The 142,883-nt window shown below is 49.0% G+C and overlaps 1 protein-coding gene across 1 annotated transcript; it reads left to right on the top strand.

Annotated features, from left to right (window-relative positions):
- Positions 1-3,410: 3,410 nt before the first annotated feature.
- Positions 3,411-103,211, top strand: PLB1 (phospholipase B1). Its single transcript, XM_035000531.1, has 58 exons — positions 3,411-3,435; positions 3,692-3,750; positions 5,033-5,105; positions 6,163-6,221; positions 9,788-9,828; positions 10,349-10,392; positions 13,269-13,359; positions 13,698-13,749; positions 15,690-15,776; positions 18,500-18,562; positions 19,247-19,326; positions 19,607-19,682; positions 20,626-20,721; positions 21,798-21,854; positions 27,416-27,487; positions 28,264-28,338; positions 30,391-30,454; positions 37,128-37,186; positions 38,943-39,016; positions 40,518-40,561; positions 46,084-46,192; positions 48,115-48,166; positions 48,499-48,579; positions 51,793-51,858; positions 52,189-52,289; positions 54,268-54,349; positions 56,738-56,842; positions 56,961-57,056; positions 57,274-57,345; positions 58,378-58,416; positions 58,972-59,032; positions 59,910-59,968; positions 60,898-60,971; positions 65,018-65,061; positions 65,744-65,852; positions 67,316-67,367; positions 67,745-67,825; positions 68,354-68,419; positions 69,224-69,324; positions 70,339-70,420; positions 71,087-71,191; positions 72,267-72,362; positions 72,842-72,913; positions 79,066-79,131; positions 82,412-82,472; positions 83,027-83,085; positions 84,345-84,412; positions 84,654-84,697; positions 84,913-85,012; positions 88,528-88,579; positions 89,547-89,627; positions 91,030-91,095; positions 91,549-91,643; positions 92,857-92,938; positions 93,889-93,993; positions 94,452-94,547; positions 101,143-101,217; positions 102,690-103,211. Exons 1-58 carry the CDS (start codon positions 3,411-3,413, stop codon positions 102,891-102,893), a joined length of 4,350 nt encoding a protein of 1,449 aa, XP_034856422.1. The 3' UTR covers positions 102,894-103,211.
- Positions 103,212-142,883: the final 39,672 nt, after the last annotated feature.

Below are 142,883 nucleotides of genomic sequence, written 5' to 3' on the forward strand. Positions count from 1 at the left end.
GGCACATTCTGCATGGAGCACTGGGTGTTGTGCACAAACAATGAATCATGGAACACTTCACCTAAAACTAATGATGTAATGTATAGGGATTAACATAAGAATAAAAATAAATAAAAAAATAAAAATAAAAAAAAAAAACAGGCTCCTTTGAGCCCCTTTAAAACATTTTAGATCTAGAGTCAGCAGATTGGAAGCTCAATCCAGTCCTACTTCTTGAAAGAAAAATTTTAACTTCTACAAAATGATGCTAATAATGACATCTTTCTCTCGACTGTTTTGATAATGAACAGCACCTTTCATCAAAATGAACATATTTCAGTATATATTTGTGCAGGCACCGGGCTAGATTTTCTGCTTATATTATTTGACTTAAAGGTTTTTGTTTGTTTTTGTTTTTGTTTTAGAAATTATAGAGTGCTGAGTGTATTCACAGTCATAAAAATCTTTTTTAAAGGAAACTACTTTTTATGGCAGGGGACCAAAGGGTTTCTTTGAGGAGAGATTTTTTTTTTTGTATCTCAGGCTTGGAGCCTGGAGAACTGGGAGATGTACGGAATAGGACATTTCTCAAAGGCCAGGAGATAGGTGGCTTCCAGCACCAATGATCCTTTACCTGGCAATCTGGAGGTAGGTCCCAGGTTCCCATCTGGGGTTCCTGGGGCTAAAGGCTATTGCTGATCACCAGAGATGCCATTTTCCTGTTTAAGCTTGATGATCTCTTTACAGTAAGCAGTACAGATCAGGCGTTGGTTGGCAAATAATGGCCAGTGGGCTAAATCCAGCCTTATGCCTGTTTTTGGATGACCTGTGAGCTAAAAATGGATTTTACATTTTTAGATTCTTTTTTTTTTTATGTGGATGTCCACTTATTCCAACACTGTTTGTTGAAAAGACTATCTTTTCTCCATTGTACTGCCTTTGCTTCTTTGTCAAAGATCAGTTGACTTTATCTACATGGGTCTATTTCTGGACTCTCTGTTGTGTCCCATGGATTTATTTGTTCTTCTGCCCATATCATATTGTAGCTTTATAGTAGGTCTTGAGGTTGGATCGTGTCAGTTCTGTGACTTTTTACTGCTTCGATATTCTGTTGGCTATTCTGGGTCTTTTGCCTTTTCATATAAACTTTAAAATCAGTTCATTGAGGGGCGCCTGGGTAGCTCAGTTGGTTAAGCATCTGCCTTTGGCTCAGGTCATGATCCCAGGGTCCTGGGATCGAGCCCCGCATTGGGCTCCCTGCTCAGCGGGGAACCTGCTTCTCCCTCTGCCTGCCGCTCCCCCTGCTTGTGCTCTCTCTCTCTGACGAATAAATAAATAAAATTTAAAAAAAAATCAGTTCGTTGATATCCACAAAGGTTTTTAAAAATGTAAATGGTTGGGAAAAATAGAAGAGTATTTCACGACATATGAAAACTATATGAAATTCAAATTTCAGTCTCCATAAAGTTAATTTGTTTATATCTTGTCTGTGGCTGCTTTCGCACTACTCCAGAGCTGAGCAGTGACAAGACAGTATGGTCTGCAAAACCTAAAATAGGGACTATGTGGCACTTTACAGAAAACGTGTGCCGACCCCTGATCTGGATCTTAGGCTGTGACTTACACTTCACTCGTTGGCCGTGAGCACAGCCTCCAGAGCCAGGCTGCCCATTTTCAAATCCTGCTATCACCATTACTAACTGTGTCACCTTTAAAATGTCACTTAATCTTTCTGAGCCTCTTTTATCCACAAAGTGGAGATCATGGCTTTTATCTCCTAGAGCTGTTGTAGGGAGTAAATGAATTATTTCATGTAAGGGTTTAGAAAGCCTGGCGCATAGAGGCTGCATATTAAGTGTTAGCTGTCATATACATGGTTAGCCTAGCTTAAAAAAAATATTACAGGGCGCCTGGGTGGCTCAGATGGCTAAGCGTCTGCCTTCGGCTCAGGTCATGATCCCAGGGTCCTGGGATCGAGCCCCGCATCGGGCTCCCTGCTCAGTGCAGAGTCTGCTTCTCCCTCTCCCTCTGTCATTCCCTCTGCTTTTGCTTTTCTATCTCTCTGTCAAATGAATAAATAAAATCTTTAAAAAATATATTACAAAAATAGTCTCACCTCTCTGCCCTGCTAATTCATCAGCCTCACTACTCCCAGAGCAAAGATCATCTTAAAATACATGTTAACACTCATCTTTTTAAACATCAGCGTGAGTCCCTGTTGCTCACAGAGGAGGAGCCTGGCATTTGCAGCTCCACAGCCCAGCTGCCCTCCTCTACCCTCCTCTACCTGCCCTCCACTCCCCTTCCCTCCCGTTACAAACCTGCTCCACACTCTGTGCTTATCCACAACTCTGTGGGTCCCCATCATGTGGCTCTTTCTACCCAGAAAGCTTTCTTCTGGGAATTTAAAACTTGCCACTGAGATCTGGGGGCAAGTTATAGCCATCATTGCGGCCACGAGCTCTAACATGGAAACCAGTGCCTGATCTTACGGCGGGCAGGCAATGAAATACACTCCTGCTGCTTGTGAAACTCCAGATAAATTCTTTTCAGGTCAAAAAGAAGGTGGAGGTAGAAAAGGAATCAAGCCCTCTCCCCCAAGTCAGCCCCACCCCCAGCACTGTCTAATGCCGTTGGGGAGTTCTCACCAGACTTTGACAAAGAGCGTGCACCCTGGCCAGAGAACTGGGCAGGGAGAAGTCCAAGGTCACCAGGAACTGGGATGTCCAATTACATATCAGTATCATAAACGTATCATGAAGCTGTTAGAGTGAACATCAACATGACATAGCGACATGAAAAATATTCACGATGCAATATTAAGGGGAACTTGCAGGACACAAGATTGCATCCACATTGATTAAATGGACAGTGTGCCTGCTCCAGAGCCTGATGATAGACCCAAGAGGGAGAACAAATCACTTTTGGTTATTGGGGTAGTGGAACTGTGGGTGAATTTTTGTTCCTTTACATAGAGTGCTGTTAATTGTACTACACTGTTTTTTGTGTATTTAAGATGTTTTATGGGAAAACTTATTGGCTTAGACACTTAAGATGAATCTTTTGTCATATGTAAATTGTATTTTTAAAAGGTAAAGAAAATGCAAATATTTTTAAAATACTGGTCCAAAGTAAATTGGGATGAGGATAGTGTCTTTGCAGTTTCTCTACCTGCCTTTTCTTCCCTTCCATCTCACACTCAGCAAGACCCCTCGGGACAGCTCCTGTCCAGCCCATGATGTACAGTCACAGCTGTTGGGAATCCCACAATTAGCTCTTAAATTCACATAACCCTTCAGACAATTCCAGAAGGTCTTTTGCTTTCCCTGCTTTGTCCCGGATCCCCAAACAACAGCAGGTATTCGTCCAACGTTACCTTCCTCAAGAATTCTGCCCTTTGCTAAGGAACAAGTGAAGGTATCTGTGGTAACATGCTAGATAATAATGCGATACAGGGTTAGTATTGACCCCTCCCAGATCACACTTTTGCTTTTCAACCTGGCGATTCTCCCTTCATAGGCTGCATTAAAGGAAGCATGTGTCCCAGACAATGGAGGTGATCGTTGGAGGAATGAATCTGGACTTTCCTAACACAAGGGACATTACTGAGCTGGGCACTTAGATAGGGCTGGGAGGAAGGGCAGGAAAGCTACAAATCTGGGTGGGTGTTATTTCCAGCTAAATAATCTGAGCTATATTTGCTTTCTTTTAGGACCCACCCAGGCCCACACCTCGCCTGGAGAGAATACGGAAGAGCAACGATCGCCCGAGGTGAGGGCCTTTGTCCTGGTGGGAGAAGTGGGGGGGAGTGGGGTTCCTTTCTAGCAGGTAAATCCAATTCTTGATGCAAATTGGCAAGCCCCTCCCTGAAGCCTGGGGGGAACAGTCAGGAGGCCTGGCACAACAGAGATAGTGCAACTCTATCTCCTGGAATTTGGGGCTCATTACCCCTGCACACTAAGCTGGTGGTTCCTAGAAATGTCCAGAAAGAGTTATAAATGGGCTTGTTATCTCTGTGGACTTTGAAGCAGATGCTGTGAATTATCTGAAGGCATCTGGGTGAGGTCTTCCCAGAACATCCACAAGATAAGAGTTGAGCATAAATTCTTTATCTCTTACCGAAGTTAGTAATTCAAGAGAAATTAACCTGTGTCTTGTAACAGCTGAGATGTGGTCAAGCACCTTATTCACTGCATGTTTTCCCCTGTTGGAATAGTTCCCTTTCTTCTCTTGCTTCTGGGGAGAAAACCTGATCTCCCTTCCCCAAGCCTTCCATGTGATTCACAGAAGCAGAGGATGCTCTGGGCTTGCATGGGGATCTGGGGAGGCCCGGATGATCTTGAGAACCTGAGTACTGGTCACCCAGTCCCTCCTCTGCTCTCAGCAGCGAGGAGTCCTCTGGCTTAGGACACACCAGTCTTGGGGGGTGGGGGGGTGTACTTGAGAGTTCCCATTTTCCAGTTTACCATTTCCAGCAGCAAATAAACATAATGCCTCCTATATCTGCTTTTGTGTAGATAATCAAATTAAAAGAGGGAAAGTAGATAATATAAAAAACATGATAGCAAAGAATGGATTTTTTAACTTTTTAGTCTATATATACTGGGTCTCTTAATTATTTTTTTTTATTGTGGTCAAATACACATAACATAAAATTTACCATTTTTACCATTTCTGAGTGTACAATTCAATGGCATTAAGACAATCACATTGCTGGGCAACCATCACCACTCTCTGTCTCCAGATCTTTCTCATCATCCCAAGAATTGATTTTTATTCTTTTTTTTTTTTCTTTCCTCCCTGCCCCCCACCTCCCCCCAACTGTTCTGAGGCATCCTTACCTGCCACTTGCTAAGATCATTGTCAGTAGATACACGTCCCCTTTTACTAGGTGAACAGGGTATGGAGTTAGATGAACATGACTACGGATAATCATAGTTGCCTCTAGATTTTGAGCCTAGAGGAGACAAGTACGTGGTCAAAGTACACCGAGGTTTCAGGACCTGCCATACTTCTTTATAAGGCAGTTGACGTTTCTGATGTTTGGTTTCAGTTGCAGACACTGAAGAATTTTCCATTCCCATGCAACTCAGAGAAGTCAGGATCCAGCGTGCCTCCTAAGTCAGGTATGTGGCCCCGAGCCATGAGCTTGGAAGCCTGGCAGTTTCTCCCTGGAGTGGCCAACAGAGGCTCCGACCCTACTCCTCTTGCGTCTTTTGGCCATTCAGGCTTCTTTTCCAGCCCCCATCCTTCACGCCTCCTCCTCTCCCCTCAGCCGTTTCTGTAGAGGGCCACCAGAGATCAAACCAACATGGCCACACAGGTGAGGGTGACCCCCGGGAGCTCACCTCTGGGGGTGCAGAGGGTGCCACAGGAGCTGGATGTAAGCGGTAATAGCTCCCATAGACATTTTTCTCCTATAATGGGCTAGATTTGTCTAACACCTGGATGGTATGAGTGTTGCTCTGGAGCTGGCTGGCTTCTCTGGCTTTATCCTATTAAATGGCTGCATTACAGACTGTGTTTAATGGCTTTGCTTATGTTTGCACTGCCCTAACTTACTAGAGTTTCCAGTTAAGCATGCTATTCTTACTCTTCCATTATATAAGGAGTGTAGCTAGAAAAAGAAATCAATATACCTCTTAGGAAACGGTTTCTTTAGGAGGTTTACTTTTAATGGCCCTGTAACATGATCAGGAGGTCACTGGTTTCTAGGGAGACTTAATCCTAAAAATGCTGGTGGCCCAGGTGGGTCACGGAGGCTTCCTGGTGTACCATTTGCATATAGCTTGCGTCTGACATTTATGTGTGTTCACAGACTTTGAGCAATGTTCTCTGACACTCAAGCTAACATTATCCCTTTTGTACCCAGGTGGTTTGTGTTTTAACTTGATACCCTTTACGTATTAATGGGAGCCCAGAAATGTAGAGCCAAGGGATAGAGGGAAGGCCGGGCAGGAGGGCAAAGGAGGGCCATGAGCGACTTTCCATGGGACACCTGTGGCTTGCAGAGAAGAGTGAGCCTCTTTCCAGCGGGGTTCCTATGGGTCCCAGTGACGTCCTGGTCTTCAGCATTCCACCTCAGGCTGGCGGATGTGGGTCTGCCCCTCCCATTTGGCCTCTTTGGCTAAGACCTTGGGGAAGGTAGATCTGACCTTCTTAAATGGGTTCTTGTCTTTGCAGTCCACTCTGTGAGACCTTCTGATATTAAATTTGTGGCAGCCATGGGCAATGTGGAAACTGTGAGTATTTCAAGGAGACAGAGGTGAGAGTCAGGGTTTGGGACTGGAAGCCTCAGGCTGAACTCCTGGTAGCCAGGCAGGATGTTTTGTTTTGGGAGAGAAGAACATTCTCTGACTTGGGGACATTGTAAAACCTAGAGGGTCTGTGTCCTTTTTGTTTTTCTTTCTTAATATCAAATGAATGCCTCCTTTTACATTAATATGTGGAAACTTTCAAAGGTTCTCATTAATAAATTAAACCAATTGATAAATTAAGTCAAAGATCACACAGAATTTTAGAAATCATTTCTTAAGCTTTGTTTATGAGATAAAGAAAAAAATGTCCTTACCTGCTTGGTAAATTTTTAAAAAATCTACCCAGCTTTGCTAATAGATTTTAAGTGGCCTATTTTATATGGTCGGGTAAAGGAGAAAGAAAGCAAGGAGAGAGGTGGAAAGAATGAGGAGAGAGGGAAAAGCAGAAAGAGAGGGTCTGGAGAGAAGGGGGTTGGAGAGCAGCGCAGAACGTCAACATGATTCCGTAGTCAGTGCTGGCTTCCCGCAGCCCCACCCGGCCTGGTCACAGGGAGGGTCCCCAGCCCCGCCGCCCCAGGGCCAGCAGCCCCCGCCGAACAGAATCCCCATCAGGCCAGCGTTCTCCGCTCTGCCTCAGAGCCCCGCGGCTGCACCCCTGCACTGGAACTGAGACATCCACCACCACCATCCCCTTCAGTGTCTTCCTCCCTCCTCCACCTACTGAGGCTCCTTCCCAGTGGCCCTCCCCTGTCCCTGCTGCAGGCTGTCCTCCCTGCAACCTCCGCCCCTTCCCCCGGACCCCCGCCGGCCCCTTCGGCTACCTCACTGCCAGCCCCGGCCCCCTCCCCAGGCACTGTGCCAGCCCTCCAGAAAGAACCAGCCTTGACATTAGCAAACAGACCAGGGCCAGGGGAACCTGGCAGCAGGGCCTCCTGCCCTCGACCTCCTTCTCGGTGCTGGGTGTGACTGTAACAGTGTGTTGATGGGGCTGAAGGGGGAGGTCTAGCGGGAGAGATGTGGAAGGGGAGGTAAAGGAGAAAAGAGGCTTCATGTCGCGGAGAGCACCTGTGTCGTATCCCCCTCCCTGCCCCGGGACGTGGGTGACCCCAGCTGGAGGACTGGAACACTCTCCCATCTGGGTCGGGAAGTTCACTGGAGGGAGCGCACCGCGGCAGGCTTCTAAAGTTCCAGCCATCTAGCGTTGGTGACTCGTGATGTCCCTTCTTTGGTGGCAGCTCCTCAGGAGTTCTCTCGCTTATGAATTATGCAGACCCCAGAGCTCCTGCCTGTCACTCAGCTCCCCTTTTCTCCTCCTGTGAGCTGGCCTGGCACCCCATCCCTGATCGTTACCCTCACACGACGGGCACCCCAGCCTCCAGGGTAAAACCTGAGAGTGCAATTCCAAGGAGGCTGCCTTCCTGGGTGCCCAGAGCCTGTGGTGGTGAATTTAGCCTGGTTTATCAGGTCCGGGAAAAATCCCAGAAAGCAGTGAATTTAGAAAGAAAAGAGTTTAGGGACGCCTGGGTGGCTCAGTCGTTAAGCGTCTGCCTTCGGCTCAGGTCATGATCCCAGGGTCCTGGGATCGAGTCCCGCATCGGGCTCCCTGCTCCTTGGGAGCCTGCTTCTCCCTCTGCCTCTCTCTCTCTGTCTCTGTCTCTCATGAATAAATAAATAAAATCTTTAAAAAAAAAAAGAAAGAAAGAAAAGAGTTCATAATGCTGGTACTTTTTTTTTCTTTCGAGTTCCTGGAGCTTTCTGTCACCAAGGCACAATCTTACCTGTGCCTATAGCCCGTGTTTATTGAATTGCTCTGGACAAGCTTTTCCTCACCGAACGTTAAAGATCAGATTTGCAAATGTTTGTAAAAATGATTTGCAAGCTAACATACATGATGCATGTTCGCTATAAGAAAAAAATCAAATAAAACACATGTACATAGAATAAAAAATTGAGGGTTTCATTTGATCACCTATTCTGCCCCAATACACACACACACACACACACACACTACATACAGTGAGAGAGAGAGAGAGAGAGAGTAACCAAAATAGGGTTATACTGCAACATACTATCTGTGATTTGTTTTTTACTTTGCTTTGTTTGCCTACCTAAGAGTTCTAGACATTTTCCATGCCAGGGAAGTTACAATCCACTGTCTCAACTTCCTTGAAGACAGGGTTTGTGTCTTAATTAGGTTTGCATCTCTAGCGCCATCATGCATTCAGCCAAGGAAGAATATGGCTGCCGCAGGCAAGATGGAGACATAGGAGTTTGCTGGGTTTGTCCCAGCCTTCCCTTTCTGGAACTCCTCACTGAGCTCTTCGCCGGCCCCACCCCCACCTTGTTCCTCTTGTTCTCTCCCTTTCCTTCCCCTCACCAGCCCCAACAAGCTTGTTCTAGGCAAGAGCTCTGCTATCATTCAGATCCCCTTTGGTTGGGCACAGGCCGTCCACTTTGCCTCAGCCCAGGAGCCGCCTTCCCTCCAGACTTCACCTGCCTGCCATCCTGGTTTCTGATTCCTGACTAGCACTGTCGTGGGATTTTTGTTTAACTTGCTGCCTTTCCCTGGGAAATTTTGCCTTTCAAACTCCTTACTGAGGAGTAAAAGTCTCCATCCCACTCAGAGGGAGGTTGCGGTCAGCCTGCCCTCCCAAGAAGGCTCCAGAGGGGTGACCCAGTTTTATAGACTGGTTGTCATTTGAGCTGGGTGGTTAAGGACAGACAGGCTCTTTAAAGAGAAGTAGCAGCAGACTGGGTGTAGGCAGTGTGGGTACAACTGTCACCTGTCACCACCACACCTGGAGACACTGTCTTTGAGGAATTCTGAGAGAGAAAATTTGTGTCAGGACCTGTGAAAATACTACTACTGACAATAGCTAATACATACCGAGTACTTTCTATATACACTGGGCACAATTCCTAAGTTCCCTGGGACCCTGCAGAGGACACAACTCCCCGGTGCCTCCCAGGGTCCCGCCTCGGTCCTCCAGCCAGGGAGCCTCTTTGGCAGACCGTGTCCTGTGTTGTCCAGCATTTTACCAAGAGGAAAATCAGAAACTTACTTTGTCCATTCAAAAAGTATTTAGCCAACAAATACTGATCGAATACTTAGGATGTGTCAGGCGCCATCCTAGGTAGAAGGAATACAGTCCAGAACAAAACGGGCACAAACTCCTGCCCTTGTGGCACTTACACTTTTGAGTCTGGGGAGACCAGCAATAAACAAAATTTCAGATTAGAACAGTCACACAATAAAACAATCCCTTGTGTGTCTAAGGAGAGGTTAAAAGTCTGCATAGACGCATTTAAATCTATGCTCTCCTGTCCCTGTCTCCGGTTCTGAAGAAAACATTCACACCTTGGGGTGCTCTGAGTTCTGACCCACAAGCTGCCAAGGAAACTTGACATTCATGAGCAGACTCGCCTTTCTCTGGACCCGTGGGCTCCCTTTTGCTGGTGGGAGGGGGTGTCTGACTGGCAGCTGGAGTCTCCCAAGGACAGGCTCTGCCACCTTCCTTGGCTGGGTTGTTCATGCCTCCTATCTTTTCCAGCCTCCAGACTCAGGGACCGTCGACCTGGAGAAGCAAAAATGGTAACTACCCTGGAACCACAGAGCCCTCAAGCTGAGAGGAGCCTTGCATAGGTCTCAGCTCTTGGCTTCATTGATGGGGAAACCCAAGGGTTGGGGGGTGGAAATGGTTTGCTCCAGGTGCCCTTGGGAGTAGGTGGCTGAACAAGGACAAGAACAAAACCTCCTGCCTCCCAGTCCAACACTCCTGTGCCCACAAAGCCCCCTGGGTCCTCTGGGTGACTAGGGAAGAAACGTGGGAAGGGCTGAGTACTTCGTTCTTGCTTCCCACCGTCTCCTTGCTCTGCTCTGTGGGGAAGCAGGCACGGTTGGACTCCTTCTACTCTGGGGGCTGCGTCCCTTTCCAGCTTTGGACCAGACTAGAGGAGGGTCCAACAAAGCTGTTCACCCCATTTTGGTGGACAGGATAAATCCAGGACCAGAGCAACGCTGAGCTGCAGCTTGTTATGAACGAGACCACAGCAGTTGAGGGAAAATGTTGACAAATGCAGTCTGATGCTTGCGTGTTTGCTTCTACCTGCAGGACTGACCGAGGGCCACAGCAGACGTGCATAGAAGTGGTGACAGGTGAGTCCTATGTCTTCACGGCCAGATTCCAGACTGTCCCTATCCCTCCCAACACAGCAACATTTCGGTTAGTGACGAGAGGGTACCCTAGTGGCCACTTCCTCATGGAGCCTGAGGAGAGTAAGGAGGCATTCTGAGAGCACAGATAAGGAGCCAGGGTATGGCAAGTCACATGCCCTAAAAGGTGGGGGGGGGGGGGGGGAGAACTGTGTCTGAGGGTCTCTGAGCAAAGAGAAGCCAGGAGGCATTAGGTTAAGGGAACCGGCAGAGACATGAGGGGCAGCAGAGTCCTGAAGCTCCTTCTCCCCCAGGACCGCAGGGCTGGACTGCTAGCACTTCCTCGAGGGAAAGGGTCCACCATTCTCACTCCCTTCTCCCCACACCAAGAAGATCCAGGTCTCATTTTCAGCCCATTTCATTTTGCAGTAACTCCCTTACTTGCAAAATAAATATGTCAGTTGGGTTCAGGACAATGAAAAGAAGAAAATAAAAATTAACTGCAATCCCACTACCCAGAGATGGTCATTGTTAACATGTTGGCCTTTTTACATCTGCGCGTGCTTATGAATATGCAATCTGTGGCCTGGCTGTTTTCATTTACTCTCTGAGGTCCCTTACAACTGTATTAAGTCATTCGGAAGCCCCCGAGTCCCTCATGCCAGCTTAATTAGCCTCACGGGATGTTAGTTGCCTATGCTTACTGCTCACAAGTCAAGAACAAGGAAACCACCTTTCACTTCCTAATTAGAGCAGAAAACCTCTGGAGCTGACACCCCAGTGGGTACAATGACAAGGAAGGAAGGTAGTGCCCTGTCAATCCAGCCAGCGAATTCCTCCAAGGGCCTGGGGATTATTAGGTTCTCGGCAGAGGACAGGGATGACTAAGATACGGCCCGTCCTTTCAGCCCTCATCATCCAGCAGGGAAGGTTGGGGCCTGGTGTCCAGCCCTCCAGGGTCCGATTGACAGGTGAGGGGATACTGGGGGCCCAAATGGCTGGAGGATCCCCTTGCAGAAGGTCAAAGCGTTCCAAAAGAGGAGGCTCCCACTGACTCAGTGACTGTCACAGCTCTGCCTCAGTTTGGCCCTATTGACCTTTAAATGGTAGGGAAAAAAATGTAGTGGTGGATTTGGGGGGTTTGGGAAGATGGGATATAGTTTAGCCTCTGAAGCATAAATACAGCTGCTGCTTTGCCTGATTTCTCAACTTGTCACTACTGTTTGGTCCCTTACCCACGTAGTAACAAGTCCCAACTGCCCTTTGTTCGACAGAGTGACCAGGAGTCCCACTGGCCAGTGCTGCCGCAGAAGGCAGGGCAGTGAGAGCAGATTTTGCACCTGACTGTCCCCAAAGGCAGAACTCACCTGTAGCTGCTGGTACATCCAGCCTACCTACTGCATAGGGAAAGTGGGGAGGAGTGCAGACCCGGGAGCTCAGGTGGGTGGCCGAGCCAGCAGAGGGGAAACGGGTCTGCCGAGCAGAAGGAGCTCCAGGGACATCCAGGCCAGTGCAGTGGTATATTGGGCTTGGCCCCAACTTCATCTGGCTTAGCCCACCTGTCCTTCAATCCCAAAACCTCCGAGCTCTTCAAATCTAGTCATGCCCTCGCCCACCATGGCCATTTTGCAGATGGGAAAACTGAGTCTTGGGGAGGTACCCAGACTTTCCCAAAGTCACACGATCAGTATGTGGCAGAGTCCCTTTGAACGCAGGTGCCCGCAGCCTGTGCTTTTTGTTCTGACCCCACTGGAAACCAAGAGAGAGGCACCAAGGACAGATGAGGTCCACAGCAGGCCTAAAACAAAATGACAGGAAGATTTACGTGAAAAGCTCCACGGTCACGTCTGATCACAAAGGAGTAATACAGTGCAAGTACTTCTGCTTTGGAAAGCTCTTTCAAAGACCTAGCACCAGGTATCATGTTTTGTCATTTGCTCTCACAGACTCTCCTGCGGTGAAGGAGGGAAAGTGTCTTCCATCCCCAGCCACCCACTCGCACGCACACTCACACGCAGGTGCATACACTGTCCCTGTCGTCTGCAGCTGGCCTCTGAGCTTCCTGTTTTCTCCCCACATGTGGGAAGGGGCTCCTCCTTCAAGTTGTCAGGACTCAGAAAAGGAAGCTCATTAGTTGGGGTTGAGGACCGAGCCCGAGTCACATGTGACCTAGGTGGCCACCCAGGCGGACAAAGCCAAGAGGCTGGTCTCCTGACTTCCTGCCACCCAGTGCCAGCCGGGTGCTCCCACAAAGCCCCAGGCGCTTCTGCATGGGGACAACGGGAGAGGGGGACCCGGCTGGGGGGAGGCATCTCCCTCACTGACACTCTCCAGGCTCTGCCCTCTCCTCTCTCGGGAGCAAGACACAACTTAACTGCTCCTGACAGCACTATTTTTAGCGGTCCTCTGGCTGTCAGCTCTGGGACGTATGTTCCCTGGAGATTTCCCGCCCTGCTGTCACTCTCAAGAGGAGGAAGGGGGGCTGGGAGGCAGCCTCCCCAGGTCCCTGTCCCAGCACACTTTCCCTAATGAGTCGATGGCACACGACAGTGAAAAGTTTGATGTTTAAAAGCCCTGGTTCAAATCCCAGCAGCTTCAGTTTACCGTGAGACCTTGAGTAGCTTGCTCCACTTCTCCCAGACTCAGTTTCCCCTTCACGCATGTAGGGTACTCAGCACTGGCTTGGCCTAGCACTTGACAGATGCTGGCTTTTAGCTGCATTCACTTCCAGCGGCCCACTCAGGCTGACCTCATAGTCGATGGTGGTTGTGAAGGGTGTGAAGGGCGCGGCCACCCTTGCGGCTCAGCCCACGGGCGTCAGCCTTCATGGATCCCCTCCAGCTGGCAGGACCACAGCCTCAAAGCAGCTCTCTCTTTAGTCCTTTCAGACGTCATCAGATATTTCAACCCCTCTGTTCTGAGGCCCCTGTGTGTTCCTGGGAAGAGAGTGGTACCCCACCCTGGTGTTGAGTAAGTCCCATTTCTGGCTTTCTCTGGGGCCGCGTCCTCCTGCCCGTCTTGGGCACCTGGGCGGGGTGCGGGGTGGGGTGTGGGCAAAGTCAAAGAGGCTTCGAAAGAAAGGTCTGTATTAGATCAAAGTCAAAATGCGTCTCCTGCATGGATTTCAGTCTGCCTGATGGGCCTCGTTTTGAGAATCAGGTCCGTGTCTGCCCTGCAGAAGCCAGGGGCGGAGCAGCGTGGCCTCAGGCTCTGAGACTGGCACCTGTGCTGGGGCCAGGGGCAAGCTCCTGGCCCTCAGCAAAGGTCAAGCCAACTGGTTTTTCTCTCTGCCCCCTCCCTCTGTGCAGAGACTGGCAGGCGCAGGCAGAAGAACTGGTGAGGAGCATGAAGGAGGACCAGGTGAGGACCCGTCTCACCGAGGTTGGGGCTCCCCATGTCTGCTCGAGGCGATCAGGCCAAACGCACCGGGGCGGGGGGGTGCATGGCCCCTGTTGCCACTGTGCCCTGAACCCAGCAAGCATCGCGGCCAAGACCCTCCAAAGATGCCCTTCCCGTGGCGAGTCTTTGGAGTCCATTAAAACATAGGGCCACTCCTTACGGTCACAGCGTAGTGCTGCCCAATGTCAGCAGATAAAAATGACTTCACACTTAGGGAGAGAGTTGAGAGCTTGGGTTCCAGGGGGAGACGGTTTGAGTACGAATCCTGAATTCTCGGCCTATTAGCTGTGAGCTGTTGGGTAAGGCACTTAACCGCTCCAAGCCTCAGTTCCCCCATTTATGAAATGGGCGTAATAAAAGAGCCTGCAACACAGGCTTAGGGAGGATTCAATGGGGGTGTCAGATGTGCCTGGCACAGAAGCATTGCTCATTGAAAGCCTGTAGTTGTAAATGTCATTGGGGTGATGATTGCTGTTATTACCATATTCGTTTTGGTTCTTAGGTGGAAGTGATATAACATACAGGCTGAGGTCTTGGTACCTGTTCTCCTACCAGTTCAGATACTCTTTACTGGGTAATTCATATGAGTTTGCAATAAGCATCCTCTGATCTTTTGTGCCCTCCTTATAGACAAGTACCAAATCGAGGCAAATCTTGCTTCCCAGCTGGCTGTCCCCAGGCCCTGAGTCTAGACCCCTGGAACCAGGGGACGATGCTGTCTCAGCCAGCTGTGCATTCATTAGAGAATTCGGGGATTAAAGCCAGCTCACTCCAGGTTCTACAGAAACCGTGACAGGTGCAGTATTGGGAGAATTCCAGAATTTCTGGAATAGTCATAACCTTCTGGAGAATGGCTAGGAGATCCTGAACCCAATCCCGTAATTTTACAGATGAAGAGACTGAAGTCCCCAGAAGTCTGGGACCTGCCCAAGTCCACACAGCTAGTTAGAGCTAACATCTAAAGTGCTGAGCCACAGTCCAGGGTTCCTCGAGTGTATCGTGTTGCCTCTTAAAAAACAAAATGAAGGTTTATTTTTTGTTCTGCAATTCGTACATGTTCATTAGAGAAAAATCAGAAAACACAGGTAAACAAAAGGAATATTAAAATCATCCTTCAACCTGATACCCAGAGATCATTACTGTTAACAACTTGGTATCTATTCCCTTCCATGTTTTTTCTAAGCACAGATATCTGTATGTGTTTTATTAAACAGGCATGTTACTAGATGTAGATACTTTTTATAACCTGCTTTTCTCCGTGTACTATTTCCCATGACAATAATTACATTTTCCAACATCCTTTTAACGGCTACATCTTCCGAGTGTCCCACAATCTACACAGCACTCCCCTATTTTAGACATTTATGTTGTTTCCAATTTTTCACATTTATAAACAAGTCTTCATCATTGCAACTAAATCTCTCATGTATCCTTGTTTCCTTAAAATACATGTTGGGAGGGGTGCCTGGGTGGCTCAGTTGGTTAAGCGACTGCCTTCGGCTCAGGTCATGATCCTGGAGTCCCTGGATCGAGTCCCGCATCGGGCTCCCTGCTCGGCAGGGAGTCTGCTTCTCCCTCTGACCCTCCCCCCTCTCATGTGCTCTCTCTCATTCTCAAATAAATAAATAAAATCTTTAAAAAAAAAAATACATGTTGGGAAATGGAATTATTAGATCAAGGGGTATGCCCTTAAAAAATAGCTTTTGATACATTTTGCCAAATTGTCTTCTAGGGCAGTTATACAGCATTAGATTCCTATCATGTACTTCTTTTGAAAAAAAAATCATAAATACGATTTTATGGGTGTGGGTCATAAGATTGAACAACTTGAAAACAGTTCTTTTGATGCCAGGTCTCACCACTCTCTCTTTTTATGCTCTTGCCCTTTTTTTTTTCCCCAGCAACTTGATTTTCAAAATGACTGGAAGCTCATCAGTGTGTTTTTCCGTAACTCAAGCCGGGATCACCTCTGTCCCTCCACCCAACAGGTAAACCGCAGGCTGGGAGGCAGAGGGTTGTTGGTGTGGGGATGAGGGCAGTGGGAACGACCCTAAGCCCACCTGGTCTACACCTGTCAGGCTGGGCCTGGTGGTAGCTGTTTCAGAAGTTGGGCAAACAGATAATTAATGGGTGTCAATATCTAAGGGCTCGAGGAGCCATATACAGAAGGAATGTTTTTAATGTACCATCCTTCATATCAGGAAAAGGAAATTGAGGTGTAGAGAGGCTGAGTCAATGTTTATTCTGTGACTAAGGAAAATCAGCTTCCTAGTTAAAAATCATTTGTCTCTTGTGGCTCTGATTGTATTTAAGTGCTGAATTTGGGAAATAAAGCAGGATATGTGTGCTCTTATCACCTGTTGGCCCATGGCTTCTCGTGGTAAGGGGAAGCTAGTGTTTATGTAGGTAAACTGTAACTTCCGGGCTCTTTGGCATTCCTGGGAACGTGACATGAAACGTGTGGCTGTGCTTTCTATTAATGTAGGTGACTATCTATGATTTAAGTCTTTATTGGAGATTAGTCCCAGTTAAGATCAATTGAAAGTCTAAGGAGTGGTTTACATACCCAGGCTATGGTGACCTAAATGGCTCACAGACTCTTCTTCAGGAGCTGAACCTTAGGCACGTAAGCCCCTGGTGGCAGACCAATTACCTGCCCACTCTTCGCTCAGCCACCTCCCAGGGCTGCCACCAGACCATGACACAGGCATGGATGGGGTTTCTTGAGGTGCTGTCCTCTTTCCTGTGGCCCCTCTCCCACAACACATGCTCTTGCCTTCCTTCAAATGCCCTACGCTCCCACTGACTCCTAGCCCACCATCAACCCTCCCCTTCCATTACTGATGTTGGGCCCTGGGAGAATGCTGATGGAGGCCCACCTTCCCTGACCAGCTTTTGTGGAACAGTATTCCTGCAGATCTCCTGGGTTTGTAGCACATAGATCTTGAAGCCTAATTTTTCTACTTTACTCCCCGTTTTCTCCAGCACCAAGTGAAATTTCCATGCCCTGTTTATTCTCTGCTCTGGTCATTATACACACCAACGTTTATTCATGAATTTATGCATTCATGCATTGAAGTGCTCAAACGAGCATCTAGGCATTGCTGCATTCCCCTGCATATCCACTCATCCAGCCAGCCAGCCAGCCATCCATCCATCCATCCAGCCAGCCAGCCAGCCAGCCATAAGTTACCCAGTCATGCACAGATCCATCCTCTCTTCTTACCTGCAGGCATGTGCTATTGTATGTGTAATGAGTTTGTTTATGCCAGCATTTGTTTGATTTTTTAAAAATGTTTGGATGCATTCATTGATGCTTACACTCATTCATGATTCCTTAAAGATAAATACACATTACTTCCATTCAAGCATTCCTATGTGGATTCTTGTGTTCTTTCATGTATGTATGCCTTTAAGCATTCTTGCCTACACAGCGCATTTCTGTGTGTACATATCCATTACGCACTATTCAATTTTATTTTCAGTTGGACAAACAATACACAAATGCTTTTGCCTTTAAACTAAAACATCAAAGTCAAAGATAAACTATTGTTTTGCCACCACCCCGACTAAGGAGTTTCTACAGCAGGGCTTGCCATCAGGGTCAAACCACACAGGGATCCCCCGGGGTCCCTAGGGAAGATGGATGCCCTGAATGTGGTAAAGATGGGCAGCAAGGACCTTTCTAGGCAGAGTTCCCAAGACGCCTCAGAAGGGAAAGTGTGATGCTGAATGTCATGCTCAGGGAGAGACTCACTTAGACTGCAGGAAACAGACAAAAGACTATTTCTGGCTATGGCAACAGAGCAGGCTGAACCGGCCTTGAGAGGACACCTTTGCTCAAAGCGGGGAGGCGGGAGTAGGAGCTGCCCTTCAGGGCTCTTCCAGCTCCAGTTATGGACAGCTGTCTCCAGAGTCCCTGCCTGTGTCCCCCCAGGAGACAGAAAGGGAACTCAGCCTCCCATGTCATCCTGTCTGAGCCAAGTCGCCTCAGGGGACAGCGGGTTTGCAGGCTGCTTAAGAGTTTGCTTGTTGTAAAATTTATTAGTTTCTTTTTTTTTACCCTGAAAAGGTAAACCAGGGTGATTTTTGAGGTCCTCTCCTTTGTTTATTTATTTTCATGACCAACAAAGAATTGGGTGGGTAGGAGGTGTCTTGAAATCCTCAGTAACAGGAGCTGGCTCAGATTCTTTCCCTGAGCCCTTTCCCCTGGGCCCATGTGACAGGGGGAGGTCTGATAAAAGAGTGCCATGTAGAAGTTTTGAGACCTATCTGGGTCCTTAAATCCAGGGCTTAATTGTCTTCCTTCTTCGGGCCTGATTTTCTTCAGATAAAATTGATTCCATCAGCCTTTGGGAGTAGTCTGGTGTCCCCTCCCTCCTTGTGAGCTTTAGAATGGCCCTGACCTTGGTTTGCCCTTCCCTGCCATGGAACTTCCCATTTGGGAGAGTCTGGTTTTTCCTGGTGAGTGATGGGTTGGGGAAGTCAGATAATGGACAAAAATCTGGGACCAGACTTAGTCCCAAAGGCTAATGGAATCACTTTGCTCTGAAGAAAATCAGGTCCAAAGGGGAGGGAAACCCAATTACTCCTGGACTTAAGGACTCAGATAGGGGCTGGAGAGAGAAAGGGACAGGCCGGCAGGAACCTGCGCATCCTTAGACCCAAGCGCCCATCCCCACCTGCGCTCAGCACGTTTCTCCTCTCCCAGCAGAGGCACGCGGCGGGAGGCCTGGACGTGCTAGCTGGGGCTCTGGACTACCTGCACCAGGAGGTGAGACTTGCAACTCCCCAGTGCCCGGGGACCACAGGCCCTGAGCTGCCCTTCCCTGCTTACATCTTGGGCAGCGAGACGGAAGCTGCCCTTCCAAGGGTTGATGGGGCAGATGCCAGTTTATTCTCAAGTGGCCCTCCACTGAGATGAGGACAATGGACTCAGGAGGGAAACCTAGACGCAAGGGAGAAGGACATTTCTGAGTGAGGCTTCTGGGGAGGAAGAAGGGATAGAGCACTGTTCCTCCCTAGGGTCTCAGTGACCCTCCTCTTCCCTGAAGCCTCTAAGTCTGGGGCAGGGACAACCCCAGGGCCTTCCCTTTCTAAAGTGACCTTTATGAGCACTGCAGTTCTGAGAACCCAGGGGAGCTCTCACCCCCACCCTTTGCTCCCCAGGGAGGCAGCTTTTCCGAAAGGCCCACTGCCCCTGAGGACTTGATCCCCCTGTTGACACTGGGGTGGGGAGATGCCCTGTCCCCGTGACAGATGGTGAATGGCAGGGCTGGCTGTGCTGGCCGCTTTGGACAGACCCCAACCAAACACCTCCCAAAGGAGGTTTTTAACCAAGGAGAGGCCCGCCATGTTCAACCAGATGCCAAAAGGCTCAAACCCAGGGTTCCAGAGAAGCCCCTGGGCAGCCGTGGTGACCTCGCAAATGCTCATCTTTTCCCTTGTCCCCACCTAGGTCCCCAAAGCATTTGTGAACCTGGTGGATCTCTCTGAGACTCTGATGGTCTCTCCCTGGGACCAAGGGACTCAGCTCAGGTAAAAAGGGAAAGTGAAATGAAACTGTTCATTGACCGCCGTGTGTCAAGCACAGTGTGGGGCACTCCACATTCTTCAGTCCTGGGAGGGAGACCCTACCCTTTATTCTCCCCAATGTGTGCCTCCTTCCTTCTCCAGAACCTCTAAGACTTCCAACTTCTCCTTCCACACTCCTTAAGCAACTCCCAGGGTCCCCCCCAGCACCCTACTTCCCCCATGGGCAGCCTGAATGGCCAACATGGCACCCACACTCTCATTTCTGGCTTGTTTTAACCGGCAGCCCCACGGCAGAGCCCTGCAGGGACTCAGGGGAGACCTCGAAGCTTTCCAAGGTGGTGACACAGTGGTCCTATCAGGTGAGGCCACTCTGGGAGGCTGGCTGTTGGCCCCCAGGGGCAGGTGGTTCTGGAGGAGAGCAGGGATGGTAGGAACAAGGAGGGAGGGAGCAAGCTCTTTAATGTCGGACTTCTTCCACTGAACTCAGGATGAGAGTCAGGAACCAAAGAGAGCCCCTCTGCATTCTCTTCCCAGCGATGCGCTGGTATTCCTTTTGTGAAGTGGGGACTAAACACTGGTTGCGGGGGGAGGGCGGTCGTGGTACCTAAAGTCAAAGATCAAGAAGAACTTCGCAGGTTCATTCTGAAATGCTTTTGGTTGCCATCACCACCTGCACCATGCATCTGTGGCTGGTGAGCTGGTTTTGCCCAGGCTGGGCTTCCTTCCTAGACCACAGCCCCAGGGCAAGTCAGGATTCCAGAAGATGAGCCATTCTGGTTTAGAGAAGGGATCCAAGGGAGGGTGGATGGCTCAGTGGACACCATCATCCCTGTCAGCAAACAGTTCAAAGCACAAGTTCCTCCTGACCTGTGTTACCGTGATGGTTTTTATTTAAGAAGCAAGTCCCACATGAAGCTGTATATGGCTCTTCTCACTTTGGACATGACCTTTTCGGAGTGGCTAACAGCTCCTCCCTTTACAGAACCCAGCCCTTGAGGAGAGCACGGGGCTCTAGCAGGTGCCGGGCTGGCGTGTACTTCTTGAGCTTCCAGAGAATATATTTCAGGTCCATCTCATGTATCGCCTGATGCTGGGGCTTCAGAGGAAAATGAAAACCTGATTTAGTTCATCAAAGGGCCCTGATGTGCTAGATAAGGGGGAACTTCCGAATAACATTTAACTCTGAACAGTGCAGATGGGTGATCCTGACCTTGGGGCCACTCAGAGCTCCCTGGTTGGGGGATGGGGCAGGCTGGGTCTTGCTCGTGCTCTGGGTGCCCACCTCTCTGCTCCCTTCTTCAGGAGAGCTGGGACAGTCTCCTGGCCTCCAGCAAGTACAACGAACAGGAGTCCTTTGCGGTGGTTTTCCAGCCTGCCTTCTACGAGACCCCACCTTCGGTGAGTGAGGGCTGCCGTGAGGAGCCTGAACCAAACCTCCCCCCTCCCACCCTCACCTCCACAGAAGCCCCAGCCTGGCTGGGCTTCCCCAAGCCTAGTGTATACAGTGTTGGGGGAGAAGGGCTGTGGTATTCTCTTATACTTTCTTGATAGTTTCCCCCACGGGCTTGGGGAGCCCCATGAGGTAGGTTCTCAGAAGCAGAGCTGCCCAAAGGTAGAGCATGGACTCGATCCAGGCAGGTCCTGGCTCTGGAACGGGCCAGCTGTGTGACTTTGGGCAAGTTATTTGCACTCTCTGTGCCTTGGTTCCTCATCTGTGAAGTCAGGGCTGTTACTTTCTCTCCCTCTAGGCTGATTGTCAGGATTGCGTTGAGTAAATAAGCAATACTGGTGCTTAGGAGGCCTCAGTCTCTCCTAGCTCTTGTGACTATTCAGGATAGAATCTCCAGGGCAGCCCACATGACCCCCATCCGCACGCTCTACATCCATTCCTGGGAGGGAGGGTACTTGGAGTTGCCCCCACCCACCCCCCAGGTCACTGGACGAATGCCTCTTGACTCACTGGGGCTGCCCAGACCATGAGCACTATGGTGGGTTCACGCATGCTCCATAAGTTCTCGCTGAGGCTTTAGCACTGTGCATCTGGGATGCTCCCTCCCTCCAGGCTCCTGGAGCCTGCCTGTTGGAGTCATGGTGTCCCCTCTAGGACCTCAGTGATATTCGGATAGTGGTTTAAAAGGAAGAGGAGGAAAATTAGTCCCCATCCTCCCCACCCCCACTCAGACCACACCTGATCCACTTCCCCGTCACCTGCTCCTTCTGTTTAGCTCAGTATGTACAGCCTCAAGATAACAAAGAGCAGCCAGACATTTGACTTCCCCCTTCAGGCCCCCACCTTTGAGCCCTGGCCCCAGATAGGGTCCTGTAAGTACCCACCATTATTGGTGGGGATGGGACTGAGAGAGAGTCTGGACAGGTCAGGGCCACCCCGTCTCTGCCAGGGAGAGCTTCACGGTGCGCATCAGGTCACCTCATCCTTAGGGGTGCACAGGGGTTCTTATCTGGTTCTCTTTCAGGGGGAGCAACCACTCCAGGATCCCAGCACACTCGCCTTGAATCTCTGGAACACCATGGTGAGTGGCTTGGGGCCCCAGGGGCCCACTGTGCCTGCTGGGGGGTTGGCACACAGGAAGAGAGGAAGGACCTCCACCGCCACACCCACTGTGCCCACTGGTCTGATGGAGGGGCTGCAGGATGCCTGCAGGGCCCCCGGATGACAATTCTGGGCCACCAGGGACCCTTCCCATACCCAGTGACAGCCCAGCTCTGACCTCCTGGGGAGTTCACCTTATCCCAGGTCTGGGCCACCACAGTCCTATTCTTCCCAGAGGCAGGGTGTCTCCTCCAAGTCTATGCAGGTGACATCACTTGGAGTGGGGCACTGGGGGTCAGGTTCACATAGCAGTTCTACCATCATGTGGCTCAAAGGCCCAGGGTGGTGCCCGTGATGAGCACGGACTTTGAATGATGAAGACCTGGGTTGAAGTCCTAATTCCACTCCTCATTAGCTGTGTGAATGTAGGGTCTCAGCATCCCTTCTGCAAATTCCTGATCATAACCCCTGACCCAACACATGTCATGTGTGTGGCTTACTCCTGGCCCTCGGTGAGTCCTCACCACATGTGGGCTCTTCTTACTGTACCTATGACAGGCTTTCCCCAGACTACGGGGGGCCCCCAGAGCCAGCTGGGGTCAGTCTGTGGATAGGATAGAACATCAAAACTGTGAACATTTCCAGGGCACCGGACAGAGACCTGATTTTGCCATTTTTTTCCCCATCCAAGTTGCCCTATTTTTAGAATTCCAGTGATGGAAATTTGGTTTTCTTCCTCCTTGGTTCGAGAAATTTCTCCCATCTCCTCAGGAGACGTGCTGTGCTGAGACCCTTCAGCCACTGCATTCAGCACACATTAGCCAGCCCCAAGGAGAGCAGGCAGGGTCCCTGGATGGCCCACGGCAGTGGGTTCACACCAGCCCTTGGAGAAGACAGTGATTTGTTTTTTGATTTCTTTGAACAAGGACCCTTTAGTGGGTCTGACCCGTTGGTAGGATATTTCTCCAGAAACCCACTCTGCTGCTTGGACGGGCAGAGAAAAGGAATGTGACCCTTCCTGAGGGGCTGCCCCTCCCTCCACCCTCTCTCCGGGGGAGAAGGGCTGATTCCAGCTCAGCCAAACCTCTTTCCTCCTCCTTCTATGTCATCTTTCTCCCAAGCAACAGAAGGGCACCTACAACATGCCCTGCCCAATGCTGGGTCCGAGGAAGATAACAGAAGACATGCCAAATGACCTCCACCCTCGCTGAACCCAGGGTGTGGCTGGAAGGATCAGGCAACCCAGAAGAACAAGAGTAAACTTGAACTCAGCCAGCAGGGATGTGCAAGACTGTGCACCCAAAAATGATATGGGCGAGAGATCAGGAGAGCCCCATGGGGATGGGATTCCAATTGGCTTTGTAGGATGTATTGGACGAGGTCAGCATGGGCATTCCCAGGCAAGAGGACTTTTGGGAGCAAAGGGATTGGAGAAAAGAAGGGGCTAATGCATTAACAAGAGTTAGTATGAGGGTGGTCTGCTGAGAGGAAACGTGGGGATCAGGAGGCCCTGAGAATGAATGAAGACCCTCTAATGCCAGAAAGAGCAGATCCAGGGAAAAGGCTCTTCTCCCTCCTCTCTCTCTCTCCCCTTCTCTCCCCCCACCTCTCTCTACCTCCTTCTCCCCCTCTACCCCTTCATCTTGTTGTTGATCATCATTGGTGGCCAAGCAGCAGTGATAATGAACTGCCGTGAATGAGCCCGAGCACTGGCCTTCACATTCACGCAGGCACATGGCACCCCGGTGCCCTCTAACCCACTTGAGGGTGGCGACGAGGATGAGCCTGAGCAGGCCCACGGATGGAAACAGAAAGTTTCACACTCAAGGCCAGAGGACTAGGACATAGAGTAGGTGTCACAAGGGCTCAGAGGAGGAGGGGGCAACTTTCCTGGGTGGGCAGTTACCCCCACAGTCTCCAGAATGGTCCAACCAAGCACCAGTCATTTCCCAGGGAGAGTTCTCGAGGTCCCTGCCACCAGGCCAGTGGGGACAGAGGGGCTTCCCTAGGTGTGTCTGTCCCCTGGCTTCCTCAGGGGTGAAATGTAGAATGTCCATGGCTCCCAGAGTGGGCACAGCTGCTAGAACGCATGGGCCACTCCTGCAGGCATGGACCATAAGAAAGGGTGAGGGCGAAGGGTACTGGATAAAGAGCCAGAAAGCCTGAGTTCTGGTTCCAGCCGTGTTTGGGGTTGTTTCTTGGGGTGAGCTGTGTGGTCTTTCTGGGCCTCCATTTTCTCCACTTGCCAAAGGGGTGTGATGACCCTCAGGCAGCCTCGGAGGGCTGCGGCAAAATACATGAGTGGTTCCCCCTTGGGTTCACTCCTGTGTCTTCCTAGGGACACGAGGAGGGCAGGAGTGTCTCTGCCTCTACCTCCTTGAGTCTCTGCTGTGTTGGACTTAGCTGAGACCACAGAGATGAAAGCGAGGTATGTCCATTCAAGTCCACATTCACAGACACAGAGGGCCCTGAACGAGGACCACCCTCCTCCGTGGGGAGCACAGAGGGGCCAACACAATCGCTGTGACCACAGGGGCTCAAGGTCCGCTGCTTCTCTCCCCAGCCCAGCCCCAGGGCCCCTGTAAGCTCTGAGGGCCGGCAAAGGAAGGTTGCACATGCCTGCAGGAGAGGGGGAGAGCAGCCCTGCTTCTGAAACACCCCGGAACCACCCCAGCACGACACTCCCCCAGACTGAAGCTGAGCTCCTGGCACAAAGCTGGAGGATTTGGGGTGGGAGACATCATTCATCCCCTTGGCCCTTCGTACCGCCGCAGCTGCCTCCTCAATAATTTCTGATAATTCTTATGCAACACGAGTTCTGAAGAGACCCACCCTTGGGGAACTCGATTCCCAGATCCTTCCAGCAATCACAGAACCTGCCCCCCCCACCCCCGGCACCGTATGCCAAGCTCCGCGTGAGGTGTTGGAGCCGTGGGGCCGGGTGAAAACCCTCAGGAATTGCTCAGTCGGGTGGGAATTCTCCTGGGAGAGAATGTCCAAGGTCATCCCTCCCACATTCCAGTTAATTCCAGTGTGGCAGGGAGGCTGTGGAGGGGAGATGTGGGTGATTCCGGGACTGAGAAGGGGAGTGAGAGCACGAAGAGCAGCCCCCGCCGTCCCCAGAGCCTACGTGCACTTGTGCGCGGCACAGAGGAGTGGGAGGGGACGTTTGGATGGGCCACGTCATTCTCCATGCTCTCTGAGCACCAAGAGGGTAGGGGGTCCGAGTGGTGTAAAGGGCATTAGAGGAGCGGGAAGAATGTAGGAGACTAATCAAGAGACATTCGGGGAAAGGCTCTTAAAGGAAAGTGTTGATTCAAGCCTATGAATTCCCCTTCTTTAAGGTCCTTAAAAAAATGGGCTCTGCTATGTCCATTCCACCAGAATTAGTACGATATGACTCTCTTAAAGTTTCTTTCCAGACTCTATTATTGATTAATTCCTTGAAAGACTGGAGGGGAGAAGAAGGCAGGCCACCACTGAACATTCCTTTGCAGAGAGCAGCCTTGAACATTCTGGGTGGGACCTCCCGTTTCTAGGAGTGTCCACTTTCAGAATAAAACTGAAAGAAGGCGGGAATTCCCATTCCTCCTCCAGCCTTTTTTTTTTTTTTTTTTTTTTAAAGATTTTATTTATTTATTTGAGACAGAGAGAATGAGAGACAGAGAGCATGAAAGGGAGGAGGGTCAGAGGGAGAAGCAGACTCCCTGCTGAGCAGGGAGCCCGATGCGGGACTCGATCCTGGGACTTCAGGATCATGACCTGAGCCGAAGGCAGTCGCTCAACCAACTGAGCCACCCAGGCGCCCGCTCCTCCAGCCTTTGAGCTAAAGGGTTGCCACTCCTTTTCCAAAAGGTTACGTTAATTACACTCTCCTATCTGACCTTGTCCATTTGGGTGAGAGCTAATCCCAAGAAGGGTAAAGGTCTCTCCTTGCTTCTTGTTTATGGGGCACAGATGCCAAGATAAGATATTGCTGAAGAATCTAAAATCTTCATGGAGGATGGCAGAGCCCATGACTGAGCCAGACAGGGCACTCCATCTAGTAGCCTCCTGCCTTTTGTGTCCTTTGTCAAGTCATTGGAAGGGAGGTGAGGGACAAAGCTGCCACGAGAGCCCAGTACCTGTGGGCCGTAGGGCTGATAGCAAACATGAGTTTCCCAAATGGCAGAATAGCAGGTGCAAAAGGAAATCTGTCTTCTCTCAAAGCCACCTCATCCTTCAAGTGTTCACGTATATGTAATGACCATTTAAAGATAACAGAAGGACTTTAGGGGTGCCTGGGTGACTCAGTTGAGTGACTGAGTCTTGATTTCAACTCAGGTCATGATTTCAGGGTCCTGGGATCAAGCCCTGTGTTGGGCTTCACGCTCAATGGGGGAATCTGCTTGAAGATTCTCTCTCCCTCTCATCCTCCCCCTGCTAGTGCACGCTCTCTCTCTCTCAAATAAATCTTTAATAAAAATAAAAATAACAAAAGGAACTTAAAAAAAAAGCCCATGGGGCACCTGGGTGGCTCAGTCAGTTAAGTGTCTGACTGGACTTTGGCTCAGGTCAAGAACTCAGGGTTGTGAGATGGAGCCCCGTGTTGACTCTGCGCTCAGCAGGGTCTGCTGGAGATTCTCTCTCTCTCTCTTTCTCTCTGCCCCTCCCTCCCTCCCTCTCTCCCTGTCTCTCTCTCAAAAAAAACAAGCCCTCTCCCCACTGAACTCTTTAGGGGCCTTCATTTTCCCGTTTGCCCCTCAGTGCTTTTACCTGAGTGTCTCACCTGTTGTACCCCTGGCTGGCACACCATGCACTTTCTGTCTGTGTTCCCTAGGCATCGGTAATCATTTAAGCAGTTGCCCAGATCAACACTGACCCCACCATCACTCATTCCTGAACCCCAAGACATTCAAGTTGTTTGGGAATGGGGGCCGTGCTGTGCCTCATGTCTGTTCCTCTGGGTCCCGGTTAAGGACATGGGACTTGAGGCAGAACCCATAACTGGCCTCACTCCCAGCCACGAAAGCAGTCTTCAGCTAGTAGAGGCTTTCCTTCCCTACTGGACGGGGTTTCGTGCACATGAAGGGAAGGGGAGCCCTGGGGAGAGGTGCCTGCCTGACACAAAAGCCAGGTGTTTGCCCTTCCTTCCCATCCCTGCTGTCCTCTCTGAGGGAAGTTTCATCAGGGGTGGTGTCCCTGTCCCAGCTCACTGCCTCTAGCATTCCATGTCTCCTTCTGGAACATCAGGAGGGGTGGGCTTGGAATCACTGAATCCTCCTGCCGGGGGGCCTCATCTGGAGGGTGCACTGGGATCTCCTAGAGGGCTTGTTAAAATGCACAGCTCTGGACTCCACGCCAAAGTTTCTGACTTGAGTAGGTCTGGGATGGGGCTGGAGATTTGCATTTCTAACGTGTCCCCAGATGATGCTAAGGCTCCTTGCTGGCCCAGGGTCACACCTGGAGAAGTGCTGGGCAAAAAAGCCTCTGTCCATGGTACCCCAGAATGTGGCCACTTATGCAAGAGTTCTCTGTTCTAAAGATCACCTCCTTTTCTAGATGAAGCCAGCAGGACAGAAAGACGAACCATTCGTTGCAAGAGAGAGAAGGCCAGTGACATGTCCCTCTCAGGTAGGCCAGAACTGGGGAGGGAAGGATGGTGGGGAGAGAATCTCTGGTTGAGTTGGGGAGAGAGATGGGGTCCCGAAGAAGTGGGCTTTGCTGTGACATGGGGTCTTCCCTGGCTGAGACATGAGCCCCATTAGAATCTTGGCTTGGCTCTTCTAGGCTGGGCACAGCTTTCTGTACTTGACACGCCTAAGGTTTATACCTGTGGGTCAGGTATACACCTGTGGAGGTCATAGGACCAAAGCCACAGCTTATCTGGTCCCCAGTGTGAGGATGGGTGTCTCAAATAATGTGCCTAATATATAGCCGGCATAGAATTAATGCTACTGAATGAATGAAAGAGAAAAGAAAAAACTGAACATAAAGCCCGAGAATTCCTTTTTATCATTTAATGCTAGTTAAATACTGAATTGGTAAGTTTTTATTACTGCGCTGTAACAACTATATAATTCATCCAATTTCCCTCTTTGCCTTGGCTGCCAGGAAGCTTAAAACTAAGTTCTCTTTTTATGGAAATATATGTACTTTGCCTGGTAGCATGAAGTTCAGGTAGCAAGAGATGCTGACAGTTAGAAATGGGAAATTTCAAAGTATTAATGAGCTCCTTCAGAGACCTAATGAGCAGAGAAGAAAAGCCAGAGAATGGTTTTCTCATCATTTCAAGGATGGTATGAAAATTCCAGATTGGCCAAAGGAGGCGTTGCTGGGTGATACAGCCTGATGAATGAATGATAACTGATTTCTAGGTCACGGTTACAATGTATTACCTTCCTCTGCAGGAGAATCCCTATCTGTTCACCTACAACAACAGCAACTACCTGCCCAGGCTGCCAAAATCTCAGGAGAGGCTTGAGGTAGGCTGAGGTTTTCTGCGACTGACAAACATGCAAATGAACCAGGGGCGGGGGATCTCTTGCTGGATCTTTGGAACCTTCCACGTGGTGCTCTAGGTCCTGGAACTCCGTGAACAGGCTGGAAAGGGCGAAGGGGCAAATGTGTGGCTGCCCCCCCGGGGTGCTTGAAGCAGGTCTACCCTGCAGCTCTACCTCAGCAACCAGCATCCTGAGGCTTCAGGGGTGCGTTGGGGTACTCAGCACCAAGGGCTTCCTGCCTGTCTATTCTGATGTAAAACAAGACTCCTCAGGCCCACCCCAAATCATTTTAGACGCATCTGAGCCCTTAAACTGAGGAGAAAGTTAAGAAAAAGCAGAACAATGTGGTAAAGTCTGAAACCAGACAGCACGGAGACCCACAGGCCTCTGAAGTTGGCGCATACCTGTGGGGGCTTCCTCACGCTCACGTCTCACTGGGTGCTTATCTCATGAGTCTCTCTGATATTTCCTGTCAAAATTAGATAGGGCACCCTGCACTCCTCTGAGGAGCCGGGAAGCACTTGAAGGCTGACATCCTCATTCTCAGAGGACTGGGGCCATTACGAGTGGAGACGACTTTGGTCCTCGTGCCATCCCTGCCTCCCTGTTGTATAGAGAGGATGACAGGTACTCTGGGGGGCACAGGCAAAGCTGACAGCCTGGGTCCCCACCACAGAGCCTGAGCGATAGAGTGTGAAAGACCTTTGATTTACCAGCGTGTCCCACACTTTCTAACAATTATCTCCGCCATGAGGATACATCCCAGAGGCAGCATGGTACCATGAGGTGAGAGAACCAGCTGTGGGTTCAAATCCAGACTCTTCCACTTACTGGTTCTGGGTCACTGGGCAAGGTGCTTACCATCTCTGGGCCTTGATGTTTTTTAAATCTGTGAAATGATAGTCACAGCCTGATCTCATAGAGTTGTTCTTAAATTATACTACATTAGTAAGTATAAAGTGCATCTACTAGGCATCTGGTATGCCCTAAGTTCTGTATAAGTGTTGCTATTATTGTCATCTGATGAGAAGGAGCAACACATTCTCTTGGGATATATTTATTGAGTATCTTCTGTGTACCACTGGAATGCAGGGACTCAGAGCAGGTACCCAGTCCCTATTTGTCAAATGGCTAAATGGATGGGTGGATGGAGGAATGCCAGACATAAGAGAGAAAACCACGGATAAAACACATCACGTGTCGCAAGGAACTCAGCCCAGTGCAACCAACCAGCAATTGTGGCATGGTGGAGTGAGTCCTATAATTAAAGTTTCCATGGGTATTCTGGAACATAGAGGAAGCAACCAACCAGAGAGAGTTGACAAGGCTTCCCAAAGAGTACAAATGACCCCAACCTTGAAGGATGACTAAGGGTGACCAGGTGGATGGGAGTGTGGGAACTTGGAGAGAAAGGTAAGGGGGGCTGGGGTAAACTTGGGCAGAGACATGGAGAACATGAGAACTGAGTCAAGAGCCGATGGTTTAGAATGTCAGGGTCCTCTTGGGATGTGTTAAAGAGGATGGAATTCATGCTGGGGTCAGTGCAGCAGAAAGGTATTTTTTCAACCAACAAATACTTATCAAGCATCTACTATGCACTGTTCGGGGCTATAAAGATATGTTACACAAAACAGACAGAAATCCCTGCTTTCACGGAGAATTTGGGCGGGGGCGGGGATAACACATTTCTATTATGTTTGGGGAGAGAGCACATCATCTTTATGGGCTCAGAGGCTGGGGAGGAAGCCCACAGGACCGAAGGCTGTGGATGCTGCGGTATTCCAGGCAAGAAGTAACACAGGCCTGGGCCTAGGCCCAGATGGAGGGACTACAGGAGAGGGGACAGGATGGGGATCATTTAGGAAAGGATGTCATAGACACTCGGATAGGAGTGTTGAAGGAGAGGGAGGTTATCTTAAGCGATACCTAGGTTTCTGTATTGACCAGTGTTTTCCAAATAAAGACCCTGCTTCTCATCCAGTTTCCTGCATTGCAAGATCCATTTCTACTCCTTCTCTGTGCATCTCATTACAGGTGAGAGACAGAATGGAAATCCTGTGTCCTGACAAGGACCCCTCCGACACAATTCCCACCTCAGGTACGTGGCTCCAGTCAAGGGGTTTCTGACCTCATTTGAGGCCTGAAGTCATCGACGTAAGGGCAACCTTAACAGGCTTTCCACACGGTCTGAGATCCACCTGAGAGGCTTTCTCCAAGACCAATAGAGATCACTCTGGGGGTATATTTGTAAGTTCATGCCTGTGTTTGATTATTCTTTAAACTAGAATAACACCATTATCAGAAAGCATTTATTAAGCATTAACTGTGTGCCAGGTCTTACTCTGTGAAGAGCCCAGTGTGAGTCGAGTGAGCGCCTGTCATTGTCCTGGCCTTTAAGCCTTGATGAGGTGAATTTGTTCTCTGAAAAGCAAAACTATCTTTAATCGGGAAGCAAAAATAACCAGTCCATCCTGCATGTCAGAGTCGTATGCAGGATGCACTCAAACATCGCACAGAACAGGAAAGCATGCCATCTTATAAACATGTTCTCACTGCTTCTCAGTATTTCCAAAATGACTGTTGCCGGGCCAGGAAAATGAGACTCGTGGAATGTTCCAGGCAGACACCCTCCCCAAAGGGGACTGTCTCAGGGCTAAATCTTTTCCTCCAGGTGAGCCAGCCTGAGAGTGATGGCTGTGTGCACATGACCATGGGCGATCATGGTGGGGTGGGGGAGGCTGTATGTTGAACCACAGGACTCAAAACAACAGCCCAGGAGCATGCTTGCAACAGTGCAATGGGTTCCCATGCTTGGCCCTATAGCAAGCCTCTGTTCACTCTGTTCATCTGTTCACTCATCTGTTCACGTGTTCATTCATTTATTAGATGATTGTTGAATGCCTCCTAGGTGTCTTCCAATATAGAAAATTAGGTTTGAAGAAGTCACCAGGCCTAGCAGGATTCTTTGTAGGCAGACGTTTCCTTTGGCTGAGTGTTAGGAGAAAAACTGTCAGCCTGCCCCTTCATGCATGTCTTAGCTCTCCAAGCTCAAATTAAGCCACATGACTGGCAAGCTAGTTAAACATGCTTGTACAAAACTTTAGTATACACCTGGCTCTTGTTCTAAGTTGCAGAAGGATAGAACAGGTGATAAGGCTCTTAGGTACACATATATTTAGTCTTTAGAACTTTCCCTCCTTCATACTTGGTGATGACTCATTCCTGTTGGTTAGTTTGCTAGCCGGACTAGAGCAGCAGAAACAAATCTCTAGCTTCCTATGTAGGCCATCCTATAGCAAAACCCCAAAGATGTATGTATAGACGTACGCACGTATAGGGAGACAGAATTTGAATGTTTTAATCACTATAGTCTTTACAGACAAATGATACCCATCTCCTTTTTAATCTTATCATTCTGAGAGGATGAGCTGTAAAGCATTTTGCAATCTGCCTAGATTATGTCCCTATCATGTCGATGATAACCAACCAGTCCCTTAGAACATATCTCAACCCCCCAAAGCCAAATAAAATGTGAACCTCTTCTTTATTCCCTGACCCCAGAGATTACTGTGTTTATGGGTACTTAAGATATAAGCACAAGAAATCTTAAGACCTTGAGATATTCTGGTGATAGGGACTGTCTGAATAAGCAAATGGATAGATTTAGGTCTCCTTGATCTAACCAAGTGGGCATGTAACCAAAATGCTAGCTCGCTCCTTCTGGGCAGCGACCCTCCTGAATAAGAGCGGGGCCTGCCCTTCTGAGTCCTGCCTGAAAGCTGTCCTTTAAGAAAATGGCCGCAGCTCAACTGGACAATAATGAAAAAACACATTTCGTTACTGTGCATGGTCTCTGACCGGGTATTTTAACCATCCTTGTGACTGTTGGGGTAGTTAAAAAGACTTAGCATGGGGCCACATTATTAGTTTTCCTTGGTAACTGTCATATTTCTGGTGAGATCGTTCACTCCTCTGGAGATCCTGTTTGCAATCTCTAATTGAGGTGATGGTATCTGATGCATACTTACAAGATCAGACGATCATGACCTTTATACCTCCAATGACTCAGCACATAGTGGGAGCCCAGTAAATGTTCACGGAGTTAATCTTAATGAGTACTTTCAATTCGGCAAATCAATAGTCCTGGGTTGAAAAAGATCTTTCAAACCAACTAGATCAAAGTGCCTTCCCTTAAAGCAATTTTTCACTAAGACTCTGTATAAAATAACTGTTTTGCCTTTAGAGTTCTTTTCAAAAACCTCCCTTGTCACCTCTCCCTAGTGTTTCTCTCCAACCACCCACAGATACACCAAGCTAACCAAAAGTGATGTCTCAGCATAGGGAACTGCCTTCATCAACAGGGCCACAGCCCCCAGCAACCCGGGTGCCTTACTCATTCCGTGTGGAGCCCACAGGTGATGAACCTCTTCCACCAATCTATGAGGCTTTGGAATGAGATATATGGAGTTGATGTAATTTTTATAACCAATTGGTATTTGGCAGCCGGAGAAATAAATAAAAGCTGCCCGTTTTTCCTCCCAGTCAGTGCATACGTGCACTGTGCTGAGGGCTAGCTCCTGTGGGCTTTATAACTTTGTATACACTTGCATCATTTTATATTACTCCATGGCCTGCCCCTAACATAGTTGGGATGACTAAGGAAACTATGTTGGGCCTGGCAGCTGACCTGAGGCTTTCCCAGGGAGAAAAGGAGTAGCATTTTGCAAACAAAAGATTGGCAATAAGGAGCCTGGAGGACAGTGGCTCTTGGCTCTCTATTGAAGTTGTCGATCTTGAAGTCAAGCTGCTAATTCCTTGCAGAGGGAAAACTTCAAAGTATTTGGAAATAGAGATCTGCAAATAGAGATGCCACTGTCACCAACAGTGAACAGGTCATTTACATTCATTGAAGACATTGATTCCTTTCTAAATCCTTGATATCATTTCTTGTACCCATTCGACTAAAGCCAGCAATTCAAAAGCTGATACGAAAAATACCCAAGTTACAGCAGCGGCTGAGCGCTAAGGGTTTTACTTTGTTGTGAGCCGACCGTGTAACATGGAATGTAGACCCTGGAGAGGTTTCTCTCATCACCACCTGCTCATGGGTCTTGGGACTTAACCTGGGACTAGGACGGGAGTAGTGACGTCCCATAGGGATTAATAGCCTGCTTGTCCCCGGGTGGGACCAGTCTGCTGAGCAAGTTCAAAATCACCCCAAGACACTTGGATGAATAAGTATTTCTTTTCCTTGCAGTTTCCATCATCTAAAGCTTCAAGACTGCAAAGTCTCTGACACAGAGCCACTAATTTAGCCTCTAATTCAACTTAGCACATTTCTTGAGCTCTTGAAGATGTGCAAGGTGCATATTTCTTCAGCTAAACCCACCCCGCAGCACTTCCAGGGCAGAAACACGGTTCTAATCTTGTGCCAGCCGTTTACTACAATTGCAGAAGTCTTTACATAAGTCCCTAAAATCAGAGAGCACATGGGTTGGGTAACTGTAGCTAACAAGAGAAAGCTGGTTTTTCAGATGATGGCCCTGGGTTGTTTAGGCTGTTGGGTTGTACAAGACAAAACTCCAAAGTGTCCAGTCTTTTCCCCATTCTGTAGTCTACCATTTCCTCGCTATTCAGGACATTTCGGCATAGCTTGGATGGCCTTCTGATAAGAGGCCCCCCTCTGTAGAAATCCAGATGAGTTATTGATATATTTATCAACTCCTTTCAGGGTGGTGGACAGTTTGTACCAGATAATGTTTAGCTTATCAGCCCACATAAATTTAATCTTATCTGTAAATAGTTCTTTGTCCAAGGAGAGCAATTGCTAAAGTGCTGTGCTGGGTTTGCTGGCTGTGTCTTTGTCATACATGATGATATTAGCAAAGCTCAAATCAAGGTCTACAAGATATTAAACAAATGAAACATGTCAGCTCTATCTTAAAATCCCAGATGAGTCAGACTCCTCCCATTTAGGCTTGGCTCATTTGGTTTATTATCTCTCAAAGGAAATCCTTCAGAACAACCAACAGGAGGACCCCCCCCCATCAATCTATCTATACATATATACACACACATAGATGTGGACATGCGTGCACGCGTGTATGTGTGTATGTTTCCTTCGTCTGCTACAAATTTAGATGATGGGATGACCAGTTGTAGCTGCCTCTTTAGCAAACTGTAATGTGCTTTTGAAGCAAATCTGCCCATCTCTTCCACATTTTATCAGCTTCAAAGATTCCCCTAACCTTTGCCCACGAGCAAGTGCTCACAGTATTTACTATGTATATCATACATTATGGCAACAAGAAGAGAGTGATTGACTGTCATCACGAGAAACTAAAATAAGCCCTCCGGAGTTGAGGAAAGGAGGTCTTATTTTCTGTTTTGTTGCCTTTTTTCCCCATAGCCCAATTTCTTTGAGAAGAGGTCATTTTAAAGTTCTCAGGCTCAACCCCATGGATATGTGCTAATGTGTACAGCTGGCTTTGTGATTTGATATTGTTCTTCTAACCACATATCCTTAGCCCACCCCCTCCCACGACCTACTAAAGCAGAACTCTGAGGGTAAGAAGCGACCATCTGTGTTTTAACAAGCTCTCCAGATGATTCTGATGCATGCTCAAATTTGAGGACCACTAATGTATATATTTTGCATACACACATTCATAATTACGTGTGTGTGGGTTTGCATGCTGTCACAAGAAGAGGCAGGGACTTTTACTTTTTCAGTGAGAGCAGATCCTCAGTGGGAGCGACAGCTCCTCGTCTGCAGATGGCATAGAAGTCAGGTAGAAAAGATGTCTCTACAGTAGGAGATAAGACTTGGAGATCCCTTGGAACATTGTTTCCACTGAGTGTTAATACAGCTTCTTGTGCAGACCTAATTCTACAACCGTGATCTGGATGTTGATGGGTGATGTGGGCTCTGTGTAGCCCCGTGGGTCACAAGCATCTTGTGTTCTGTGTTTCACTGGATGTCCTACAGACAGTGTAGGAATTTTAGGTGGATTCATGTTCATCTGTGTATAATGTAAAGGAGTAGATAGATACAGTACAGATGTATATACGGCAAGGACTTACACATGTAGCAATATTCATGTTACTCTCCTAACTTGTTAGCCCGGCATAAAAGGCCTGTGGCCCTAACCTACCTTTCCAATATTATTTTGTGCTGGTCTCCTTTACAAACGCTTCACTTAAGCCAAGCTGTACAACTATCCTTTCTTTACAGACATCACTCACTTTACCATACCACAGGCATTCTTTTTTTTTTTAGTTTTTTATTGTTATGTTAATCCCCATACATTACATCATTAGTTTTTGATGCAGTGTTCCATGATTCATTGTTTGTGCATAATACCCAGGGCTCCATGCAGAACGTGCCCTCTTTAATATACCCACCACCGGGCTAACCCATCCTCCCACCCCCCTCCCCTCTAGAACCCTCAGTTTGTTTTTCAGGGTCCATCGTCTCTCATGGTTCGTCTCCCCCTCCGATCCCCCCCCTTCATTCTTCCCCTCCTGCTATCTTCTTCTTCTTTTTTTTTTTCTTAACATATATTGCATTATTTGTTTCAGAGGTACAGATCTGTGATTCAACAGTCCACCACAGGCATTCTTGATGCTTTTTCCTCCATCCCCCCACCTCGCTCTCCCCCATCCTTATCTCATCATGCCGTGAGTTCAAACACTACCTTCTCCATGAAGCCTGCTCTGAGCCACCCTCCACATACACGCCCCCCAGACGTAAATCGTTCTTGCAACTCCAGAACTTCATGTCACTCTGTATCTCCCACAGGGTTTATCAGCTTATAAATATTTATAACTGGACGTGTCTCACTTCTTCCTTAGCCTGTGAGTTTCTGGAGCGCTCTCTCCATTTCTGATCACTCTATCCTCTCCAGAGCACCCAGCCACTGTTCGGTGGTCAGTATGTTTGTCATGTGAGTAAGTAGCTGTTGGGCTACATTATAGTACATGCTCAGACTCCAAAGATGAACAAAATAGAGTTGAGCTGCCAAAAACAGTTTGGTGGTTCCTCATGAAGCTAAGCACAGGATTATCATAGGATTACCAATTCCACTCCTCGGTATATACCCAAAATAGTTGAAAACAGGCATTTAAATAAATGTTTACATGTGAATGTTCATAGCAGCTCTACTCCCAGAGCCAAAAGATAGAGACAACCCAAATGTCCATCAGCAGATGAATGGATAAATAAAATGTGGTTATATCCGTGCAAGAGAATATTATTCAGCCATAAAAAGGAACAAAATCCTGACACATGCTAGAACATGGGTGGACCTTGAAATCACTACGCAAAGGGGAAGAAGCCGGACACAGAAGGGTCAAATGATGTATAATTCCATTTATATGAAATATCCAGAGTAGGTAAATCCAGATCAATAAGTTGCATCTCTCTCACAATTCCTGCCTTACTCCCAGACCACCCTGCCAGGGGCTGCTTCAGGCCCCAATGGTAACTGCTCACCTTGTAGCATCAGATTTCACCAAAGGCCCCAGACCCTACTCTGGAAGAGGAGTCTGCCGTCCAGCTCCGGAACCTGTGTGCAGGCGCCCCAAGGAGGCAAGTGCGGGCTCCACGTCCTACCATGGAGCCTTGTGACGAGGATGGGCTCTTAATATTTTTGTCCAAGCTGAACTGCTATTACAATTGGACTTTCTCTCCATTTCCCTGGAAGGTCTTCATTCATTTTCAGAGGAGATAAGAACCCCTGTCTGCCATTAACTTGGGTGTGCATTCTCAGTTCACAGGCTGAAGCCGGCTGACATCAAAGTAATCGGAGCCCTGGGTGACTCTCTCACGGTGAGTTACCCCCACCGTGGAAGGTGATCTTGATCCACAGGGGAACCCAGAGAGGGGAACTCTCAACCATGGCCATCTCTGGCTCCTCTCTGGCCCGCCTGCCCTGGACCAGCATTCCTTGCCCATCACATTTCCCCACGTCCATCCTAACCTCGTATTCCTCTCCCAATGCTGGAATGAAGGAGCAAGTAGGAAGTGGGGGGGGGGGACTCAGAGGGAGCAGCTGTGACAGATCTCACAGCCTAACAGGTGGGTAGATCGGACTAAGTCTCTTTCACAGTGTGGGGCTCCTTCAAAGACCTGGCGCTTGTCATGGAGGAACTTAAAGGAGGGTGACGAGAGGATGAGCCAGGAGCGGGTGCTAATGGGGTGGGGGTGGGTTGGGTGGAGGGTTGAGTAGAAGAGAGGGAGGTACTCACAAGGATCCCAGCCCACCTCTGCAGCCACTCCATGGTGACCCCTCAGGCCTGCCAAATGCTCTCCATGAAAAACAAACTCAGGTCCTAGAGAGACCGGGTGGAGCGTCCCAGAGGCTCCCAGACACGAGCTTCTGTTCAGTAGCGGCTCATTCCAGACGTATCCAGCTGCTGTTCTCCAGGTCAGTAGAATTCAGGGCCTCCAGCAGAACCTTCCCCAAAGGCCAGCAGACACCTTTCACATCTGTGGCCTCTTAGCATTTGATCTATCTCATTTGGCATCGTCCATGCAATCCTATGAACTGTGACTCTCCTTAAACTTAACACAGAAAGGAGGTGAAGCCGGGCAGGTGAACTGAGTGCCCACAACCGCATAGCTCACAGATGCTGGACTCGCACCAGCCTGACTCCAAGTCCAGAATCCTTTCCCTATACTGGAGCTGTGTCCCCCATGACCCCTCAGTGACTCTTCACCCCAAACACCCTACTGCTCGTAACCTTCCGGAAGGACCCAGGCAAGCTGGTCCTTAGCACTGCTTATCCCAACCACTTCCTGCTGGGTGTGGCCCAGTATTGCCTCCCCCCCAATTCCTGGTCTCCTTGAAGTGCTCTCAGGAGAAGGACTCATCGAGAATCTGCACAGCTATTCAGGACTTTGTGGGAGGCAGCATTTGGGGTGTAACATACACGGCCAATGGCAGAGGAATTGAGCACCGAGAGCAGGGGTCACCCCCATGGTGTGGGGAGGTCCTCTCATGGAGGCCAGCCGCCCCCCACTAGCTGTCTGGGAGACCAGTCTTCGGCATGACCTTTGCAATGGCCCTGCTTAGAAATAACACGCTTTAGGCAAGGGACGTGCACCTGCAGAGTGTGTCCAGATTGCGGTTTTAAAAGACCGTGCCCTCTCTTCAACTAAGGGGTAGGGACATGGCATTTTATTTTCTTACTATTTTTGCAATTGTGTATACATGAGATGCATTGATATAAAAGGACTGTGATATGCTTGTGTTTCACAACTTTTAAAAATGAGGCGAATGAGACCCAAAATGTGTCTTTTGGAAAAACGGACATGCCGTCTAATTTCCAGAGCAGTTTTGCTAGCCTGGTGTCACCTGGTCTGGGTCTGGGCAGGGTTTCTTAGGGTGAGGCCAAGCTGTGGACAACGCCAGGATTCCCAGCGGGAGCTCTCACTCCTTTCTGCCAAGGCAGGACGCACATCAAGACCGGGGGCTGTCTCGACTCTAGATTCTAGAGAGTGCCCAGGCGTTCCCAGCCAGACCCAGAACAGGGACTTTCTGGCCAGCAGGCAGGGAGACTCACCCCTCGATATTCCCTGTCAGGCAGGTAATGGGGCCGGATCCAAGCCTGGGGACATCTGGGATGTCTTGACTCAGTACCGAGGCCTGTCCTGGAGGTGAGTGAAGATGTGACAAGACCCTGAATGACCCCTTCATTGCAGGGCGGGGGATGACCCCTGAGCATCACAGAAAACCATTCCTCTAGCAGACAGATGAGCCACCTGGTTAGTGGTTTTCAATGAGACACTTCTGGTTTACTCTGAGGAAGGAATGCAAAGCTTCCCCAAACCACTACATTCCCCAGTTCAGGAACTGAGACCTGAGCAGGAGGAGTTTGGGGGAGAAACTACATAAATGTTTGGGTTGAAAATCTTCCCTAGCTTTCATTTCTCCCTCCGGGGCAGAAGCTCAGAAGGAGGCAGTGGCCTTTGAAGCCAGAGTTGTGCCTGAATCCTAGCTGCCCAGCTCTGTGCAACCCTGAGCAAGTTACTTAACCTCTCTGAGCGTGTCTCCTTACCTTTGATGCTGGGATACTAATACGGCCTGAGCACTGTCATGAGGATTAGAGAGAGTTTAAGCATCCAACGCAGTGCCTGACACAAAGTAGACTGAAGTGGTAGCTGGCATCCTTATTAAAGGGCGAGGCTCAGAGAGGGCAAGTAACCTGTCTGAGGTCACACAGCCAGATGGTAAAAGAGCAAAAAGTAGAGCAGATCGTTCCCAACCCCTAATCTGGCACATTCCCCCATCGTGACTGCCTCATGCCGGCCTGTTCCTGCTCCGCTGTAATCAAATCCAGGCTGCCACAGGCTGCAGGGAGCTGGACTCGTGCTTTGAACACCCAGCTCCTGCCAAGCGTGAGAGGGCAGGTTTGCTGTTTCCTCAGCCCGGAATCTGGCATCTCTGGCCCCAGACTGAACCTCAGTGTTGAATCCCTGGCATCCTCCCTCGTGATGCTGCACAGAAATAAACCCCAAACATTTTGAGACCCTTTGAAATGTTCCCAGACACACTTGGCAGAGAATGAGGGGATATGGAAAAGCAGGGAATCCAATAAACTCTGGAATGTTGCATATTTTCATGCCTAGAAACCCATCCAACTCTGATTTCCTTGGAATTTTAGGAGCAGCTTGGAAGATGGGTTGCACTCTAGAAGACACCCTTTAACAGCAGGTTTTCACGAGCCAAATAGGAAGAGAGCGATGAGGGCAAAGCTCCCCACTCTTGTTTTCGATGAAAACAGCCATGCCCAGCGGCAGTGGCTAGTGGGGCACGACTGGGCTCGGCATCCAGGGAAGGGTCGCTTTCCCTTAAAAAGAGGGGCGACGGGGCCCACTTGGCCCCCCTGTCCCAATGCCAACGCTCAAAGTTACAAATCAACAAAGTCTGCCGTGCCCTGGAAATCCGTTCCTTGGCTGGCTGTTCCGGTTGGTGGGGACAAGGAGAGGAGTTGCTGAGTTCTGGTTTGGTTTTCTACTGCAATAATAAGGACCCGGCAAGCTCCAAGGCCCCGGGGTGTCTCCCAGAAGAAGAAAGGCCTGTCTCGGTAGCGCCTGAGCTGTTCTGGCGTCGCTGGCATTCTCAACCTCCCTTTTCTTTTCTGTTCCCGCACCGCAGTGGCGGAGGCGATCACAACCTCAGCAGCGTCACCACCCTCCCAAGTGAGTACGCGCTCCCTCGGGCTCCGGGCTGGCGGGTGGGCTCGCAGCGGCTCTGCGCGGCTCTGCAGCGCCTCCTGGTGGCGGCCGCGGGCTCGGCAGGGAGCCGGGCGGCGCAACTCGGCCGCGTTCGCCAGGGGGCGCTGCGTCCCCGAGGCGCTGGCCCTGCTCTGCTTGGGGAGCGTCAGGAAAGCCACGGAGGGATGTTTTTTAGAAATTGCATTTGTCCAAGGAAGGAAGAGAGTCAGAGAGGAGAAGAGAGTTCAGACCAAATCTTAGGGCAAGTCAGTGTCAGGAAATGAGTCCAGAAAGAAGGAAAGGGCACCCATCTCCGCTTTGCCTGTCATTCTGAGCAGAGCGCCTTTCTGGGAGGCGTTGATCTGGATTTGGCTGCATTAAGCGCCACTGCATACAAAGACGTTGAATTCCTGTGTGTGGCTTTAGGAGATGCTGCTCTTAACGGCAGTGAGAGCTGAAGTTACTTTGTGCAGGCTGTGCAAACACAGTGGGGTTTGGGGCCCGTTAAATTTTCCTGAATTTACTTCACCAGGGGCCTGCTGGGAATGATTTTTTTTTAAGCCTGAGCCCCATTCTCTGAATGGTCTTCTTACATGTCTTTTTCTTCTTCTTAGTGCATACATATCAGAGTGCATGTTCTTAAAGCACACATGCACGAAATGTTACCGTTAAATTATCTTCCCTTCACATCTTCTAGCTAATAATTTTGCCTAAGAACTTAATTGGTCCCATTCTCATTTACTTTTCTTGTAATGATCCCTTTGTAACATACCTTTAGAAGCTAAGAAGGTATTTGAGGTTTAAGGCTCCAAGACTTTGATGATAGAGATGGCTTCATCTCCACGTGGGCAGGACTGATTGGGCTTCACACAGGGATATCTGTTTTGCTATTTGCAAATCCCGTTGAATGTAAGTAGGTGTAGTCCGGTGGCACAAATACTCCCTGTCTTTACTGCTAGGGGAGGTGGTTTGGGTTGCTTTTGTGAGTGTGATTGACTGGGCTGAGAGCTGGCCCAGCATCTACAACAGCTTGCGGGGCTCGCCGATTCCTGCACTGTTGTTGTGGATAAGATGGCTGGAAAAGGCTCAAGACCTTTCACTGCAGTGATTCACAAAGGACTGAGACAGTGCCACCCCCCACCCCCAGGTGGACTCCCCGGACACACTTGGCCCAGCAATGGATCATTGCCTGTTCAGACGCTTCCTTACTAGAGCTGTGAAGACAGTTTGATTGTAGGGGCCGGATAATCCCCAGGGAAATAACTACATGAAAATGTGTTTAAAAACTTACGAGAAGCAGAACAGAAGCTCAGTTTGACTCCCTCTTCAGTTTACCTGCAAAGACTCCAGTTCTGGATGCGTGGGAAATAGGAGTGTGAAGCAAGATCCCTGCCCTCAAGCCATCATCACAGTCTCTTTGGGGGATGTCACCCTAAAGACAGATGCACGTACCAACAATTATAGCTATGAACAAAGTTTAGGGGAAAATAAATAAGAAGGTGGTTAACCCTGCCTTCTGAAAAGGGGTTTTAAGAGCTAGAATTTAACAGGTAAAGAAAGCGGATGGCACATTCCTGGCACAGATAACCACATGCGCCAGCAAGTTTTTGCTCTAAACGATGTGTAGCGCCTTACTATGACATTCCTGATACATAGCTAGCTGGTCTGTGCTGGATTCCTCCAGTAATGGGGAACCAAAGATAATCATTTCTATTTGCAGATGGCTCTAGTGACTTCACAGCTCTTCCTTCTATTGAGTAGAAATCGGAGTAATTTCTATCCATTGGGCACAGCGACCCCAAAGCCAGAAGGAAGGAGTTCAATGCATACGTGTTGTGGAGGTCCCGCTGCAGGGCTTGGTTCTAGAGAGCACTCTGCTGGATGGCCTGATGCCTGAGAGTACCGGCTGGTACCTAGCCCGTTCCTTTCCCACATCCTAGCTGATTGTGAGACAGGGGAAAGTGCCCTGTATTGGAGCTGAGAGAGTAGAGTTCTGGCCTGGAATTCATTCTCAGTAACCCCATGACTTGTAGCAAATCTCCCAGCCTTCCTCAACCTTGAGTCACCCTTCATTCAGTCCATAAGCACTTGTTGAGCATATGTGAGAGTCTGGGGTGTATACGGACCCTGCTCTCAGGAGTTCTCAGCCAAGCTTCGGAGATGGAAAAGTGAAAAGTCAAGTATAGATCCAATGTGGTAAAGGCATTAGAGTGCATGAGATTGAAAAGATCAACCAAATGGCAAGCCTTTAGCCAGACTGATCAAAGGGGGATGAGAGGAAGAGAGCCTCAAAATCAGGAACAAAAGAGGAGACATTGCTACAGAAATAAAAAGGATTATGAGGGTATTTTGAACAATTGTATGCCAATAAATGAGATAACTTAGAGAAAATGGTAAAATTCCTAGGAAGACACAAATTACTGAAACTGATTCAAGACAAAATAGAAAATCTGAATAGATTTGTAACAAAGTGATTGAACTTTAAAACTTACCACCAAAGAAAGCCCAGGCTTTTCTGGTTTCACTAGTGAATTCTATCAAACACCAAAAGAAGAATTTACAGCAATTCTTCACAAACTCCTCCCAAAAATGGAAGGGGGAGGGACTACTACCCAATTCATTTGATGAGACTGGTATTATCTTAATAACAAAAATAAGACAAAGATATCACAAGGAAGGAAAACCGCAGACCAGTATCTCTTTTGAATATATATGCAGAAATCCTCAACAAAATACTACCATGCAAAGTACAGCAACATATAAAAAGGATTATACCCCATGACCTAATGGGATTTATCCTCGGAATGTAAGGTTAGTTTCAAATAAAAAAATCAATATAATAGACTATATCAAAAGCATAAAGGACAAAAACTACACGATCATCTCAATAGATGAGAAAAAGTATTTTATAAAAACTAACACCCTCTCATGATAAAAATATTCTACACACTAAGAATAGAAGGAAATTTCCTCAGTCTGATAAAGGGCATCTGCAAAAGCCCACAGTTAACATCATACTTAATGAGGAAAGGCAAGATGTTTTCCTTCTGAGATCAAGTGGTATATTCTTGCCAATTTTATTCAACATTATGCTGGAGGTTCTAGTCAGAACAGTTAAGCAAAAAAATGAAAGAAAAGACAATCAAGATTAGAAATGGAGTAAAGCTATCTGTATTTGCAGCTGTTATAAATAAGACCCGAAGGAATCCACTACAAATTATTAGAACTAATAAATGAGTTCAGCAAGATTGCAGGGTACAACATCAATATGCAAAAATTAATTGTATTTCCATACCCTAGCAATTAACAGCCTAAAAATGAAATTAAAAGAAAACATTCCATTTACAATAACATCAAAAAATACTTAGGAATAAATTTAACAAATAAAGTGCATCTTTTATGCTTTTAAGATTATAAAACATTGCTGGAAGAAGTTTAATCAGACCTAAATAAATGGAAAGCCATCCCATGTTCATGAATAAGACGATATGATGGCAACATCCCCCAAATTAATCTACAGATTCAATATAATCTCTATCACAATTCCAGCTGGCTTCTTTGCAGAAATTGACAAGCTGACTGTAAAATTCATATGGAAATTCGAGAGGCCCAGAATAGGCAAGATAATCTTGAAAAATAATAAATTCAGTGGATTCACAATCCCCAATTTCAAAACTTACAAAGCTCCAATACAAGACAATGTGATACTGTCATAAGGATAGCCATATAGGTCAATGGGATAGAATTTGTAAGTCCATAAATAAACCCTCATACTTATGGTTAACTCATTTTCAACATGAGTGCCAAGACTAATGGGGAAACAATAGTCTTTTCAATAAATGATGCTGGGATAATTATATAGCCATATACAAAAGGATGAAGTTGGAATCCTACTCATACCATATACAAAATTAACTCAAAATGGATCATAAGCTTAAATGTAAGAGCTAAAATTCACCCTTAGAAGAAATTATAGGAGCAAATCTTCATGACCTTGGGCTAAACAAAGCCTTCTTAGATCTAATGCCAAAAGCACAAGTGACAAAAGAAAAAAATAGACTGGACAAAATTAAACACTTTTGAGCTTCAAAGGATACCATCAAGAAAATAAAAAGAAAACCCAAAGAGTGAAAGAAAATGTTTGAAAATCATATCCGGTAAGAAACTTGTATCTAGAGAATACAAAGAACTCTTATAACTCAATAATAAGACAATTCAATTTGGGCCAATTAAAAATGGGCAAAGAATCTGAATAGACATTTCTCCAAAGAAGGTATGCAAGTGACCAACAAGCACATGAAAAGATGCTCGACATTAGTAACCATCAGTGCAAACCAAACCATAATGAGATACCATCTCACATCCACTAGAATGGTTATTTTAAAAAAGATAAAAGTTGGTGAGGATGTGCAGACATTAAAACCCTCATAATGCTCCTATGGGAAGGTAAATTGGCACAACTCGTTTGGAAAAAGGTTTGTAAGTTTTTCAAAAGGTTAAACAGAGTTACCATATGATCTAACATTTCCACTCCTAGATATATATCCAAGAGAAATTCACGCAGAAGCTAGTACAAAAGCATTCACAGCAGCACTATTCATAATAGCCAAAAAAAAGTGGGAACAATTCAAATCCTTCAACTGATGAATGGGTAAATGTGGTATACCCATACAATGGGATATTATTTGCCAGTGAAAGGTATGAAGTGCAGATCTATGCTATAACATGGATGAACACTAAAAACATTATTTTAAGTGAAAGAACCAGCCACAGAAGACATGTATTATTCCATTTATAGGAAATGTCTAGAACAAGCAAGCCTATATAGAGAGAAGGTAGATTAGCGGTCACCACAGGGTTGGAGGGGAGGGGGAGGGACTGCTCCTGGGCACAGGATTTCTTTTTGGGGTGATGAAAATGTTCTAAATTTGATTATGGTGATGGTTGCACAATTCTGTGAACATACTAAGAGCTATTGAACTGCACTTTAAATTGTGAATTTTATGGTACATGAATTATATTTCAAAAAACTATTATGTACTTAGAAAACAAAAAGAGGGGCGCCTGAGTGCTTCAGTCCACCAGTTCAGGTCCTGGAATCAAGCCCCAAGTCAGGCTCTGTGTTCAGTGGGGAGCCTACTTCTCCCTCTCTCTCTGCCACTCCCCCTGCTTGTGCTCTCGCGCGCTTGCTCTCTCTCTCTCTCTCTCAGATAAATAAATAAAATCTTAGGAAAAAGAAAAGAAAAAAGGAAAAGAAAAGTGCGTGAGAGAAGCACCAAACCCAGACTCACGTTTATTCAGCAATAATTTGTTAAGCACCTTTGTGCGTTGCCCATGTGGTTAAGCATCAGCCTGCTGGACGCTTTCTTTCCATACTGAGAGAACAGTAAGGTTAAGAGCTTTAAGGGTGAGGGTTTCTTGTCTCTGACATGCACTGGAACTTATCAAAGGAATTTGAAGCTTGTTTTGGGATAGTTACTAAGCGTGTCTCTTCTTTGTATTTCCAGACATCCTCCGGGAATTCAACCCTTCCCTGAGGGGCTTCTCTGTTGGCACCGGGAAAGAAAACAGTCCTGGAGCCTTCCTAAATCAGGCTGTAGCAGGAAACCGAGCGGAGTGAGCAGGGGAGCCTTGAGGGTGACCACACAGATCCTCTGGGGACCCAATCAGGGGCTTGGCCTGGACTGGGGTGTATGGCTGATGGCTGGGGGCTTGGTTCGAGAGAGAGGCCTGGGGGTCAAAGACTGGACTGGGTGAGCTCTCCTGGGGTGTCCCTCACTGTGGGACACAGAAACCTACTAGCCCATCCCCAACCCCACTCCAGGAACTAGTCACAGTTTACTCTGATGCCAAGTATATGCTTACTCATTTATTCAGGACAGGAATCATCCAAATCAGATTTTGTAAAACCTAATCCATTTTATAATAAATTCTGTGGCTACGTTTTCCTTTTGGTGGGAGAAGGGTGAAAGGCTACCAGTTGACTGCCTAAAAATTTTGGCATTAATATTACCATAATTTTGTTTTTTTCCAAGCATGTGTCAGCTGGTGGTATGCAGAGAGGTATTTGTAAGCATGATTAGATCAGGGAGGCATCCAAGAAGGAAACCTTGGTGAAGAACATAAAGTTTATGATTCATATGACCCTGGATTTCTCCCCTGCTTTCCTCAAGGCCGTGGGGCCCTTTTGTGCAAGTAATCCTTCTGTCTGAGCACATCCTGAGTCATAGGGAAGAGTTAGCGATTACTACTCCCATATTACAGATGAAGAAACTGTAGCACAAAGAGGCAAAGTGGCCTGAACAAATGTGTCACCTCGACCACGTGGCCTGTTGTCCTTGTGCCCAGCAGGCCCTTGCCCAGGTCCGGTAATAACCCATCATAACAGCAGTGACCAACATAGCAGGTACCTTCACATTTACTAGCCCCGTGTTCTGTGCAGCCCCTGTTAGCAGGTCAGACATCCAGGTTTTCTTAACAGTGATATTGAGGCACAGAGAGGTCAAGTGATCATCAAACTCTGGTCCTCAGAGCTGATGCCCAACGGCTTCTACTGATGAGGAAACCAAGATGCAAGTTGGTTATATGGCTTACCCCAAGTCCCCGCCCAGGATATCTGATACCTACCTAGTCCCCTGTGACTAAGACCAGGCCAGCTGGGTTAATAGTTAATACATGACAACCGCTGTTTCCTGCTGGGATGGTGCCAGAGACCAGTGATGGTGGTGGTGGTGTTAGGAGATGTAATTCAGTGGATCATTTCTAATATGGATGCTTACCCCGTGCTGCTCTAAGTCCTTTATTTAATCCATCCAACAACTCTATGAAGATGGTATGCTTCCCATGCCCGTCTTACACAGGACCAAACTGAGGGTTTGCAAGGTTAAGCACTTTGTCAAGCTCTCCCCACTGGTCAGTGGTGGGACCAGGATTCAGCCCCGTGCTGCCTGGCTCAGAGAGGGGCTCCTACTCCGTGAGGCTGCTTTGCTCATCTCATGTACTGCTCCTCAGGACCCTGAAGATACAGGGGTTTATCTCCACGTTTGCAGTCTTTTGGGACGGCGAACTTAAGTTACATATCCACAGTTAGCAGGAGGCAACTAAATGTCAAACCCAGGTGTGTCTGACTCAACCATGTCACCTTGAGGGTGAGGGTACCGTGGAGGTGAAGCTCACGGCACCCACAGAATCAGGCTCATACCAAGCCGTGCGTGACATGGAATGTACATGCAGCCTTCTGTTTGCCCCGAATGAGCCTGGTTCAGAAGAGAAACATGCCATTAAGTCACCCGCTTATATGTGGAATGCTGTGCCCTTCCCAAAGCATGGTCACAACTCACCCCAGCCCTCCACCTCCAGAGGAGACTGAATGGGGAAGGTGCTCTGGGACGGGAGCATGGCCTTCTGTCCAACTATCCTGCTGCATGTTTGATTCCTGCTGTCTCCGCGAAGTCCCCTCCCTGCCCCAGCTTCACGGTCCCTGCTCCAGTTTCACGGTCCCTGCTCCTCACATGACTTCTGTTCGTGTGTGCCCGCAGGGATTTACCTGTTCAGGCCAGGAGGCTGGTGGACCTGATGAAGAATGATACGGTAATTCTGGGGGAAGAGCCACCTGGGACACCTTGAGCTAGCATTCCCCAGAAGAGGGAGTGAGCTGGAGAAATCCATGGAGACAGAGAGGGTCAGGGTCGGAGACCACATAGAAGTCCAGAGAATCCACCTTTAAAAACCACAAGTGATCTTGCACCTACAACTGGTGACCTATAACCTCAGGACCCCAAAAGCGCAGAACAGAAAATAGTAATGTCCATTAAACCCTCTGGTATGTGAGGACCCATCCCTGCCAGTGTTCAGCACTTTATCTTCTTCTTGACTTGACTCTTGAGCAAGGCACTTACTTGTTTGTTTCCTATTCATTTCAGAAGATAAATTTTCAGGAAGATTGGAAGATAATAACCCTGTTCATAGGAGGCAATGATCTCTGTGATTTCTGCAGTGACCCGGTGAGTCTCCAGGTCCTTAACTCAAGACTCCCCCAGGGAGGGATTTCCACACCAGGTGGCTAGAGCAAGTGAAGCAGGATTGGGACTTGGGGCTTGTAGCCAGGAATTAACCCTGAGACCAAGAGTGCCTTCACCTCCAGGCAAAGATTCAACAAAACTGGTTATGAAATTGATCTTGATTAGGTTTCATAACAAGAGAGTCTGATCATAGCATTCTAGAAACCAAGATAACATTCCAAGGATCTAGAAAAATCAGGTGTATCTATCTTCATATAGATCATTATAGGTCAGCTCCTTTTTCCAGCATTGAAAATGCCTTACCGTCTCTATTTTGAATGGGAAAGTTGATTTCCTACTGCAAGCATTTAGGCGTGGTTCAGAGCCAAGTCATTCCGATGGGGTTCTTGATGGGAACCCCAAGAGCCAGGCTGCTGCCCTGTGGGTGTGGTGCTTCTTCCTGGAACCCCAGAATCTCTGAGCTGGAAGAAACCCCACAAACCCTATTGACCACACTCCCACCTGTGGCAGGAATGCCTTCCCTAGAACCTAGCTATTGAACATTCCCAGTGATGGGCAGCTTTTTAATTTGCCCTAATTAGTATTATAAGCAAGTATCAATATTTTGGTAGTGGTTTGTGTTAAGCCCAAATCGGTCTTCTTGTAACTTCCACCTTTTCTGCCCATGTTGGCATGCCTGCACTGCTTCTACATTCAATTCAGCTGACTTTAAAAATAATAGGCTTTTAAAATTATTTTTATTTTATAAGCAATATACACTGGAAACACATCAAAGCACAAAGAAAAAGATATTTTCTGTAATTACAACATCCAGAAGTGCCATTGCTAACATTTTGTTAAGTGTCTCTCTGGCATTTTTCTATGAAAATGGAGAAATTATTATTTGCTAAAAATAGCATCATTCTGGAAATATTGTTTGGTGATCTGTTTTTTTTTTTTTTCAGTAGCAATCCATTGGGAAGATGATCCTATGTCAATAGTTTTCCATAAAATAATTCTTAATGACTGTATAACTAGCCCGTAACCTATATTGGCCACACTTTACTTAACTGTCGCCAATTATTGCATATTTAGCTTGTATTGCTTTTAATTATGCCTGTTACAAATAACACCAGAAATTTAAAAAAAATTAAAATAAATAAATAACACCAGGAGAAACATCCATCTTTATGTGCATCCATAATTGTTTCCTGATATATATTCTAAGTAGTAAGACATTTAGGCAAGAAGATATGTACATTTCCCCTACTGTTTTATCACAAAAATTTCCAAACATACTGAGAAATGGAAGAAAGAATTATGTAGTAAATGCCCATATACCCACCGCCTAGGTTTTATAGTTGTTAACATGTTGCTATATTAACATGTATTTATCCATCCGTCTTATTCTGGGGGGGCGGGTGGGGACTCTGCACACTTTCAGTGCTTTGGATACAGATTACCAACCTGCTTCCAGAATGTTGGTATCAGTTGTCTACCTCCTCACGCTCCATCTGTCAATGTATGTTATTTGTTTTAATAGCTGCTAATCTAATAAATGAAAAAATTTATCTTGTTTTCAAAATTTGCATTTATTTGATTAATAGGGAGGAATAAACCTTTATTTTGCTTGTTTAATCCTCATTTAAATTCCTCCTGATAAATTCTGTATGATGGCTATTGGCTCTCTTCTGTTAAGGTATTTATCATTCTCTTATTGATGTCTAAAAACCCTTATATTAAGTATACTAACCCTTTATCAAATACGTTGCCTATTTATTGTTTTCCATTTAATTTTGTTTATAGTGTTTTCTGATAAACAGAATGTGTTTAATGTCTAGTATCATTTGCTGGGCGCGTATTATACTCCAGGCACTGTACTAGGTGCTAAGCTTTGCAGCTTTGTCCTCAAAGAACTCACAGTCAGGAAGGGAGGTACAGACAATTCACCATAACATGGTAAGGACAACATTGTGGCCCCAAAGTAAGAATGGCCATGAGAATTTGTATTTTGTAGGGTTGGGCAGGGGGTCAGGGATGTACATGGAGCAGGACACCTTCCAACTAGGGCTGGAAAATGACATTTGTCAGGCAGAAAGAGGATCAGCAGAGCAAAATTTAGGAAGTGGGGAGTCTTGCTGAGACTTGGGAGCTTCTGCCCCGAGGGGCAACCCTGCCCCCCAGACCCGTCACAGCATCAAAGTCACCAGGGTCTGGGGTTTTCAGGTTGTGATGTGACAGGCTCACAGTGGCCCTGGGGCTGTTAGTGAAGCAGGCAGGGAAGTTGGACCACGGCCCCGGCTCCACTTCTTGAACGTTAGTTTGTTTGTTTTTTTATAATTTTTTTATTGTTATGTTAGTCACCATACAGTACATCATTAGTTTTGATGTTGTGTTCCATGATTCATTGTTTGCGTATAACACCCAGTGCTCCATGCAGAACGTGCCCTCTTTAATACCCATCACCAGGCTAACCCATCCCCCCACCCCCTCCCCTCTAGAACCCTCAGTTTGTTTTTCGGAGTCCATAGTCTCTCATGGTTCGTCTCCCCCTCCTATTCCCCCCTTCATTTTTCCCTTCCTTCTCCTAATGTCCTCTATGCTAGGTTTGATTCATTTGGTAGAGCAGGGCTCTTGGCTAGATTTCAGCCAGAGAAATGGTTCCACTTTAAAAATAAAATAAAATAAAAGCCACCAAGTATGGAGGTCAGAAGAAATAACAATTAAAATGCGTTTATGCTTGAGGGAGGGGATTTACAGGACCCTCTTCCCCTACAATTATCTCCTTAAATGATTTGATGGGGCAACAGGTCCCCAGGTACTTGAGGCTCTAAGGCAGAAGAGCTCGGCCATAGGACCAGAGAATATTCAAACTGCAGGAGATCTTAGAGGTCCCGTGCTCCAACACCCCATTCTAGAGGAGCCCAAAGATGTAATAGGCTTTAGCGAAGTCCCTGCATCTAGTTAATGTGGAGTGGATCCAGAGCTTTCCATAATTCCATGCAGAAAAAAGAGGTTTCCCTGGAGGTCACAACCATGACCAGCCTAAGGATGGTGGGGTTGGTCTGGACACTGGAGGCCCCAAAGGCAAACCTTATGTTTCAATGTCACCCATTCTGGCTAACATACAAGAAGGAGGGGACCCAAGACATGGGTGGGCCTGGTCCGCAGAGAGATTGAGTGGTGGATGGTGTTAGACCTTCCCTGTTCCCGCAGGTCCGCTACTCTCCCCAGAACTTCACAGACAACATCGGGAAGGCTCTGGACATCCTCCATGCTGAGGTGTGTAGGCTGGGTTGTGTGGCCTCTAAGCAGCTCAGCCAACAGTCCTTCTTAGGCCTCAGACCTGGCCTGGAGGGGGCTTTGACTTCCTGCCTGCCTTTCCCTGGAAGCCAGCACTGACCATGCTGTTGTCCTGGTCCCAGAAGCCTGAACACAGGGGTCAATGGGGGGCGGGAGGGGCGAGGCAGGGCAGGAGGGATGAAGGAAGTAGATAGGGGCATGAAAGACCACAGACCTGGTATCCGGCAGGAGAGGCTGGTCCCAGACCCAGATGAGAGACTGGGGCCACCAGCCTCAATCCTCTTGGGGATTGGCCTCACCTTTGCTCAGGTTCCTCGGGCATTTGTGAACCTGGTAAAAGTTCTGGAGATCATCAACCTGAGGGAGCTGTACCAGGAGAAGGAAGTCAGCTGCCCAAGGCTGATCCTCAGGTAAGAAGGAAGCTTCTGCCCCTGTTCCCTAAAGCACCAGGGGACCCTTAGCAGAAAGCAACTCTGCTTCGTTAGAAAGTCCAAGGGTAGATGTGTGAGGAGGGCTAAGACCACCCCATTTTCTAAACTGACGAGGCCTGATGGGTGTTTGTGACCCCAAGGTGGGCCTCAGTTACCCTCGGAGTCTGTGTCACAACCCGACCATGCTCCTGGTTGTCCTGGCAACTCAGTCCTCCCGGGAGGGAAGGGCAAAGCGTGAGAAATGGAGTGGGTCTGTGTGGGCCGGGCTCACAGGCCACCACCAGATGTATCCAGAGCTTCTCCGTCCTTGAGGCCCATCTCCAGGACAGAGGGAGCCTCTCTATCTGGTGTGGGTGTCCTAGGCTGGGCACTCACAACTGTAGGGCTACAGTCACTTGCTGGAGGAGAGGATGATCAGGGAAGAGTCTTCCCCGAGCACAGAGAGCTCTGGCCTTGAGAAGGCCCTAGAAAGGCCTTCATCCCCCGTCTCCAGGGCCAGACAAAGGTGGCTCCCTCTCTATTACACATCTCCATGACCTTCAGGATTAAGACATCCTTCTAATCTGAGCATGAGCATTTCTGTCAGCATTCCCTCTTACAAAGCCGCCTCTGGACCCGTAGCCCAGGTCCCGATGGCTGTGCCCCCCACCCCCAGCTTCCTCCCCAGCTCTGTAGCCCTTGACAGGCCCCCACGACAGCCCTGAGCACAGCACGTGGTGATGACTCACGTGCCTCCGCCACAGCCCTGCCCTCGTTGTGAGTCACTCCTAGCACAAGAGAGTGGCTGTTTGCTGAAGGAGGGAATGAATAATTCACAGGGGCCAGATCTGCTCTTGGAAATGAAGGGGTACCTTGGCTGCTACCCTGAAGATGCATGCCAGACCTCACCTGGGGGCCCAGACTGCACAGGTGCCCCGGGGAAGGCCTGAGGACACCATGAGCGGGAGGATGGCTGCCGAGTGACACCTGCCTATTAACGCGGCTGGTGTCAGGCGTGCTGTATTTTCGGCTGCTGACTCATCCCCTGGCTCCCACTTTCTCCAGTCACTGGGCCACACAGGGGGTTCAGTGTATTCATTTCAGAGCACCTTACCCAAAAGCCTCTTGCTGCCCATCACTGCAGGGTTTTTAGACAATTACATTTAACGGTTCAGAGAAGGCATCTGCCAGGTCCCTTCTCAGCTCTGAAACAGCCAAGCCACTGACTGTCAGGTGAGACAGACTCGGGTCACCTTGTCCTGCGGCCGCTTTGTTTTTCTGTCTCCGTGGTTGTGCTTTCCTTGGAGGCGTGAGTCTACTCTGAGCCATCCACACTATCCTCCCCTCACCCCCTGGAAAAAAAAACCCAGATGGGCAAGATGACCAAACAGAGCAGAGGTGCAGACTGGACGGAAGCAGTTTAACCAGGGATTAGGAGCTCAGGTTCAGACCAGACAGATTTGAGTTCAAGTCCTGGCTCCCACAAGTAGTCTCCATGTGACCTTGAGCACGTACTTAACCACGCTGAGTTGTTTTCTCATCTATAAAATGGGGGTGATGATACAACTTCTTGAATTGCGAAGAGGATTAAATGGGTTAATACCCATAAAGCTCTCCGCGCGGGGAGCATTAGGATGTGTGAGCCCTTATGATGAGTGTTGTTGTTGCTGTTGTTATTTAAAGTAGGTGTGCCTTATCTCAGCTGCACGGTCTGTCCTCAGACAGTCACAAGGTAACTCAGCTCTGTAAGTCATTCCTGCAGATGTTAGAAGTAACTGTCTCATGTTCATGCAAAAATGCGGCTCTGGGGCACTTTCTCCAGCTCCGTCTGGTGCAGTGGACAGGTTAGCAGCCGGGGCCTCCCTTACCGCCGACTTCCAACACCTCCAAGTCAAATAGGTTCTGAATCTCAAGTCCGGGTCATGCATTTAGATGGTGATTTTGGTGGGGTGAGGCATCTCTTTGGTTTGGTCTGCAGAAACCTCTGCCCCTGTGTCCTGAAGCCTGATGATAACTCAACAGAACTTGCCTCCCTCATCGAAGTGAATAAGCAGTATCAGGTAAGCCGGGAAAGTGTTCTAAGGCCGCACAGGAACTGCTGGGTGGTCTGATTACTCGGGTTAGAAAATGAAGTCGTGCTTATGTTTCCGTGACCCCAGCTGTCTAGTGTGAGGGTGTGAGGTTACCACTGACCAGTTTGCAGATTTAAAGACACCTTGAAAGGCCGCAGGGACTGTGATTTGGTGTATTTGCATCAAGCCGTAGGGCCAAGTCACTGAACACACTTCACCAAATCCCAGTTCCTGGCCTTACACACAAAATACTTCCATTTGTCCACGGAGAGTTATGTGAGTTTCTGACTCCTGGCCAGGAAACCCTTTCCATCTAAGAGACTCTAGAGGATTCAGTGAGATAACACGCATTTCCTTTGCTCTCCTCTCCCGAGAGTCCAAGAGTCAGCCAATGATCTCCAGACATCCAGTGGGTTATTCATTTTAGGCCTTTTTCCATCCAATCTTTGACCAGGGCAGCTGAGGCTCCCTTGACAATCTTGAGTTTCCCCCAAAATAATCCAGTCACTCAAGAGGACAATGGTAGCCTTCCAGCTCTTCTAGAGTAGGCTGCAAACACTTATCAGGATGGATCCATCCTTCAAATGCATGGACTCCTTGGAGCAGAACCACTTCCCTGCTTTGAGGCCATCAGACCCATCAGGGCTATCAGGGCTCAGGAGAACGAGCCTCTATCTATCGTCCTCTGGGCGACTCCCCAGCTGCACTTCCTTCTGCTGTGGGCAGGCACCTCTGCCTCTGGTGAGGGAGTCCATGGCCTGGACCAGGAGAAGGAAGGCAGCCAAGGTTATGGCCATGAGAACAAACCTGTTCCGGGTAGAACAGGTTCTTGGGGGCAAGCAACAAAAACATACGCAATGCTGGTTAATTTAACCAGTTGTATTTATTTAAGCAGCCTGTCTGGAAGAGTTAAAAAGCTAGGATCAGAGGCGGGGCCGCCAGAAATCACGGCATCATGAAATTCTAGGGGCCAGGCCATAAGGATCAAAATCAGGCCAAAGAACTCGTTCAGTGGAGTCACTGCTGCTTCTAGGACCTGGACACAGCTCCCACCCTCAGCAGAATGGATTCTGTGCTGTCCATCTTTCTAGCACTAGCTCTGGAGGGCCCCTGGGCATGTGCCTAAGCCCGAGGGTGAGGGTCATTGGGAAAGCCCGCGTTTGTCTTTCTCACCTTACACACTGGGAGGCAGGCTGCTCTTAATACAGTGGAGTTTTCCCAAACATAGGAAGTGGATTCAGATGTTCTTCCCAGGTCTAATCTTGGTCACCACTGAGATCCAGGAGTTCATGGTCAGCCACAGGAGGCCATCATACCCGCCGTCAAAATCCTCTCCCCACTTTCTGCAAAAGCTATGGCTCCCATGGAGGAGGCAATCGTTGCTATCATTGACCACTGTATGCCAGGCATTCTGGACACTGTTTCTTTCACTTCTCAAGAGGTACATGGTTCCACTGTGAGCCACTGTGGCTGATCCACAGAGTAACCGGTAGCATTAGAAGGGATCTAAGGGATGGTCTGGGCCTGGCCGAACATCCTCCATTTACAGATGAGGAAAGAGAGGTCCAGATAGGGAAAGCATCTTGCCGAAAGTCACACAGCTACTTAGTGGCCTCTGCACTCTCTCTGGCTGACCCTGGGAAAAGTACATGGGGTGCCTTCTGTAATGACCCCACTGATGTTCCTGACTTCCTTCTCCAGCCAGGGTCCTGGCCCCAGATGGTAGCAATCTGGTAAGCAGTGAAATGGCAGAGGCCGGCAGAACCTGGAGCCAGAATTGGGATAACTCGTCCTCCTGGGCCTGAGCCCAAGTGGGAGCTATGAGAGTAACAGCTCTGTTACCCTCCTGGACAGACCTGAGAGTCTCAAAGAAGTGTGCATGCACAGGAACATGCTTGCCCCCCCCCACACACACACCCCCCCATGCACAAATGATATAAATGGGCATCAAATGCCATTGCTGATTCACCTTTGATTTTCTGAACAAATGTAGGACAGAAACAAATGAAATGTAAGGATTATCCAAAAAAGTCATTAAATTGAATTCATACCCTCCCCCTCCCCCACCCCCTGCCCCAGTCTTTAATCAGAAGCTTTCAAAGGAGATCAAGCTGATGGTTTTGGGGTTTTCCTTGCCTTTCCTTTTTTTCCCCCACAACCTAGGTCAAATATATGCAGTTGCAAGCAGAGGTTGGGGTTGAGGTAAAGGCTGATCTTAAAAGTAACTAGCTGGTTACCGATCAGTTGAGATTTTGTTACAGATTGATTTCACTCCAGGGGCAGACTCTGTTTAATTCTATGGCAGAGAAAGAGGCAGCACAAAGCCCGAGCAGATGTGGGGAGCCCCCTGACCCCTGACCCCTTCGCCTCCTGCAGGAGGGGACTCACCAGCTGGTTGAGAACGGTCGGTACGACACAAGAGAGGATTTTACGGTGGTCGTGCAGCCATTCTTCGAAAAAGTGGACATGCCAAAGACATCGGTAAGGAAAGCAAGCATCGTGGATAAAGGGGAGCCACACAGAGCCCAGGCGGTTCTGACTGTCATTTGTGTATCGGATGCCCCTCTAACACGGCCCCTCCTTTATGCCCCGTGACCAGGCGGGGCTGCCCGACAGCTCTTTTTTTGCTCCTGACTGTTTCCACTTCAGCAGCAAAGCTCACGCTTACGCGGCCAGCGCCCTCTGGAACAACATGGTAAGAGGACCGAGGTAGGGAAACCTATTCTCCCTCTGCAGGAGAAAGACTCTGGAGAGCTTTTGAAGGAGTTCAGAGGCCCATCACTCAGGCTGTATGATCCCCCGCCCCGCAGCGATGACAGACCCCCTTGCCTGTGGCCCTCTCTCCGTTCCCCAGCCCTGACCTACAGCCTGACCTTTGCATTCTTACCACCTCTTTCCACTCCTTGCTTTAGCTGGAACCTGTTGGCCAGAAGACAACACAGCACAGTTTTGAATACAAGATCAATATCACCTGTCCGAACCAGGTAGTGTGCGAAGCGTGTCCTTGTAAACAGGTCTATTTATCTGAGGCATCTTTTCCAGGATTTTAGCATCTCAGGTTTCTCAGCTCGTTTCATTCCCAGTTCCCACCCACACCCCAGACTCCAGGTGATCATCCACAGAGCCCCAACTGGTTGGACCGTAAGGGGTGACAGCCCCTTGTGGCCAGGGGTCCCTAGTGTCCCTTTGTCTCTCCACGTCCCAGGGAGCCCCAGCAAGTTCCTGGACTGCACATAGCCGGGAAGAGGAAAATGGCAGTATCATCCAGCTCTCTTGGAGACTAGGGGGCAATAGAGAACGTCAAGGCCAGGATGGGGCAGAAGGATACCCTGTTTCCACGTAGCCACTGCCTCCATGGCAGGATAGAAAGAGTGAGGAACTGAGCCCTGGAATATCTGCTAGGGCAATGGGGTGGGGGGTGGGGAGGGCTGGTCAAATGAAAGCTGGAGCTAGAAAAGCAGACATTAACTGGGAAGGCAAAGCAGAACCAGATCCCCATGTTCACTCACAAATGGTCAGAGAGATACTTGGACCTCTGTAGCTGTTCCCTCATCTCTACAAATTCCTCCATATTCCCAGAGGAGTCTCAGGTCTAGACTGGGAACCTCTGAGCTGGGACTTACATGGAGCAGGACCTCAAAGCACCTGACTTTCTTGCCTGGGTAGGGTGGGAGTGGCCTGGGGTGGCAAGGGGTCTAGGGAGTAGGGAACAAGCAGAAGGTGGTGCTCTGCTGTGGGGGGGCGGGGCAGGGGCAGGAAGGAGAGGAGATGCAGCTACCCCAGCCAGCTGGGTGGGAGGCAGAGCGCAGGCTTGCTCGCCTGGGAGCCACTGCAGGGTTTATTCTAATTGTTCCTACAAGTTCAGGTTGCAGAGAAGGCCCAGTGCATCCTGGGAGGGAGCCCACAGCAGTCAGCCTGGCAGGGAGGGGCTTGGGAATGTGGGCAGGGGAGGCTGACAGTGTTGTGCAAGAAGCCAGCGGAATTTGCTGGAGTTGCTCACCACCCTCTTCTCACAGTTCTGGCCGTTTCTGAGCACCTACAAGAACAGAATGCAGGTATGAGCTTGTTTCTTCCGGTGGCCCTCCAGCCAGCACGGTGGGCAGGCCCTGAGCCGGGACTGGCCCCACAAGGGGGTGGGGGATGTGGGCAAGGGTCCTGCTGGGCAGCCAAGGGGGATTAATGCTCTTCTGTAATGTCCACCCACCTACACCTTTGGACGGGGCGGTGGGCAGAATAAGCCACACTGATAACAGCGCAGGTGGGACCACCCAGTCAATCCTCTTCAAAGACCTGGGTGAAGAGAGTTTTCCTCTTATCAAGCTGCTGCAGAAGCAGAGGGGGTGGCCAGGGGTGGAGTGGGGTTATTGTGCTGATGCTCTGATTCTTGCACCTGATTGTGGGTGGGGGGAACGGGGTCTGAACTAGATTAGCAGATCCCAGCCTGGGATCACCTAGGGAGGCTTCCACAGGTGCCCTTCCAGGTACCCCCCACCCCCAGGGTGGGACCCAGGAGCTGTGTTTGATGAAACTCTCCAAGTGAGTCTGATGCCCAACCAGCCTCTCTGGTCCCTTTCAACCCTAAGATTCTACCATTCATTCTATGCCTTTAGAGTCATGGGAGCCAGCTGCCATGCAGGGACAGAGCCCCTTCTGCCTCGACGCCCACCTCAGGTAAGCCCCTTATGATACACCAAAACCCAGGGCCCCTCCACAAGGACTCAGAGGCCAATGAGTGCTCTGACAAGACTTGGCATATATAACTAAATGACGCCGTTTGGGCTGGTATTTGCTTCCTGTCTGGGTGGTTGCCTGGGACAGGTCCCTGCTTTGTCCCCCTCTGCCCTGCAGTGATGTCTTTACCCTATAGGACCCAAGGTGGCCAGACCAGGAACTGTTTGCTACCCTCTCAATTCAGCCTGTTAGTCGGGGACCCCCAGAAGCTCCCCCCTTCATGGCCCAGCCCAGTGGTGTGACCTCCCTGAGGGCCAGAGCTGGGGGTGCGGTGCCCAGGGAGTCCCAAGAGTGAGTCAGCTCTTCAGGGTGCCCTGTGGCCCCAGGCTTTGCGGTCACTGCTGCTTGCAGTAGAGCCAAGAAGTTCCTTGGAGTCTTCAAAAGAGATTTGGGACGGGCAAGGGCTGACATGACTATTTCTCAGATTCTTGGTGGAAATCCAGAACGCAGCTCTAGATGGGCTGAGCCTCAGACCCTGTAGCTCATCTCAGATGGTCCACGCCCAGGGGGCCCTGCCCTTGGGTCACAGCTGGCCTCCCACCCCCCCACTGGGGCTGATGTGGTAGATTCCCCTCCGCCCCCCCTACCGTCCATCCATCCATCCCCTTCCCATCCTCTCCCTCAGCACCTCTCTCCCCACAGGCCCAGGACTTGTTTGTTGGGTCTTCTATGGGGAAACTCATCATATAACCTCTGCCTCTGTGGCCCCCCCCCCACACACAGGTTGTGCCTCTGGTCTTCCTTCCAAGTCGGAAGCACTAGACCCTGACTACAGGTTCCTTCCCCCTGACCCAAGTGTGTTGGCTTGTCTTTCCAGTGCACAACCTGAGAGCGGCAGATATCCAAGTCGTGGCTGCGCTGGGGGACTCTCTGACTGTAAGGACGCTTGGGCCCCAAGTGCGGTAGGGTAGCTGTACCAGTCAGTTCCAGGGCCTGTACCCCTCCCTTCTGCATTCCCCTGCCCCTCAGGCCTGCCTCTGTCCATCCCAGAGCGTGGCAGTGGTTTGGTTTTGCAGTCACTTTCTCAATCAGGTGTGCAAGGGGCAATCTTTTTCAGGAGCGAACCGAATTGTCTCAGATAGTGGAGGTTTTGAACACCTCACAATGCTTTTTTTAACAATTGCAAAAAAGATGTCATTTCAACTCAAAATAATCTTCTGAACCTAGCCGCGTGGGTGCTCTTTTCCCTTTGGATTATGCTTTAGGAGTAGCTCAGACCCTCACATATATTCTGTCTCTGCACCTGCATGGAAAGCAGCAGACTCCACAATTGTGGCTAAAGCTCTGCTCCGAAGTTCCAAGAAACAGGGCTCTGACCCTCCCAGATGACCACTTTCTGGCAACATTTCTGAGGCCATAAGATTGCCTTACAGAATGTCCCAGAGGGAAAGCAGAGAAATGGGAAGTTTCTGAGAAGCCTGCCCACTGCTGTCCACTCCAATCTATAGGCTCCTTCTTCGTGCTTGTAAGAGAACTTCGGAGCATAATGCTGGTAGTAATAATACGGCAATGTCTCACGTGTCCAAAGCACTTTGGAGTGTTCAATGCTGTTTTTACGACCATGATCCAATTTGGTCATCAAAGCAATCCTATGAGATCATCAAGTCATGTCCTCAGTGCAGTAAGGAGGCAACTGAGAGGCAGGGAAGGCCTATGGCTGGAAAGGAGTGTGGCAGAACGCAAGCCTGGTCTCTGACCCCCAGTCCAGGGTCTGCTCACACCTCATGATGAGTGTGTTGGGAACTGCCCGTATCCCTTTCCTCAGACTTACTCCTTTTCCTATGGACTTTGGTGTGTTTTCAAAGGCTGGCAATGGAGTTGGTTCCAAACCAGATGACCTTTCTGATGTCACCACTCAGTATCGGGGACTGTCATATAGGTAATGTTAACCCTTCACCCCTTCCCGCCCCTGGCTCACCCCCAGAAATTGGGTGAGGGGGTGTCTCTTGTAAATGCGTAAATACTGAAGAGCAAGGACCAGGTCCAGAAGGGGCTTTCAGAAGGAAAACCGATGTGTTTTCTGCAAAATGTGACGAGTGGAAAGGATATTTTATTGTTTAGCCAACTGAGCCACCCAGGTGCCCCTAGGATATTTTATTGTTGATAACTTTTTTTTTCTTTAATTGTGCAGAAAAAGAAAACCAGGGTTCTTGTCAGACTCCTGGGTCAGCAAATCCAACATGAAATGCACCCGAAAAGCACCAAATCTCTGAGTCTTCACCTGCCTGTTTACATGGCTATGCACACGTGGAAATCTCCGTCTGTTTGCTGTCTCTATGTATTTATTCATGTCGTTCTGTACTCACACCTCTGCCTTCACATATATGTCCACGTCTGTCCAGAAAACTCTGAAATGCAACACACTACTTCAGGAGGAAAGGACTAAGACTCACCAGCCCCGAGCCCTCCCCGTGTGCCTGCACCCGACTAGGCACTGAGACCGGTGGGCAAGGGGGGGGACAGGAAGCACTGCCAAATGCTCGTGCTCGATGGGCAGGTGCTACTTGAAAGTAAGAGATGCCCGAGGGCCGCAGGAATAGAGAAGAGGGAGTAGGAAGGCTCCCAGAGAAGGTGGGAACTGACAGATTAGCCATTAGATAGATGAGAAAGGGCATTCCAGACGGGAGGTAGAAAAGCGCGGGCGTGTCAGGTGAGCGGGAGGATGTGGGTGGGTGTTCTCGGGGTTCTTTCTTTCCCAATGAAGTTCGTGTTTCTGTATGTTTCACGGTAACTGGCAATTAGCTCGGAATTCCAAACGACTAGGACTAGAACGAGGCCAGCCAGGAGAGGGCAGAGTGCTAAGAAGTTTTGCAGCCCCTCCACACGCTTGCCTCCTCGCTTTTTCTGCCCAGTGAATTCAGATGGAACGTTCCTTCCAGAAAAGTGAGAGGGAACAGGGTGGGGACAGTTGAGGCGATGGCAGTTCTCTGGTCGAGCCTGAGGACAGCCCCAGAGGGGAAGGCTTGCCTGGGTGGGAGCGAGGCAGGGAGGACCCCGGGGCATGGGTAGCAGGAGGACGCGAGCGGCTGTGGTAAATGCCTCCCGGCTCCCGGGGGTCTCCACCTTTCCCCATCCCCCCCAGCTGGGTAGAGGGCCTCTAATGGGCTGCGCAGAACAGAACAGAGCCTCGCCTCCTGACCACGTGCCTCAAATGTTACTGAGCCTGCGAGGAAAAGAAAAGCCAGAGGGGAAGAAAGCAAGCAGAGCTTAGGACATACAATCCAGAAATGGCATGAGCTGGGGGCAGCCTCACTCAGTCTTGGCTAGGGAAGGCAGGGGCTTCGGGTGGTGTAATGTGGGAAACCACACGCCGTGGTGGGGGGGGGGCGGGGGGGAGCAAGGAGATGTGCTCCACCTACCAGTCCCACGGGCCGGATCCCTGGGATTCAGATACAAACAGGCAATCTTCTGCTAAATGTTTCTCTGTAGCAATGGAAACATTCAGCCATTGCTCTCTTTCTCCCTATAGGGGAGGCCAGGTGTGGCCTGATGTTTCAGTCTTCTGGTTCTAGTCTAAAGCCTTGCCTATTCAGTGGCGCTGTGCCTTTAAACCCTTTGTTCTAAATGTTTCAGATCCACATGTGTTAAGGATGGAAACTCTGGGTCAGCGCCTGAGTTATGGGTTTGACTCTTGGGTAAAATAGACTAATGTTTCCCAAAGAGTGTTCCATGGAACACCAACCCCCTACAGGTTTCTGAAGAGGGCAAAATTCTTTATATCGGGGAGGGAACATTACCCACAATATCCTTCTTGTGGAGAATTCCCATGTATGTTAGCATATTAAAGGCTCTGAGAAGCCCTGCAATGAAGAAATGTGTCTAAATTGTATCTGTTTAACCCAATGTTTCTCTTAATCCCAGCATCCTTTCTTTGTTCACAAAACCTATCAGCATCCTCTGGGCAATGTCCATGTAGTAGGCTGACCTGAGAAAAGCAATTTTCTGAAGCCATTAAGCTTTGGGTTTGGAAACAATAGGCAGTGCATGGCTCCAGGTAAATGAAGAATGTAATTTGAGCCTCTTCCTCCAAGGAGACAAAGTGGAGAGAGGGCGGCCTCATAGAGTCAGACAGGGAAGATGACCCAGAATTCTTGGGAGGTGGGTTGCTGTGGGCAGGACCTGCAGGATGAGGCTTGGCCATGACTATTTCCAGAGCCCCTTGACCTGAGAGAACCATACGGCAGGGACAGGCACTGGCTTTGGCTAGCTTAACTGTGTGGCAGGCCCAGAGGTCTTTAGAGCATTGCTTTTTCTTCAGTTGAAATAAATTCGCTTATTTGGTATCAAAGGACCAAAATAAAATTTGCTTACCCCCCCAAAAAAATGCTTTTTTAAAAATTAGGTGTTCAATCTCACTGAAACTCCTTCCACAAATGTCATTGAGCATCTACTCTGTAATTCTCTGTGCACTGTGGGTGACAAAAGACGAACAAAACCCAGCCTTTGAACTTGTGGTTTAATATAAATTACATTAATCGGGAGGATCTCACACTAACTAGCTGTTTCGTGCTGGTCTCTTTTCTTTCATGTGTCACATAAATCTGATCAAAATGAGGACTTAAATATTTTTGTTCATCCATATTTATTTGTGTAATTCTTTCTCCTAGAAATATTCACTCAGATTTCTGTAGCTTGTTCGTCTTGATCAGCTACGGCACTTATTTTAGAACAAAGATAGTTTTAGACAAGAAATTACAATAGGAAGTACTTGATGGGTGTGTTTAGGTATATCTCCATGCTTGTGTTTATATGTTTATTGAAGAAGAAAAGGAGGCATGATTGGAGGAGGTATATGGATTTCTAATTTCCTATAAAATGTTCTGAGTAAATGCTTCTTGTCGAAAGAAAGAAGGATCGGGTAGCTGCTGAAGCTGTTAGCTTCATGCACAGTTGAAGTAGAATCAGAAGCTGGAACAAAGGTCCAACCACTGGCTACGTTAGGGAGATGGGAGAGAGATACCTGAGTGAGATAGATGGCAGGGCTCACGTGGCTTCTTTCTTTCTATCACCTGGGGCTGCCAAGCCCCTGACTTGACCACCCTCATATGAAATAGTCTTCTTCATCCCAAGCAATTCCTTGAAGGAAGAACAGCCATGACTTTGATTCATGGCCTTCCTTTGGAAGTCTATACTGGTGGGCTGGATGCTAACACTATGTTCTCAAAATCTATTGGCTTAGAATAATGTGCTAGCATTGAGGAGGGAAGTGCAGAGGGGGAAAAAACAAAACAGTAAATACAGTACATTTGAACACTGGACTTTGTTAAAATAGAAATACTTCTCTCCTGGCCTCCCACATGTATTCAATTTAAATGCATGAAAGGAAATGTAATTTTGAGTGCGGCTTGAGGTTAGATTGAACACCATGAAACTACATTCAAGTAGATAAAATCAGATTGGGCATTGGAAGGCAGTGAGAGGCTATCCCGTGAACCTCCCTGTGGAATTTACCTCCCCCACTGGGCAGAGAAGAGCTAATGCATTTTCCAAAGGTTTGCAGCTCAAGCTGGTTTTTAGTTACCTTTCAAAAGTTAATTGAGCCCTCTGCACCTCAACTTCCTCCTCTGTAAAATGGGGATAATTGCATCTGTATCAGAAGCTTGTTTTGTTGGGAGGTGTTGGGTATCTAATGTAGAGAATCTAGGACATGCTGGGCACATAGCATATGCTCAGCTAAGTGCTTTCTGTCCTGATTTGGTGGAAAAAAGAAACAGCCCTTTTTTGCCTTCAAATCCTGGTTTTGGGGGGGGACCAACCCTTTGGGGAATTCAGATTTTTCTCAGAGTTTCTCCAACACAAAGAGACCAATGGGTCTGGCACATCTTACAGGTGCCGATGGCGTGAGTGCTAAGAAAAGTGGGGCGCTCTTTCATAAAGCCTAAGTATTGATTCACTCTCTCTCACTGGTTGGCTCACTCCCTACAGTTCAGGAGGGGATGACTCCCTGGAGACCGTGACCACCTTACCGAGTAAGTAACCGCCAGGGGCTTGAATCTGTTCACTGGTTCCACCTGACCCCCGGCTTCCTGAGAATACCCCTCAGCTAAGAAAGGAGGAAGTCATCTTTGTGTACTGCCATCGCATGGGAGGAGAGGCCCATGGACAGGTAGCTGAAGAGGGTGTCATAAACACTCTATTTGGGGCCCTGAGGCTTGGGTTCAAGCCCTGGCTCTTCTCTGTGCTTGCCAAGTAACCTAGAGCAAGTCACCAAACATTCTGAGCCTCAGGTTTTTTCAGCTGGTCCAGAGGGTGCAGAGACAATCCAATGAGATCATGAACATTCCCTGCACTGTGAAGAAAGGAAGGGAGGAAGGGAGGAAAGTAGGGAGGGAGGGAGGAAAGTAGGGAGGGAGGGAGGGAGGAAAGGAAAGAAGGAAGGGAGGGAGGGAGGGAGGGTACGAGGGAAGGAAGGAAAGAAAGAGGGAACGAGGGAAGGAAAGGAGGGGAGCTGAGAGGCTCTTACTGCCTTGGCCCACCATGTCATGGGTCATTTCCTCTCAGAGCGCCCCAACTCCTGCCAGGCACACCCTCTCCCCCTCCCTGCCTGAGTGCATGAAGGTGGCGACAAAACCCACTCTGGGGAGCCTAGAACAGAGAAGATACCCCTCCCTCTTAAACCCTCTGTGTCCCATTCACGCCCTCCTCTTCCAGATATCCTTCGGAAGTTTAACAGAAATCTCACGGGCTATGCGGTGGGCAAGGGCGAGGCCAACGACACAAATGCCTTCCTCAATCAGGCTGTTCCTGGAGCAAAGGCTGAGTACGGCGTCTGGGGAGGGGGCCCGTGGGCCAGAGGGTGGGAGGCATGCAGTGCCCTTTAAGATTGTAATCCTGACCTCCGTGTGCGAAGGGGACACTTCTCCATTTGCAGTAATGACCTGAGAGGTCTTCAGCCATTCTCTTTCCCGGCTGCCCCTGTGACTAAGGCTGCAGCAGGGAGGCCCGAGAGGCTGGAGCTGGGACAGGAACCATGGCCTCAGAGGCTGAACTCCTGACCTTGCTTCTTGGGCCACATGTTCTAATCATGCAACAACACACTAAATTTATCCAAGTTTTAATACTCACCGCGGCATAATGGTGCCAGAGAGATTCACTCTCTCCAAAGCCTCACAGGTGGCAGTTCCCCCAAAAGATCAGGGAGTGTAAAGAAATGAATGGACAAGCTGGAATCTCCAGCCGTGGAGGCTCCTGGGACAACACGTCATGGCCTATCCCTAGCCCCGCTCTGGAGCCAGTAGGAAATGCTGTTGAGAAGCCAGAGGCAGCTGAAGCAGGACTGCTCGGCCCCCCAGGGTGGTCTCAGGAAGCCCCTCACCCTGCTCCTAGTGGCCCCAGCAGCCCGGCTTTCCTTGCTCCTGGCCCGGCCATCTGGCCCTCCAACACACTGTCACCTTCCAACTCAGGCCCACGCCCTTCTAGCTGCTGGGCATGGCCTTCCAACCTGCTCATCCAGCCTGGGAAGACCCTTCTTGGCAGCAGAAACATCTGGGGACAGATGGACCCACCAGCAGGTCCCAGGAAATCACCGTGCTGTGGATCCATCTCACCCAGACCTGTAACAGGGGCCTGAACTACTGGGGAGCCCGGGATGCTTGAGATCTAGTCTTTCCATGAATTATAAACCCAAGCATGTAACAGTATATATTTATTCCCCACCTCTTTCTAAAAGAAGCGTCTGGCTAAGTTTACTGAAAAAATAACGCAAGTAACATGTGCGTAAGTGAGAAAAATCACAGCCACTGGTCAGGTGCGGGGGGGATGGGGAAGAAGCAAGTGGATCAAGTTGAGCATTTTTGCAGTTCTTATGCTTGTACATCAAACTCTCAGCTTCCTGGCAGCCCGGGAGGGAAAGAGGAAGCATGCTAAAACCTTCATAGATCTATTTTCATGATCTATACCAGTCCTTCAAAGGAGACAAATGGTTTCCTAGCATGGAATCCTAAAAGACACATTGCATGTGGAGTTCTAGAAAGGAGACCACAAGTAACAAATACAATTGACAGTACCCTCGACTGCAGCTTTAGGACAGACAGTTGGCTTTTCAAAGGGTTATTTGTTGTAATAACTCTCCAGAACAGGCAAGTAGCTCCTTGTCTGTGAGCCTCAGAATCTCTGGCAATTCGGGCAATGGGGATAATGCCATGGAAACCTCCAGTTCAGGCCCTTTAGGAGGAAAAATCCAGGCACTATTCTCCCATAGGACTGATTTCCTCTCCTTCTCAGGAAACTTATGAGCCAAGTCCAGACTCTGGTACAAAGGATGAAAGATGACCACGTGAGTCGGATTTACAGTTATTTTTAAACATTAATTTTCTAACCCACTGAAGTCCCCAAATGGAATGGTCTGCCATGAAAACAGCCACTGTCACTACAGAGGTGTTCAAGCCGTGGTAGGACGGCCCGAGTCCGAGGCCCTGGAGATTATGTCCATGGCCGTGGGGGGTGGGCTGTCCCTGATCACAGTGATCTTGAACATCCCTCCTGATGCTAAGGTTCTGTGGTCCATAAACTTCTAAAATTCTTTCAGCTCTGAGATTCTGATTCTATTATTTTGAGTGGGCAAGGAAGTCTTAAAGGGTTGAATGGATTTCCTAGGGCTGTGGCATTGTTTATTGGTTGGAAATCATCAAGCATTTTCCTCCTCCTGTGTAGAGAGTGAATTTCCACGAGGACTGGAAGATTATCACGGTGCTGATTGGAGGCAGTGACTTATGTGATTACTGCACAGATTCGGTACGGGGCGGGGGGTCAGACAGCCAGGCCTACTCATTGCTCCTGACATTGACCGGGAGGCTTTGGAGGTCCCCTTTGAGACTAGTCCCTAGAACCAACCCTAGGATTGTCCAACTACGCCTCCGTGTGTGTGCCTCCACTTACCCCATGACCCTCAGCTTTCTGGCCCCACCCACCTCCATGTCCCAGGGGGTGTGAAGTAGCAGGTGGCAGATATGGGGCTTCTAGTCCCCTCTTACAATTCCTAAGAATTCAGTAAGTGGAGAAACTGGAAACCCCAGCTATGGGAACGAGGACCCGCACGTTCAGCTCCTAAACGAAAGCCCTGGTGGAAGTTTCCAGTCTTCTGGCTGGCCCATCTTGGATAATAGCGAGTAATCAACTGCTCAGATTCTGACATGATGAGCTAGTCCCAGCCAGAAGCCAGAGGGAGAAGAAGTCCTGGGGCTGGAGCCAGAGGGGGGCCTTCAGCTGCTCCAGTGCCCCTCTCCCGAAGTAGCTCCTCCTCTTCCTCCTGTGTCTTCCCAGAATCTGTATTCTGCAACCAACTTTTTTGACCATCTCCGCAACGCCTTGGACATCCTACATAGAGAGGTGGGTGGAGGCTCCGACAAGCTGGACCCAGCTCAAGCATGTGGCGGGGGGGGAGTGTGGCTGGGGGAAAGAAGGTGAGATACCCCCTCCCCTGAAGGAGACAGCCAAGGGCATGGGCGCCTTCCCTTTCCAGAGTTTGGGGCCTACCTCCATTTGGAATCAGCACAGAAGGGTCTCAGGCTTGAAGAGAAGGCAGCTGGTGTGCTCCTTGTCCCCCCCACCCCCACCCCCACCCCTCAGCCCCTGAGACCTTCCCTGGCAGCAACAGCAACAGGGTGGCTCCCAGGCTGGGCCCTGCCCACTGAGCCATAGGCTGTATCTGGAGCAACCCCTCTCTGGTCCTGCTCCCAAGAGCTTGTTCTCTTTCCACCCCCTGACACAGACAAGCTGTTCCAGCTGCCCAGGGGGAGCCCTCCAACTACCACGTGCTTCTCGGGGTGGCCCAGTCCCCAGGCCTGCTCAGCAGAGCTGGTCCATGTTGGGCTGGAGGGAAATGGCAAATAGGGCACCCAGCTCAGCAGATTGGAAGCTCACTAACTGACGGCTGAGTGGAGCCGAACTGTCAGCATTTAGACTCAGGTGCGCCATGTTGTCCTGTGCCAGGAGGTGCCACTCATGTCGCAGGCCACAGCGGGCGGCAGAGCCTGCAGGGCCCGACGCAGTGATCCTGTGCCGACGCCTTCCCAAAACTCCACTCAGGAACACGTGAGCCTGGGCTCTGTGGAGAGTCACTTCTCAGGGCCCTAAGGCAGCTTGAGGAAGAAGCCCCCAGAGCCCCTCTCTCACCTGCAGCCTTGCCCTTAGGTGCCCAGAGCCCTGGTCAACCTCGTGGACTTCCTGAGCCCCAGCGTCCTGCGGCAGGTGTTTCTGGGCAACCCGGACAGGTGCCCTGTGCAGCAGGCCAGGTAGGCAGGGGCTGCCTGCCCCCCGCCAGAGAAGCGCTCACCTCCTGGTCTCACTTTCACAGTGGTGACTACTCGGGGTCTCTGTGACTTGGTGTGTCCACGTGTCCAAGTCTGCAAAGGGGGTCTTATGTCAGGACCGCCCCAATCTTCCCCAACCTCAGGATGTCAGGAGGAAGCTCTGTGACATGGGAGCCACAGCGGAGAGGGTCAGGGCTGGGACAAATGCTGGTGTTTGAGACACAGCATGGCCCAGCCAGTGAAAAGAGGGAACGTGGGGTTGTATACGTACGTGGTCAGATTGAAACAGAAAGTAGAGAAACGATCCACATCATTCAATGACATTTATGGGGAAGGAACACATTGGGGGACTTCAGAATGGGAGTGTTTTATTAAGTGGGGTGAGAGGTATATAGGTACATGTTTTATTAATCTTCCTACCTCTTATGTACATTTATTTCTTTAACAAAGTTTTACAGGACCTACTGTGTGCCTGGCACTATTCTTGGTGCTTTAGAGATAATATCTGTTTTAACATGAAGTATATTTCATGAGCGTGAAATAATTCATGATGAAATTCATCCAGATTCATTATGAATGCACAATTCATGATGAAGGGGAACACTAGTGTGAACTAAGGAGGCATCTGAGGGCGTGAGCATCAAAGACCCCCAAATACAAGCTCCAATACCACAGGATGCACTTTTATTTCGTTCTTACCCAATTAAACATTGGATTTTCATTGCCTAAGTTCATTTGTTCCGCATTATTTGCCAGAGGCCCAGTGCCTGCCGTCCAGTATTTGTATTCTATCAGTATGAGAGGGTGCTCACTCACACACCCTTGGGATTTTGTCCAGTCTGTGTCAGGCCTGAAATCTGCCCCTGAGAATGTGCATCAGAGCCTCAGGGCACGTGTGCTCCTAAGCCAGGGCTCAAGCGAGCCACCCCACGCAGCAGAACCAGCTCTGACCAGAGCCTCTGCTCTGGGTCTTCCTGCCTCCCCCTCTTTGTGCAGTGTGTTATGTAACTGCGTTCTGACACCTCGGGAGAGCTCCCAAGAGCTGGCCAGGTTGGAGGCCATCACCCAAGCCTACCAGGTGAGACCAAGAAGGGAACCACCATTTGGGCTGCTCTCCTCCTCCTCAGTCAACACACTGGCACTCAGGGAAGGGAAGAGCTAGTCCGGGTTGGAGGGACATCACCTTCTGGGCCCTTCCTCTGCCCCATCTGGCTGAAGTGCCTCAGGCACCCCAGTTAGAGTCATCCCAGAGGAATCCAGGTGGCAAAACCCTCGAGGTCCACCTGCCCTCAGTGGCTTCACCCCATGCTTGGCCTAAAGAGGTCAGTAGCTCTGGGTGCTCCATGGATAGGCCTTTTCCTTCCCTGCACCCCGGGGGCCCCCTTCCTCCCCTCCTCAACAGGCAGGCCACGAATAGGGAGGCTGCAGGTCCTGAGCCCCCAGGGGCCCTCTGGAGACTCTTCCTGGGTTCTTATCCCTTGTGGGACTTCCTGCCTCGCCCTTCAGAGCTTGCAGTTCACTTAATAGCAAAACCAAAAGGTGAACCAACCTGTTTCCAATTCTCTGGAAAGAGATTTGCAATCACATGTGTTTGTGTTCTCAAGGGAAGGGTTGAGTCACCCTCTTGGGTAGGGAGATGGGGGCAGGGATGCCAGCTGCCAAGCCCTGGCCTCCCCCCGCGCCGCACCCCCCACCCCCGGGCTGCCCAGGGCCTGTGCTGAGAGCAGCCTGCGTGTGTCCACAGAGCAGCATGCGGGAACTGGTGGGGTCAGGCCGCTATGACGCCCGGGAGGACTTCTCTGTGGTACTTCAGCCCTTCTTCCACGAGGTCCGGCTCCCCCTCCTGGCGGTACGTTCCCTGCCCTCCCCTGGTGGGGCTCCTGGGTGGGAGGAAGAAGAAATTCAAGGCAGAGATGCCAAGGGCTTTCATGAGCCTGTGAAGACAATGAGAAAGACCCGGGCGGCTCTCCAGAGGCTGGTCTGTGGCCTGAGCCGTGTTCCTGGCAGCAGCCTGATGTGGGATGTGCTCATGACCATGGATAGCTGGCCCCACTTTCTCGAACACCTACCCCGTGCCAAGCCCCGTGTTTGCCGTTGGTAAAATCTTCACAATGACCTTTGCCATGAGTTTCTTCATCCCCAGGTAACAGAGGTTCAGAGGTGTGAAGTATTCTTCCTAAAATCATATAGGGAATAAGGGATAGAGAGGCATGAGTTGAACATATCCACCTTCAGATGATTCACTTTCTGCCACCCACATACCACTAAAGTGCTAAAGGAGGGTGCTGGGTATGGGGTCCCTGCACCCCCTGGTCCTGCTCTCCCCCTGACACATTGAGCAGAAGAGCTTTTTGAGCTCACTAGGATGCAGACTCAGTTCTCTCCACCTGGGCCTCCATGCTAAGGGCCTTGCCTAGATGGAGGGAAGCTGGAAGAAGCCTTGGGCACCCCTGCTCACCTCCAGAGAGATGAGGGTAGCAGCTACCCCAGTGTCAGCTTTGCCCAGGCTGCCCCCAAGCTCTGGCCCATTCTCCCCACCAAGACCACTGGAACCAGCTGCCAAGGGCTGGGAAGTAGCTTTTCCTGGCTGGCTGGCCAAGAGCTCCTCAGGGACTAGGATCTCACTCCCTGGACCATGGCATGGGCTAGGGCATTGCACAACTGTGCTAAAAATAAATATGATGCTTTTTAAACACATTAAATAAGGGGAATTATGGGGCCAGAAAGGAGGGTGGAGGTTGGGGTCACCCAAGGCTATTAATTTGTGGGATTGCTCTTCTCTCACTTTTGAGGTGAGCCGGCCTTATAGAAGGCCAGTGGCTTAGAGCTTCTCCAGAGGGAGTGGGGGCACTGAGTGGTGAATCCCAGGGGTTGGCCTACCTTCTGTACCAATAGGATCTTGAAGAAATCCATTTCTCTTTTAGGATGGGCGCCTGGATATGTCCTTCTTCGCTCCAGACTGTCTCCACCCAAGTCAGAAATTCCACTCCCAGCTCTCCAGAGCCCTTTGGGTCAATATGGTAAAATAAGTGGGGTATCTCTGGGTCTCTGGGGCTCTAGTCTGGCAAAGCACCAACCCCTACAGAATGAGGCTCGTTCTTGGCCTCCCTTTGCAAGTACGGTGTAAAGGAGCAGTGACTAGAACATCTGTAGAAGTCTGTAGACCTGCAAATATGGAGTCCTGAGGATCCCAGCATCAACGTCCCCCTCTCCTTTGTGCTTTGACTTGGGAGGAGGGGCTCTCTGAGGAATGCGAGGCAGACCCTCAGGCTTATTCAACATTCGCCACATGCCAGCCACTGGGCAAGGCCGTGTGAGCCTCTCGCCAGCCCTGCCAGCCAAGTCCGAGGAGTTTGTGAGGAAGCGGAGAGGCTTGCCCAGCGCCCTGCAGCGGACCTAGGAAGCCCACCCCCCTGACATCAGGCTGTGAGCCGCCTCGGCTGCAAGGTGCTGCCAGGGACTGCTCACTTCAGCGGCTCTGTCTTGTCTTCCCCCGTAGCTTGAACCACTAGGAAGGAAAACGGAGACCCTGGACCTGGCAGCAAACATAGCCCTCTCCTGCCCCACTCAGGTAATAGGGGAGGACCTGCACTGCCCCTCCCCAGAGACCTCGCCCTCCCCTGGTCCTGCACCGAAGCCCCTCGAGTGGGTGTGGGTGCAGGAGAGCTTCGGAGGATGGGAGGGAGTCGATGGGAACTGACAGGGGAGGAGACTTCTTTAGAAGCAGGTGGGAAGGGAAGCCTGGGCCCAAGCAGAGGAAGAGGATCAGGGCGAGAGCCCTGGGCTCCTGGCGGCGCGGCGGAACGGGGGTGCCAAGAAGCCAGAGGTGTGGCCAGAAGGCTCCTTTGGGCAGTAGCGCTTGGGGCCGATGGGCAAGTCTGCCTGCAGGTCAGAAGCCTTAGTGAGAAGCCAGCTAGCTCCGAAGTTGTGGTTAGTGGTCTTAGAGCCTGGAGTGTGAGTTCCCAGCAGGGATAGGGCCAAAGAGGAGAGCAGCAAAGGGTGGGGAGCTAGCTGTGTGGAGGAGGGGCAAGGACGCAGCTCAGGGCTCCTTTTAAGGAGGAAAATGTAAGTGGTTGTTCAACTTGATTTCAGGCCTAGGGTGGGGGCAGGTTCTCCTTCCCACTGCTTTCAGCTCCCTTTCCTAGGCCCCGTCTTAATGGTTTTGTAACCAAATAAGGTCGAAGCCAGAGGGCCCTCAGTGGCAGTAAAAGCAGAAGGACCTGACCCAGGCTGGGAGGCTGGGTTTCCCCCCTGGGTCAGGCTGCCTCACCCTCTCCCGCCCTCCTGGCTGAGCAGGAAATGGACCTGCAGCTCCCCCCTGTGTCTGCCAGTGCTCCAGAGAGAGTGGGCACCCCTGCCCATACCCATGCTCTCTGCTGCCTCCCCGAGCCCAGCCTCAGGCCCCATCAGGAGAGCCAGGGCCGTGGGAGGAAGGGATGGGGAGGTGAAGGCCGCCGTAGCAAAGGGCTCAGTGGCTGGGTCTAGTGCTCGGAGCGAAGGAATAGTCAAATGAGGTAACACGGATGCCTCCAGCCCAGTGATCAGATGCTGGCTGGACGCCGGGACAAGGTCCTAGAGGGGCCTACTGTGCCAGGTGCGGACTGTTTAATTACTAGATCCTGAGCATGTCCAGGAGTTTCTCGGGGAAGGGCCAGGCAGCCTGGGTAGTGGGGGCATTTGGGGACTCAGAGCAGTGGCCCGAAACCATACAGGAGGTAAGCATTTGCGTGTTTAACAACCTATGTGGCCATACTGAAAACCAGCCATGGGAAATCCTCTCCAATCGGTCAGTTCTCCTGCCACTCAATAGTAAAAGTAATAACAACCCATTCCAGGGAGCCGTCCTGTGCTCTCCCTCCCACAAACACATAGTAAGTACCGGATGGAGCCTAGGCACGGGGTCAGGGAGGGCCCTGTCACCGTGGGCCTCAAGCTGACCTGCGCCACTCTCTGTCCCAGGCCAGGCAGGGAGCCCCTAAAGGGTGCCACTCCAACTAGCATCTCAAGCCGCAGTGGGCTCTGCCCCTCCTTCTGGACAGAGCCTGACTGAGCCATTGGTAAGCAGAGGAGAGCAAAGCCAGCCTCTTGGAGCTGTAGAAGCCCAGCCTGGGGGAAGCCGTTGCCAGGCAACCCCATTCCAAAAGGATCCATCTGTCGGCCAGCCCAGCTCCACCACCCCAGGCAAAGCGGCACTCCGCGTTCCTCCCGTCCCATCTGCTCCCGCCCGTGTGCCTTAGAGCTCTATAAAAGTCCACCAGCCTCTCCGGGTGAGCTGACAGGGGCCAGGCAGCACATATTTTAGTCCTTGCTGTGGCTAAACATAGAGGCAACCGCCAGGACCCAGCAGGGACGAGGGGGCCAGAATGGATGGGAGCATCAAGGAGCTTTCTCAGCCTCCTCCCTGCTCCTCCCCCTGCCTGAGGCAACTGCAGGTGTGTTCTGCCAGGCCAGGCCGGCCCCTTAGCAGCACCCCCTGGATTTCTGCTAGACTTTCCAGGGGGGCAGATGATCTCCCGGCCAGCTTTGATTAGCCGCCCTGTGGACTGTGAGCGTTCGTTGTCCCCTCTCCGCTCTCATTGTCTTCTCTAACCCAGGGCAGCCGGCTGTGGTTCGTCCTCGGGCTTTGAAGAAAGGAGCTGAAGGACCCACACACTTCTCTCTCCACTCTTACTCCTCTGGCCCGCTCTGAACACTTGTCGTGCTGCCTCCGTGAAACCCATTTCCGCCTGCGTTCCTCGACATAGTGCCTCCCTGATGGTGCTGTTCTTCTAGTCCCTGTCCCTTCTTGTCTCAAAAATGGGGACAGTCTCCCACTGTCATGCGCCACCTCTATTCTCTTTTCTCTCTCTCCACATCCCCTCGCTCTGAGGGTTGTCCATTTCCACGGTTTCCTGGTAAATGTCTGTGCACAGGATGACCTCCATCCTCATCTCTCCTTCCTCAGACTCCAGCTCTGTTCTTCTAACCTTTAAGAGAGGCTTCCCCCTGGGATGCCCTGGGTGGTGTAAGATTGCCCAGAAGGCAGCTTAAATGTATTATCAGGGTATTGACAAGACCAGGAAACCAGAGAGAGACACCGGGAGGGGGACTGAAATAATTTTAAGTGCTATTTCACCCAATCTTTCTTTCATCTTAAGAAAAAGCAGAGGTCGGGGTGCCTGGGTGGCTCAGTTGGTTGAGCGACTGCCTTCGGCTCAGGTCATGATCCTGGAGTCCCAGGATCGAGTCCCGCATCAAGTCCTGCATCGGGCTCCCTGCTCGGCAGGGAGTCTGCTTCTCCCTCTGACCCTCCTCCTTCTCATGCTCTCTGTCTCTCATTCTCTCTGTCTCAAATAAATAAATAAAATCTTTAAAGAAAAAGAAAAAGCAGAGGTCTGTTGGGCTCCCTTATACTTACTTTACTGTTTAGCAATATTTTAATTTTAATTCAAAATACTTTACTGTATTTTGAATTACACATGGGGGACACTCTTACCTTTTGAATGCTGTGGACTTCTAAATCTCCTATCCTGCCTCACCCCACCATCACCCCAAACTCAACACACGTCCATGCAAAAAATAATTTTTGAGCAAGAAACGTCAAAACGGGAACGAAGTATTTGTCTCCCCCACCTCTCTGATCCTTAGGACTTCCCTATTTCTGTCTGTATCCTTGTGGTTTGCACAGTTCTGCGGGTGTGAGACGTGAGGTGCCCTATCTGATAGGACTCTCCCTCGTGCGCCCCCCGGCCCCCCGTTCCTTTCCTACGGCCAGCACCCCCGTTCACATCCTCGTCACGTGTGCTAATGGTCATGTGGCCCTTCCCATCGTAACAACAGAGAATTCTGTAACCCAAGGACCTCCGCAGGGAGGGCCTCAGAGTCCTGTCAATGCGCCGGGTCCTGTGGTAGCGGAGTTACGCCACCACACCCCTCCCGAGGCACCAGCACGGCCTCTACTTAAGCCTCCATAGTCTCAAGGCGGTGCTCTTCACCCTGCCAGGTGGCTGCCCATTGACAGGCTGTGAAATGAGCCTCGTAGGTCGTGAGCCAGCACACGGGGACCGGGATGGGATTGGGTAGACATGTCAGAGGGCATGCCATGTCCTTCTGTTATGTCCTCCTTCCTGTCACCACCACCCCCTTTCCCTGAGCCTTCCCGTCCCTTTCCTCAGCCGCCTAAGGCAGACAAGCCTTGCAAGCCCTGCCTCACGCCGTACGCATGTCCCCCTGGAATGGACGCCCGCTTGGGGTTGGCGCCTGGCTTGACTGTTCACTCCCGCTATGGTCTGAGCAACACAGAACACCGCCACTCCTTCACCACAGACCCGCACACCTATAACGCGGCCAAGAGGAACCTGCCCTTCCCTGCAGGCCGCTGACTCACACGGCTGACTCCCATCAGGTGGCTGTCCTGGCACTGCCCCCCCTCCCCCGCCCGGGCAAGCCACGCCATCTTTGCAGAACACTCCCTGTGCTGGCTTTCATTCGGCTTCACTTTCTAGCTACTGGTGTTCCGGATCTAGCCCAAGAGAGCAGTCAGGCTAACTGGGATCTCTTTTGCACGTGATCTGCTCCACTCGGGGCCCCTAAACTGCTCTGACTCACCTATGCATTATGGTGACAATGGTCAATGAAGCGAGCCCCAGGCCCCCCAGGCTACCTATCTGCCCCTGGCCTGGACTTGTTCCCACTCTGGCTTAGCTCCCCCACCAAATTCCACTGTCTGCCTGACCTCTGACCCCTTTGACTCCCTCTCCCCTCTCTGGCCCCTGCCCCAAACTTCAGGTCATGTGACCAAATAGACCCTCCAGCTTGACTTTTAGCACTCCCAGAAGGGCAAGGTGAGTCTTTGCCCTCTGGTTCTTCCGGTGCTGGCCGCTGGGACTAGCCCCCAGCCGCTATTCCCAGTCAGGGCTCCCTTGACAAGGGGGGAACGATAAGTAGCAATGCTCCATGCACAGCATCTCCTATGTGAGGTCCGTACATCCCCACCGCCCCCCCCCCCCCCCCCCCCCCCCTCTGGGTGCGCCGCCCCCCCCCCCCCCCCCCCCCCCCCCCGCCCAATCTTGTAGCCATTCCTCAGCAATCGCTGCACTTACTGGGCACACTGGTCCCTGAGTCTTCACTGCCTCCTAGCGTCTCATGCTCTCTGCCTGACTGGCCCGTAAGCCTCTTTGTAGCCTCCCCTCATCCTAGCACCTGGAGCGGGGCCCTGAACACAGGGGGTGCTTACACCCATGGGCCAGTTATTTCTAGAACGCTCCCACATTGCCCTCCTCAGATGGTGAATGCTCAGGGGCTGCTGAGTAACGTCAGCTGGGCCAAGCCCAGTTCGCCAGGGCGACATGCCATGGTAAGTCCTCCTTGGCCTTGCATGCTTCCCGCCCTCGGCCCTGAGTACTCCTCAGGCCCATGCTTCAGCTAGGAATGCGGAGACTAGGAAGGAAGAAGAGACTTGAGGCGTCCCAGGGAGCCAGGGTCTGTGCGGGGGGGCTGGGAGTGCCACGGCCACTGCCGAGCCCCCCTCTTCCTCTTCCTCTCTGCCTGGCCAACAAGCTCCTTCATTGGCCTGACCCTGGTATGAGGATCAGAGCCGGAAAGGCCTGACCTGATAGGCACTCACTACTTGCTCTCTACCTGGACCGGGTCCATCCCTCATCCCGAACCTCCGTTGCTCCTGATCCGTAAGATGGGGAGTTTCTGGGGTTGCAAACTCCGATGCCATGCAGGCAGGAATACGATTGGGTTAATGGGACCATGTATGGGACAAGAGGAAGCGGTAGGGCCAGAACTGAAGACCCTGTACCTCTTCTTAAAGCATTCAGACTTCTCTCCAACCCCCCTTCTTTTTGACACCATTCAGGCCCAAATAAAGCAGAACAAAACAAAATGTCTCCTGGCTAGGTTTAGCCCACAGGCAGTCAGTTTGCAACCCCTGGAACTGATCCCCAATGACCCCTCCTCCAACATTCTGGTTCTTCTTTCTTATTCCCATTTTCTTTAGACGTTTAGACCATGGCCCTTCCATTCCACTGAGCACATCTTGTGAAAGCCCAGGTCCGCTTGTTGATTCCCGATCTCAGTCTTACTAACTCATTCTTGCTTCATATCATTTTCACATTTTCTCATTACCTTGCTTTCCCCCTGTTTCTCCTTTGCCTGTCTCCTCCTCCCTGCTTCAGTTAACCCTCACCTATAACTGAACAGACTTGGATCTTGACTGGGCTTGTGAGCAGATTGTGAAGGAGGTGGGTAGGCAAGGAAGAGGATGTTTCAGGATAAAAATACGGCCCAAGTATGTGAAGCCAACCTAAAGGGAGTAAGTAAGACACACGTTCAAAAGAGACAACCAATCAATAGAAAATATATAATCAATACTCTCTAGAAAAGAAAAAAAAATGCTATCATGTAAATCTCTAGCCAGAGAGGTTACAAAGGGAAGAAAAGGATTATTTTGAGGACTGGGTGGATGTTCCTTGGCTAGGGTGAAGAGCAAACACTCGAACCCTGAGTAGAGCATGCACGGAACCCCTCTGAGGCCTTTTCTTGTGCACCCCTTGCCAGAGCTGTTATGTGAAACCCTCGAGAGAATGCATTAAATTACGTGTATGGGGTTCTTACTATTTACATGCAGAAGAGTCGTGTGAAATCAATCTGGAGGACGGTCTTAGTAGTCCTCTTTCCTGAGTAATCTTTGATGCTCTCCAATAACCTCTCCCTGTGGTTTCTGTTCTCTTGTAGAATGAGCCCTTCCTGAGGACGCCCCGGAACAGTAACTATACCTACCCCACCAAGCCGGACATTGAGGTAACTCCTGATGCACGTCTGCCCCTCTCAGGGACAAAGCATTTCTACCTGCCGGTGACTCAGGGTGTGGCACACGTTTCAGAGTATGAGCTTAAGCAGAAGTGTACCTTTCTTACATACTAGAAATTGGAATGTAAAAAAAAAAAAAAAGGTCCTGAACCATGAACTCCCAGGATTGTCCTAACATGTTCTCATGTGCTTACTGACATCAGCAATCACCAAGAGGAAGTGCCAGTGGATGGGTTTTCTTCAACCTCTGCACAGACCTCATTCCTGATTAGGCAGCTCAGCGTTTCAGGAAGGGGTGGGGGAAGGCCGTGGGTTTGATGTGCCATAGACTTCCCGTAAGGTGGAAGCTGATGGGAAGAACCTTCGTTTCACAGACTGGGCCCAAAAGGAAGCTGACACACACCCAAGGCTTGTCTGGTTCCAGTCAAGCATTCTAGCTCTGAGGAACCCCAAAGGATTCAAAGCCCGTGGCTTTAGGGACTGCTACTCCAAAGATGGCCTAAGGGATCCTGGACCACACCAGGCCTTACAGTGGAGGCCTGGCCCAGATAAGATCTGTCAGGCCCCAGGACAGGGGCCCCACCACCCGTTTCACCCGAGCACCTCTGGTACTTGCAGTCTTGTGCTAGGGGCCGGAGGGAATTCAGTCCTGTCCTTGGGGAGTTAGAGGTCGTTCCACACTGAGCATCTACTATGTGCCTGGCAGTGTTCTGGGGAGATAGAGGAGGAGAGCAGACAGATGGGTCCTACCCCTCAAGGAGCCTACAGTCTACTGGAAGGGGCATCCGATAAATAGCTCAACATGATCATGTCAGCTATGGGGACAGCTGTGAGGAAGGTGATGCAAGGGAACGCAATGGGCCAAGGGAGGTCTGGCAGGTTCCCATGAACTGTGCAGGCCAGGCCTCTCTGAAGAGGGGAGACATGAGCTGGGACGTGCACTACAAGAAGATGCTGGCTATCTGGGGACCCAGGCAGGACCACGAGTGCAAAGGCTTAGAAGTGGGGCTGAGTTGGGGTATGAGAGGAAGAGAAAGAAGGTGAGAGTGGCTTGTGGGCATGTGAATAAAGTGGCGAGTGGGGTGATGAGATCAGAGGGGTCGTCAGGGCCCAGGTCACACCGAATCCCAATCCCTGAGGAAGAAGGTGGGGCTTCAGGTGGAGAGATATGGGAAGCCATTGGAGGTTCTAGGAGAGGGGGACACCGTCTGGTTTACCTTATTAAAAGATCTCCCTAACCCGTGAGGCAAATGGATTGAGAGCAGCGGGAACGATTGAGGAAAGACCTTTTATAAGCCAGTTGAAGTACTGAGACTAACATATGAAATTATTGAAGGACTGTTCGATGCTAAGCTCTGGGGAATGAGCCATGACTGCTCCATGGCTGGGGGAATACCACCGTCCCGCTTCTCTGGATTCTCTCAGGCTCGCATTAGCCCACTGGAGGCTTATCCCAGGCAAACCATGGACCAAAATCCACTATGACTAAAATGTCAGCCTCATCTTGTCAATCAGGCATTTCCTTATTTACCACTTATTTATTTATCGGGGTCCTAAGTGGAGTGGGCACTGTGCTGAGTGCTGGGTATCCAAGGTGAGCAGAGCGGGTCTCTGCCTACCCTCTTAGATCTTACAGTCTCATTGACCCTTACTTCTGCTGCTAAACGTTAACACCCAGGCAGAGAAGGTGGTGTCGTTTAACACCTTGCCATTTAAAGTAGCCCGCAACAAGCAGCATCAACCTTACCTGGGAACTTGTTAAAAATGTAGAGTCCCAGAGTACCTGGGTGGCTCAGTCCCTTAAGAATCTGCCTTCGGCTCAGGTTATGATCCCAGGGTCCTGTTCGAGCCTGCTTCTCCCTCTAACCCTTCCCCTGCTCGTGATCTCGCGCTCTCTCTCTCTCTCTCTCTTTCTCTCTCTCAAATAAAGAAATACAGTCTTAAAAAAAATGCAGATTCCTGAGCACCATCCCGAGCCTATGGAATCAAAGCCTGCATTTAACCCCCAGGGGATCTGACTGCACCGGGATAGGGCACAGTGTGGGCTTCTCCCCTTGTGACAGAGGAACACCCTCAAAGTCCAACCTGTATCTTAATCTGCAGGGGACGTCATGTCTCTGGCTCACCAGATATCTGAGATACTTCTCAAGTGCTCACAGCTATAAAACGTTCTCTTTTTAACTGCTTTTTCCCCAGATATTTGTCATCTGCACACAAGCATGTCCTTGATTTCAAAAGAATTTCCACATCAGTATGATGAATTGAGCAATCTCCTGGAGTAAACGAAATTATATCAGATTAAGCAAATAATATTTAAAAGATGTTTCATTTTTGCTCCCTTGGGAGAGGAGACTTTTTAACAAGGCTTGTCTTTACCATCTTCTGACTAAACAGAAGAGATGAGCTTCCAAACCCTCTGGCATTCACACTCCCCAGAGAATCGGTCACCCAATGATTGCCTGCTTGCCAAGCCTTACGATGCATTCAGCACTGGGCTTGCCCCTCAGACCCTCCTGGGGACGTGCAGGTGTTTGGAACTCTGGGAAAGAGACTCTATTTCTCCTCCAACTTACTGATACCGGTCATTTCTGTGCCCTCTGCTTCCCACCCCACCCCTCCCTCCAGCACCCGGGAAATGTGCACTGTATTCCAGAGACAAGGGAATTTGACCAAGGGCATCCAGGTTACAGAGGCGTTAATTTATACACACACAAGGAAGTGGTTGGCTCTTAAATTAAATATGCAAAACCATAGATGCACGTCCAGAAAAGATATGCAGAAACCAGGAATTTTACAATTGTAAACATTTCATGGTATTTTCCTAGAAACATCCTAGTTATTGCTGCAGCCCCAGCATTATAATCAGTGTCCATTAGCTTAATGTTAAACAGCCACACCAAAACCTATGTGTGGTCTTCCATGAGACATCCAAATCTACGTTCCTCTGGGAAATCACTTTTCTTCCCCCTTTGCTGTGACTGCCAGATCCATGTGAAAGTGTGGGTAAGTTGAGAGGGAAAAGCTGTATGTGTAGCATATGCGTGCCCACGCATTCTGTATTTTGTGCATAGGGGCAGGCAGACGCCCAGTTTCTCCTCTCTCGTTTCCCTCTCGGACCATCTACCATGAGCTGTTCCTGCCCACACATGATCCCCTACAGGGGCATAGTTCTAGCCTCCACCAAAATTCCTTAGCTACTTCTCCTTGGACTAAAGCTAACCTTCCTGCACAGTGAGTGCTGGGCATTGTATCTTTCCTCCTGTTGATGTAGAACTGGGGCAGTGACTTCCTGTGTACAGAGTGGAGTCCTTCCAACGGTGTCCCCACCTCAGGTGAGTGCGAACATCATCGTTACTCCCTTCAGCTAAGGACTTGGCTAAGTGTCGGGTTGGTGGGACACCCGACAAACATACCTTGGAGCCCCGAGCAGAACTTGCCAGTTCCTGGGCAACGCAGTCTGGCTCATGGGCGGCCCCCGAGAAGTTAGCCTGCACCCAGCGGGCTCTGCACCCAGCGGGCTCTGCACAGCTCACCCCTCCCATCTCTGTTTAGTGCCAGTGACAGCCCCTCAGGCCTCCCCGCCCCGCAGGGAAGGTACAGTCAGGGATGGGGCCCGCTCTGCCTATGATCATGACTCCCACAGCCAGACTTGCCCGGATTGCCCCAGCATGCATGTGGCTCCTCTTAGGATGGACAGTAGCCACCAAGCCCGTTGTCGTGCCTTGGTTGCTCCAAATGGATCAAAGAGGCAAATTTGCTAAATCTTAGGTTGGAAATAAGTGTACCGGGGTCTGTGGGACTGGAGCAGAATCTGACTCCCAGTCAAGCTTATACTTCAAAAGGAAGACTCCCCCTGACCATCTGTCTTTTTGCCTGTCTCTCCTAGTCCATGAGCTCCGGCCAGGAGACATCAAAGTGGTGGCGGCCATGGGTGACTCGCTGACCGTGAGTGCTGAGCTGGGATGGGCCTGGGCACCCCAGGAGCCAGCCAGGTCCTGTGCCGAAAGTGCCCTTCCTCCACACTGGCTCGGCGTTCAGCATTTAGCTGACAAGATTGAGAACCTACCTGTGGCAGGCACTGGAAGCCAGGCAGCCGCGAGACCTCACTGGGCAATCTAGAATGCTTGGCCCCCTGCCCTTCAACAGTCCTGCTCAAACACCACCTCATCCATGAGGCTGCCCCTCCATCTCCCCTTCCCCACTGTTCCAAGCGTTTCGTCTGCCTGTTGTATACCTGTCTTTATCAGGGAACTCATCTCCAACTACCCAAACTTACAGAGTTGGGGGGTGGGGGATTACCCACACACTGCCCAGCACCCCGTCACCCCATTGCAAGATGTGTCCTTTGGGGGCAGAGGGAGCCCAATTCCTATGTATAGTGTAATTTCTCTACATGAATTGTATTAGCCAACTGTTTAGCTATTGCTCTACCCAAGACACTCTGCTAACAATTCTGAGGTGTAGTCATAACCCTTAAGAAACTTGTCAAGCTGGGAAAATAAGCAACTTACACAGAAGGAGATACATAATCCTGTAGGTGACACACAGGCTTTTAAAATCAGGTACTCATTTCTGGAAAAGCAACTCCCCCGCATGTGTGTGAATGTGGTTAATTTTGATATAAACATGGAGAAAGCTCTGGAAGGATGTACCCCAGGGTCTTAACCATTAATTAGTTCTGGTGATGTGTATATATGGATAAGGGACAAAGAAGGGATATAGAACCTGTGGCAGGAGGCAAGATTAATAAGGGGGAGTAGATTAATTTTTAAAAGAATCTTTGTATCATTTCACTAGTTATGGTGAATATGTATTACTTTTGTAAGTTTCAAAGAGAACTTTCTCATTTTAGTGTTTTTTTTTTTTTAAGATAAGGCATTTAGAGAAAGCTACATACAGGAGGTGGAAACTGAGAAGGGTCTTAGACAAGGAATTAGAGATTTAAGGGCTGGAAAGAAGGGAGTTTGGCATTCCCAGAAGGGATGGAATGGGTGGGTGGTAACTGGGCAGGCTGGTCCAAGGCCCTCATGCTTCAGATTGATTTGCTTACACCTGAGGGTTTGTGTGGACCAGAAAGCAGGGGGTGAACAAGGGAAGTGGAAACCAGATTATGGTGACCTCAGAACATTGGGGGCCCTTCCCAGCACCGTCAGCCTGCCCCTGGGCCCAGCACAGTTCTCGAGCCTTCTCTTTGCCTCTCACAGACAGCACTGGGAGCCCAACCAAGCAACTCCAGCAACCTACCCACGTCCTGGAGGGGACTCTCTTGGAGGTGAGGATGTTCTCCACTCATTTTCTGTTGATGACGCTCCCCTGTCACCTCTCCAGAGATGAACCTGGGTCTCCAGGCTCTGGCTCTGAGATGCAAGGAGGCTCCCTGATGCTCGTGTCAGTCCCCAGGGTGGTGGGAATCACGTGCCAAGGGCAGGTGCTCTGGTTCTGACTCAGAAATATGAGGAGTGGTGGAGCGGCAGGTCAGGGTGATCTTAACAAGCGTGCTTTCTCTTCCCCAGCATCGGAGGGGATGGCATCTTGGACACCCACACCACACTGCCCAGTAAGTAGCCACACCGAGAAGCACCATCACTGTGGCCATAACAACCCCTGGCTGAGGCCAGGGCCTCTCCCAGAGTAAGGGCAGGGAAGGTTATCCGCAAGGAGGGGAGTCAGCCAGCCCTGAAAAGCCCCAGCATCGTCCTGTCCCACACCTGGGCCCCAAGGATGGGCCCCCATCCGCTCTTACCTGTGCTGTCTGCTTCACCCTCTTAAAAGACATTCTGAAGAAGTTCAACCCTCACATCCTCGGGTTCTCCACCGGTACCCAGGAGGAGACAGCAGGGCTGAATGTAGCCGTGGAAGGAGCCAGAGCGTGGTGAGTAGCCGTGGGTCCGGGAGGGAGTGGAGGGCAAGGCCGAGAGATCGGGCTGGGGAATGGGAGGAGGAGGGCAGGGTGCTGTCTGGGAGCCTGGCCCCAGATGGGCAACGAAAGCTGCCGCGCACAGAGCCCTTCTGCACGCCCGGCCCCTCCCGTGGATGGTCTCCCATGATCTTCACACCCTTCGAGGGGGTACCTGCACGAGGACACTGAGACTTAGGAAGTTTCCCGAATGGCCCAAGGTTGTCAGAGGAGTCAGGGTCAGGCCAGGCCCGCTGGGCTGTCACCACCTCTCGTGGCAGCAGGAGCCCTTGAGGGTGGCCTGGCCCCGGCCCGCTGACTCCGGCCAACCTCCCTGCGCGGGGAGGCGCGGGGCAAACGTGCAGAGTGCTGGGAGCCTACCGCCGGGCCCCACGCACGCCCCCCCACCTCACCTCGGAACCTGGAGTCCTTGACTCCGAGAAAGCTCTATTTTGACACTAGGGAGTTAGATGCAAAGGCCCCCAAAACAGCATGGTGGCTGTTTGTTTTCGCTCCGATTTCTGTTGTTGACAACAACCCAGATAATTAAAGCTGGAAAGCCTGACAGAGCTCATTGATTTTCTGCACGGAGTGTGCTGGGTATTTGCTTTGTAGAAGGATTGCTGCGCTCAGATCACCAGGGAAACGACTCCGGCTTGACTCATTCTGTTTACACGGAGCGTTCCTTTCCAACGTGGTAAGGAGGGCCCCACGGCTCGGTTTGCGCCTCTGAGCCGCAGGAAGCCGTGGCAGTTCCTCAACGTCAGAAGCAGGAAGCACTTATTTTTCTGCAAAAGAGCTGGGCTTCATGGGCCCGTAAAATCAACACCGCATCGCTGTTGTTGCTGTCAAGCTCACCACCACCGTCATCATTTTATTATTATTTGCCCAGGCTCCATTAACCAGCAGCTGATTCCTCAGGCGGCTGACGTTCAAGCCCCTTTCTTGCTTTACTTCTCCTCCTGCCTTCTCCTTTGACTGCTGCTGGGCGCCTGCACCAGGAGGCCCTGGCAGGGGAAGTAGCCGAGACAGGCAGCTCCTCGTTAGCATCTCTGATGTCCCGTGATACGGGAAAGGAGAGTAAGCCTTTGACTTAAGTAAGCAAGGTTGGAAAGTTGCTCTGTGACTCTCCTTTATCTGCAGGGTCATTTTGTATGGTGTCGGCTAAGGAGGAGCACATCTCAAGAGAAAACTAAACACCACAGCAGGGCAACTAGGATAATGAGACCTGAGGTCAGACTGTCTGTGTCCAGGTCCCAGCTCCCAGACTTGCTAGCCGTGTGACCTTGGGCAAGTCACTTATCGTCTCTATCTTAGTTGCCTCATCTATAAATTGGGATAATAATAGTACCTACGTCTCAGCACTGTCATAAGAATAAATGAGATTAATAACTCAGTGGAAAACACTGAGTATAATATATAATATGTATGACCCCCCCAAAAAAGTTTGCCATTATTAGGATTATTTAGTTTCAAAGTTTTATTCAACCTCTAACTTCCCCTTCCATCAATCAGTAAGCAAGAAGTCAAGGGAAGCCCGCGAAGGACTGAGCCCCAAGGTAGTTACTAAAAGATACAAAACAATCAATAGGTGAATTCCTTGCCTGTTCAACTAGCTTGTTGTCTAGTTTAAGGAGGCTAAACAAACAGGAAATAACTTTTAGAAAAAGAAAGTGTTGCATATGGCAACATGGCAGACTGCAATGACTTTGCACTTCGGAGTTGTATGAAAGAGAACAGTGTGATGTGGGAGCTGGGCAGCCCACATATGGGTGCAGACCCAGAGGAGGGGCGCCCCAGGACTCAACTCCATGGACCTCCTCTTTTATAAGATGAAGAAATTCGACCCTAGCAGGGTTCAGTAACTTGGGCGAGCTCACACAGCAAGTAAGTCACAGAGCTGGAAGAGAACCCAGGACCTGCAACCCCCAGAGCAGGGCTCTTCATGCCAGGATGAAAAGGAAGCAGAAGGTATGGATAAAGGTGCTCAGAGAGAAGGCTCATGTAGGGGGGAGGTGGGACTTGCTCCAAGGCTGAAGGGTGTGAAGAACGTGGCTGGGAAGAGGGGAGGAAATGAGCACTCCTAACTTCCCCTCACGCTCATGAGGGCTTATCACCCGTGACTTCCCCTACTCACGTCTTGAGCCTACTGGAAGGTTATAGACACTTCTGGAGTCCCCTTTACCCAGGACAGGCTTGTTTTCTAGCTTTCTGATGTATTGCATCAATAGCAATAATGGATGGGCTATGATCCTGGATGTATAAATGAGATTTGGCCACAAGCCCAGCTCATCATGGACAGGCAAAGGTTTAAAACGCCCATCCCATACCAGTTACTGCTTTTATGACTTCTTGCACAGAAGCCTCCATTGGCTGGGTCCCTTTGCCCATGTAGCTCATATATTTCTCTGTTTTAAAAACCAGCTTTATTGAAGTATAATTGCCATGCAGTTCACTGCACACATTTCAAGTATACAATTTGATAAGCTTGGTGTATGTCCATAGCTTATGGTTTAACATCACTAGAATCCAGATAACACCCATCACACCCAAGTGTCCCTGTGCCCTTTGTGACCCATCTCTCCCTCCTGCTCCTCCCATCTCTACCCCACTCCCTGCACCCCTGGTAGCCACTGACCTGCTTTCTGTCTCTAGAGATCAGTTTTCCTTTTCTGGAATGTTATGTGAATGGAATCCTACACTGGGTGCTCTTGTCTAACGTCTGTCGCCCAGCAGGTCATTTTGAGACCTACCCATGTTGTGCAGATCAGCAGATCGTTCCTCTTTACTGCCGAGTACCGTTCCTTCGACATACTCCACTCTTACCCAGAGCATTCACTTTCCTTATTCATGGCGGACATCTGGAAGATGCAGGGAAAACTAATCCTGTCCAGATTTCTCTCCCCCATCCTCTTATGCCGGCAGGGAGAAAAGTGAGGAGATGGGGAATGGTGTGGAAGTCCAAAGTAACTACAGAGAAGAAAAAAGGATTAAAGGAACCGAGGGTGGGATTTAGAAGTGAAGGTTAAGGAGTCAGGATGCCTGGAAAGAAGGCAGAGGATAATTTAAGGCTGTGACATTTTTTCAAATATACAAAAGGTTATTTTTAAAACAGGCAGCCGACTAAGATCTGAACAGGCTCGGCTTGCCGTGAAAGAGCTGAGGGGGATGTCAGGGACCATCCCTTGGGGAAAGCTGACCAGATCCCCCACCCCACCCCCACCCCCCGTGGCCACGGAGGACCAGGCCTGCAGAAGACAGACTAGCCCCTGGCAGGGTCCGCATCTATGTAGCTTCAAGGTCCATGGTAGATCTTTGATTTTTCCTAGGTTGAGATTTCTTGAGACTCAAAAAGCTTTTAGATACATTGTGAAGGAATAAACTTTATATACGTTTCTCTTCTGGAAGCACCTGTATGCCAGGCCCAAATCCTGCGGTGGGAGCTCTTTTTCCTCAGCCACTGCTCAGGTTCCTTTCTCTTCCACATCTAGGGACATGCCGACCCAGGCCCGGGACCTGGTGGAGCGAATGAAAAACCACCCCGTGAGTACCCCAGGACCCTGGGCCACCCTGAAAGGTGCGGCCGGCCTCCAGCCTTCTGGACCACCATTTCAGCCCCTACTTGTCTTTAAGGAGGGGTCAAATGAGCCCTGAGAAGCAGGCCTTACCCCCGACGCACCCTCCCTGCTGCCCTTTCCTGACCCGGGCTCTGGCGCCCCCGCCCCCGCCCCCGAGGCCCCACCACAGGAGGGAGCAGAGCCGGCCTTGGCCTCTGGCAGTTTCCCACTTTACCCAAGAGTTGGCTTTGCAGAGCCCTATTATGTAAACCCTGGGTTCTAAAAATAGACTCCTCATTCCAATCCTTCCCCTTCCCACTCACCCGGCCCCTCTCAAACTTCTCACTGGGGCTTTGCGAAGTGTCTGTGTCCTGGCCTTAGAATTCAGAATGCCAGCGCCTGGCAGGACTCCTGTTATGGTGGTGGCTGAGCAGAAGGCAGACTCCTCGAGGGCCTCCCCAGCCCCCACCACACCTCTCCCCCAGGCCAGGCTCTTCTCCAGTCCCCACCAGTCCCCTCTCCCTGGACCCAGACCAGCCGAGCTCTCCCAAGAGGCAGCTCTGGGCTTTTACTTCTAATTGCATCTTTCGCCCTCTGCAACTTTGAAGGCCTTTAGATCACGTTTCACGGCTGTGTTAATACACTCCACTCTGCAATGCACTGCAGTTTTCTTAGGATTTCCCAGGAAAAATAATCCTCCTCCGCTGTGAGCAGACACATACCCATACACACATGTGCACACACGGAGTCCACTCTCTAGATTTCCTTGCCAGGCACCAAGGTGAAGGTTAGGAAGTCTCCACCTGGCATTTTCTCTCCATCGGGGTACAAAGAGGGTGAAAGGCAGTGGTGAGGGGGTGCTGTCTGGCCTGGTGAGCATCACCTGCATGTGCTGCCCCCCTCCATCCCCCACCACTACCAAAGTTTAGACTCAGAGCCTTCTGTCCCTTCAGGAAATCAACCTAGAGAGTGACTGGAAGCTGATCACGCTCTTCATTGGGAGCAACGACATATGTCATTACTGTGAGAATCCGGTAAGCCCCTGCCCAGCCCCATGGGAGTCATGCCTGTCTGCTCTCCCAGGCACCCCAGCCCGCCCGGGCAGACCCTGGCCTTTCCCACTGCTGAGTGGCCCCTGGGACAGCGGCTGCTTTGGTTCCCCGATTCCAGAAGTGTCTAGACGCACCCACTCTTCAGGCACTGCTCTCATGCACACAAATACTGTTCTTTGGTATTGAATGAGTAACCGGCAAGCCCCACCCCACATGTGCTGGGAAATCCCTACCCATTTTTTGATGATTTTTTTTTTTGGTGCGCGTGCATGTGTGCGCAAGGGCGAGGCTGAAACAATGTCATCAACGAGGTTGGATAAAATCAAACCAGTCCCAAGAGGACAGCTTGCTGCCCCAAGGACTTTGTGAGTGAACCAACCTCAGCTGGCTGGCCTGGGAACCCAGCCTGTTCCTGATAGTGTTTCTGTGGGGGGGCTGTCACTTTGAGAATACATCCTGTTCTAAGTTGGGGATGTCCTGTATTTTATTTGGCTGGAAAAGAGCAGCTGCCCTAACTCAGACGTCACGGTAGGACATTTAAAGTCACGGGCAGGGGGAGAAAGTATGTTATCATTCCTCATGGCTCAGACCATCTACCAAAGGCTGGATGAGAATTACCCTCCCCCCCAACCAACACGGGCTGGTTCTCCTGAGCCTCTTCCCCTCTATCCTCTTCCTTACTGCCCAGCCTCCAGAGGCAGAAGTGACCCAACCCCAGGGGATTCAATGCCATTGTGTCCTGGACTCAACAGGGTCCAGGAGGCCAGAAGAGACCCCCAAAGCTACCTGTGGATGCTTGGTCCAGGAGAATGCCTCTCCTATCCCCAGAGTACCTGCCCCTCTTGCAAAGTCAGATTTATACTCCTGAAAGCCTCTTTTTGTGGAAAAGACCTGGAACCCCGCCGCCCCCCCAGGATGAACTCAGGCCATGTTTGAGGAAGGCCCTAAATCAGCCTCTAGTCGAGAAATGAGTCAGAGGGGGAGACTCTTGAGCCAAGTCAAAAAGAAATTAGGGGGAAGCAATGGGGCCAGCATAGGCCACAGCCCAAAGGAGAGAGAGCGTGTGGTCGTCAGGGCATGGATGTGGTTCAGAACCCTGAGGCTGGCGACAGATGGGACCAGAGAAGGGGTAGGGACCAACACGGTCAGAGTCTGCCCCTGCATTTGAGATACTGTGGATCAGAGTGGGGATTATTCATGGTGTCTAGTAGGGGTCAAAGGAAGACTTGTGTCCCCCAGCAACAAGGGCTGGGCTTCTCAGCCTGTCCAGTACCATGCTAGCCCCTCTGTACCACCACCCCCAGGCCCTCCTGTGCTGGTCACCAGACCGCTACCCTCAGAGTAGAACCCTGGAGCTGACAGGAACCCCCTTCTCTCTTCACAGGAGGCCCCCTCAGCTGGAGAGTACATTCAGCATATCCAACAGGCCCTGGACATCTTCTATGAGGAGGTAGGGAAGAGCAGCTGCAGGTTTCTGGGTCTCCACCCTCACGGTGTGCATCTAGGCAAGCTGTGTTCAGGGAGATCCATGCTAAGCAGACACCTGGAGGGGAGGCAAGGGAGGGGGGCAGATACCAAGCTCCTCTGCAAAGGAAATTCTAAGTGAATCAGACTGTATTGTTTGGTGGCCAAGTAATGGCTAGTCTGTAGCCAGGCAGGGTGGCTTGCTAGCAATGGGATTTGGGACAAGTGACTTCTGTCTCAGCTTCCCAAGCTATGAAGTGGGCCCTTAAGATTGAGAGAATACAAGTCACATCCCCTGTTTGTGCCTCAGTTTCTTTATTGGCAAAACTGGGGCAGAGGAAGTTAGATTGTAGATGAGCCCCTAGGTTCTTCCAGTAGTAACCAGCATCCCCCACACCTGCCTGGGGACTAACGCAGCCCATCCCTCTGCTCCCCACAGCTTCCAAGGGCTTTCATCAACGTGGTGGAGGTCATGGAGTTGGCTGGCCTACACCAGGGCCAAGGTGGGAAATGTGACCCGCCCCTGGCTGCTCAGTAAGTACACAGTCCCAGGACGAGGGCCCCTGGGGAGAGCGGGGCTCACAGACACTACCCGAGGACACCAGTGCAGGCCGACCCAGACGATCCTGTCCCGAGGAAAGACATCAGCGATGCACCAGGGGCTAGAAAAATCACTTGGAAATACCTCTAAAGTATTGACTGCCTACTGTATGCAAGTCACTTTATTTCTCTGGACCCCCGGTTGCTTGGCCGCAAAGCGAGAGACACAGACCAATGATCCTTAAAGCGCCCAGCATGGTCTGTGATTCCAAACTCCAGTGACTGCTCGGTGTTTGAGAGGCAGCACCGGGCAAGGCGCTTCCAAGACAGCTGTCCATCTGTAGCTGGCTCTGCCCTTTAGGAGCTGTGAGATCGTGCACAAACTCCATAACCTCTCTGGGCCTCTTACTCTTCATCTGTAAAATCTTGCAAAGTAGTGAGGTCTAGAAGAAATGTATGTAATGTGCTTGGGCCCTGTGGGGCAGGCTCTCAGTCAAGAGTAGCTTTTATAACATCCTTGAAAGCCAGGCTCAGCGCTAAGGTCTGTTGTACAAGAGACTAATTTCTGTTGGGGGCTGGAACTTATTAAAGCTCAGCTGTGACCCTGGCAGGAAATTGCCATCCTCTGAGGCCAGAGGGTCACCCAGACTTCCTGTGATCATTGCTTTGGGAGAAAAGATTCTACAGGGGGCTGAGGAGTCCTAGCTGGGGTCAAATGGATTTGCTGGCAAGGTGACCAGCTGGTTCCCATTCTTTTTGGGCGCCAGGTGGAACAGCTAATAGCTGGGAGGTGGGAAGGGCTCCTCCAGAGGCTTCAGGCCTTACATTCTACCTTCTCCGTGTGTCTCAAACTGGTCGACACTCCCCAGCTTCCCAAGAGACTCCCCACTCTGGAGCCCTGAGGGGAAGTCCTGAGCTGCTGGAGGTAGAGCTGGGAGGTCTCAGGACCGGGAAGAAGAAAGATAAGGTTATCATGGCTGTCTTTCCAAAACTCCAGCCCTTCCCTAGAGGAAGACCCGGGCTGGGGCAGGAACAACCAGGTGGCAAGGGGACCCAGATATCAGGTGCCAACTCTCCCACCTTCTCTTTAAACAAGCACCTGCTACCCCTAGTGCCCTTGAATTACAGTCTGTGACGTGGGGCCAGGAGTCACCCAGGCTGTGTGTGGGGGGGTGCGGGGGTCAGCCACCCGGGTGCCTCTCCACAGGAGCAACTGTACCTGCCTCAGATGTTCCCAGGAGAATCCCCTGGAGCTGCAGGAACTGAAGCAAGTGAACTGGAACTTCCAGGTGAAGCTGCACCCCTCCCCCTCCTATCCCAGCTGGGGGCCCCCTCTACTCCTGGAGAGCAGGGGTTTGCTGAGAACAAGGCTGCTCCCTAAAGGCAGATCACAGCCCCTGAAAGATTTCTCCAGGTGAAAAGAACACCAAGCCAGGGAGGGAGAAATCTCTGAGGGGAAGGTGGGAGAAGCCCTGCCTCCCAGCCCTGGCATGTGCTGGGCACCATCTCTCACCCAGAGGAGGGAGGGGAAGTGTCCACGGCCCCCTTGGGCTCCCCCTCCCTCAGAACATAAGGCTTAGCCCTGCTTACCTCCATCCCCAATTCAATTCTGTGTCCGCCTCTGCTCAGGCTGTCCCCCCTTGACATGCCCTCCCCAGCCCTTCTGCAACTTCTCCACCTCACGCACAGGGCAGGTCTTCTCGCCGCTTCTGAGAAGCCTCCCCTGAAGAAACTTGACCCTCAGGTATCTCCCCCTATTGGCTTCCGTCTACCTTCATGGACCCTGAAGCCCTAGATGGTTCTCATGTTTTCTTACATCCTCATTTTTCCAGATGGATTGTTGAGGAGAAGCACATCTAACCCTTTGACATGGACCTTCATCCCCCAAGTGCACAGGCATTTCGGGGAGCTGGTGTTGAAATGATCCCCATTAGAGCTGGATCTGAACCAGAACCCCATGTTCTAATTCAGCTCTTCATGCAGTGAGACTGGGGGAGGCCTTTGGCCCACACAGTCTGATCAGAGGTTCCGACCCAGACTCAGAGAGACTTCAGAACAGGTGGTGCTCATGCCTGGGCGCAGACAACGTGAGCACATGCATGTGCACTAGAGTGTTCCTTGAAGTCGCCTCTGGCTGGGGGAGGGGGGCGGCGCATCACAGCCAACCCAAGGCCGCAGGACTAGAGCTCGTCTGGCCAGCCCTGCCAGGAGGGTTGAGGAACATCTCCCCCCTCCACAGAGCGGCATCTCCAGGTTGTCCTACAAGCCCCAGTACCTGCAGCGTGAGGACTTCGCCGTGGTTGTGCAGCCTTTCTTCCAAAACACTCTCGTCCCCCTGAACAGCGTAAGCTGCGGGAATTTCTGGGAGGCGCGTGTGGAGGGGCTCTTCTTAGGAGATGTACTTCCTTCTGCACCGGAGCTTTTTCTGACGATATGGCCCCAAGAGGGCTCCTAAGAAAGATTTTGCTTTTTTTTTTCCCTAATATTATTGGAACTTAGATATACCTGGAAAGAAAAGGAGAAAATTATCAGTGACCAAGCTCCCCAGGCCTGGCCCTGCTATTTGCTAGATTGGGATAGAATGGAAAGTCATCTATTAGGGCAGGGACGTGGAAGGAAAAGGGATGGACTGTGGGTGGCTACAATTCAGGTCTTTTTAAAAGTTCCAAAATTGGGGAGTTTCTCCACCAATCTCTGAGCCAGGTGGCAGCAGAATTGAATGATGCCGAGGACACCTGTGGGGGGCGGGGGGGGGCGGTACCTTTTTCCACAGGAACGTAATCCCTTTGCCTTTGGTCACAGAGAGGGAGCGCTGACCTCACCTTCTTCTCCGAGGACTGTTTCCACTTCTCAGAACGTGGTCATGCCGAGATGGCCATCGCGCTCTGGAACAACATGGTGAGTGCCTAAGTGCCCCCTGGGCTGTGTCAAAGGGGACCACCCGAGGGTGTTGACCACTGCCCAAAACAAAAAACCTGGCAGACAGAGCTCCTTTCTGCCCAAAGCTCAAAATGGTGCCACAACTTCTTTGTCCTGACAGATTCGATTATTTGAGCAATTTCCCAGTATGGGGGCGGGCAGGGATAATTTTGTAATCAGATAAACTGGATGAAATCAGCTTCAACCCCTTCCTGTGTGACCTTGAGCAAATGCTCTTTGGTCCTCTGTATCAATATCCATAAAAAACAATGCAAATGACACAGATCTCAGAAAATCAAGGTACCATATACGCAGCACCCAACACGATCATTAGCATTCAGAGAATGCCAGCCCCCATTACCCTAATCTCAACACATTCCCGATGATTTTTTTTTATAATTTTTTTTTTTAAGATTTATTTGCGAGAGAGAGAATGAGAGACAGAGAGCATGAGAGGGAGGAGGGTCAGAGGGAGAAGCAGACTCCCTGCTGAGCAGGGAGCCCGATGCGGGACCCGATCCCGGGACTCCAGGAGCCAAAGGCAGTCGCTCAACCAACTGAGCCACCCAGGCACCCTCCCGATGATTATTTAAGCATCAAAAAGAAAAGAGCCACCCAGCCTGTTTCCCAGGCTGTCCACCTATTCCAGACCTTTCTGACGGGGATGATTGGGACCTTAGGAAATTCACATATCGAGGGGCCCCAGGGCCGCCTGGCCTTGTGCCTTGCCTCTGCGGGCTGGCCACTCCTCTACAACCCGCTCTGCTGGAACAGAGCTTGACCAGTGACCCCAATAGCTGTGTCCTGTTGCGCAGAGCAAACGAAATGCCTTTCCAATCCAGTGGCTTCTTTTGATCTTGGCTCAGCGGGTAACCCAATCCCCACCCCAACCTGCATTCCCCCATTTCTCCCATGGTGACCAAACAAATCCACACTCTTGCTTTTACTGCAGTTTCGCGCTGGCTGCCTCTCTGCCAGGATTCCCTTGTGCAGATATCCCCACACCTGCAGCCTCACCCAGCACTGCCCGCCCCTTAGCCACACCACCTCCTCTTCCCCAGCAGCATGCCAATAGGTTCCGTCCTTGGCCCAGTTAATCACAGACTCAGCCTTCCTTCTCCCTTTGTTTCCCTTGTTGACGCCACATTCTGCCCACTCCTAAAGGTTTCGTCACACTCTGTCAGCCCAGAACTCGGAACTTCAGTCAAAACATCGTTGAGTTCCCTCCCACCCAACCTCCACAGGAATCTTGTTCACCAAAGTTTGCACAATATCATTCCTGAGAGCAATTTTGAAGTCCAGTTGTCCTCTACTGATGGAGTCCCATGACTTCATTCCTTTTAAAACCCACCCCCCAAAGAGTGGGTATCTGTGCACAGTCCCATTTGTCCCCCCGAGATCTCAGGGGAATCCACAGATTCTAACAAGGGCCAGGAATGCTCAGCCGCTCCGCCTTTCCTTCCCAGCATTTCCATCAGGGGATGGGTGGTCTTCCTACCTGGTGGCACCCCCAGCCTGCATAATGCCCAGGTGCTCTGGGAGTTCTCTGGGGCACGATGGCCAGACCGAGGACTTGAATACATTGGGCCTGCTGGTCTCTTTCTGCAGTAATTAACAACACAGTTCTGGCTGCCTCTTCCAAAGCAGCTCAGTGGTTCTCCCCATTGGCCCAGGCGAGAGGCTTGTTATACATAAGGGCAAGTGGGAGGGGAGCAGGTAGGAAAACAAAAAGGTGAGCACAGCCGTGGAGTCATCTTGGTAACACCACCGGCCTGTCCAGGGCTCCCAGCCACCAGTGTCCTAGCCCTGCCCCTAATTTTAAAAAACAAAGCAAAACTAAACTGAAATCATCTAAGAGTGTCTTGTCCTGTGCTGTATAATTTAGGGAAGTAATTACATAGTCCCATGTTTTCATCCAAAACCATCTCAGATATAAACCCATTACATCATGCCAACTTTTCAGACCTTCTCCTTCTGGTGACCCCCTAGAGTGACATATATAATGGCCAGTAGAACTAGAGGAGATCTGGCAGGTCATTAAGCCAGAATGCTCTGTTACTAGCATACAGGGAGAGGAAGCACACAGTCAGTTGGAGGCCGAGCAGGGATTAGAACCCACGTCAAATCCCCCAGTGCCCTGGCCGCAGCACCAGCCGGCCTCCCCGCCCCCACCCCGGTCAGCACATATGTAACCAGTGAGTTCACGTCTCACTCTGAGAGTCCGATGATGTGGCGTCTGCAGGCTTTGGCCGATGCTCACAGGCTACCCTCCTGCGGCAACAGACCCACTTTTAGCCTATTTCATCTCCCGTACCTCTGCTCAGCAGATTGTGCCGCCTCCGGAGACCTTTGCAAAAGCAACACCAGAAACACCAGCGGCACGAGGGAGCGTTTTCCTCTTCCTTTTTCCTTCTTTTTCTGACGCTATTCCCCCACGGGCCCCTGCTCCCTCTTCCCTAGAAATCTTGCAGTCCTCCAACCTCTGCATCTCCCCAGGTGCCGGGTGACCACGCGAGCCTCCTACCTGGTGTCCCTGGCACTGGGCTTACCACCACCATTAGAACAGCAGTGCTCAACTCTGGCCAGAGGTTAGACTAATCTGGAGAACATTAATACCGGCAACCAGTTTGGCCTAGCCACGATGGCTGAACATCTGGATTCCCTGTGACCCAGCGATCCCATCCCTAGGTATATCCCCAACAGAAACACACACGTAGGCTTACCAAAAGATGCATGCAGGAATTTTCACAGCAGCACCATTCACAATCCCCAGGCAGGAAGCTCCCCCAAATGTGCACCAATAGAATGGATAATCAAAATGTGGCACGTTCATGCAATGGACTGCCTCCCAGCACTGAGAAGAAGTAAACTTCAGCCACATGCAACTATGTCTATAATTTCAAAAACAAGCAAATTAATATATGGTCTTTGGGGGGAGGGCAGGGGAAGGAGAGTACTGGAAGAGGGTGGGAGGGATGCTGAGTGCTGGTAATATTCTGTACCTTGATCTAGATGCCGTTTACTGTTCATTCATTTTACCACAATTTATCAACTGTTCGCCTGTGATTTATACTGGTTTCTAAATGTATGCTAGCTTCAATAAAAAGTTGACTTGGAAACAATAACCCAAACAAAACACTAGTGCCGGGACCTCATCCCCCAAAATTCTGGATTAGTCTGGGGTAGCACCTGGGTTCAGCAGGTTTCAGAAGCTCCCCAGTGATATTATACAGGATTTGCAAACCACTGCCTTAGATCTCTTTGCCATAGGGCAGCCCCAGGAATCTGTGTAAATGAAAATCCGACCAAACTTCCAAGGCCTGCCCCTCCCCGAAGGGGAAAGGCCAGGTCCCTTAGCACAGCACACCAGGCCTTCGGAGACTTGGCCCCAGTTAACCTCTCCAGCAGTCACTCCCACCCCCCTCTGACTGGCAGTGGGGCAGTCTGGTAAGGAGTGCGGTTTCCCGCACCACCCATGGTATCTCATGCGTCTGTGTGTTGGCTCTTGCTCATCCCCTTATCGTGCACTGTCCTTCCAATCTTCTTCTCCTAACTCATAGCCACCTCACCACTCAACTCAGGTGCTAGCTCCTACAGGAAGCCTTCCCTGAATCCCCAGAACAAACCAGAGGCCCGCCCCTGCTCCCTGCCCCAGCCCTGTTATTTGCCACATCGTTGGTATCTGCAGTATCAGCCTTAGGAAAGGTGGGTTCTCAGTAAAACAACTTCATTTCCTGGGGCCAGCCCCAGGCCTTCTTGCCTGAGCTGCTCCACTCAGGACTCTGACTCTAGTCCATCCACGCGCTCCCTCAACAACTATTTATTGAGCATCACTATGCAGAGGGGACTACCCCAGGTGCTGGGGAAAAGAACATCCTTGCACTCACGGGGAAAGGACAGAGAAAACTCAACAAGTCACTAAGACTTTCTGACCACATTCAGGGGAAAGAAAGAGAAAAGAAAGAGAAACAGAGGGAGGGAAGGAGGGAAGGAGGGAGGGAGGGAGGGAATGCGCCAGAGTAATGGTGGGGGAGAGGGAGGCGTCTCTGACAAGTGACCTGTGAGTTGAGAACTGAATGTCAGGAGCCTGCCAGGCATGCAGAGGTCTAGGGCCAGAGTGTTCCAGGCAGAAGAAATAGGACCTGTGCGGGCCTGGAGTCAGGAATGAGTTTGAAGTGTCTGAGCAACAGAAGGGCCAGTGTAACTGGAGGGAGGTGAGCAAGGTCAGAGAGGTGAGCGAGAGCAGGGCCAGGTCCTTGGATGGCTTCCAACAGGGAAGCCAGAGGATCTGGTTTGCCCACTGGCTGCCATGTAGCCCTGGACTAGAAGGAAGGAAGAGTGAAATTAGACCAGGAGCCCAGGTGAGAGATGAAGGTGGATGGGCCCAGGGTGATGACAGTGGAGAAGGAGAGAAAGGGTCAGAGTTGAGATCTGTTTTTGGACTGGCTGATGGAGGAGGTTAGAAGAGGAACAAAGACGAGAAGGAGGTGGGTGGGGGGATGGGTTAACTAGGTGATGGGGATGAAGGAGTGTACTTGTAATGAGCACCTGATATTGTATGTAAGTGTTGAATCACTATATTGTACCCCTGAAACTAATATTCCACTGTATATTAACTAGAATTTAAATTAAAAGGAACAAGAGATGACTCCTCCATTTGGGGTCAAGAAAATTGGGTGGATGGTTGAGGTGCTGGAGAGAAATAAGCTTGAGGGGAAAAAAAAAAAAAGTTCTCTTTTGGCCACGGTAAGTGTGAACCACTTTCTGGAACTCTACCTCGAGGCATCAAGTAAGCTGTTGAATCTATGAGCTGAAGCTCAGAGACAGGGTCAGGAATGGAGATTTAAGGAAAAAAAATGTGAGGCTCATCAATGGGAGGAGGTATTCGAGGCCATGGGATCCACGAGGAGCTCCTAGAGGAGAGTAGGTGGGAAAGAGCTGGGACCTACCACCAAGCCCCAGGGCCTTCATTCCAACCTCTGACCTCAGTGATGGATGAGAAGGGGAGGGGGAGTGGGGAGGTGGGCAGGAGAGAAGAGTGCCCTGTTCCGGGAGCCCAGATGGGTGAGCGTTTCAAGAGGGATGCATCAACTTTGACAAATGTTGCTGAAAAGTCAAGCAAGATGAAGACCACAAAGTGAGCATTGAGTCTGGTGAGATGGAGGTCATAGTGACCTTGACCAGAACTTCAGTCAAGTGATGGAGACTGAAGTCTGACTGGAGTGGGCATTGGAACGGGAGGTCAGGAAGTGCGGCCAGTGACCACAAATGAGTCTTCCTAGAGGCACAGGGAGGGGTTGTGAAGGTAGCTGGAGGGGACGCGGGCTCAGGGAGGACGCTGGGAGACTGTGCACGGATGACACGGAGCCAGGAGAAAGGGAGAACCCGACGCAGTCCTCAAACCCACGATGTGATCCTTACCTTCTTCTGTACCACTTAGTTCCCGGTTCCTGGAATGTCAGGGAATCAGCCAACCTGACCTTGAGCATCTATATGGTCACTCGGTGGTCGTTCCATTACAAGAAGCTTGTGCTTCCTCAGCTCTAAGCAAGTAGAAACGACACATAAGTAAACCACCTCCTGCTCGGCGTCATTTCTCATCTGATGCTCGCAACAGCCAAATATGGGTGGTTGGGCAGCTCGGGAGCCCGCCTAGCACGAACAGCTCTCAGCAGCAGAGTCTGGACCCCAGGGGATGTGTCCACTGTGCTCTGCCAGTCACCACGGGGTCTCTCTCAGGGCCAGAGCAGCCAGGACAACGGAAAGCGAGATCACAGGCAAGGTGTGGTCGGTAGCTGGCATAGCATCCTTTTACCTCCCTCGTAGGCAGTACCTGGGGGTCAGGAGCAGAGGGGCTCAGGACTGGGCAAGGAAGCAGATTCTAAGGGCAGAACCTACACAGTCAGTGCCAGGGGCCTACCCTTCTCTGGGCTGGCCGCATGTCAGGGGGCAGGCTGTTGGCTAAAGATGCTGGGAAGGGGTGTACAGCAGCTTCTAGCTCATTCTCAGAGGGTCTCAGGACTACAAGTATGAAGCAGAACCTCTCTGAACAACAATTGCTCCAGGGATGTTCTGAGTAAACCTCTACATCTGTGTGAAAAACATACAAAGTAGCTCAAGTGAGAAAAATTTCTTGAGGTTGACAAGCCAGGTAGAGTAACCAGTAAGTTGTTAAAGTTTTTCTGAAACCAACTAGCCCCATACACTTGAAGTTGGTAAATAGGATTATCAGCATTTTATAAAATTGCAAACGCAGGGTGTGTGATCACAGCCATGCCGAAGGGAAGCAGGAAATGGAGGTTCTGGGCCAGGCCCTTGCACGAAGTCACTGCGCTGGGCCTGTGTCCTCCTTGGTCAAGCCAGGGCAGACTCAGGGTCCCGCCCTGCCTGATGGACTCTGACCTGCCCCTTCTGAGTCAGAAGTCAGGTCCGGCAGCGAGGCATCTGCCGTGGATCTTGCGTTTATTGCGTTATAACCCACGCTGGTAGAGAGAGGGGGTCAGGTGGAGATCCTCCTCCGACAGGGAGGTCTCGGCCACTGTGGAGGAAATCCTGGTTTCCTTTCTCTCTTCAGCTGGAGCCGGTGGGCCAGAAGACAACCTCCAACAACTTCACCCACAGCCGAACCAAACTCAAGTGCCCCTCTCCTGTGAGTAAACGTCCTAACCTCCTGCCTGTCCTGTCTAGTGTGAAACAGATGCTTGGGGGAATGGGGTGGTCCCCCAAACCAGAAGGCACCAAGGAGGTCCCTGGGAGCTGTATCATCACTCACCTTTGTTCGCTGCCACCATTCTCAAATCTCACCACTCCTCCTGGTCCCTGAGACTTCACAGCTCCTCAGGGTGTAGGAGGGAGAAAGCAACAGTCCATGGAAGAGGGACTCAGGGGAGACGGATGAATGGGCAGTGGTTAGGTTGGGGGGGGGGCGTTGTACAGAGAGAAATAAGACACCATGCCTGTTCTGGGGACCTGTGCTCTTCTTCCTCCCTTCCCTGCACATTCTCTCTTCCCTCACTGCTCTCACCCAGACTGCTGACCATGCTCCCAACATGCTCCCCCGGTCGTCCCTCCCTTCCCTGACCAGCCTGTAACTGCTGCCAGGCACCATGCGGCCTGCACGGACAGTCACTCTAGCCTTACCGAGGCTGCTGGAAACCCTGCCCTGGTTCTAGCTGCTCACTGGAGCATCCAGAGGGGAGGCCCAGCTTCCTCTACGACCTTAGACATGCCTGTCCCTGAAGAAAGGGTCAGCTCCCCAGACAAGGCCCGCAATTGCCAGGTCTGTGCTTTCTGGAGGCTCATCCCCATCTCTGCCTATGGGAGATTGCCACATCCTTCAAGGACCGGGGGCGGCCCCCCTCCCCGGGCTACTGTTCCCTTCCCTCACCCTACTGCTGCCCCCCGAACACACCTGTGTTGGTCTCTTTTCTGTTTACACCCCTCAAAAGACACGCCCCAGGCTCCTTTGGGATGTGATTGTTTCTGAACATGGCCTACTGGCTGACAGGACAGAGAGAGTGGCCACATCTGAACCCTTCGTCACTCTCCCAGCTCCACGCTCGTGTTCACAGAGGAAGGAGAGAATCCAGGGAGGCAGGCCTGAACATCTCCTCTCCGGGCCCCCTCCTGCTCGGTTCTCTAACCTACTACAGGCCCAGCTGTCCTTCCACACTGACTGTCATCCTGCTCCCGGGCACTCCTGAGGTCGGAGGATGGGGACAGCTGTCCAGTGGTGGCCTAGAGAAGACAGAGGTGGGGGCTTTGCAGCCCCCAGGACTCTCTTCCTTTGGTTGCCTATCCATTCCCAATCTCACTTCAAAATCAGGTTGACAGGAGAGGGGATGCTGGTGAGAAGCCAAAAGGAGGTTATAGTGGGGTATTGGCCACTTTGGAGACCCATCCTCGTTCAGAAGGTTTGGGCACAGTGTAGATGAAGAAGGCACAGACCTGGCAATTGCGGGCCTTGTCTGGGGAGCTGACCCTTTCTTACTAACGGGTGAGCTGTGAAGATGTGCAAGTTTATCGCACCATCGCTGGGATAGGGCCTATGCAAGCCTAAGGTGAGCAGATGGATGGTTTTCTGAGGTCCTTAACCCCTGACCCTCTCCTCCGCCTCCACAGGAGAGCCCTTACCTCCACACCCTGAGGAACAGTCAGCTCCTCCAAGACCAGGCTGAAGCGGGCCCCAACGTGCTGAACTGGGCCGTGCCAGTGGCAGCAGGAGGCGGCCTTGTCCTTGGGGTTGGCACCATGATGGTCTGGAGAGTCGTAAGAGGTCGCCAGCAGGAAAATCTTCCAGTGAGCCTGAACACTATGAGCTTCTAGGCCTCCCGCCAGGCGCGGTGCTCATCCTAAATGCCCCCGCCTCACTCCTCACCAGCCCTCTACCTCAGCCACCTTGGGCACCGCAGAGAGCATTTGCTTCAACGCCTGGCGACATCGGAAGCCAAAGGGACAGTCACGACTCCTTGGGGCCTGGGGCCTACGCTCCTAGAATTGCCAAATTTAAATAAAGGCCAAAGCCATTCTATTCTTGGGTCAGCCTTATTGAAGCGCTCGCTTTCCATCTGTTGTGCGATGCAGGTGTGGGAGCTGGAGCCCTTTGTGTCCTGTGTCAGCCAGAGCTGCCCAAGTGATGGTCAACCAGAGCACAGACCGGCCTCGATCAGGCTCCAGCCCGGCACCCAAGGAGCAGATCCTCAGTCACCGAACCCACTAATTAAAAGATGGGGAAAATGCTGGCCACCAGGTGGTGGCTAGATTATTGGAGCTGGCTGACCACCATTCAAATATAATCCAACACCTAGCTTTGACACAGCTGTTTTGTACCCAGGACAATGTGAAACATCATGGTACCTCCAAGGTACCATGTCACAGCCTGGCTAAGACAAACTCCTACAAAGAAACAAGAAACTGCACGACACGGTGCATTTCTGTTCTGGTGCATTGGTAGGTAAAGGTGTCTGATCACTCCAAGACTAGGAGGAGTTCCTTGAGGAAGGTTATCTGGAAGAGAGAAATTTTGAAATGTCTTAAAAAAAAAAAAAAGGGGATTGGGCCCTGAATACTTCATTTATCTGCAACCTGATTTTCTCAAAGTGCTAACTTCAAGAAAGAATTCCTCTTTCTACACTACCAGAATTGGAGCGCTTGCTAGAGAGAGTCCAGTAATCCAGGCTACATTCATTGAGCCCCTGTGAGGGCCCAAGGCCCTGAGCAAGGCCCTGAACTGGATGTCTTACACAGATTCTCTCTCATTGCGCACAAAAATCCCAGGAAAGGAGTGAGGAAAAATAGACGTGTTAGTTGCACAACATTGTGAATGCACTAAATGCCACCAAATTGTTCACTCTAAAATAGCAAATTGCAGGTCCTGTGAATTTTGCCTCAATAAAAACCAAAAGAGACTCCATGATCATCTGCATTCTAAGTACCTCTCTGATCCCAAAGCTTGGGATGACAAAGAGCAGGAGTTAGAAAACCCAGACATACCATTTCAATGTGTGGCCTTCAGAGCAAACCCCATCGCCAGCCGGAGCCCCAGTTTCTCAGATATCTCATCTATAAAACTGGAATCAGAGTACTCATTTTGCTTGCCTCACAGCACTGCTGGAAAACAAACATCTACAAAAATGCTCGGCAACTCTAAAATAGTGCACATATAAAAGGGGATTGGTTTCTCCTCTGTGAAGAGTTGAGATAGGATCCAGGTTGTCAGGGAAGTGCAGAGGTCCAGAGATGGGTTTGGGAATTGGGCAGGAATGTACCAGTGAAGACTGCCTGCCTTCCCTCCATCATCTTATCTCTTTGGAAAGCAGAGCGGAGTCCCCAGAGAACCTAGATCCAGGCCCAGTGTTCCTTTGGGCTTCAATTTCTGTTCCTGTACCATGGGAACAGTATACCTGCCCCCAATTCTTCCTATGGACCAAAAAACATAGTGACTGAATTATATGTGTCCTAAAGACCTGCCGCATCCCAGCTTGTGCTCCTGGCTTACCAGTTTTTGTTTGTTTGTTTGTTTGTTTTTAAAGATTTTATTTATTTGAGAGAGAAAATGAGAGAGAGAGGGAGCACAAGAGGGAGGAGCAGGAGAGGGAGAAGAAGACTCCCTGCTGAGCAGGTAGCCCGATGCGGGACTCGATCCCGGGACTCCAGGATCATGACCTGAGCCGAAGGCAGTCGCTTAACCAACTGAGCCACCCAGGCGCCCTGGCTTACCACAGTTAACAGCAAAGATAACCCACTAATTCCAAGAGTCCAACACCACTATGCCCTTTTTTATTTTCTTATTCCTCAAGTTTTCATTACTTCAGTAGCTCCCACCTCAAAGAATCCTGGAATTCATAACCACAAGTCTATCCTCACTTGGGTTGGAACTTATGTATGCTACCTGAGTAATCCAGGAGCCCCCAGTCTGAAAAATTAACCAAAAAAAAAAAAAAAAAAAGTGATCCCAGCCTGGTGACCGAGGAAACACTTGGCAGAAACAAAGAGACACGGGCGCCTGGGTCGCTCAGTCCTTAAGCGTCTGCCTTCGGCTCAGGTCATGATCTTAGGGTCCTGGGATTGAGCCCCGCATCGGGCTCCCTGCTTAGTGGGAAGCCTGCTTCTCCCTCTCCCACTCCCCCTGCTTGTGTTCCCTCTCTCGCTGTGTCTCTCTCTGTCAAATAAATAAAATCTTAAAAAAAAAAAAAAAGACCCAAGCATAAGCCAGGCCCCAAATTCCGCCTAAATACATACTAAAAAGCCAACGTTTTAAAATATGTGAGAGTTGCTACTTGTACCTGGCGGTAACATACATACATTGGATGCGTGCCATGTTCCTTTCCTCTGGGAAAATAGTCAATCTAGTTAGGTGGACACCCAGAGCCACGCCATGAATGAAGCCACCAAATCCTGAGAACGCTGTGCTCCATGGTGCTCTCCACAGAGGGTTTCGAATTCAAAAGAGATCAGTGTGGATTAAACTTGGTCAAAAGCCTTCTTCATAAAGCACAGGGAGCCCTGAGCTCTGAAGGATGGTGAGAGGACTTGGCCAGAGGCCGCCAAGAGCGGAGTTGTTGAGACCAGGCAAACTCCATCTGCGTGGAGAGGCAACCAAGCATGGTGTGCACAGGGGACCACAAGCAAGCCAGAAAAACAAGATGGTGGAGCCAGACACAGCCAGATTAGGGGATACCACGGAGAGGGCAAGGAGCTCATGGTGACTCAACTGTTGGAATGGTCGTACTATCAGGCTGCATTGGATTTGTACAAAAGAGTCGTACAAAGAAAAACAATACCAGTAAAAGCTGACAGGGTGCTTACACTACGACAGGCTCCACAGCGCACGGTAATTAAACTGCACATCCCCATTATCCTCTTTGCACAGAGGAGAAAACCCAGACTCAGGGAAGCGCTAACTGGCCCAGAGCTCCACTTGCATTACATAGTGGACGTCCATCCAAATGAATACGGGTGTCCAGCGTGGGGAAATAGCCTGGAAACATAAAACAGGTGATTCTAGAAGTGAAGTAGGCCAAGTTGCAAATAAATGTGCTGTAAAATAAAAACCTAGACAGGCAGGGTAGAATCTTCCCAAGGCTATGAGGACACAATGAGTTTCTCTGTTTCCAACTGGTCTGAAGAAGTCAGCCGTTTCCAGTTAATAATCTAGGATTTTAAAAATTAACTGTAGGGGCTAAGATTTATTTTGCTAAAGGATGTGTGGAGTTAACAGCAGTGAGCAAATCTTTTAATTAGAAAAAAAAATGAACAAACAAGGGCCGTGAGAAGCTGTAGACACAACAACTGGACATTTTACGTAACAGTAGTGTTGAAGAAAGACCATAAGCATGTTTAGAAGATTAAAGGCAAAGGAATTTAAAACATCAGACCAGAATAAGGCATTTTTTTTTTTTTAAAAAAGGCAGAAACTAAGAACCAATAGAATTTCTAGGAATTGAATATATTGGTATTAAAGAAAAATAAACTCCAGTAGAAGTATTTAAATAACAGATCAAACACTCAGTAAACCAACATTTCTTGTGAATTTACTGTATGCCAGGCACTGTTTTTAGTAGTCAGTCTGTATTGCTCAATAATTCTTACAACAGCCCAATGAGGTAGGCGTAACTATTATCCCCATCTTACAGAGCTAACTAAAGCAGATTCTGTGTGTTTTCACGTCTTTTTTTAAGAATGAAATTAGATTAAAAACAATAGTTTAAGGGGCACCTGGGTGGTTCAGTTGGTTCTCCCTCTCTCACTGGGAGAGACCTGACCTCCGGCTCAGGTCATGATCTCGGTCCTAGGATGGAGTCCCACATGGGGCTCCCTGCTCAGCGGGGAGTCTGCTTCTCCCTCTCCCTCTGCTCCCCCTGCTCATGCTTGCTCATGCTCTAAATAATCTTTAAAACAAAAACCAAAACAAAACAAAAACCCTAATAGTTCAAAAAATAGGTATTCAATAATTAACTCCCTTCCCATATCAGCATTCATTCTAATAGTTTATTCAAGGGGCTTTGTAAAACCACCATAACAACGAAAATATATTTGGCTCTTTACAGTTAACAAAACACTTTAATACATTCTCCTTTAGATCCTAAGACTTGGAAGCAAAGTACAGTATTTTTAAGAAAAAATATCCCAAACTTGGAAAGAAGACAGAAAAGTGACCTGTCGATGTTATTACCAAACTCATCTAAGAAATATTTAGTTATCTGTGGTTGACTTTGCTGTTTACTATTTGATTAGAGCCCACACACGATGAAGTTCTGTTGACTGGTGGATTTCTCACTGATAAAAAAAAGATTACAGTTTTATCACCCTATCAGACATTAACCAGTTTTGTATATTAGCAACATCCTTTCAGCATTCCTGTGACCAACAATGTAAATCTCCAGCCCTCAGATTCTCCCTTGAACCAGGCTTAACCACCCTAAGGATTCCCTCATTAATTACTGAGTTAAAGTTTTTGACATGTGCTCATCCTATAGTTGTATGAAAATTGCATTTTTCACTTTTTAAAAATTAAAAAAAGGAATGACTCTTTAAGAGAAAACAAATTTTTAAAAAATTAAGAGAAAATATATCAAACCTAAGGGTATCTTATAAAAACCTAGTAAAGTTGAGCAAGTGGGAACGGATAAGCCAGTAATCTCATCTCTAGGTGACAGTTCCCAAAGAAAACATTTGCAAATGCATCTCTCTAGGGTGTAGTGTGCAAGAATATTCACAGCAGTGTTTCATAAAAACAACAAAACTGGAAACATGGAGATCCATGTCCATCAATAGTGGATTGGGAAAATAACTTACAGTATGTTAATAACACACGAGCATTTATGCATCAGTAGAAAATGAATCACGACAGCTGCATTCATCAAGCTGGGTGAATCTTACAAATAATGTTGAAAGTTTTACAAAGAATACATGTAACATGATTCTATTTAAATATGGAGACAGGAAATCAATGTAACAATATCATAAAAATCAGTGAAGTTGTTACCTTTGAAAGGAGAGGATAGTGATGAAGATGGATGTACAGAGGGCTTCAGGAATACTAGAATTTTTATTTTTTTTTAAAAGATTTTATTTGACAGAGAGCACAAGCAAGGGAGCAGGAGAGGGAGAAGCAGGCTTCCCGCTGAGCAGGGAGCCTGACACGGGGCTCGATCCCAGGACCCCAGGATCATGACCTGAGTCAAACGCAGACGCTTAACCGACTGAGCCACCCAGGTGCCCCTAGAATTGTGATTTCTTAACATGAACTTGCTTGAGAACTATTCTTTAAATTGAATTTACATGCATTTCAGACTTTTTCTCTATATATATTTCATCGTATTTTTAAGTTAAAAAAATTGAAGAGGTTTTATACAAGAACCGAGCTAAATTAAGTTGCCTGTTTATCCAGTGACCAGTTGGAGGGAGTGGTTTTAGGCTCTCAAGCCTGAGGATATGCCTAGTAAAACCTCCCACTTTCCGAGCCAAGGTGAAAAGCCTGTCCCCAAGGGTCATATACAGAACCTGGATGAGTATTCATGACAAAGTGGCCACAGCAAAGGAAGCCTAAGTCAAAGTTGACCTAAGAAAAAAGGACCCCGCCTCGGGGCAGGCCCCAGATCCAGCGGGCCACGGAACCAGCCTCCCAAGAGCCGGCGGGTTTGGGGCCAGCATCTCAGCAACAAGGCACTCGTGTAGGGCAGCAAGAGCTCACCAGACTGCAGCAAAGGGCAGCTACATCCTGTAGCTCTGTGTGACGTCCAGAACACTTGTGCTCGGAGCCTGTCCCACGACTCTGGCAGCTCACACTGTGACACACCAAGGGCCAAGGGCATGTGTGCCCTCCCAGAAAGGCCCCGAGTCCACCCCTCTGGGGCCCCAGCCGCCCCAGCCAGTGACAAGTGAACAAGCCTGCTGCCATCGGGTGCTCTTGCAGGGGGTTGGGGGGGAGGCGGGGGCACGCATGGGGAAGAAAGGGAGGAGGAGGACAGGAAAGGAGAGAACAGAGGCTTCCCCTAAACGTGTTCGTCACGGACGGTGCTTCCAGCATTTGAATTTCATTCTCCACAACAAATGAAAGCCTCGAGCACAGCCAGGCTCGGGGACTAAAGAGTCCACACCAAGCAGCAGGTAGGAGAGCTGGAAATCAGACAGGAGCAAGAGGGGATCCAATCCTGGATCGTTAGGAACTACCCTCGTTTTTAACTGTAATCAAACAGTGATAAGGTCTACTTTTAAAAAAGGCCATTTGTGGATGAAATGAGAAAACGTTATGGGAAGAGGGTCTGGCAGAGTTGCTGCTTGATAACAAGGGGACTGTAATGCTTCTCCTCTCCAGGTACAACCTGTGCGAGAAGTCTGTCTGTGAGTTCTACCCTCCCCGCCCTCTGCAGTGCATCGCCTACCCTGGTTCTCCGTACATTCTCCACCTGAGCCTAAAAGAAAAGGATTGGCCCCCCGGCAAAGGCTCGGGCTCGAGCTGGTACCTAAGGGGAGGCACCTTCCTTGGGTGGAAGAACAGAGGCTAGAGCCCTGGGTCCCACACTCCAAGGTGAGCAAGTCAGCCACAGGGCAGGCCTTGGACTGCTCCTTTCTGAGCATTGTTAAGTTCAATTTTAACCTGTCAGCCTTTATGGATATTCCAAAAGACCTATGGTACAGTCTCCTCTCAAGTGCTATCATCTTGGGTTGGCCCTGAACTTGGGGAAGATCCAGGATCCAGGATACAAGAGGAGCAGGCTCTCATGACCTGTTCCCAAATCCCCTGAGAGCAGCGGCCTTCTCTGCCCACTCCGTCCTATTACAGAGTCCCCTGGCAAAGTCCGGTTTTAGGTTAAGTTTTTTCTGAACCTCTATCTCAAAGGTAAAAATGGGCCCGGGGTCCACGGCAGCAGCTGCAACAAGTGCCCCAAGCCAGCCCTCCCCAGGACTACCCCATCCTGGCCTAGATGCATCGCTGGCTACATTTTTCACAGTGTCCAGGACAAAATTAAAATACGAGGCCTCTTATTGAAAAATTAAGAATTTTTTGTGCTAGCAGAGCATTAAAAGCAGCATGGGGCCCTTTGAGAATGGGGTCCTCTGTGACTCACGGGTCACATGCCCACAAAGCTGTCCCCACCCCTAGACCATGTAGTGCTTTGTGCTTGCAAAAGCCAGAGTGACAAACCATCACCGCACTCGTGTCCCCTGTCTGGGGCGGGAGGGGAAAGGAGGCAGCCAAGGGGTGTCAACCCCCCAGAGGGCAAGTTCCCCAGGGCCCTGTGGCACAGCGGAGGAGGTCCTGCACAAAGTGAGGCCTACAGGGCAGCTTGGTTTTTTTCCACTTGCTAGAAAAATAGCTCAGAGCAGATCTCCTGTGACCAGCAGATCGATGATAATGTCATTATAAGTGGAGGCTCAGTTTCCACCTTTTTTCCGGTTCTATTTTTGTAACTCATTTTACACAGCAGGGGACATGCTCAGGATCTCTTTGGGTCTGAGATCCCCTGGGGAGACACAAGAACATAAGCAGTTTCCTGAATCGTCCCCAGGGCAGTCCTCCTTCCAGAAGGCCACCGGGGCACCTGTGACACCAAATCCCGGCTCGCTCTGTATCTCCTCCAGCGGCTGTTGAGAGTTCGGGGAGGGGCCGGGACCTGGTGCAGAGTGAACGCTCAGTAAATTTAGCTATTATTCATATGAAGCTCCTCAGTTTTCAGATTTCATTTGATTGCTTTCCTTGCTCTGCCAAATGCTTATTTATCCAGCTTTCCCCGAGTTGATGTTTAGGTTATTTCTAGGACAGGAACACGGTTACCAATAGGTGTCTTCATTCATTTAAATCTGTCAGCCAGCCAGTCAGCCTATGGAACGGAGCCTCATTCTCATGTGTCCTGGGCTGGGCGCGAGGAAACCTCCATGAGGAAGACACAGGTCACCTTCAAAGTTTTTACAAGGAGCTATGGTGCCGACATACTCTAGGTACCTGCAAATGTTAGTGACGCACTTCTTTCCAAGTTAAATATATAACTGTACTCCTATACCGATCTTAAAACATTCACGAAAATAGGAAATTTTTTTTTATTTTTTTAAACATTTTATTTATTTGACAGAGAGAGAGACAGCGAGAGAGGGAACACAAGCAGGGGGAGTAGGAGAGGGAGAGGGAGAAGCAGGCTTCCCGCTGAGCAGGGAGCCCGACGCGGGGCTCGATCCCAGGACCCTGGGATCATGACCTGAGCCAAAGGCAGACGCTTAAGGACTGAGCCACCCAAGCACCCCGAAAATAGGAAATTTTAAAGATAAAAATGAAATACCCATTTTGCTCTTGGGCACATACTATTATTTGGGGGCAGGGGGAGCGTTTTGATTGAATAGGGTTTCACTACTTTTTAAAATCTTGATTTAAAGCTTTGTAACTAGGGTGCCTGGGTGGCTCAGTCGTTAAGCGTCTGCCTTCGGCTCAGGTCATGATCCCAGGGTCCTGGGATCGAGTCCCACATCGGGCTCCCTCCTTGGCGGGAAGCCTGCTCTCCCTCTCCCACTCCCCCTGCTTGTGTTCCTGCTCTCGCTCTCTCTCTCTCTGTCAAATAAATAAAATCTTTAAAAATAAAAAAATAAAGCTTTGTAACTATTCATAGGTCTGGAATTTTATTACTAAACTTGCTTTCAAAGATTGGCATAGCTAAAAAAAAAAGATTTCTGGCAAAGATGCATAGCTCCAAATGGAAGACAGACCTTGTTAGTTGTATTAAATCATGATTCTCAATTATACAAAGGTTTTTGTTGAAATGTCACTAATAAAAAGCTCCTTCTCCCTGATGTCAATCGTTTTATTTAGCAACTTCTGCGGTGTTCCATTTTTCACAAGTGGGTTCAAAACCACACAGATATTCTTCATTTTGAAATTTCAGGAAGAGGTTTAAAGTTTACTTCCTAGTTTTTGTTTAATTTACAAAGTTTTTATAGATGCTCATCACGGTCCGTTACAGAACCACACAACAGTAACATTTCCAAACATCTGTTTTCAAAATCAACTCCCACCCCCACCTTTGTTTTTAAAAAGCACCTTGGCACACCATATTCTGCAAGTTACTTCCAAAAAGCAATCACTTCCTCCCCTTTTCCATAAAGTAAGTTTTCTTTCTAAAATATTTGTCAGGCGACTTATTACTGACAACTAGTTATCATCATACAAAAGGCCAGCAAGTTTGAAACAGTCACCTATTAATAAAAAAAAAAAAAATGCATACTTCAAGTTTGATGGCTTTTAAAAGCATGTTGCCAAAATACTTTCATGGTGACGTCCCAGCTCATTAAAAAGTGTTGTAAGGATTCCACTATACCTTAGAATCTTGTTTTTGTAACAACTATCACACCGATGATATGCTAGCTCATCTTGGGCACTCCTGGCTTTTCTGCACTAGCTTGCCAATGATAGGGTGAAAAAATTTCATCAGTGCTGCTGTGTTTGTATTCTTCTTCCCCAGGAATCTTTATTCTAGTCAAAGCAGTAACCATTTGTGAGGATGCTTCCACGGTTTTTCCAAAGCATTGTTTTATTAAAGAAGTAGTTTTCTATTGAGAATAGATCTTCACCAATACATTTTTTTCAATGTCACACACACACAGCAACTGTATGTATAGCTCATAACAAACAATCCAACAAATACCAAGGCTAAGACATGTTGGGTTTTTTTGAATCCATATTTTATCCAGATGCCCAACGCTTCATAATTTGTTCTAACACTTGGCAGTGTTTTCTCTGCATCTTCCAACAGTGTATGCCGACAAGTACCTATTCCTTTTCGTGCTGTGTGGTTTCCCTGGTTTTATTTTAGTCCTTATGGCATATGGCTCTCTGCCTCTGCTGGTAAGGAAACTAAAGGGAAAAAAAATACCTCTAGATGTTTTTCATTGCATTTAATGAATTTTGTGAGGTGTCGAATTCAGAACCTAGGATTTCAAGCATCCCTTTTAAGGAGTGTAGTGGTTTGTGGACAGGTACCAAATGCCTTGTTTCTAAGTATCTTGCTAATCCATATGGCTCACATCATCAGCCTGTATCTGAATGCACCGTACATAGTTAGGGATGGGTTTCGCATCACTAGGGAGGGGTGTATATAAATCCATATCCAATACAGACTTGATAATTTCAGTGTTTTATCTTCTTGTCAGGTCTGAGGAGATCATCATTCATGTTTCATAACGGGCTCCGGAGAGCCCTCACTGTCAGGGGCTATCGGCCCCGACATTTTTCTTGTTGCTTTAACTTGCTTGACAGCTTGGTGTCAGACTTCCATGCTCATTCTATTACTCGCTAACTCTCTGACCTGGGAGGACAGTCCTCACAGCACTTTCAGCCCCTCTGTGCTCAGTGCACCCTGCCACCACTCATACAGTATGTGACGTGTGATGCTGGAGAACACCGGGGTCGAGCCACAAATAAAATATTGGGAAGGCTGATAGCTTCTTATGGTAAAGGCATATAAGTGGAAATTCTAATTTTTCCCCCCACATCCTAATGGATCATCCTACATACTTCACTTTGGGGATAGTCCTCAAATGAAATGTGCTGCGTCCCAGGGAGCAGGTTATCAGAGAACCCTAGTTATCACTACAATCCATTTCTCAAATATTCTTACAACCTGATGTGCTTTCCTAAGCGAGAGAGAATGGCCTGAAGTTAAAGCTGGTCTCTGGACTCCTGCTTAATGGGACACGGCCATCGGGTGCCCCATGGGGTCGGGGGTTGTTGTTGGCCTTGTGTAGTGGTCATGAACCAGGAGAACTCCTGAGCAGATGGAGAAGCAGACACATAAATGTAGTGAATGCTGGAAGAAAAGGGCACACAAGGACCCATAACAGACCAAAGAAGGAGAAATTCAGGAAGGCTAGAGGCAATGGGACCTTTGAGCAAACTTGGAAAGAAGGGTGGAATTTCAGTGGGAGGGAGAAAGCAATGGGCGCAGAATTGCAGGATAAATGGTGAGATGTTTGGGGAACATGGAGATATCCAGAACTGATGAGAAGGAACAAAAGGTGGGGTACCTGGGTCTCTCAGTTGGCTAAGCATCCGATTCTTGATCCCAGCTCAGGTCTTGATCTCAGGTCAAGAGTTCAAGCCTCCCCCCACCAAAAAAAGGAACAGACGGTGAAATTAGTTTCCCTTAAGGAACTAGAATGTACTCTCCTACATTAACAACGTATGGTGTTTTCTTAAAAGAGAATGGGGGATTTTTTATTATTTCCTTGGTAAGAAACGGTGTCTCCTAGTGTTAGCCTCCTTAGCGCTCGAGTCTGGAAACCGTGAAGAAACCTGGAAGCCACACGAAGGAGTTGGACTTTGTCCAAGATGTACCTGATAGTATCTTACAGGTGGTAGGGAAGGATTGTTTTAAAGAAGCCAAATATCAAAGAATACATGCTCTGTATTTCCATTATATGAAACTCAAGGAAAGGTACAACACATCTACAGTGACGGCAGGTTCCCTGGGCTGGGGCAGGGGTAGAGTGTACAAATTCTTGAGGATATGCTCAAATATCGTCCAAGTTCCACGAACATCAGAATCACCTAGAAAGCTTATTAAAAAAATGCAAATTACTGGGCCCCCCCTCCCTTTTCAGAATCAGAATTTCTAGGGCTGCTCACAGACAGCAATTTGCATTTCAACGGACTCTCCAGCCACATTTTTTCCTGTATCATCCTCCCACTTCCTCATCCTCGCCCCAAATAATTCAGGCACATATTAAACATTAAGAAAAAGCACATTATTGGTTTTATGAAATAACTGTGACTGGTTTGAGACAGAATGTATCAACAAGTTATTATGTTTCTAACGTGGCATTCCTGATCCTTACCTCAACTCTTAGGTTTAAACTTGAAACTCCATGTTCACTCCGTTTCCAACTATTATTATTAAAACAGTCTAGTTCTTGCCCTCCCAAACTTCGATCCCTCTCCTTTACCCCGTTCCAAGTTTTACCTACATCATGTGATTAAGGCCAGGTGCTTTACCTTTTAACATTTTGATCTTCATGACATCATCATGAAGGTTTTATTAGTCTCATTTTTTTTTTAAATAATCCTGAAGCTGGACTGTAGAAGATCGGAAGGCTTATCCAAAGTTATGGGGTTAGCAAGTAGCAGAACTAGGATTTGAAATCTGTCTGACTTCAAAACCTGTGCCCTTGAAATTAAAAAGACTGACAACCAGGGTTGGCGAGAATGTGGAAGAAATGAACTCCCATACGTTATTGATGGGCATGTGAAGAGCACAACAACCTTGGAAAACAGTCTCACAGTTTCTCCTCAGGTTAAGTGTACCCTTATCGTATGATCCAGTAACATATTCTTGTACTTGTCCCCACAAAAGGAAACCTACATCTACACAAAGAGTTGTACAGTAATTCTGATCAGTTTTGTTCATAATAGCCCAACACTGGAAACTTCCAAACTGTCCAACAACAGATGAATGGGATAAAAATCACAGTATATCCATACAATGGAATACTACCCCGCAATGAGGCAGAATGAACTACTGAGGCTCACAACAATATGGATGGATCTCAAAAACATTAAAGAATCGGGATGCTGGGGTGGCTCAGTCGATTAAGCGTCTGCCTTCGGCTCAGGTCATGATCTCAGGGTTCTGGGATTGAGTCCCGCATCAGGCTCCTTGCTCAGTGGGGAGCCTGCTTCACTCTCTGCTCCTTCCCCTGTGTTTTCTCTCTGTGTGTGACAAATAAATAAAATCGTAAAAAAAAAAAACATTAAAGAAGCCAAATATCAAAGAATACATGCTTTGTATTTCCATTATATGAAACTCAAGGAAAGGTACAACACATCTACAGTGACGGCAGGTTCCCTGGGCTGGGGCAGGGGTACAGTGTACAAAAGAGCCTGAGGGAGAGAACTTTTGGGTGATGGGGCTGTATTATATCTTGATTATGGTGGGGTAATGTTTGTCAAAACTCATTAAATTGTACATTGAAAATGGATTCATTGTATCGCATATATTATACCTCAATAGAGTTGATTAAAAAACCCAACTTGTATTCTTTCCCTAGACCACCCTGCCTCTCTTTTTCTCACTCTTCGCTGAGTCACACACCCACCCACAGGCTGAGGGAATGGCATGGTACATCAGGGCTTCTATACTGGAGACCCAGGAGGCCACACAGCACATTGCCTTGATAATCTTACACCAAAAGCAAACTTGGTCACGCCCAAGTTTATGCCTTTATTGGGCTCTAAATGTAGTTTAGCCTGAGCCCCCACCCATCAAGAGCTGCCTCTGTGTTCCTTGTTATCTGTGCCAAGGAACTGAAAGGCAGAGATCCCCCGAAACTTCTGCACACTGGGCTGGCAGGGCAGCCCCCTCAGAGAGGTGTGCTACTTGATACCCTGCCCCTCCCCAGCCTCCCACCAAGAAACCTTCCAGTGGAACCCCAAGCCAGAAAACAATGGCAAAGCTGTTGCCTACACTAGCCTCCTTCTGAGTACCTCCTAGCCTGGGAAGGGGCCTCTGGAAGACAGGAGGAGGGCATATCCTCCATTCTCTTAAATGCAGCACTTTCTTAGCCATCCAGAGGCAACTTCACTTGACTCCTCCTCCAACTTCTCCCTGACAAGAAGACTGCTCCCTATCCAGCTCCTGAATTTGCTTAATTTCCTTGACTTCTGATGAACAGCTTAATTATCCTGCATAGGATATTGTCTTATTCACTAATTGCTTTGTGTGTCTTCCCTAATGTCTCCAAGAGGATAGTGTTTTGTTTTGTTGTTTTACTGCTGTATTTACAAGGCAATGGTGCTATAATGATGGACTGACTGATGGATCCCACCTTTACCCCTGGAAGAATACCCCAAGTACCCATGTTTGTCCCCTCGAAAATGCTATAGTCGTACCACAGAAAAACAAAGGATGAGACACCACTATGAACAATGACAGATTTCCTCTGCTATCCAAAAGCAGAGCGTTCCTATGAAAATTTTTCATAAGCCAAAATGGTATAAAGCAAAGAATTACCATTAATATATATGGAAAAAAATTAAGTTACCATTAATTTATTTGGGGGAAAAATCTGAGCATTCCCAGACCCCCAAAATAACATCTCAGGTTTTTCTAATACCTTAGAACACATCTTGCTACTGGATGCACAAAAATCAATCGATGCTCACAAGTGCAGCTCAAAGCTACGGCAGCTTAGTGCTGTGATGCTTAGTTCCCAGGGAAGGAGCTTGGCAGTGCCACTCTCACTGCTCAGGGTCCATGCAGGCTCTATAACGGCTTGCTACTAAACAAACACTGAATGCTATTTTTGTTTTTTTTGCTTTTTTTTTTTGTAAAAGTGAAGATCCTCTTCAGATTTCTGTCGGCTAACAAAAAGGGTATTAATATAGGTCTCTCATAAAAGCAAAGTGGCCTAATGCAAACTTTCAAAAAGCGGGGGTGTGGGGGTGGGGGGGCATGCCAACAAATTGGACAACCTAGAAAAAACGGATAAATTCCTGGAAACATAAAACCTACCAAGAGTGAATCATGAAGAAATAGAAAATCTGAACAGACCAATTACTAGTAAGGGGATTGAATCCGTGATCAAAAACCTCCCAACAAAGATAAGTCCAAGACCAGATGGCTTCACTGGTGAATTCTACCACATATTTAAATACCAATCCTTTTCAAACTCTTCCAAAAAGTAGAAGGGATACCTCCAAACTCGTCTTACAAGGCCAGCATCACCCTGATACCAAAGCCAGACAAGGACAATATAAGAGAGGGAAAAAAAAAAAAAAGTACAGGCCAATATCTCTGATGAATGTAGATGCAAAAATCCTTAACCAAATACCGGCAAACTGAATTCAACAGTACATTAAAATGATCACACACCATGATCCAGTGGGATTCATTCCAGAAATGCAAGGATGTTTCAACACCTGCAAATCAATCAATGATCACATTAACAAAATGAATGCTAAAAATCCTATGATAAAAATCCTATGATCATCTCAATGGATACAGGAAAAGAATTTAACAAAATTCATCATCCTTTCATGATAAAAATCTCTCAAACTGGGTATAAAGAGAACATACTTTAGAATTAAGGGCTAGGGGGCTTGGGTGGCTCAGTTGGTTAAACGTCTGCCTCCGATTCAGGTCCTCATCCTGGAGTCCCAGGATCGAACCCTACATTGGGCTCCCCGCTCAGCGGGGAGTCTCCTTCTCCCTCCCCCTGCTCATGTTCTCTCACTCTCTCTCAACTAAATAAAATCTTAAAAAAATAAAATTAAGGGCCATGGGGTGCCTGGGCGGCTCAGTCAGTTAAGTGTCTGACTCTTGCTTTTGGCTCATGTCATGACCTCAGGGTCATGAGATTGAACCCCGCATTGGGCTCCATGCTCAATGAAGAGTGTACTTGAGATGCTCTCTCCCTCTTCTTCCCCTCCCCCCAGTTTGCATTCTCTCTCTCTCAAAATATTTTTTAAAATAAAGTTAAATTAAATTAAGGGCCATATATGACAAGTCCACAGGTAACATTATACTCAATCATGAAAAGTTAAAATCTTTTCCTCCAAGATCAGGAACAAGGATGTTCATTCTCACCACTTTTATTCAACATAGTACTGAAGTCCTAGACAGAGCAATTAGGCAAGAAATAAAAGGCATCCATATTGGAAAAGAAGAGGTAAAATTGTCTCTATTTGTAGTCTCTGTGTATACCATACATAGAAAACACTAAACATTCCACACACAAAAAACTTAAATTCAGTTAAGTTTCAAGATAAAAAAAATATCAGTATATACAAAAATCAGTTGTTTCAACATGCCAACAAACTATCGGAAGGAGAAGAAAATAATCACATTTATAATAGCATCGCAAAGAATAAAATACTTAGGAATAAATTTAACCAAGCAAGTGAAAGATCTGTACACCGAAAACTATGTAGCATTGATGAAAGAAATTAAAGAAGACAAATAAATGGAAAGATGTTCCATGCTCATAGATTAGAAAAGTTAATATTGTTAAAATGTTCATACTATACAAAATGATCTGCAGATTCAATGCAATCTTTATCAAAATTCCAATTGCATTTTTCACAGAAATAAGAAAAACAGTCCTAAAGTTTTCATGGAACCACAAAAGATACTGAATAGCTAAAGCAATCTTGAGAAAGAACAAAGCTGGAGACATCATGCTTCCTGACTTCAAACTATATTACAAAATTATGGTAATCAAAACAGTATGGTATTTGCATAAAAACAGACACCTAGAGAAATGGAACAGAATAGAGAGCTCAAAAATAAACCCAGGTATATATGGTTTATAAAAACCAAGAATATACAAAGTGGAAAGATAGCCTCTTAAAAAAAAAAAGTGGTTTTGGGAAAATGGGACAGTCACATGCAAAGAAATGAAACTAGACCCTCATCTTACACCATACATAAAAATGAACTGAAAATGGGTTAAAGACTTGAAAACTGGAAACCATGAAACTTGTAGGAGAAAATAGAGCAGGTGAACTCTGTGACATTGGTCTTGGCAAGGATTTTTTTGGATCGGACACCAAAAGCAAAGGCAACAAAAACAGAAACAGGTGGAACAAACCTACCAACAAAGGAAACTGTCAACAAAAGACAACCTATGGAATGGGAGAAAATATTTGCAAACCACATATCCAATAAAGGGTTAATATCCAAAATATACAAGGAACGCCAACTCAAGAGCAAAACAAAACAAATAACCCAATTTAAAAGTGGGCAAAGTACCCAAATGGCCAACAGTTACAGGAAAAGGTACTCAACATCACTAATCATCAAAGAAATGCAAATCAAACCACAATGAGCTATCACCTCACACCTGTTAGAGTGACTATGACCAAATGGACAAGAGCTAACAACTGCTGGTGAGGATATAGAGAAGAGAGACCCCTTGTACACTGTTGGTGGGAATGTAAATGGGTGCAGCCACTATGAAAAACAATATGGAGGTTCCTCAAGAAATTAAAATAGTAATCCCACTTCTGTGTGCATTTCCAAAGGAAACAAAACCATTGTCTCAGAGAGATCTATACTCCCATGTTCAGGGTAGCATTATTCACAATAGCCAAGGTATGGAAGCAACCTAAGTGTTCACTGACAGATCAATAGATCAAGAAAAGGAGATACACATACATACGCTCTTGAATGTTACTCAGCCCTAAAAAGGAAGGAAATCCTGTCATTTGCAACAGTATGGTTGAATCCAAATAACATTATGCTAAGTGAAATAAGCCAAAAACATATACTGCATGGTATCACTTATATGTAGAATTTAAAGAAAAAAAGTTTTTTTTTAAAGGTCAAATTCACAGAAAGTAGAAAAGTGATTGCCCGGGGCTGGAGGTGGGAAAAACGGAGAAGTTGGTAAAAGGGTAAAAAATTTCAGCCAGAAGATGAATAAGGTCAGAGGATTTAATATATAACGTAGTGACTGTAGTTGATAACACTGTTGTGTAACTGAAATTTGCTAAGAGATTAGAACTTAAATGTTCTCACCAAAAATAATAATAAAGATGTGAGGCGATGGATGTGTTAATTAACTTGAGGAGGGGGAAATTCTTTCACAATGTATATGAATAGCAAATCATCCCATTGTAGGCTTTAAATATTTTACAATATTGTCAGTTATACCTCAATAAATCCGAAAAAAAATGCTGTAACTATAAACCAACCATTGCCACAGGCAGCTTCTCATTTAGTTTTCTATAGACCAAGTGGTTTGTGTAGGTTTGGTGCCTGAAAAATCTCAAAGAGGAGAATTGTGAAATATCTCACCAGGAAGCTTAACATAAGATTTCCTTGTTTCTTCCCTGGAACAATCACCAGAATCTTATTGACATAAACTAAATGTAGATTTTTGGGCTTTTTGCCCTTGGCCAACTGAGGCTAGATTTCTAAGTCCTTTTATCCAGCAGTGACTGAAGAACAGCGCAGTGGATCAGACATCTGCCCCATTTCAACCCTGGCAATGAACTTGAATCTACTCTGTGTAACTCACACGTAAGGGGTAGAGATGGATAGAGGAGTGAAGACTCCAGGTCATTGTCTCTGCTGTGACCCAAGCGGGCTCTGGAATGCAGAGGTCTTGAATGCACTGTGGCTTTTACCCTGGTGTGCAGAGACCCAGGCCTGGCCAGATTGGGCAGGGGACGTACCCAGAGCAATGGCAAGTTGGAGCTGAGCAGAGACACAGGGGTAAGGCTGGAAAAGCTGAATCAAGCAACATGACAAGAACAACAGTGAGTGGGTAAGCTGGAGACAGGCAAGGTGACCAGAGCTAGAGGAAGGACAGGGCGGAGCAAGGGGAACTAGGAGGAAACACTCTGGGATAGAAGCTTAAGCAAGAGGAGCATGAGTGGTAAATACACAGGTGGAGAAACCCTGAAAGGCCAGTCTTATTTTGCTTCCCAGGAAGACAGTCTGCTTAGAGGTGCTCTCAAAACTGTCCCTCCCTAAAAAAATTGGTAGCATGTCAGAAGGGGCTAGGGTTGCCAGATAACCTACAAGACACTCAGTTACATTTGAATTTCAGATAAGCAACGAATAACGTTATAGTATAAGTATGTCCTATGCAATATTTGGGATATACTAAAAAAAAAAAATCACTACTTATCTGAAATTCAAATTCAACTGGGCATGCTGTCATCCTAAATGCGTCAACATCAGGAGGGGCAAATAATTAAGTTTTCTCACTAAAGAAAACAGGACAGAAAGCTCCCACCCAAGCAGTGAGAGGTTGGTCCAGGCAATATTGAAAATAGAAGGAAGCACGGGAGAGAGGGTTTGAGGAGAGCAAGCAGGAGCATTAGGAAGTTGGAGAAAGAAAGAAAATGAAATGAAAAGATGTAAGGCCAGGGCAGAAATGTCCAAGTGAGGCCAACCTTACAGGGTATGGAGTTACTTGCAGAGCGAATCAGTAAGCCCAGGTTTACCCTGAATGTGGATCCTCTCCCAGGGAGAAGAGGGAGCCAGCGAGACCAGTGGGGTCAAGCAGGACAGCCTGGATGGAGAAGAGAAGGGTGGCTTCCTGGCTGTGTAATCCTGAACAGGTTAGAGACCTGTCTAATCCTTTTACCTTCCCAAGCCTCATTTTCTCAGCTCTAAAATGGAGATGAAAAAAGTTTTATACCCAAACTCCTGCACATATACCATTACAGATTTGTTTTGCCTTTTCCAGAATTCCATATAGATGGAGTCATAGAGCAGGTGCCCTTTGATGTCTGCTGGCTTCTTCTTTTTTTTTTTTTTTGAGAGAGAGAGAAAAAAAAACAGCATGAGAGGGGAGAGGGTCAGGGGGAGAAGCAGGCTCCCCGCCGAGCAGGGAGCTCAATGTGGGACTCGATCCCAGGACTCCGGGACCATGACCTGAGCCTAAGGCAGTCGCTTAACCAACTGAGCCACCCAGGCGCCCATCTACTGGCTTCTTTAGGGTTTTTTTTTTTTTTTTAATATCCATCCATGTTATGATTCTGTTTCATTGTGTTCTTTTTCATTGCTAAGTAGAATTTTGTTATATGGATATACCATGATGTAAGACATTCACCTGTTGGACATTTCCGTAGTCTCCATTTTGGGACCATTGTGAACAAAACGGCTATCAACACTGTGTATAAGTCTTTGTTATAGGTTTCCCTTGTCCTTTGTTATAGGTTTACCCTAGGTAAATACCTAGGAATGAGATTGCTAGGTCATATAATAAGGGTACATTGAACTTTAGGAGAAACTACGAAGCTTCTTTCCAAAGTGGTGGTACCATTTTGTACGCCCATCAGCCATGTAGAAGCGTTCCATTTTTTTCACATCCTCACCAACACTTGTTGTTAGTCTTAATTTGAAGAGCACGGGTTTTAAAGTCAGACAGACCTCAAATTCTAGTTCTGCCACTTGTTAACTCCATAACCCTTGGATAAATCACTGAATCTTATTGAGTCCAGTTTCCCCATTTTAAAAGAGAATATTCATACAATGGAGTTTTATGTGGCAAGTGGAAATGAAAACTAGGTGTTCAATTATTTAGTATACTTAATTATACTCACTTTGTATTTATTCAGTTAGTCTCGATTCTGAAGACCAATTTGTCTGAAGTTCTAATTTAAGAGCCCTATTAAGAGGTCTTCATGCAAAAATTAACTGAAATTAGGTGCAGTCTAATGCCCATGGGCTCACCACAGCCCAGGATCAGGTAGAGAACTTAATCACATGTGAACTTAATAAAATGACAATGCTCATGCTCCATCTCAGACTTATGCAATCAGAAATCCTGGGGGGGTGGGACCCTCCCAGGTGTGTTTTTTAAAAGCCCTCTGGTTAATTCTGATGTGTCCAAGTTGGAGAAAATAGAGCAGGGCAGTGACCATTAAGGATCTTCCCAATACAGAAGGGCTGAGGCGAGGGTGGGAGAAACAGGAAGGGAACAGTTTCTGGACAGAAAAATCAGGGAGTACTATGGCTCCAGGCCAGATGGCTGTGGTCACACATAGGACAAAGACTGATCCAAAGGGACAACAGGGTCTGGCTGCCCCTACTGCACTCTTTCCCTCTGGTTCCTGCTCATTGGGGTGAATAAGGTGGGCGGCTTATATCCCAGTGATCAGAAACAGGTTGAGGTCCCTGGGCTTTGTTGATGTTTATTCTGAATTTCAGTATTGTTTAGCACATTAGCCGGAACTGGCCGCCAACCCCAGTGTACCAGACACCAAACACTAGTCTAAGATGTATCAGACTGATAACCAAGCTCTAAAAAGGCATAGAAAAAAAAAAAAGTACTGGAAGAAAATATGCCAAGTTAGAGACTAAAGGGTGGGCTAATCTTAAAATCACAATGCTGTTTTTGTCCAGGTTCCTAATCCTAACCACTCCTTCCAGCACACTCAGGAAGAGGGAAAGGGCTATGGCCCCAGTGTAGGAAGCAGAAAGTGTTGCAGGTGTGGCCAATGGCCCAGCTGAGTTTCCCAAACTGTGTTCCAGGAGATGTAATAGGTGTGCCAAGGTCAAAAAAAGGGGGGAGTGATCAAAAATGTCTGGAAGACTGTTTTGAACAGCTCTCACCTAGAAACTCACATTGAATATTTGCATATTAAAGGTGCTGAGAACTCCTGTAATGAGGGGAACCTGTTTAACTTCATTTGATCCAGTATTTCCCATCTTTATTGGGCACAGACCCTTCCTTCTTGATACACTGAAAAGCGTCATATGGAACAGCGTTCTGCAGAATGTCAGCTTGGAGACACCGCTCTACCAAAATGGTCTATTGGGACTTGCTTACTGTTCACATCCTTGGTTCTCCCAGTGCAGTCCACCAGCCTGCTTGCCTTTCCCCCATGGATTTGGACCAACCTAAACACTTAAACCTAGTTCCATCTTGAACAGGAAGTCTGAAAACAGCCTCTGCTTTATGCAACCCTAGTAAGTGTCAGGCTCTATTCTTGGTATTCTTGGTCTCTTGCCTAGGCACCTTTTTTTTTCATCCAGACTCTGTTGCCAGACATGTGTCCTTGACATTCTTCCTCCAGAATTCTGGGCCTAGGTTCTTAAAACCTAGACACGAGACCCGGGCCCAGCCTGCCAAGTGGCACACCCTCGCCTGTCGCTCCCCACGTCAGCTATCTCTGGGTGTGACCTTGGACCTTCTGGTTCCCAGTACCTGTGCCCTTTCGTCTAGAAGCATTCCTGCCCCTCCCCTGAGGGTTCCATGTCCTGTTCTCACTCAGATGCCAACTCAGCAATCAGAGTGCTTTGTTGGTAAATTTCAGATGTTTTTCTGAAGCGTTGTCTTTTTGGGTCATAAAATAAGGAACGACAGTTGCTGATAATAAATCTGCTAGGGCGTGGACAGAACGTCCCATGTGAAGTCTCTGCTGGGTGGTGACACTGTATCCAAGTCAAGGGACTGCTACGGCACATGCACCGGACCCAAAAGAGCACCAGGATTGGGAGCAGACGATTTGCATTCGGAACCTACATCTGTGACTTTAAGCAAGCCCTTAACCTCTTTGAGCCTCAGTTTCCCATCTATAAAATGGGAATAACACCTGTCCTGCCTGCCTTAAAAGGAGGCATGAAGAAGATGGAGAGGAAATAAAGTACTCTGGGCTCTTTGAAAGTTTTCATTACCGTGACAACGTAACACATTTATCACCAGTACTTTATGACTTAGCGTCTTTCTGCCCACATCACAGGCTCAGGACAGGGGTGGGGTAAGGGTTTGGGTGTTTTGTTTTGTTTTTTTAAAGACACAAAGGTCTTTCAAAGGTTAACTTTACAAACTTAAGCTATGAACGGACAGTGACATTGCTGACCACGTCCCCCAGCCACCCCACTGAATTAGGAGTTTAAGAGAAGTGACCCATTCAGGACGCCTGGGTGGCTCAGTTGGTTAAGCGACTGCCTTCGGCTCAGGTCATGATCCTGGAGTCCCGGGATCGAGTCCCGCATCGGGCTCCCTGCTCAGCGGGGAGTCTGCTTCTCCCTCTGATCCTCCCCCTCTCATGCTCTCTGTCTCCCATTCTCTCTCTCAGATAAATAAATAAAATCTTAAAAAAAAAAAAAAAAAAAGAGAGAGAGAAGTGACCCATTCAGCCTGCTGCTTTGGCACAGAGGCCTAGCCATAAACCCAGTGGGACGGCCCCTGGACCCAGGAAGATTAAAGTTGCCTCTCCGGCTGGGTAAGCACTGTGCCCAGTGTAGGACGAATCTTCACTTCTCCATAGAACAGGCTTCTCCCTGCCAGGGTAAAAGCCACAGATATGTTGATAAAGTAGAAGAGGGATGTGGGACCCTTGGAGGACACAGTAACAGTGGATGACAATTGCTCTGGGATCAGAGGACATGGAGTCCCAGCCTCACCCCTCACTAGGAGACCTCAGACATAAAACTTAGCCCTTATACTTCTAGCTGGAGAGAACAGTGCTTGCCCCATAGGTTGATGGGGAGCCCTGTCAAAGCTACTGGGGCCCAGGGAGTGCAAGCCGGAGGTGCGGTCATGGGGCTGCTGGGGGAGAGGCCACAGCAGAAGGGCAGGGGCCGCGGGGGTAGTAATGTTGGTGGAGACGGATGTGAAGGTGGTTGTATATAGCTGAACTGGATTCCAGAAGAGAATAATTTGCTTCTGGTGATTTTGGACAGATTCACGTCCAAGCTAGAAAGAGAACCTGGAATGTCAAAGGATCCAGACCACAGCAAAGACCCCAGACGAAATGGCCCTTGGTCGCATAGGTCCATGGGAATCCTAGTGACCACCTTTCTGGAGTCCAGAAGGCTTTGGTCACGAGGGGTGCCCAGTGGAGGCAGCGGGCTACAGACCTCTCTACTGCAGAGGTGACCCGGGGGCCAGAGGGGGCCGGGGGGGGAGTGGAAATGCCTCTTTCTCTTTTTGTGTGGTCCCGGGTCACTGGACAGAAGACAATGTGGCACAGTCTAGGTCCTGAAGAGCTTATAGCAGGTGCTCCAAGGAAATGGAAGTCAAGGCCATGGTCATAGCCAGTCTTGGGGGGCAGGGGGACAGATGATTCCCTGGCTGTTTTCAGGCAGATGCCCAGAGCTACTTTCCCCTGTAGATACCTCCCCTTGCTGTTTACAGCAGAGCACAATGAGCAGTTATGACTGCAGGTGCTGGAATCAGTACTGTGCATACAGTAGGAATATACTGTATGCACATAGAGCTGAATTGCTCAGCTGTGCCTAACTGCCTCCCCCTTCTCTCCTTTATTTCTTCCTCTCCTCCCCCTTCTTCTTCCTCTAGAATAGTCCTACCCTGAAGAGGCTTCCTTCATTCTTTCCTACCATGTTTTTCCCTAGGTCTTCCGAAAACCTCCATGTACATTATACCGGTCCGTGGAGCAGACAACAACTGGGGATCCAACAGCTCTCGAGAGTTTGTTTTAAGGCATGCATCATATACCCCTGACACACAGCACTTAGAAACATGTATAGCTTTGTAATGTGATTCTTCCTTTGAAGACTCTTCAGCTCAAATGCATAGTTGGGGCAAGCCAATCACCCGCCCACAGGCGCCAGGACGCTGGGCCGCCTCCAGAGGTCCTGCTCCCCAAAGATTAAATACAGCTGTAATGCTCCGAAGTGCCAGGCAGCTCTGCAGCTGGAGGAGATTTTGAAGGTCCAAGGGACCTCCCCCTTTCTGCTAATAGCAACAAACCCAGCTCAAACTCCGGGGCGGGGGGGACAGAGGGGACACGGATCAAGCAGGGCTATTGGAGGTGGTATCATCCAAATTCACATCCAGGCTAGGAGGCAGGAATTTTGGAAGTGCATTCCTACAGAAGAGAATAAAACCTTGGGTTGTTCCAAAGGGGTGGCACAGGACAGATGGCTGGTCCAAGGGTCTGAGCCCACGCCCCACCCTGGTTCTCCCCAGCACGCAGCCAGAGCTGGGTTCCCCGTCCAGGATCAGTGTTGTGGAGGAGGCCCAGACCCCAGCCTTCCCTGTGATTGTGAGATTATGTGACTCCATCCCCAGAGGACTGAACCTGATCTCTGGGATAGGATATCTGGCATAGATTCGGTCTTACTAAAAGGAAAAGAAAATTGCCTCTGGCTTTCCAAGTAGAAGAAATATAGACACACTCCTTCTCCCCAAGTCCCTGTTTACAACAAAGCTGACGTAAGTGAGCTCGTGTGTGCTTACCCAAGGCACTTACAGAGGAGTCTGAGAACGCTGGGAGGTGTGCAGGCTGGGAGCGGGGAACAGGGTGGAGAACAAGAGGGAGCTAGCGTCGATTCAGAAGCTCGAGAGGAGGCAGATGCTCCACCTCCTTTGTCCTTGTGACTGCAGTGATACTTAGGAGGAAGGCGTGATGGATCCCATTTGAGAGATGGGGAAACCCAAGCTCAGTAAGATGAAGAGCAGTTCCCTTGTAACACCCAGATTCATCCACCAAAACCAAGATTCAGAGCCTGCTTGGCCTGACTCCAAAGTGCTTTCCTCTATAACCTGCTGTGTTCGGGAAGCCAACAAAACTCCAGAAACCTCCCCTAGGGAGGGTGGAGGTGGAGCCACACAGGTGGAAGGTAGGCTTGTAATTAAAGCTTGGAAAATCCATGACGTCCTTGGGAACTGAACTGATAACTCACCCCACGTTGCCAGGCGGTGGAGTTGGGGGCTCAGGCCCTGGCGGTCCCGCCTCCTGCAAGCCTGGACACCTCTCCTCGTTGGGGGACCAATCCTGGCAGGCGAGCAGCCTCTCCTCCACCTGCCCCAGAGCCGCCCTGCCAGCCTCACATCGGCTGCGACAGACACCCACGCGTCCACCAGCCTTCTTTAAGGCAGCTTGTCACCACCCTCATTCTGGCTCTCGTTTCCAGGCCTGGAGTCCCTGTCCTTTCGCCCTTGCCGCACCCAGCTCCGAACCTGATGGGCTTCCCGGTGGCTACCCGCCTACCTTTTGTGGGGCCCACACATGAGCCCTGGGGACCCTCATCAGTTGTCAAATGCACTCACTAACGTGGACACAGCAAGTTTCTGGCCACCTCCCTCAGAATCCAACTCCACAAGGGGGCCGCCCTCCCCTCCCCAGCGCCCACTGCCACCGCTGAGGTCCCGGCAAGCTGCCCAGACCAGCGCACCCGAGCCAGAAGCACTCGCAGGTGCAGCCGATGTGGCTGTCCGGACAGTCGGACACATTCTTTAGCATCGACGTGTAAAACATGCAGGACCGAGCTTTCACTGCCCGACAGTAAAGAGTTATGGGATTTAATCACAGCCCTGGGACAATTGATGGTTTTTCACCAACACCTGGTCCCAAAACGATTTATTTGATTTTAGCATGGCGCATCTAACACATGTCCTAGCGGCAGCCTGCTCATCTTCCCGTCCCCAGAATGACAAAGCCCTGGGAGCCGGAGGTGGGAAACGAAAGCCCAAAAGCCCAATCAAGCAGACAGTGCCTGTGACCTGACATCCAGCCGCATCCTCCGAGGGAGGCGATGGCCTGCACCCACAGATGGGTGACAAGAAGTACAAGAGGTATCAAGCATACTGGGAAACATGGAGAATTGCATTGCTCCTTGGCAGTGTTTGCTCAGGCGAGGCAACTCTGAAGGACGCGGCCAAAGAACAGGGCAGGGAATAGTAACACGGACAGCCGGGCAGCCTAGAATGTCTGGCCCATACTCAGGAGCACAAGTGCAAGCTGGGGCCAAGAGCCTAGCATCTGCTCTGGCCCGGCCCGCGCCTTAGGTCTTGGTGTGCCTCACCGGGCCTGCCTGCCTGCTGGCTGCTATGCCCTGCTCCTCAGGGGGGCCCCACCAGTGTGTCCTCACCCGTGGCCCCCGGCTGGCCCCGGCTCCTCCATTCGGGATGGGCCTACTGCTCCCAGGAATCAGCGTGCAGCAGACAGACACCCTAGTGCCTCGTCCAATCCAACAGCGCAGACAGGCCAGGACACAGCTCACCGGCCACCCCACAACCCCGAGAGACGGCCAGCTCGTGCTGACTGCCCTCTTCAACTCTCACCTGCGTGCCCACCAGAGCAGGGCTTCACAGAATCAGCTGGAGAGCTTGCTAAGTCACAGGTTGCTGGGATCCACTTCAATTAGTGAGACTGGAAGGAGGCTAAGAATTTGCCTTTCTAGGGGCGCCTGGGAGGCTCAGTTGGTTAAGCGTCTGCCTTCGGCTCAGTCATGATCCTGGAGTCCCGGGATCGAGTCCTGCATCGGGCTCCCTGCTCGGCAGGGAGTCTGCTTCTCCCTCTGACCCTCCTCCCTCTCATGCTCTCTGTCTCTCATTCTCTCTCTCTCAAATAAATAAAATCTTAAAAAAAAGAGCACGGACTCTGGGGCGCCTGGGTGGCTCAGTTGGTTGGGCGACTGCCTTCGGCTCAGGTCATGATCCTGGAGTCCCTGGATCGAGTCCCTTATCGGGCTCCCTGCTCGGCGGGGAGTCTGCTTCTCCCTCTGACCCTCCCCCCTCTCATGTACTCTCTCTCATTCTCGCTCTCTCAAATAAATAAAATCTTAAAAAAAAAAAAAGAATTTGCCTTTCTAACAAGTTCCCAGGTGCTGCTGATGCTGCTGGCCCCGGGACCACCTCCAGAGACCCACTGCGCCCGTGAGTGCCCGAGTGCTTGGACTGGTGCAAGACACAGCCAGCACGCACCATCCAACACAAGCTGCCACTCCTGCACCCGAGATGGCGCTGGACAGGGAAACGCATGAACAGCTTTACGCTCTTGTCCAAAACAAGACACGTTCACCCCAAGCAAAGATCTGGCTCTGATAGTGTCCTTGAGGTCCTGTTTTGGCACCATCAACAATTAGATGAGACCTTATGGCACTTTAAGAACATACCATGAGGGATGTGTCCCAAGACAAACTTCTCTCTCCTTTTTTTTGTCTTTGGATTGATTTTATTTATTTTAAATTCCACTGTAGTTAACATAGTGTTATTAGTTTCATGTGTACAATGTAATGATTTAACAATTCCATACATCATCCGGTGCTCCTCACGGCAAGTGCACTCGTTCATCCCCATCATCTATTTCACCCATCCGCCTACCCACCTCCCCTCTGGTGACCATCAGTTTGTTCTCTATAATTAAGAATCTGTTTCTTGGTCTCTCTCTCTTTTCCTTTGCTTGTTTTTGTTTGTTTTTAAATTCCACATACGGGTGAAATCATATGGCATTTGTCTTTCTCTGACTGGCTTGTCTTGCTTAGCACTATACTCTCTAGCTCCGTCCATGTCGTTGTGAATGGCAAGATCTCCTATATGAAAATCCCACAGCGAACATCATACTCAATGGGGGAAAACTGAGAGCTTTTCCAGGAAGGTCAGGAACGCGACAAGGATGTCCACTCTCACCACTTGTATTCAACGTAGTACTAGAAGTCCTAGCCACAATCATCAAACAACAAAAAGAAATAAAAGGCATCCGAATTGGTAAGGAAGAAGGAAACTTTCACTCTGCAGATGAAATGGTACTATATCTAGAAAATCCTAAAGACTCCACCAGGAAACTACTGGAACTGATCAATGAATTCAGTAAGGTTGCAGTTACAAAACCAATGTGTAGAAATCTGCTGCATTTCTATACACCCTCAGTTTGTTTCTTGGAGTCCATAGCAAGATCCACTTCTTGGTGAAATCCAGGCAGCCTCAGATCCCAGGTGCTCAGCCTCCCGTGTATTTATAAGGCTGGCGATTGACGGGGGCCTGGCCACCTGATGGGGGCAGCTCCACCTGGGGAAGGTATTCTCCGAAGTTCCTCTTTGGACCTCCTCCAGAGCTGCAGTTCTGCCTGCAATGGGCCTCAGTATTTCATCCATTCACAAAGCAAAAAACCCACGGAGCTTTACGCACCATGGGTAGCCTGGTTGGGCCTCCGACTCTGACCTCCCTCATTCTACCGAACAGGACGCTGGGCTTGGAGTGAAGGAATACAAGTCACTCACTGCCTATGTGAACTCAGCAGTGTCTCCACATCACTGAACCTGTTGCTTCTTCTGTTAAGGGGGAAAAGAATCCTGTCCTAATTCATAAGGTTAACCCCAAGGGCACGATGATGTATTATGGCATTATTTATTTGCTGACATTATTCATTAGCATTTACTGTTGTTTTTTCTAGGACAGGATTATTTACCCACAAGCAGCTTCCCTCCTGCTTGAGGACGCCTTCCTGAGCCCCTCCTTCCTCCTATATATTTTTCCACTGGCAGCTATAATATCAAACACTTGTTGAGCCCCTTCTCCTTGCCCAACGTTGCACCAAATACCATAGTGCAAAAATGAAGCGGACAAGATCCTTTAAGAGTTCCCAGCCTAGTGGGAGTGATAGCATGTGTCAAAGAATTCCATCCCAGCAGGATGTGTTGATACAAGAGTGTGCAGAGGGTACTCGAAAGCAGAGATAGTGCCTCTGGCAACTCCTACCCAATAGTCTTCCTTCTTCCTTAGTAACGGAACTCCCAATTTTTAGTCTAATGGAGGGCCACACAGAATAAAGACAATGTATATTTTCCATCCTCCCGGGCAGCTAGATGTGACCATGTGACTAAGTTCTAGCCAATGAGATGTAATTGGGGACGGTGTGAGGATACTTCTAGGAGACCTCCTTAAACAGCAATTGGCATGTGCCCTTTCCCCTTACCCCTGCCTCCATCCTGTTGCCTGGAATACAGATGTGATAGCTGGAGCCCCAGCTACATATTAAACCATGAGGATAGGGATGTTCTTGGGATGACAGAGCAGTGCACTGTAAGGGGTCTGGATCTCTGACCGCTTTATATACTAGCCCTGGGCTTCCTATCTCCAGAATTTATTCACATGAGAGAAAGTAAACTTTGTATATCATTTTAAGCCACTATTATTTCGGGTTTTCAGACACATACAACTGAACCTAATCCTCACTCATTCAAAGCCAGATCATGAGTGGCCTAAGGACTATGAACTTCATTATATGGGCAATAAGGAGCTATAGATGGTTTACTGTGGAGTAACTTGATGTGGAGAAACAGAGGAAGAAGCAATAGAAATGACCCAAGAACTAAGGAGACTGTCAAGGCTTATTTCTATCGCTAGAAATGAGGAACCCTGATTTGAAGAGAAGGCAGATGAGCATGGTTTTAGACACGTGGACTTTGGGGTGACTGCGATGACTTAAAAATCCAAAAGGGAGCTGGAGCTGGGGAAGTGGAGCTTGAGAGAGAGGTAGGGCCTGGAGCTATAGATTTGGAATCACTCACATGAAAACAATAGCTGACATGCCACCACATGGACAGACCTTGAGGACTGTAGATTCAGAAACCTCTCAGGAACTTTCCCGTTGTAATATGAAACTGACCCCTGTGTAGAGAGGGCAGGGAGAGACCGAAGAAAGAGGCCACTCCGTGTGGGTAGGTGGCAGTCCTAGTAACAGCAAAGGGAACTTACACACGAGGATTGTCTTGGGCAGCAGCCAGCTAAACCCCCGCACCCACCCTCCACATTGTAAGAGTTGACAAAGAGTTGACAAAGAGGCTCTAACTGGGCTCAGTCATGTATACTGTGCAAGTGTTTCCAACACCACATCACCATGTCAAGGCCGTGTCCTTGGACCAGCCTCTGGAAGTGGAAAAGGCAAGCAGAACTCACATTCCGAGGACAGGGGAGGGGGTGAGGAGCCTCCCAGTGCCCAGGTCCAGCTCGCGGGTCAATCGGCGGCCACATCTTCTTGATAACATTCCCCAACAAGGACCTTATGCTAAGTGAGATAAGCCAGGCACAAAAGGACAAAAACGGAGTGATTCTACGTAGATGAGGGACCTAGAATAGTCAGCTTCATAGAAACTGGAAGGAAAATAGTGGCTGCCAGGGCTGGGGGAGGGAAGGATGGGGAGTCAGGATTTAATGGGGACAGAGTTCCAGCTTTAAAAAGAGGAAAAGAGTAGTCGTTAAGCGCCTGCCTTCGGCTCAGTTAATGATTCCAGGGTCCTGGGATCGAGCCCCGCATCGGGCTCCCTGCTCTGCGGGAAGCCTGCTTCTCCCTCTCCCGCTCCCCCTGCTTGTGTTCCCTCTCTAGCTGTCTCTCTCTCTGTCAAATAAATAAATAAAATCTTTAAAAAAAAAAAAAAAGAGGAAAAGAGGGGTCCATGGGTGGCTCAGTTGGTTAAGCATCTACCTTAGGCTCAGGTCACGATCCCAGAGTCCTAGGATCGAGTCCCGCATCGGGCTCAGGAGTCTGCTTCTCCCTCTGCCCCTCCCCCGCAACTCATGTGCTCGCACTCTCTCTCCCAAAAATAAATAAAATCTTAAAAAAAAAAGAGGCAAAGAGTTCTAGAGATGGATGGTGGTGATGGTTGCACAACAGTGTGAATGTACTCAATACCACTGAGCTGTAGACGTAGAGATGGTTAGGATGGTAAGAAACAAATATATACATAAATACAGGAAGGAAGGAAATATCTAGTAACTTTTAAGAGCAATAGCTGATATTTTGATAGGGATTGCATTAAATGTGTAGATTGCTCTAGGTAGCATTAACATCTTCACAATATTTGTTCTTCCAATCCATGAGCATGGAATGTTTTTCCATTTCTTTGTGTATTCCTCAGTTTCTTTCATGAGTATTTTAGTTTTCTGAGTACAGATTCTTTGTCTCTTTCAACAGATGAATGGATAAAGAAGATGTGGGTATATATATATATACCCACATACACTAGAATATTATGCAGCCATCAAAAAAACCCCGAAATCTTGCCATTTGCAATGATGTGGATGGAACTAGAGGGTATTATGCTAAGCAAAATAAGTCAATCAGAGAAAGACATGTATCATATGACCTCACTGATATGAGGAATTCCTAATCTCAGGAAACAAACTGAGGGTGGCTGGAGTGGGGGGTGGGGTGGGAGGGATGGGGTGGCTGGGTGATGGACATTGGGGAGGGTATGTGCTATGGTGAGCACTCTGAATTGTGTAGGACTGATGAATCACAGACCTGTACCTCTGAAACAAATAATACATTATATGTTAAAAAAAAAAAAAAAAGAAGATAGGAAGGCAAAAATGAAGGGGGGAAATCAGAGGGGAAGATGAACTATGAGTAACTATGGACTCTGAGAAACAAACTGAGGGTTCTAGAGGGGAGGGGGGTGGGGGGAGGGGTTAACCCGGTGATGGGTATTAAGGAGGGCACGTACTGAATGGAGCACTGGGTGTTATACGCAAACAATGAATCATGGAACACTACATCAAAAACTAATGATGTAATGTATGGTGATTAACATAACATAATAAAATAAAAATAAAAAAAGAGCAATAGTTGAAACTCCAAGAGTAGGTGAGGTTTCCCAAGAAAGAGGAAAAAGTGTGCCAGAAGGGCTTACCTTTGAGGAACAGAAGAAGGAAGCTGGTCTAAAGAAAGAGAGACGGTTGGCTTGAGAGGTGGGAAGAGAAGAAGGAAAGACTTGATGTCACAAAAGGGAAAGAGGCAGAGAATTTGCAACACGATCGGGACTTCTGGAGAGTGGCAATGCCAGAGAGAGATTGTTCAACAAAGTCTAACCCTATTGTTTTGATAACAAAGGAGTCTCTGAGTTAGCAGAGTGCAAGCCTGAAACTGCAGGTGGTGACCATCTAAACTGGATATTTCAAAGCTGGTCAAAGCAAGTGTCATGTCCAGCAAGACCCGGCCTGCATGAAGAACCCAGGCCCCTGTTCCACTGTAATAATTTTCCAAGTAGAAGGCTGCCTGCGTGAAGTACAATGGAGAATGCATCAAATCAGAAGGCAGTTCCTGGGCTACTGTGGAAACTCAGAAATGCAGAGGGAAAAGTGCCTGCAGCATGCTGGGGGGTGGGGGATACCGAGGAAGAGGGGGCTAAATGGTCCCAGAGGGAAGGAAATTCTAGAAAAGGATCTTCACTGTCTCAAAACTGCTCACTCAACTTTGAGTCGGTCTGGGGAGGTGACCTTTAACACTTGATTCATCTGCAGTCACTGTGCACATGAAGAAAAACAAAACAAACAAAACCCCTTAGCTTTATTTCTGGGAACAAAATTCCTCACAGGTGGGGGGGATCCATTTTCCATAGGAAAGTACATCTATAAAACTGCAGGTGGCAGGTATGATGGGAGGCACAGGTTAGCAGAAGACAAGCGAACAAAAGAGAAACGTAAGTAGAGATGCATCAGCGTCCAGGGAGAGGACAGAGCTGGAGGACCAGTAGGACCGCAGAATCACCAAAGAACTCCTAAGAATAGAGGGTTTGCCAGTCCATTGTTTGCAACTTTATAAGGAAGACGCACTCCTTCTGTCTCCTCAAACATTCCTAAAGTAGGAAGGTTTGAGTAAGATGTGAGGAACAGAGGATGAATTCCATGTTGGCACACCAGAGTACCAATAAAGGGAGAGGCCCAAAGCCCGAGCAGAGAATGAGAACTCACTGGAGACAGAAGTTGGAACCGGAGGTGACCATGAGGATGAGAGCAGGAAGACCCCAGGCAACATCTGGGGTGAGTTACCAGAAAAGACTGGCTCCGGGAACAGCTGTGGTGGGGCTTGGGTTTGATGGAGTAGCCAATCAATCTCTTTGGCAATCAACCACTTGTATCCTTATTCTGTCCGGTCCTGTCTCCTCCACTTAACAAGTTGCAAGGATGAGGGACCGGCTCACCATGTCACATAAAACTGAGAGATCAAAGAAAAGGAGAACTCAGGAAAGGTCATCCGATTTGCAAAACGCCAAGTGACTGATGACATTGGAAAGAGGATTCATAGCGGGAGAAAGGCCAGGTCCCTACAGGTAATGACGCAGAGCGTGTACCTGCACAAAGGCCGCCCATCTGCGGGGCACCACTCCCTTCCCAGGCATCACAGAGTGGACGTTCATGACAACCTTCCAGCCAAAGGGAGAAAAGTGTCTTGAGGAATGGGTCCCTCTTCTTAAGTGGCTGATGGGCTAGCAGCAAGCTTGGTGGGGACAGAGGCCGACGGCAAGAAGGTTATGAAGAAGTTGCTAGTGAAGGAATGAAAGCCATGTATTTGGAGCTCCTATACAGGGATGCGTATTATCTATCTATTGCTGCAGAACAAATGACTCCAAACCTTAGCAGCTTAAGGTCACAGAACTCAGCTCACAGTTCTGTGAATCAGGAATCCAGGAGCAGTTTAGCTGAGTGATTCTGGCTCAGGCTCTCTCATATGCTGCAGTAAAGCTGTCAACTGGGCTAAAGGACCCACTTCTGAGCTCATTCATGGGAAGATGGCAGGCTTCAGTGCCTCACAGGCTGCCCGGCTGAGGCTCTCAGGTCTTCGCCAGACCACGTGGGCTTTTCCATAGAGTTGCTCACAACATGGCAGTTTGTTTCCCCCAATATAAATGACCCGAGAGAGAGAGAGGAGAAAAAAGACAGAAGTGACAGAGGGGAAACTCTGATTCTTCGAATAGGTCAGTAAGTCCGGTCCTCATTCAAAGGGAGGGGATTACATAAAAATATGAATACTTGGAGATGGGGCTCATTGGAGGCCATCTTGGAGGCTGCCTATCAGTATATAAGGGCTCAACCACTCTTTCAGAAAGAAGGGAAAAATCTTTCTTTCACCCTGGGGGCAAAATCAATAAAAGACAAACAGAGTTTGAGAAAAGTTCCAAGCTCACTTTAAGCAGGGACGAAAATAGGCTCGTGAGTGACCCAGGGACTGCCTTGAGCCAGATGACAGAAAAAATTGTCAATGGCTGCCCCTCCGCAGGGGCCTGGTCATCTGCTTCAGAGGGCCTTAGCTTTGGTGCCCACGCGAGTTGTCTGCATCTACCTTGTGTGGGTATGAAGAAAGTTCATGAATGCCAACAAAGGTTTCTAACCCAGAGGAACAGCCCATGCAAAAATTAAAAAGGTATTCAAAGAAAACAAAGCAGCTCACGGGTCAGCTCTGTTTCTGCTTTCTGTGTGGGCAGACCTGTTCTGAGGAAGCGTGGAGGGAAAAAAACACTCCCCCGAAAAGCCAGTAACAGGCAGCACCTGTGTTCCACACCCCCACTATCTAGAGCTGCCATGGCCCCCCCACCCCGGTGGCTGGGCTTGAGGCTTCCAGCTTTCCCTAGAGACACAAGTTCTGTAGGAAGAGTTTCTCATCTCCCCCTGACTCACACCCACCACGAGACTCTCTTTGCTTCCTTTTAAACTTCTGGAGCACAGAGAAGCACAGGAATAAAAGTGGTATTCTCAACTCGGAACATACTATCAGACTATAGCCAACTCTTCTAGATTCTTCTAGAGGCTCCTGAAATTTCTGAACCACTCTGGAGTTGATTTAATTCATAAATCTATATCAAGGGTCTGTTATGATGGGTCAGCTCCAGGACTGCCTCAGATGAAGTGGGCCAAGAAGGGACAGAACTAGAAAGTAGACCAAGCTGGTGGGCGTGGTGGCAGGAAGTTGTCTTGCGTGAGATTACAGCTGGGGGCCCATTCATCAGGGAACGAGATGTACAGTTACCGTGAACCCAAATATCAACGTTTAGGGCGGAGATGGACGTGAGACCAAAGGGAAGACACACATAAGCTAGAGTCTGTGTAATAGAGTCAAGGCTAATGCTCAACAGCTCCAAGTGAACAGGGAAAACATTAATAGCCCTAGCCAGAGAGTAGAGGCCAGGAACCAGCAGGCATTCCTAAAAACAGGAGCCATGTCTGACTTGTTCATCATCCTATCCTCAATAACTAGCACAGGGATAAATTCAGGTGCTCGGGCCAAGCAGAACACAGTTGTGTGGGTCATCCATGTAGAAACCCATACATCACGGTCTGGGGCCTGAGATAGGCATAAGGAAGCTAGCAGGGAATAGTACAGATCCAGAGGCTGGGAAAAGCAGCTCAGGATCCAGAATAGGTGGTTGGGGCCACCTAATATGAGCCCGACCAAGTTGTGAATGCTGATTTCCAGGGCATTCTCAGGATTAATTATAGAATTAAGTAATTCTAGGATTAATCACTTTAAGCAGCTTTTCTGCTTCTGCTAGACTGAGGACTGGATCCAGGCTTGTCTTGCTTATTGGGTACCCCCTGTTCTAGCACAAGGCCTTATATGAAATAAGTGCTCTGTAAATGTGTGTTGAGGAAAACACTTTTCCCAGAAAAAAAGTGGGAATCTGAAGGGGTAGAGCACAGGTATAGGGCCCAAAAGGCATGGCTCAATATAAAAGTAGAAAAATTTTTCTTCCGGGTGGAAGGGAGTCAGGGCAAGCCAACTGAGCCCGGACCTCAGATTGAAGGCAAGCAATAAGATGCCAACCTGCTATTCCACGTTCCTCGCCCTGACTCTCCTGGGTCTTCTTCAGATGACAGCAGCCGTGCACCTTTCCCAGCACTGATCTCCAGATTGTGGATATGTGTAGGCAGAACCCAAGCTAGCAAATTCAGCATGAGACTGTGAAATATCTCCTCTACCCACAGCTAGGTGGGTGGCCTTGAGCAAGTCACTTAACCCGTCTCTCTTATAGCCTCACACTGTTTCCTCATCTGTACTGGGCAGAAGCTTTTTAGTTTGATGCAGTTCCACTTGTTGACTTTTGCCTTCGTTGCCTTTGCTTTTGGTGTCAAACCCAAAAAGTCATTGCCAAGACCGATGTCAAGGAGCTTACCCCCGATGTTTCCATCCAGGGGTGTTTCAGTCTTACACTCAAGTTTTAATCCATTCCGAGTTGGGTTTGGTGTGTAGCATAAGATATGGATCCAGTTTCATTCTTTTGCATGTGGCTGTCCAGTTCTCCCAACGCCATTTCCTGAAGACACTATCCTTTCCCCGTTGTATATTCTTGGCTCCTTTGTTGAAAATTAATTGACCAAATATGCATAGGTTTATTTCTGAGCTCTGGTCTATTCCACCGGTGTAGGTGCCTGTTTTTATACCAGTACTGCATGGTTTTAATTGCTATGGGTTTGAAATGTAGTTTGAAATCAGGAAGTGTGACGCCTCCAACTTGGTTCTTCTACCTCAAGATCGCTTTGGGTATTTTGTGGTTTCATACAAATCTTAGGATTGCTTTTCTATTTCTGGGAAAAATGCCATCAGAATTCTGATAAAGGTTGCATTAACTCTGTAGATTGTTTTGGGTCACACGGATGTTTTAACACTATTAATTCTTCCTGTCCATGAACACAGAATATCTAAAGAAAACCATCAACAGTATGAAAAGGCAACCTGTAGCATAGGAGACAATATTTGCAAACCATATATCCAATAAGGGGTTCAGATCCAAAGTATACAAGCAACTCACACAACTCAAAAGCAAAAAACCAACCCAATTTAAAAATGAGGGGGCGCCTGGGTGGCTCAGTCGTTAAGCGTCTGCCTTCAGCTCAGGTCATGATCCCAGGGTCCTGGGATCGAGCCCCGCATCAGGCTCTCTGGTCAGCAGGGAGTCTGCTTCTCCCTCTGCGCCTCCTCCTATTTGTGCTCTCTCTCTCTCTCTCTGTCAAATAAATAAGTACAATCTTTTTTTAAAAAATGAGGGAAGGATCTGAATAGACAATTTTCTCAAGAAGACATAGAAATGGCCAACAGGTGCATGAAAAGGTGCTTGACATCATTCCTCATCAGGGAAATGCAAATAAATCAAAACCACAGTGAAATAACATCTCACACCAGTCAGAATGGCTAGTCTCAAAAACAAACAGATAACAAATGCTAGGAGGGATGTGGAGAAAAGGGAACCCTTGTCCACTGTTGGTGGGAACATACAGGGGTGCAACCACTATGGAAAACAGTATGGAGGTTCCTCAAGAAATTAAAAATAGGACTACCATATGATTCCCACTTCTGGGTGTATATCTAAAGGAAATGAAACCATTATCTCGAAGAGATGTCTGCACTCTCATGCTCACTGCAGCATTATTCACAATAGTCAAGTTATGGAAACAACCTAAGTGTTTGTCAGTGGATAAATGGATCAAGGAAATGTGGTTTATATCTACAGTAGAATATCATTCAGCCTTAAAAAAAATAAAAGGAAATTCTGTCATTTGCAACAACATGGATGAACCTCGAGGGAATCATGCTAAGTAAAATAAAGCAGACAGAGAAAGACAAATACTGCATGGTACCACTTCTATGTGGGACCTAAAAAAATTTTTTTTTAAGGTTGAACTCCTAGAAAGGGAGGGTAGAAAAATAGTTGGCAGGGATTGGCGGTGGGAGAGATAAGGAGAGGTTGGTAAAAGGGTAAGAATTTTCAGTTATCAGATGAATAAGGTTTGAGGATCTAATGCATAACACGGTGACTATAGTTGATAACATTGTACTCTATGACCGAAATTTGCTGAGAGAGAACTTCAATGTTCTCACAAAAATAAATAAATAAATACATGAGATGAAGAATACGTTAATTAACTCAACGGGGAAAAGCCTTTCACAGTGTGTCCGTATATCAAATCACCACACTGTAACTTCAGATATTTTATAATTTTTGTATTGTCAGGAAAGCTGAAAAACAAAACTACAAAACAATTTCCTCTTCTGTAGAAGGAAGGCAGTAGACCAGAAAGAAGACTCCATGGTTCTCTTTCTTTCCTGATATTCTGTGATTCAATGATTCTGGTCTGTTGTGAAGGAGGCTACAGAGGAGGACTGACCCACCAGGAATATAGGCAGTGGCTCACCAGCTTCTGAGGAGTAGAGTGGGCCTAGAAGAAATGCCATATACACACCCTCTCTGTTCTGTTTCCATGGAGTCTGGTTCTCCTGGAACGCTGTGTCTGTGGAGGAAGGGAAGCATATTTCCTGTAGGCAGTTGCTTATGCTTCCTTGGCCCTCTGGAGAAGAGGCAGCATGACGAAGCCGGAAGCTCACTGGGCTTGAAAATGAGAAGACCTGGATGTTGGTGCCATGCTAGGCATGTGAGTGTGGCATCTCCATTTGCTCATCTGTCCTGCACAGAGAACCCGTCCTGCCCACCTCCCGAGATGGTTGGGAAAAGGCCTCTCCAAGACATTAAGGGCTAAACAGGTGTATAACGCTGTTAGGACACTCCAGTCAAAATGGCCGTTAGGACATGAGAAAATGTGGGGGCAAATGGGCCCTAGTCTGGAGACACACGAAGGACTTCTAAAACATTTGTACCTTCTAGAAAATTAAGAAGAAAGCTGGTCTTTGTGAGTCTGTCTGGTAAGAGACAACATGGTGCAGTTGTTGAACCGGTGAAACTGGAGGATTGCAGTTCCAAACTGGCCATTTACTAGCCAAGTGACTCTGCACATATCACTTCAGTCTCAGTTTTCCCATCTATAAAATGGGTGTAATATTCTTATCCTTCCTACTGCCCAAAATTGTCACTAGATCAGATAAGTCATGTTCCTAAAAATGTGGCCCACTGTAAAGGCACACACACACACACAACTGGGCGTCCATGCTTCTGTGAGTGTTGGATACTTAGCAGAGGCTGAGCCAGTGAGACACATCCAGCCTTCAGCACCAGAGTAGATGAAATAGACACCTTCATGAGAGCATCTGTGGACAACTCTAAGACCTCATCTGTGCCTAAAACTTTCCTCTCCTCCCGGGTATGGAACCCTTCCTATTAGAATCACCCCTGTGGGTTGCATTCAGTTAAGAGATAGCTCAGAGCACAAAGATGTCCAGGCAAGGGGCAAGGAAGGGCTGGAATCCCTCATCAACTCCACCCAGCAGGGCCTGTGGCTGCCTGCAGTATTCTTGAATTCTCATGAATTCTCACGGACAGCCTGCCATATGGACCAGCACATACTTCACCCGGAGGTTAGGAAACAAGAGATTGGGTTTATTTTTTTAATAAAGATTTTATTTATTTATTTATTTATTTGACAGAGAGCACACAAGTAGGCAGAGCGGCAGGCAGAGGGAGAGGGAGAAGCAGGCTCCCTGCAGAGCAGGGAGCCCAATGTGGGGCTCGATCCCAGGACCCTGGGATCATGACCTGAGCCGAAGGCAGACACTTAACCAACTGAGCCACCCAGGTGCCCCTGAGATCAGGGTTTAAATGAACAACTGTTCCCTGGAATGGGAGGGTAACTCTTTTGCCTCCCATTAGTATCTAGAGCTCTGGGAAGAGAAAATGCCAACCAGGGAATTTTGTGTATATGTGCAAACCTTAGTCCTCAAGGGTAGAAACCGTCATCCAGGAGGAGGTAGCACAATGGGACCCAGGCAGGAAGCCCAGCATTAGCCCTGGGAGCTGAGAGGCACGGGCAGATGCTGGATGAGAGACCAGAGCAGCAAGTGCTCATCCGGGTTCTAGGGGGAAGAGGCAGTGAAGGGTAGCTGGACTAGCACAAACTTGCCTGACCTCATACTCGTGCTGAAGGTCAGTCCTTCTGGCTCAGGCTAGCGGGGAATAAGTCCAG

The sequence above is a fragment of the Mirounga leonina genome, unplaced genomic scaffold (assembly GCF_011800145.1).
Source record: "Mirounga leonina isolate KUSES-001 unplaced genomic scaffold, KU_Mleo_1.0 Mir_125, whole genome shotgun sequence".
Taxonomy (NCBI): domain Eukaryota; kingdom Metazoa; phylum Chordata; class Mammalia; order Carnivora; family Phocidae; genus Mirounga; species Mirounga leonina.

Excerpts from the sequence above, each read along its gene's own strand:
- PLB1 (XM_035000531.1), top strand. The coding sequence starts at position 3,411 with ATGCTAGATAATAATGCGATACAGG. Across the intron at positions 27,488-28,263 it reads CAGTGACATGTCCCTCTCAG|GAGAATCCCTATCTGTTCAC; the intron begins GTAGGCCAGAAC and ends CTTCCTCTGCAG. Across the intron at positions 52,290-54,267 it reads TGCCCAAGGCTGATCCTCAG|AAACCTCTGCCCCTGTGTCC; the intron begins GTAAGAAGGAAG and ends TTTGGTCTGCAG.